The sequence below is a fragment of the Calypte anna genome, chromosome 10 (assembly GCF_003957555.1).
Source record: "Calypte anna isolate BGI_N300 chromosome 10, bCalAnn1_v1.p, whole genome shotgun sequence".
NCBI lineage: Eukaryota > Metazoa > Chordata > Aves > Apodiformes > Trochilidae > Calypte > Calypte anna.
In genome coordinates this window covers 4808215-4930110 of record NC_044256.1, presented here as the reverse complement: position 1 = coordinate 4930110, position 121896 = coordinate 4808215, and the positions used below count along the sequence as shown (strand labels likewise).

At 37.5% G+C, this 121896-nt stretch overlaps 2 protein-coding genes across 6 annotated transcripts; one reads left to right on the top strand and one right to left on the bottom strand.

Moving 5' to 3' along the window:
* Nucleotides 1–996: 996 nt before the first annotated feature.
* Nucleotides 997–46549, top strand: ADAM10 (ADAM metallopeptidase domain 10). Of its 3 annotated transcripts, XM_030456947.1 has the most exons (16): nt 997–1297; nt 12337–12487; nt 22970–23088; nt 24918–25076; nt 31451–31554; nt 32639–32788; nt 33701–33793; nt 34388–34571; nt 36677–36840; nt 38226–38409; nt 39324–39474; nt 41091–41274; nt 42451–42559; nt 42852–43072; nt 43753–43879; nt 44299–46549. In XM_030456947.1, the coding sequence occupies exons 1-16, from the start codon at nt 1243–1245 to the stop codon at nt 44391–44393; spliced, it is 2250 nt and encodes a 749-aa protein (XP_030312807.1). In that variant the 5' UTR covers nt 997–1242; the 3' UTR covers nt 44394–46549. The 3 variants fall into 3 exon arrangements, with proteins under 3 accessions (XP_030312807.1, XP_030312809.1, XP_030312810.1); XM_030456949.1 differs by lacking the exon at nt 33701–33793 and having other exon boundaries at nt 1001–1297; XM_030456950.1 differs by lacking the exon at nt 43753–43879 and having other exon boundaries at nt 1001–1297; nt 44299–44380.
* A 2005-nt stretch (nt 46550–48554) lies between these two features.
* On the bottom strand, nt 48555–96270 carry LIPC (lipase C, hepatic type). Of its 3 annotated transcripts, none has more exons than XM_030456951.1 (10): nt 96254–96270; nt 95996–96121; nt 62860–63047; nt 61136–61315; nt 58800–58917; nt 57311–57544; nt 55738–55980; nt 52543–52663; nt 51666–51884; nt 48555–49720 (listed from the first exon to the last, which is right to left on the bottom strand). In XM_030456951.1, the coding sequence occupies exons 2-10, from the start codon at nt 96075–96077 to the stop codon at nt 49615–49617; spliced, it is 1491 nt and encodes a 496-aa protein (XP_030312811.1). In that variant the 5' UTR covers nt 96078–96121; nt 96254–96270; the 3' UTR covers nt 48555–49614. The 3 variants fall into 3 exon arrangements, with proteins under 3 accessions (XP_030312811.1, XP_030312812.1, XP_030312813.1); XM_030456952.1 differs by lacking the exons at nt 95996–96121; nt 96254–96270 and adding exons at nt 67215–67219; nt 67817–67830 and having other exon boundaries at nt 62864–63045; XM_030456953.1 differs by lacking the exons at nt 95996–96121; nt 96254–96270 and having other exon boundaries at nt 62864–63047.
* Nucleotides 96271–121896: the final 25626 nt, after the last annotated feature.

Sequence of the window (121896 nt, the reverse complement as noted above, 5' to 3'; positions counted from 1 at the left end):
TTCATCGGAGTTCTTGGTAAATAGTTACATCAGTTTTAGCAGCCTTATCTGAAGGGCATTCATCGAAACTACTTTCTGCATACTTCTGCAACTTTTTTCAACTGGGACAGCGTTAGTCGGGGAAGTTGTTTATTTTTTTGTTATGAAAAGGCAGTAAGAATGAGAAAGGGAAATAGAAGGGCTCTGTCAGTAAACTGAGAAACTTATCACAAACCCTAAAGTAAAAAATCTTGGAACTGGCGTTTCTGAATCTGAGAGTTAACAAACAGGAAAAATTTTTCCTGAATAGCTCACGTTTTTCTCTTCATTGGAGGATTTTCCTTTACACTTGAAGGTTGTTCATGACAGTCTCAAAATTAAGAAATCCCAGTTCAGTGGGGATAACGCGTGGGGCATCGAGGGAAGTAGGTGACCTAAAACACAACGCGAAAAGTGAGTAAGTTTCTACATGAACAATGGGGGCCCGATAAAGGGATGCCGGAAACCACCGGTGTGAGGCTCGGTAACCGGGGCTGCGGATGCTGACGCCAAGGTTACAAGGAGCTGGCGGGAAGCCCGCTCGCCTACATCCGTACACCAGTTCGTTCCTTCCTTCGGAACACGCAGACCCTTCTCACCCACGCAAAATATCGGCACCATGGGCCCCTTCCAGAGTCCAGGAGACCCTAGCCGCTCCGCGCCCCACGGGCAGCCCTTAGAGTCGCGGCAGCCCCCGTTCTGCCTCAGCGAAGCCGCTAGTCTCGATCCCAGGGGCGGCCCGGTCTGTGCCTCGTTGGCCGGGACCTGCCTTGATACGGACCCGAACGCGCCGTTACCCCCGTCCCGGCGGAACCGGACGGGAAGGCCCCGCCCGCTCCCCCCCCCGCCGGTTTCTGGGCGCACCCTGTGACGTCGCGCCCGGCGGGCGGTGAACGCGCTTTCGTCGGGCCCCACCCCTTGCGGGCGGGGGGGCGGAGCGTTTCGCGCGTTCTGGGCGTGCCCTGCGGCCCCGCCTCGCCGGTGGCGTCGCGCGCGGGGGCGGGCGGCCGGAGGAAGCGGTGGCGCGGGGAGCGGAGCGGAGCTGCCGGGCGGGGGGCGCCGGGGGCCGAGCGCCGATCCCAGCCGATCCGTGGGCGGAAGCGGTCCTCCACAGCGGCGGGGGACAAAGCGGAGGGAAGCGCGGAGCTCGCCCCTCCCCATCCCGGCGCCGTCTGGGGCGGATGTGCTGTGGGTAGGCGGTGGCGGGGCCTGGGCCCGGTGAAGATGGATCTGGCGGGGACGATAATCCTGCTGTGCTCCTGTGCGGCGGGCGCCGGAGGTGAGGAGCGGCCGAAACCTCCCGGCCCCGCGGGGCGCTGGCCTGCGGCCCTGGATCGTGGCTGCCGGCCTTCTTTCCTCCCTTTCTCCCTCCCCTCCCCTCCGCGGCGCGGGGCTGGGGGTGTTGGGCCCCGCTTCCCGGGGCGCCGCGCCTCAGCTCCCCGGTGGAAGGCCGCGGCTGGGCCGACGGACCGGGCTCGATTTTTCGGCGCCCACTCCTGGCTCTGGTCCGTGCCGTCCTGCCCAGCTCTATTCCCTCCGGTGCCTGGGGCTGGCGCGACTCCCCCACCCCTTTCCCGGGACTTTACTGCTCCGAGAACCGAGTCAGTTGCTCCGCGTTCCTTCCTCCGTGCGGCCGTGCCTTCCGCTGCTCGAGTCCGCTTCAGCCCCTCGGGACTTTACTCACGGTCCCAAGGAGCTGTTTCCTTGTTGCCGTCCCTCGCCCACGAAACGGGTCAGCCGACAACTCCCGGGAGCTGGTGCCTGGGAGCGGCGCTCCCGGTGCGCTCGGGGCGCAGCACGGGGTGCGGAGCCGGCGGGGCGCGGTCTCGGTCCTCGCCTTGGCTGCGGCCGCTCCCCTGGTCTCGGAACCGGGAAGCACGGGGGCATAAAAAGGTCAGCTTCGGGGAAAGAAAACAAAACAAGACAAAAGCGAACGCGCCCGGGTTTTCCCCGAAGTGTGACCTCAGCTTCTAGGAGGGTCTCGCTCCCTTTGGGGCTGGAGAAATAAGTGTGTGTGTGTGTTTTGGGGGGCGGTACGTGCAACTTTGTAGCGGCTCCAGTTATGAGAAGTTTTTCAGCATAAGAAAACTGTTAGGGTAGTTACTTCACTGCTTCTGGTATTGTTCAGTCGGTCGAGTCATGTTAGGGAAATGGTTTCAATTTTTACAAGAATGACACTGAAGAAGGTGGACTTGTGAGGGTGTTTCTAGAGAAGGATGGGTGGAGCTGCTGATAAGGACTTTCTCAGTTTCGTTTGGCAGTTGATCTCTGCTTTGCATCTGTGTGCATCAATACGTACATTTACTAGCAGTCTAGCCCTAAACCCTGGTGTTTTACACGTTCTCATAGAAGTAACTTCAAAGTATGTGAAAGCTTCGGTAGGTGATAGTTGTGGGTAGGCTGAGAGGAAAACAAGCTGGTTTGCATGGTCAGAAGTCATCCCGTTATTTGCATTAGGAGTGGCATACAAAAAGACTTTGCTGGTGAATTTTCCCTCATAAATTCTTATAAGCTACCAAGGTATTTCAGACTTCCAGTACTGGCATACTTTTCAAGGCCTCTTTGTTTTCTGAACTAAACTATGCTGGCACAGAATAAGTGATTCATTAACAATTGTGAGGGTTAATTCCGTTGTTCAGTTGTAGAAAGGCAGATAAACAAGTTCTTGAAGTGTGCTTTACTTCAGATAATTTCTGTTAATTTTTTTCTTTGAGAGAAGAATTAGCACCTTTAATATTTCTAGCACTGGGAAGCACACCTCACTAGTTAGTCATTGAAGCATGATTTTCAGCCGTACAGGTTTATCTTTAAAGAAAGCTTAGTAATGCTGGACATAAGTCTAGAAATGATGGCTGATACACATGTTCAAAATATCCTATGAAATGGTAAAAGTTTCACCATAATTATGCAAGATTTATTGTAGTTCTATGTTGAATTAGAATGATTTTTTTAATGTTAGAATTTTCTACCTTAACTGTGTTAATATTTTTACAGTGTCTTAAATACTGTAAATGTTATTTACAGTATGTTTATGCTACTTATTTATGTTTATGTTTATTTGCTTGCTTTTCTTCTGGGCAGACATTAATATGTGTGTGCAATGGGCAAGCTCATGTTTCTTATCAATGGTACCAAGAGCAGTGCAAACTGGAAATGACTGAAGAAACACCAGCAATTTACCTGTGCTTCATTTGTGTACAGTGTGTAGTGGTGTTCATTAATTTTACAACAATCTGAAGGCTAAGTTATATTTACCCACAGAGGTGTCTTGCTTTAAGCCACATGGGTTATTAAATAGTAATAATTTTGAAATGTCATTAATCTGCACTTCTTTAAAAATTATTTTCTGTATGTTGATTTAAGTATTTTTACACGATACCTGAGTCTGTTGAACTCTTCTTTCAGAATTGCCCAAAACTTTGTGCCCATGAACCATATTTGTATGTTATTGCAGTAGTCTTTTGCTACAAAGCTATGTTATTAGGGATTAACAGATCCATTTGTAAATCTAGTTCACAGTTAAGTATGAATTGCAAAATCAACATTTTAAAATATTAAGGTATGAAATAACTTAAATAATTTGAGAAGAGGAATTAGTAGTGATCTAATACCTGAATGAAATGTCTTTTTGATTGAAAAATTTGTTTGTTTGCTGTTTATATTGTTCTTAAATTATGTAAAAGGAATGCAATGGAAAGCAGTCAGTTACTTTAATAATTAAGGGTATTGCAATGTTTGTGTTATGGTGCTTTGTAGTTGTCTGTATGGTTTATGGTTAAAACAGACAAGTTATCAGCAATCTTGTCTAATAGGTCCTGAAACACATCCTTGGTGTATTTGTTCACTTTTAGGGCTCTCTTAGAAGTTTTTCTTTCTTTGTTACCACTGAATAAATAAGAGCTTCACAAAATGAGTGGTCTGGTATGACAGTTTGAATACAGTTCCAGTAGTGTGAGGAGAAAAAGCTGTGTCTTTTTTTTTCTTTCTTTCTTTCTTTCTTGGGTAAAAGTGGACTTTATCTCAAGTTGATACATATATCTTAGCTTCTAGAATTTTAAGAATTAAAAAGAAAGTGAATCTCTGTATTTTCCCCAATACCCTTAGAAGTTTTTGCCTGAAAAGATCTATTCACTAGCTAATACTGCTAATAATTTTGACATGTATGAAGTGGTATATGGCTTGAGCAGTATTTGCAGCTTTTAGTAGCATGCTTTGTTGCATGTGAGGAAGATGCATGCAGTTGTATTGAAGAGTACTTAGTTATCTATGCATAATTATGTTCTTTGAGGAATGGAAATAACTGATAAAACCTTTCCTACTACCTGAGGGGCATTAAAAAAAAGTGTTAAAGGGGAATAGAAGATAAAGAAAAGTGAACTAATGAAATCCCCAAAGAACTTTAATTTAACAGAAGGGGTCATGCTTTGGCGAGGCTGATCAGGTGCTGAAGATCACTGCAGATCAGATGGAGTGGGTTTTTTCACTGGTACAGCACACTCTTCTGTGTTGCTAAGTCTTCCAAGTTGTATCTTAGTGTCTGGTGCTGCTGGATATTTAACTGCCTCTTGTGTTCCAGTGAGCGTGTTTAATTCTGTTTTTTCTGGACACATGAGGGAGTTGTGGGAAGTTACTTATGAGCTAACAGCATGTGAATGATTTAGTTTGCATCCTTGATATAAATTGAAATTACTAGCCTTCATTAGCATGACACTCAGCCTCCAGCATTTATCTGGGTTTTAAAATAAAAACATTATGAGTTTAATACGGCTGGATGAGACAGTTTCTGGTGAAGACAGCTGTGAGATGGTTGTTTCAGAAATGCCCGTGGTAATTAAAAGTAAATTAAATCAGGTGTTTGAAATATTGTTTCCCAAAAGCCTAAGAATGCAGATTTTTTGTTTGTTTGTTTTAAAAGGATCTAAAAGGTTCAGTTATGCAGTGTGATGTAGCCACTGCAGTTTCCTGTTCTCTGGTGTTCTTGCCCTGACCACATATTCCCACCTCTCCGTTACTGCTTCTTGTGTTTGATGGCATGATGAACCAATTCAACCTCCTAATTTAAACAAAAGCAATTAATCATTTACTGCCAGACATGTAATTTCCATTGGTTTATTGTCCAGGCCATAACGTGGTAAGGAGGAAGAGCTGGGACTTGCCCAAGGTGGAAAGCAAGAGGATAAAAAACCCAAAAAACCCAAACAAAAGCGGATATCTGTGTACTACTTACACTGCTGGTTCTGTAATGGCTAAATTGTGCTCTAAATGTGAGTTTTCAATGAGTGGAAATGATCCTGATTTGTCTTTTTGATTACACAGTTTGGTTTTTCACTAAAAAATAACTTGACCAGAAAAGAAATTGTGTTTTTGAGCTGGATCAGTTTCAGAGCCAGAACAAGGGAAGGCTAGGAGTGGAGTGGCTGAAAAAGGGCAGTGGGATCTGCCCTTCTGCTGGCAGGTATGGAACTACATCCTGAATAAATTCTGCAGTGCAATTCAGGTTGGGAGGTGTATGGTTGGATCACTGGCTTTCAATATGCCTAAGCACAGAAGTGCTAAATCTGAATTCTGTGTTTGCCCTTTAATGTCCCATGTAAAAGAACATTTTTTAAGAGAAAAAAATCTACATTGAAAACAGCTTGGAAGTACAACATGCTTCTGTTAACTTGGTTAAAAAAATAGTAATAATTCTCTTGAAGATACTTATACTTGCATTTTAGATCTTCAGAGCAGTGATGACACTTGCAGTAAAAAGAGTTATTTTCTAAGTTAGCCTTGCTGGTAAGCAATTTCTGGTAGTCTTACCAAGTGGTATTCTATGTTTCTGTGTTTGTTTTGGTTTGTTTTTTTAGCTAACAAACCTGAACTGTATTTGAACTATTTGCCTTTGTCATGCAAATCTTAGTCTGAGTGGTTTAATATAAACTTCACCTTTTAGAAGAATTCATGCTTGATTTTTCCTTCTATGGGAAGTTAAACGTTGTCAGCTTTTACTACAACATGTACAATCTTAATAGATGTTTATGTCTGCACTGGTAAATGTTCAGTACTGCTTATTATCATTCTTTATGTGCATGAAGCTGTCTTACATAACAATTTTGTCCATAATCTTCCCAGACACTGAGGTTAGTCTGACCAACCTGTAGATCTCCAGTCACTCCTCCTGAAGACAGGCATGATGTTTGTCTTCCAGTTGTGAGGAACCCCCCCCCTCCATCACCATACCCTTTCAAGAAGTCAATAGAAAGCCTCAATATGGCATCAGTGAGCTCTCTCAGCACTGCTGGGTGCATCCCATCTGATCCCATGAACTTCTGTACAGCCAACTGCCTGAAGTGTTCAGTAGCACATTTCATAGAGTCATAGAATCCTAGGGGTTAGAAGGGACCTCGAAAGATCATCTAGTCCAACCCTCCCTGCCAGAGCAGGGCCACCTAGAGCACTTCGCATAGGAACGTGTCCAGGCGAGTTTTGAATGTCTCCAGTGAAGGAGACTCCACGACCCCCCTGGGCAGCCTGTTCCAGGGCTCTGTCACCCTTACAGTAAAAAATTTTTTCGAATATTCAACTTGAACCTCCTGTGCTCCAATTTACACCCATTACCCCTTGTCCTATCACTGGTCACCACTGAGAAGAGCCTAACTCCATCTCCCTGACACTCACCCCTTACATATTTGAAAACATTGATGAGGTCACCCCTCAGTCTCCTTTTCTCCAAACTAAAGAGACCCAGCTCCCTCAGCCTTTCCTCATAAGGGAGATGTTCCACTCCCTTAATCATCTTAGTAGCTCTGCGCTGGACTCTTTCAAGCACTTCCCTGTCCTTCTTGAACTGAGGGGCCCAGAACTGGACACAATATTCCAGGTGCGGCCTCACCAATCCCCAGGTACTGCTTCACTCCCACATGGTGGGCAGGTTTCATCTGGGAGACAGAAGCCTTTGTAGCCTTCTCTGGGAAAATAACAATGAATTAACTGCACAGGAAAACATTTAGCATAGATCATCTAACAATTGCTGTACACAGCTGCTCAGGGTGTGCCCAGAAGCTTATAGTTAAGATCCAGTGGGTGATACCTGTTACCCTTTTGCATAAACCTAACGTGATGATGAGAATATATGCCTCAGACTCCCTTTCCCACTGGGATTTGTGTCTGTTCAAAATGATTTTAGAGACTTCTGTACAACTCTCTAGGCATGCTTGAAGAGCTGTAAACCCTCATATACAAAAATCTTTCATAAGGAATGTCACCTTGAGACAGTTGCCTAAATGCTCTTTATAATTCTGTTTAAAGTCCCTCTTTCTATTTAATTCTAAGCCCATTTGAGTAAAACTTCATTCCTGGAAAGTTTTTCTCATAGGAAATGCCACATCTACTTTAGCAAGGCTCTAGAAGATCCTGTCAGGTTCAAAAGCCATCCCATGTTCACTGTTGGATAACTGTATCCTAAGGGGTTCCTGTCTGCTAGCTTAGTGTTCAGTGTAACTTTGCCTTTTTCCTCTAGGCTGCCTGGAGTGGCATCATGTTTTGTTTGATGTTTGGTTGATGACAACATGGTACATGAAATCTGTAGAGTAGATCCCTTAAACTGTATTGAGAGGCTCATGGTTCAGTGTTCCTTACTGCTGGCTTCCTCATCATATACTTTTTTGGAAAGGTCTTTGTCTTGTGGTTTCTATTGAAGAAAGTACTAGTTTTTCAATAGTAACAAAATAAAAGTAGTAGTTTGTCACTGAGTTTGGAATCTCTGTATGCTGCTGTAGTGGTTTTTGGAGTGCACTACTCAGATTCTGATAGACTTCTTCCTTTTTCATGCAGAATCTTATAATTACAGTAATTAGAACTATTAGTTGTACCTGCCTCATGCACTTTGAAGTATTTTTTCCAATTTAACTTTTTGCCATGGGTTCATATTAAATTCTTGTGTTACCAAGGTTGAGTTACTTATTAAGCTACCTTTATGAAGAAATTAATCACTTTTGAAGTGTAGATGGTTTTATTAGGAGGAATTCGTGTATCAGTCTCAGCCTTTGAATGCTGTTGTAATTTTAAGGTTACACATGCTTGTGAAAGTATACGTTCATTTTGAAGCCTTGATTTCAACCCTGTCCCAAATCTCTTTTTAGAAAAGCTATTTAATAACATACTCTGGGTCATCTGCAGGTGCTTTGGTGCAGCAAGTGTTGATGTTAAGTGCTCACTATGAGAGCACTTAAAGCATAAGGAGTTTCTTAAGCTTTGGAGAAGGAAAAGAAGCGTTGTTTCCTTATGTGACCACAAAGTGTATACATTTTGGCTAAGAAAAGGGTTTTTGCTTAAAATGCTCTGCTCTTGCTTAGTTGAGAGAGCTGTTACAGTGTTGGTAGGCTTTTGCTGTCTAGTAACAGAGTTAGTGCTTCAAAACTATTCTTTGTGACTCAGTTGAGTGCAGTTTGTCAGCTTTCCACATGGTCATGAGACCTGGATCAGCTGCAAAGTACTATTGGGTCTTCAGTGAATTGATATGCTTTAAAATTTTTTGTCTAGCTACCTGAAGCTGTTCAGAGAGTACCTGGCAGTACTGACAAAAAATGGTCTATAACCATTTAAGGAATGCATCATTACAAGGCTCCTACCACAAAAGAGTTGAAGATGATTTAACTTGTTAAATAGTCTTGGGATTATGGAGTTCAGATTTTTACACATTCAGCAGCATACTAATTCCTTAGTTTTGATCAAGTTGCTAAAGTAAGTTATTAGTATCGTATTCCAGATTTAGATTAACTTTAAAATTAAAATGTTTGTTAAGTTTTAGCTTATCAGTTAATTTTAAAGCTTGTTTTCTTTAATGTTGATACTTCAATTCATATCCCTGGATTAGGAAAGCACATGCCTGTAGTCAGGCTAATGTATATTGTGCATCAGCTTGATGTAACAGGTGGACTCAAACTAATCTTGTTTGGTTTATAGAAGTTCTTGGGCCACAAGAGGTGCTTCTTTCTTTTTGTGGGATTACATTCAAAGTGATTAGAGAAACATCAGACAGGGACAACATCCTTCATCCTTCAGATTTGTCATGCTGGTTAATGAAACTTTGGATTTGTTCTGTTGTTTGGATTAGAATTCATGTAGGTTTGCTTAAATCACACAGTTTATAAATGTGAGAATGGACTTGTATTTTGAGACTGTGTCTCCTTGGGCCTGCCTGGACCTTTTCTGTCTAGTTATTGGGAGACAAATCTTGCATGAAATCCCTGAGGATTTACACATTTAGGTTGGTTTGAGGTGAAACTGATTATGAGATATCTTGCTTTTTCTTGCAGAATGAAGAATTCTGGAGAAAACTGAACATCTTTTTAGTTGATCTCTCAAATGCTACACTTTTATATTTCTTAAGGGAAAAAAAAAAGGTGATAGCCCAACTCAGGGTCTTGAAAAATCAAGCATAAACTGAATAATTTGTTCCCTTCCTTAAGGATGAGGTTAAGGAAGGAGGGCTTTGAAGTTAGATGAGGAGCCAGGAACAGTGGAATGAACACTTGCATACATACCAGTGTGAACAACATAAAGTTGAACAGAACAACATGAAAAAAGTAACAAAACATAACAGAAAATGAAGGAGAAGAAAAGTTTTTACATTCTTGAAGTAAAACCTGGTGCATAATGTTGTAGTGGTTGTGGCTGTCCAACCTTCAGAGCATGGTAGTAAGTGCTATGAAATGCAATTCCTATTATATGGAAAGAAACCACACATTCTTCATGAGGATATGTTTGAAGATTACAGATTCAGCCTGGAACTGGTAGCCAGCTCTGTGCATGTTCTGTATTCCCATTTCATATTCTTAGTGTAAATAAGATTGCATTTTTATGCCAGAGCTTTTAATAGACAATTCAGATTTTGCATCATATCTCCGTCTTCGTAAATCAAGTGGCTGACAGTTGAATTTCTGTGTCCTTTTTGTGCAAGATGATGAGTTGCAGCTAGGGAAAATGATGATTTGTACTGCACTCTATATTATTTCAGTGCAGTTTGGTGTACTAAAAAGATAGGGCCAACATGCTTCAGTTAAAAAGAGCAGTTCACTGAAACAGCTTCCAAAAGTTTTGGAATATGCTTTATCAGAGAGGCCACGTAAGGAAGAACTTGTATTGAAATTTTTACTGAACACTGATAGTGCTGAAATATTCCTTCTACAAATGTATTTGGCAATATATTGCTGTCATACACTGCTTAAAAGAAAACTTGACTTTTTGCATAATAACACTGTAAGAGATGGTGCTTACCTTTCAGTGATTTGGTGTACAAAGTATTTTCTGTATGAATAGCTCACTTGTTCTTCAGAAACAGTTGCTTCTGTGGAGTTTTAAGAGAAAAGAATTGATTGTTTGTTGAATGAAATGCATAGAAGAATACTTAAAGGTTTTGTTTCAAACAAAGTTAATGTTTGTGTGCTAGCTACTAACAAGTTAGGTATCAAAACACGCTGTTACTCCTTAGAGTTGTGAAACATTATACCTCACTCAATATCTTTTTATCTTTTGATGATTTTAATGTTTAGTACACCAAGAAACATTATATGACACAAATTGTATAATCTGGCTCAGAAGCACTGAGATGATTCACTTTTTACTGGAGATTTTAGATGTGGCTATCTAAATTAACTTCTTATTACTGAATATTTTAAACAGAAACCCTTTATGGAGCTTTTCACTGTGTATGTAAAGCATACTGTGTACACTGTGTCCCTTGCACAAGATAAAGTGGTTTGCTCCACAGGGTGTGTTTTAGTTGTTTTTCTGTTTCTCCATATTATTTCCTATTGTTGGAACATCTGTCTTTTTTGGTCTCTGATAATAGTTACTGAATCATTTTGTTTTAATAATTTCTTCCACATCATCTGTTTACTTTTGGCAGGTATGTGGAATATTTTTTCAGTAATATTGCTCTGATGCTGGTGTTTGATATCAAAGTGTGGTAAGACAGAGGCAGAGTATGGAGACCTTGGTGGTGGTCAGGAGATGAAAATACACTTTTTGTTAAATACATGCAGTTCTGTCAATTCATTGTGTGTACATTTCTGTGACTGCTTGGGACAGATTAACTAATAAGAAGGTGAATCTTGCTGAAAACTTTGTACTTATTTGAAAGAAGTGATGAAAGAATCTCTCAAATACCAAAATACCAAATCATATCATACTACTTTCATTTTCTCCGTTATTCCCAAGGCCTAGGAAGAGTGGTGAGATTGGCAGATGCAGAAACATCTCTCAAACATTACTGTCTACAGTGATGTAGTTTGCATTGTGGGGTGATTTTGGAGTAAATGAACTATCCTAGTTTTGATTGAAATTGAAGTGGAAGATGCCTTGCAAGGTCTAACTAATGCTTTCTAACTGCAGGTGTTCATTCAGTCAATGGGACAAGAGCAGAATGAATTTTAAGTGTACAAGTGTCCTGGTCTGAGCCAGGACAGAATGAATTTTCTTTTTAGTAATTATACTTTTCAGTGAAGTCTCTCCTAAGTAACTGCACTTTCTTCAATTAACAGCATGGTTTTCAGGTAGTGTCTGCTTCTAGGACTGATAATGCTTGATATTTAGAGTTATTGCTGGAGAATGGTATGCAGAAAGGATCTTGGGTTTATTTATTTCTATAGAAACCAAGGTTACTGCATGGTTCTGCTAAATGTCTTGTGTGCTGGAAATTAAAGAGAGGAAAAAGGGTCACACCTGAGTCTCCTGTGAGGATGAGCAGGCTGGACAGGTGATCAAATGAGGAATTTCATCCCATACTTTGTAGAAAGCTGAGGGACCACAAGGGTCAAGTTTTTTATCCTGGGAGGACACTGTGCATTCTTCTGCCTTTGATCCCTGGTCCTCGAGTTCCTGCATCCACCTCCTGCCTGCTGCTGACTGCAGGACTCCAGTCTGGGAGGTTTGCAGGGCCTGTCCTGCTGTCTCAGTGGTGACCTGAGCATTACTGGGTGGATAGCACAATTGTGGCTTTGTATAAGTTTGTATATATAGTTTGTATATCATTGTTTTCTATCATTTTTCATTAAAGCTGTGCAGTTTACTTTCCAACCTGTAAGTCTCTCTCTCTTATTCTCTTTCCTTTCCATTTCTGGGAAGGGGGATGGGTTAATAGAGGGCATCTGTCATTCATGCAATTGCTGGCCCAGCATTAACCTTGACAACAGTGGGGAAAAAAAGAAAGCTAAAATGCATAGAATGTGGAAAACACCAGCTGTTTTGCACCACAGATCTGCCATGCCTGGTGGTGTGGTTGTAACTTTAGTAATTTCTCAGACATGCCAAACCTTACTTTTTTTCTCTTTTCAGGCCAGTATGGAAATCCTCTAAATAAGTACATTAGACATTATGAAGGATTATCTTATGATGTGGAGTTGTTACACCAAAAACACCAGCGTGCCAAAAGAGCAGTGTCACATGAAGATCAGTTCTTGCACCTAGATTTTCATGCTCATGGAAGGTTAGTGATATTTTAAAAGGTATTTGTTTAAAATATTTTATTCATATATGTGTTTTTAATTATATAGCAAAATCTAAATAGTGAAGTACAGTCATCAGGCTAATGTTAGCTAGAATAAAGTAAAATTTTAGTCCTTAGACTTTTTATGAAGTATTTCCTCTGATACCCAGTGTTAAGTGTGAAATTGTTGCTTATAATCACTGATTGTTCAAAGTTCTGGTGGTAACTTAATGCTTTCCAAATCTTAAACAGTGGGATAATACTTGGAACACAATGGTAGTTGATTCTGAGTTTATAATGAAGTTTTGGCATGTTTGTTTTACAAAAATTTTGCCAAACTTTCTGAGGAGATGTGAGGAAAAAGTGAAATTACAAATTGCATTTGAAACTGCAAAATAGACCCCCAAAAAGTGTTCCCTTTTTGTGTGTAATGGGGTCATCTGCTTTCAGTGCTATTATAGACTTCAGCAATTATTTGACATGTGAAAAGGATAATTGCTGTTACAAGACTTGCTTTGCCCTGAATTTAACATTTGATTGTAAGATCCAGTAAAAATGTTTGGTATTCAGTGTGAGCAACTGAAGTATAATTTGTAGGTCTTAGTCAGGAAGATCTCTTTCTTCTTTAAAATCACCCAATTTTTGTATCACCAAGAAACAGGAAGAAAGTTACAATATTTGTGTCTGTATTTTTGTTTCTTTGACTCCCTCCTTTGCAGCACCACTGCAGTTCTTTTTTTTAGGAATATGTAATGCTGTGGCTTTTCTAATTATTTCAATTATAATTTAAGTAGTTAGAAATTGATAGCCATATGTAGAAACATAAGGAGCTTGACAGAGCAAAGGTAAAACCAGGTCCTCTGAATCTGTGTTTGGAATGTTGTTTTATGAGTAAGTGTTCTGCTTCTGTGCCAGTTTGTAATTTCTTCAGGGAATGAAGTGTTGCTGGTGGAGGTGGATGGTGTAAGGACTGAATTTCATTACATGCTTCCAGAAGGTTAGCATTAGAACTGCAACCCAAATACAGAATTCTAAGTCCTGTCCTCAAAACCACATTTTTAGGTGTGATTTTTAGTCCAGGAAATGTTATTATTTAAGGAAGAGTCATATTGCTGCTATAGCTTCACAGGCAATCTGTAGTCTTTTAATAAACAAGATTGCAGAGTAGAATGTTTGATTATATTACAGACCTCTCCAGTGTTTTAAATTAAATCTTCAAGAAAGTTGCAAGACAGTGAAGTTTGGTTTCAGTAAAATGCTGCCAATTTTAAGCTGCGGGGTGATGCTTAATTTAGGCTTGCCAAAGTGTATACTACTGCAGAGAGGAACAGGCCTGACTGCATTCCCTCTATATTCTTAGCATTAGCAGCCTTAAAAAACATACGGGGAGCAGGATCTGGGAACTGATCCAGCTGAAAATTATTTGGAAAAAAAAAAAAAAAAGTAGGACTTGAAGGGGAATGATGGAGGGAGAATGAGACCCTGGGATCAGTCCACATTTCAGTCCACTTGAGCAGGTTGATCTCGTTGTTAAAGATCCCATAATACTCTGCTGTATAAGGAAGCTCTTACCTTAGCCTGTGCTTTCTATCTGTGTTAATAGGCTGGGCAGAAAATCCTTATCATGTAAAAATATTTACTTAAAATGATGAGGTCTGAAAAAGATTTCCTCTCTTACTTCATGGATCTTAGTCACACCAGACCTTACCCAAACCAATCCATAACAATTTTGATAACAGCTACTATTACTCATGAAGGCAAGTGTTGCTGTTTATATGTGGAATTGATCCTAAATCCCTATGCTCCGAGGCACAAATGCATCATTAAATGAGGATGCTGAATGGAAACTCACTATAAAGTCAAACAAGTATGTAATTTAAGATTTGGGTTGTTTCTTGGGACACATCTAACTCTTGCTGTCGAAGGGAGAGTACTTGACAGGCTGTAAGTTTAATTCAGAAATTGTACCTGAATGTGCTTTTAGAAAATATTTTCATTTTTCTATAAATATAAATTAGGAAGGATCAAATTAATTTGGTTTACTTCATATGGTCTATTTAGTAGCTTTGAAGGTGTATAGCAGTTTGGAAAATGTACAAATAGGCTTTTTGTAGTCTCAGCTAGTTATGAGTAATAAAATGATCTGTATCATCACTGAGAAGGACAACATTAAAACCTTTCTATCAAATATTTAATTAATTTGCACTAAGGTAGGAAAGCAAGCTCCTGCAAAATACTAAAACCACTTAGATTTAACCCAAAGACTGTTAAAGTGCTGTTTGATTTAATTTTAATTGATGAAACTTAAAAGGTATTCAGTCAACATGAGATTTGAGATTCTGAAAAAATCTGATTTTTCGAGTGGGCTTACACCAAATAGTAAAGACTTTGACCAGATGTAGTGTGTTTTCAGCAAACACCTGTTCATCCTGCACTGCTTCACTTAATAGAGATACTAAGCAGCTGCTGCTTATGAGGACCAACATCATAATCTTCTGGTTTGAGTTGGCTTCTGATGAAATGGCTGTCTTCTGTAGCCTGGAAACAATGGAAAATATTCTCTAATGTATTTCCAGCCATTCACTGCTGGAAATAGCAAATGAAGCTAACTGGACCACAACAGTTCTTATGCTGTAGCAGTCTCTGGTACCAGTTTCAGCTTTGTAAACTTAATTTTTCCATCTGTGCCAGAGGAATCACCTCTTGGTTGTGTGGCCAGGCAACCAAGAGATTTGGCTTGTTATTTTTCAGCCAGATTAATTCCTTGTTCAATTCAGTATATAAGTAAACTTGCTGTAAGAAGAAAAGGTGCAGAAATAGGCAGAAGTGGTGAGAGGGAAGATACAGTACTACCCTTGTTAGTGGCAGTGCTGTTATATACTAGATAAGCATTTATCCTACTTAATTTCATTGTCCAGAAAATGGCTGGACAACAGGTATTATATAATTGTGCAACTCACACCTGTTCTTTTCAGTAGACTTCTTGGATTTAAGAACTACTTCATAGTACTCTTTTGTTGAAAAGGGAAAAAAAAAAAGAATTATATTTATGTATTATAGTTCTACACCAAGTTAAAGGAGTGTTTAGCCATAGGCTAGTAGCAGAAATAAGTACTGTAATGAACTAAACCCAAAGCTGCCTTTTTTCACTCTAGACTCAGTAGTTCTACAAATGGGTATATAACATCACTGAGAAAACCTGCCTTATTTAACATTCATCTGCAAATTAAGTGCTACACAGTGTCCTGTTAAAAAATGAAATTTTTTCTTAACTTTTGTTGTTGGGTAGTCTAAAATATAACAATGGGAATGGCAGATGTAATATGTTAAACCAGACCAGATTCTGTTCAATGCCAAAGCAGTAGCTTAATAGGGCAGTTAAAATTGCTGAAACTGAAATATGAATACCTTGAATTCTAAACTGTAGTTTAGGTGAGCTGACGTTATTGCTTCAACAGTGGTGCAAAATGGGCTTACTTCTAAAATGCTTCAAATTGGAAGGAATATAAAGTTGTGAAACAATCTTTATTATGTATCATAGTTCTTTTACCTGCCAATTTACAATGAGTGTTTTAGTGTGATTTAATCCAAGTCTCTTTTGAGTCCAGTTAAAGGCTCATACAAAGATGCGGAGTTCAGGGTTAATATTAACCAGCTAAGTTTTTGCTATAAATTAGCTTTTGAACCCATACCACATCCCCCACCCACTCTTTGCACCCAAAAATCCTCAACATACCAATGTCAGTAGTTTTGAAAATGAAGTTGGGATGTCACTAAAAACTGACATTGTATTTTATCCCCAGTTTTGACTCAGTCACTTCTTGACTTCATTTCTAGGGATTTCATTTTGAGGATAGTATTTAAAAAACTTGCCTGACAGTTCTCTGAAATATCTGTTTACCCAATGCCAAAACTGTGAATTTCTGAGACCCTGATACATTCAGAAGAATAAGGGAACTGCATGGTGTATCCATGACTGTTATCAACAGGAAAAAAACCCCAACCCTGAGGGCACATTGGGTTTCCCAGTTATACTCCTGAAATCAGTATTAATGCTTCAAAGCTTTGCTTCTCAGCCAACAAACTTGAGTAGGCATGAGCTGTATTCTCAAGCAATGAAAAGCAGTAGACTTAAATGCAAGTACTCAAGCTATGTGCTTCATATGTGCTCATTATCAGCTAGCAGATTTCTTTCTTAACTTGTTTCATTAAGAAAGCTTCTTTCTAAACTAGTTTCTTAGTTTGAATTCATGTGGGAAATTTGCCTTGTGATTTTATTCCAGTACATCTCTACTTTTTTTTTTTTTTTAAATCTGATATGCACATATGTAAATATTCAACCTGATGTAAATACAAATGGGAAAGTTATTTTGGATAAGCAGAATACCAAGTGACAGAATCTACACTTATCTTCCCAGAGAAGTTTTACCAAAAAAAAAAAAAAATCAGTCCTGGGTAAAAATTATTTTTCTCTTACAATCTCTACACCATACTTTTCAGGACAGAGAGATACTTGATTGACTTTCTTGGCATGTAAATTAGCCAACATGTAGCTACTTTTAATCCCACTTAGATGGTTTCTGTTATCTGAGATACCTTATGTTTACAGCTATGAATATCAAGAATAATCTGTGGGAAATTGTTTAGAATGAAAGCTGCTTCCTAAGTTGTGTTCTTCTAGAATAACAAGCTTAGCAAGTCTGACTTCTGCAGGTCAGGAAAGAAACCTCTGAATGAATAAGCAAGTGGAACCCTACAGGTGTTAATGGGAAACAAACCTAAGCTGCAAGCATTCTAGCTTGGATTGCTGAGCATTGCAATTCTGTAGAGATTGTTTTTGGGATGAATAGTTCCTAGAGGATGATCCCTTCTTGTGCAATAGAAAGGATCATAAATCTGGAGATGGTATTATGTGGCAGGACCATGGGAATTAGCACTTAAATTATAATTAAATATGTTGTGTTTACTAGTAAAGTGTCCAAAAATAATTACATACATAAATAATGGTTCTGTAGACTTAGCATGTGAGTATTTTAAAACCCTCATCATTAAGTTGCCAAGCTGTATTCTATTTAAAATAGTTTAGGCCTGGAATGAGTCTGACAATCTGTGAGAATTGAGTTTAGATTTTGGGATGCCTCTTGTGGAAGCAGTTAGAAAGAAGGGCTCAAATTATTCTGCCCTTCCATATGTAGACCCTTTTCCATTTTTCAGAGAGAAGAGAGTCCTTTACTTCTTACATGGGAAAAGTAAGGATAAAGGACTTTCACCTCGACCAGAGTAGTATCTTTTAGATCCTGACTTGTGAGGAGGCTCCTGGAGGCACAGCTGCAAAGATTTGTCTGGTTCCTACTGAGAAGAAAGGAGGATGAACCTAAATGGACTCTTTATACTGGAGTCACATTCCATAACACTTCCAACCCATCACCTTCTGTTTCCTTTCCCCAGCCACTTCTTTCAGCTATGCAGTAACTCCTCTATCTCCTTTTTTCCTTTTTCTTTGGTCTAAATGTTCTCCTCTAGTAACTTGAGTGATTGTGCCTGCTCAGCCTGCTGTTGGTTGGAGCAATTTGACTGAGGAAAGGCAGAAAAGGGAAAGCACCAAGTGCCATTTTACATACCACTAGTAATAGCTCTTTCTGCCAGTTTTGGAAAAGAGTCTGCAGACTTGCTATCAGTGTCCCAATATATTGGACATTCCATGATGACAAAATCACTGATTTTTAGAAGGTAAGTCATGCTAAAAAGAAATGAATTAATAAATTTTTAACTCTTACATGTACACCTGTATCTTCATTTTACCAAGTGCTGTCAGTATGTACACACAGCTTTGTTTTTCACTTGCTCAGTGGTTAGAGCAAAAAATTGACCTAACTGGATCCCATAGGAAACTACTGCATCCTAGCTAAGCATGATGCTCTCAACTTTTTTTTTTATTTATCACTGAGTTGCTGTACTACACACTTGCAAATGTCATAGTCTCCCTGAGGTAAGGTAAAGTGAAATAAAAATCTACCTGTTGGTAATCTTCAGGGTACTGCCATTAATTAATGAGGTATAGTTAATTGTCAAAATGGATTATATAGCAGTATAGACAGTTTTACCAAAAAATCTTGGCTTTAACCAACCAACCATACAGTAACCAAGGAATTGCCCCATTACTGTATCAGTTTCCACACACCTGTAAAACAGAAGCAGTAACAAACAAGGTCAAAATTTGGTATTGATTTAATTCTAATCTGAAGACTGCTGCTGCTGGGAAATGTCTTATGCAAGGCAGTAAATGTGTAAATAAAAGAACCATTATTTTCCTGGAAATAGTTCTCTGCCTGGTGAGTGGCATGGCAAGGGAGTGGCTGGGTCTACATCAGTACTGATGCTGGCACAGGGATCTCAATGCATGCTGTAGAAATGATAATTACCAAAAGGCTTACTGGAAGGTTATTTCTTCCATTGTGGCTAGTTTTAGAAACCATATTCAGTAGTGATACACTACTTTTGTTGAACTAATTTGTTGAACTTCCCTGGAGTCTCCTGTCCTCGGCAGAATTAATGAAGTTACTGATCAGGAAAGAAAAGCAAGATAAATTCTCTTCCACATTTTGAGAAGGATAGCAACTAATTTATATTCCTTTCAAGAAAGGGAGTGAAATATTAGGTTTGAAGAAATCTAGAGTAAATATTAGGAAAACTTCCATATTGGGTGAGATATTGAAATAGATTCTTGTGGGGTCTTTGGAAGTTTTACTGAGGAGTTAGGGTGTTGAACTGAATGTTATGGAGTCTTTGTCATAAAGCCATTTGTTTGCATTGATCATTACATCTTGTATAAAGAGGCATCTTTTCAGTGCAGTTACTTTCACTGACATTTGTAATACATTAAGATATCTCTGCATGGGCATAGAAATGGAATTTACTTTCCTTACTGTAGATTATATGTAATATATGGGGTTTTATGATTCCCATTGTTTAAAGTTTGATTAGTCAAAGTTGTTCGTTCCTGGAAGCAGAGACTAATAGATGCTTGTTTCCCACTTCCTCCAAGCTGCCTCTGCTTCTCCTTCCCTTTTTTAGTCGGGAAGAAGTAGAGGAAGGTTTGTCACTTCATTTTCCATATTAAAAGGGTGGAAAGTCCAGACAGATAATCCTGTTCCCATCAAGCATGTTTAAATGACCAAGAAGAGATCTGTTTAAAAATAGCTCTGAGATTATCAGGTTATCTAATAGTTTAACTAAATTAAGAAATCAAGCAGAGAATTGTTATTGTGAAATACAGTTTTGATACTTTGTATTTGAAGTAGTTCTTTAATCTTACAAACAGATCTAATTTTATTACTAAATAGATATTTCAGAGCATGGCTTAGAATTTGTAGTGTTAGTTATGTACCAGTGCTGAAAGTAAGAATAGAGGGGAAAATGAAAGAAGTTTCTTAATTTCTTAATTTTAGAACTAGTGAAACTAGTTCATCTGGTATGTATAACTTCCATCAGTGCATTTTGAAATGACAGATAGGATCATGTTGATGGAAGGGTATTCCAAGCAGAGAAGATCCATTCCCAGCTTCAGTAGACTCTCCTGAGCTTTCCTGTGCCCCTCCAAAAGCCCAGTCCTGTACTGCAAGCTGTCTGGGCAAAACTCAAACCTGACCAAAAAACCTAATGAGGTGATAGTCAACAGTGACAGTCCCAAAAGGCAATGCTGAGTCTCAGCCTTATTTGTAGGATGAGAATGCAGCTGACGTGGCAGCTGAGGAGAGGGTACCCTGGATGGCTTCACAGCTGAGGCGTAGAGCTTCTTCCTCTGTCTACTTGATGTTATTTCAGTCTAAACTTGGTAAATGACTTGTTTTCGTTCTGAGACAGCATCCTTTTTTCCCCCTCTGCTTACATGCACAGCAGTCTGTACATGAGAAACCCTGCACTGTCTCTCATAGTGCTTTGAAACAAGAATCTGCTGTTGCAGCTGAGTGTCAGATAATAATTCCTCCTCAATTTCATTTGAAGTTTACATGAGCGCAAGTAGAAAAATATAATTTTTAAGTAACACTTTTGTGCTTCTGTGATAAAAGTACTATGCAGTTTTATTTTGGGTTTGTGTTTTTTCGGATTTTTTTGGTTTTTGTTTGTTTGGTTTTTTATTTCAGAATACTTTTTTTTCACCAGGAAAAAGTAATTTTAGCCATAATAGGTGCCCTTGGTGGGGATTAGTCAGTACTTCACTACAGAGACAGAATTACAGACTTCTTATAGCAGAGTTCTCCATCTAGTATTAAAGAAGGGAGGAGAGCATTTCTAAAGTATCCAGGCTCTTTTGTCATTTAACTTGGGTTCAGATGCACTTGAAGAATCTGTGTCCTCAGTAACTCTGGAGAACTCAGTCACAGGGAAAAATCAAACCAAAATGGAGTTCAAATCTGTATAACACCTGGAGCAGAGTATTACAATGAAAGTGAATGTAATTTCTTGACGTACTTGGATGAAGTTCTTCAAATTCTTATCAGTGCTTGTCTTAATTTTTCCTGCCTGTTTATTTCTAACTCCTGCTCAAAAGAGCCTCACAAGAGGGCTCGAAGTCTGGATTTGGGTTTTTTTGGTTGGTTGGTTGGTTGTTTTTTGTTTTTTTTTTTTTTTTTTTCCTTCCCTGAAAATGCATGGTATAATTTTGTAGCATTCTGCCCTACAGTGTTTTTATGGATTGCTGATTCATTTTGTCTCCTTATCCTTATGATCCTCTATGTTGCCAAAAGACAGTTTTACAGAGCTAGTAAAGAGACTTCAGGAAGAATTCTCACTCTTGTCTCTACATGATATTATAAACACCAGATACCTATCATAAAACATGCCTTCCTCTCTGGGTGTGGGGAGCTGGTAACTATAGCCTGGTGTGTGGTCTTCAGCAGCTCCCATAGTCAGGCGCATCTTTAGTGAACTGCTCCTTCCTTTTTAACAGAGAATCAGCCCTCATCAAATACATCCATACTGAAACTAGAGTAGGAGCAGTGGTTGACTTGGAACTAAGCCCAAGAATCACAGGGAATGGCTGAAGTTTAATCTTCACCATCTCATGATTTCATAGTCTGGTAGTAGATACCTCTAACACATCACCCAAGGAGGATATTCACTTTGAAGCATTATTAACACTGTGGCAGCAATATAAATAAAGGTAGTTTTGATTGTGAAATACTGTTTATTTTATGGGATAGTCAGCATGAGTCACTACAGCCCTTACCAGTTTTTAAGTGCAAGCATGACTTGAATCTTGAATCTTTTATCTTGAATTTTGTATCTTAATGTACAGTTGTTACAAAATATTTTTAACTATAGTCTCACATTCTTTAATGTTCAAGTGATGACTGAAGATGGATTGTGTATATGCTTCAGCTAAACTCAAAAGTTATTAGATTTACAATGAAACTTTGTGATTTACAGTTGTGTTGGGTTTTTTTCTGTTAGCACAAATGGAAATGAGTTTTCTCATGGCAAGTCATCTCATTAGTATACAGTGTCTCCTGAGAGTCTTGTTGCATTTTTTTAAGATGAAGACTGAGACAGATGTAGTAATCAACTTATCAGAGTTACATTTTGTGTAACAAATTGGTGACATAACTATAATGTTCCTTCAGTTTCATGATTGTGCAGAAAGAGAAAAATATAGGAAGAAAATCAAGAGTAAAATTGGACTGACTGAAGTTTCAGCAACTTCACTGATCTGTATTTGCACAGTGTGTTTATACAAAATTTCAGAGAATACCAAATGAAATTCTGAAGCAAGCTAATGATTGTCACAGGTATGAATTCATATAATGTCAGGCATTTTCAAACACTTGAGTTATGTTGCTTGACTTAAATGAACCAAACTTTTGGTTTTGTTCAAGAAGTGTTTGGTATAAAGATGAGCAGTAGGATTTGCATCAAAGAATGTAGCTTTGTAATTTGAACGAGATCATTCAATGAGTAGAGTTGTTTACATAGTTATGCATGTAATTCTACCACTTTAAAGTGCTTTTTACTGTTAGTGCCTGCCTTATTTTTTGAGTTTCACAATAATTAGATCACCTACATTCATTTACATTAAATGTTGACAATAAAAGTAAAATGGGCTGATAGTTGTTCTTATCTCTTCAAGGTGCTGTGTGATAAAATAGTTGGTTTTTCCATTAAGTAACACCTGTGTCTTCTGGAGGAGTGGGAATGAGTATATAGGCTAACTCATCATTTTAGATCTATACATTCAAGTCTAACCATATTTTCTGTCTTAAATCATGTAATTTTAGGAACTTGTGTGTAAAGCGTCTAAATAATCTTGCTTAAGAAAATCCTTCTAGGCTGTGGTTTAATTCTTGTACAGTGTAAACATTTTCTATAGATAAATTTTACAGGGTCTGCAAGTTGTTTGCACGAAAATATTTAAATATAGGAGTATTTGCTTAGTGTTCTTGTAATTGTAGCCTAAAGCCAATTTGCCATCTTGTTTTACTCCAGACACTTCAACCTTCGAATGAAGAGAGATACATCTCTTTTTAGTGATGACTTTAAAGTAGAAATATCAAACCAAGTAATAGATTATGATACCTCCCATATTTACACTGGACAAATTTATGGTAAGTACAATGCTTTAAAATGGATTGAAGTGCACTTCTTTTCAAGAGAAGTTGAAGTTTCTTTGAATAGTATACACAGAAAATTAATATATTTATGAGTAGGTTATTTTCATTATTAAATTTCAGTAGTGCATCTAAATGCATTTAAACTCCATCTGCTTTTGTACTCGCATAACAATCACATTTAACAAATGAATATTTTACCTAACAATTTTCATATCCATACAACTTGAAGTTCAGCTCTGTTTATGGATATGGTCTTCATAGAAGCCTGATGTATTTAAAAAATTGGAAAAAGCTGTCTACATTAAAGTCAGGTAGTGCTCTTATTTTACAAGAATTAAAGGAATATAGAGCTACCATCATGAGGGGTAATATACAGGATTTCAGTAAGTGCAACATATAAAATTGATTAAAAAGGAAGGAGAAATAAGGAATTAAAAGCAGATGAAAAACAGAAGGATTAAGATTTACTCCATCCCTCTTTGTACATTCTGTTTGGTCCTGAAAGGCATCTAACTGCTTCCTGAAGATCTGTGTTAGTAGTGTCCGTAATTATGAAGTGACTGTTTCGAACTGTGAAATGTATATATACTTAGCACTCCATATGTATGCATCAAGGCAGATCAGGTTAGCAGTTGGCTTAAGTCAGTCATAGGGCCTTTAAGGTGTGAGGTGTCTTTTGTTGCATTTTTTTCTTATTTTGTGGAATTATTTCAGAAAAGGTTTTGGTTCTTATTGCTGAAGGGCGGCATTAAGGAATCCACATGAATCTGCTACATTTTCTTTCAATCCTCTATTATCTTATTTAACCCAACTTTGTACTTGTCATAAATATAATGAAAAAAGAGTTAAATAAACCATTTTGCTGTTTGTTGTTGATTTCCATTCAGCTCAAGAGTCTTCCTTTTGAGTACTCTGAAATTTTCAGATACATGGCTTATAAGTTTAGGATATTAATGTGTGTTCTGATACCAATGTCTTAATGTTCTACGAAGCCTATTTCTACTTCTTCATGTTCTCTCAAGAGTTGTATGGCAAATCTTCAAGTTGATTTTTCCAAATTTCAGTATTGTGTATGAACTTTATAAAATTCTTGATAATTCTTAGTCAGAAATTAGTACTGGTTAATGATAAGAATGAGTACAGTTCTGCTGGTTTGATAGTGTGAATCTGAACCCTCCTCATGGAGAAGTATATGAACACTTTTTTAGTAATCTTTCATCCATTTTATCTAAAAAACTTGCTATTAATGATTGTAGCTTCAATTGGTAAAACTTTTGATAGTTGTACTTTTCCAAATTGCCACTGTTTCAAATACAGATTCACTTCATCTCACATTTAAACCTTGCTACAGTTTGAAGAGGTTTGTGCTTGAAGAGAAAAATGGATATCATGAATATATGGGAAATCTTTCTTCAAAAGCTTTTAAAGTTTATAGTTGTGTGAACAGATCTGTAAAGGCAGGACTTAGATATAGGATTATGTACTGTATATGTGACAGCTTAAATGTGGATTTGAGTTCTTCTTTTGCATCTTATTAGGATGCTATCAAACTTGGTAACTATGATTTTGGGATAATTTTGTCTTACTATTTCATAATCTTAGTCTTAAGGTCAGAGACAAACTTTATGCAAGAATGTCTTACTGCTGTTATCCAAAATTTTATTGCTGTATAATTCATAGAGGTTTTTAACAGTTGGCAACTGATGGACAATCTGGATAATTATGCAAGTATCATGCTTCAGCATTGCCTGTTTGAAGTTTGCACAGGACTGAAGGCTTTTAGAAAGGTATAAAAAAACCTAATGCACTTTTTCCCATAACAGGTGAGCAGGGAAGTCTTACCCATGGGTCTGTTATTGATGGAAAATTTGAAGGATTCATCCAAACCCACAGTGGGACCTTTTATATTGAGCCAGCAGAGAGATATATTAAGGACAAAACTCTACCTTTCCACTCTGTCATTTATCATGAAGATGATATCAGTGAGTACTTCCATTTTCTCTTATAGATAACATTTTTTTAATTAAATTTCCCAAACTGTAAGCCATTTGTAAGCATCAAACAAGACTTGAGCTCGTGTATGACACTGTGAATCATGCTGTCCTGAAGTGATTCATTTACACTTAGGGTGTGAAAGAAATTTATGGCAAGCCAAAGTGAGTCTTGTTCTGCTATTCTAAGAAATCCTTAGTAGTCAGATTCAAGTCTATAAGCAGTGTGTTTTCTATACAATGGGTACATGCTTCTTTTGTAAAATGCATTCCTAGTATGCTCTGTACTGATTGTTCTTTCCTGTGATACACAAAATAAAAAGTGAATTAAAGTTCAGGTTGCTAAGCTGTTACCTACATCTACTGAAGATGGTACTTGTGAGAAATAAAAGCTTTCTGATCATGCATAGCTCACAGATGCCTTGAGAGAGCTCTTCAGGAGATGTGGTAGCACCCAGTGTGTCCAGTTTTACAGTAGCTGATGGAATTATACTGGGAATACTATTTGAATTTGAAGAGTATAGCCACAGAAGTCTGGCTTTAGTTGTACATGTCCAGAAGGGTGAGAAAGTACTGTGGAATACTTTTTACATCTTCACAACTGATGCATCAGAGTTCTGCACTATACCTGCTTTTTAAGTATAAACAGCATTCAGCTGTAATAAAAATCAGATTTTTTTTGATGCTTTAACAACTTTATGCTGAAACCCAAAAAGCTGCAAGAAAGTTTGAATGCCAACTTTTGATCCTTCCAAGTAGATGCTGGCAGAAAGTCACCTCTTGGTTAATGAACTTAAGTTGTCTTTTGCAAGGTAACTTTTATATATGACTTCAAATATGTTTAAATAAATTGGAACTGTGTCTTCATTTAAAAACATCTCCCATCAGACCACTGTGCAAATCCTTGAATCTGAATCTCATTTAGGATTTGTGTCTTGGATTAGGTTACTAGAAATAATTTGAATCACTTACACGATGATAAATGTATAAATAATTTTCAAAGTAAATCATTTTCAAAATAATGTAACTAGACAGTATTGTGAAATGTCAAAAATAGGAAGAAGTATCAGGAAAACCTGTGATTTGGCTTTATATAGTTTTCTCTGTGATGTGAGCCAGTGAAAAACACAGGGTTATTGCATAATACTCTCTCTAGTTTCTTCTTTTGCATGACTGAGGTAAAGAGAAATTACCTTTCTCTGCTAAAAGCTCAGGAAATTTTGTTTACTTTTTCTAATTGAATAAAGTTTCTGGAATACAGCTGTATTTTACATTGGGGAAGTATGTTTACTGTCTTGGAGTGTGTTAAAAATTACTGTGAGCTAGCAGATGTGTGTGTCCTTCCCGTTTCCCCATTCTGTAAATGATTACTATCCTAAAATCAATTAGAAACAGTAATTTTGAAGAGCTTCAGAATGAATGTAGTTAATTTCATGTACACTAGGAGCTACACCTGTTTTCTCACTGACTTAAATCTATCTTTTCTGGCACTTGCAAGACCCTTGTTTAGGAATAAAGTAACTTTATAGGATAGTGTTACATCTACTGCTTTTGATTCTAAAGGAAATGTTCCAGCATGTGTTCAACTTCCAGCTGTACAGAGCCTTGCAGGTGAAAGTCCAAGAAGGCAATTTTTTACCTTCCCAGCTGCTGTTGGAGTATTACAGGGGTTATTGCTGTAAGAGAACAGTAGTGAAGTTTAAAAAAAAAATAATAAAATACAAAAGCCTTGTGGGAAACCATGAGATGTCTTCTTTAACAATATTTCACACATATTTTTAAGTTCTTTGGCATGTTTTATAAGTCTCACTGAACAATTCAATTCATTGCTTGATAGTGGAATACTGGACTACCACTGACATAGCACTTTCTGCAAATAAGTCACTGTCTACTTTACAAAGGATTTTATTAAGCCCATTATAGAAAAGAGGGGGAGGAAGAAAGTAAAGGGACAATAAATTGATTTGCTCAGTTTCCAAGGGGTGAGACAGGCAGGAAGATTCTCATGTCCTAGTTCCTTACGCTGTAAATAGTGGGTGACTAAAAATACTTCCTTCACTGTTTTCAACTAATGACAGAAATAGAACTGAACTTTAAAGAATCAAATAATTTGGTTTTATGAAAGTTGGTATTGGTGTTTTGTAGAAGTGGTCACTGTTGGAGAAGTAAAGGGATCACTTGAGAGCTGGAAGAAAGTTAATGAACAAATCTGTTCACATTCAAGGTCTTATTAAAATGAATGGGAGCAGGATATGTTGTTTTCTTATTTATTAAGCTAACAGTATGTCTTGAACCTAGTTCATCAAAGCCATCAGTTAGAAACAAACTCAGATTATTAGAGTGGATTGTCTAAATGTATTCCAGAGAGCCACGTTAAAGCAGCAATATGTGCAATATGGCTTCCAAATCACCGAGTGAGTGAACATTGCTGCTTGCTCAGCAGGGTTGAAAATAGCCCATCCTGGAGCTAAGTCTAAGCAGCACTGCTTGCATAAATGTGCCACTCCTGGCAGTGTGGAGTCTGATGTGTATGCATTCTGATTGTATAGTTCAACTTTTTCCATCGGTATCTGAGATGCCTTCAAGATTTCTGTAGTTTGAAATGTCTGAAGTGTACAACTGTGCCTCTCTGAATAGTGCTTTTGAGGCTAAAAGTTTTTTGCCTTTCATGACAGCTATTTTTGCATGGAACTGCAGCTCCAAAGACAGCCCCAACAACAACTAAAAAGATAAATTTTACAGCAGCTTTAAAAAAATAAAAACAAGCATGCAGATTTGTTGTTACTTCTCTAATCTAAAGTGAATTCTTGTGAAATAAAATCAAACCACTAGTATCATACACAGGAAACAAGCAACAAAATACTCATGTTTCTAACTCAGGAGAGACTGGGGTAGAAGTTGCCTTTATTTTGAGGTATTTTTGGTCGCCCATGCTTCAGCCTTTTGTAACAATATGCTTTTTAATGCTTTTTCACAATCACAATGCAACATGTGATTAGCATGTCAATGAGTTCTTATTCAGTAGTCAAACAAAAGATTTTTTTGTAAATTGGGATTATATTGTCAACTTTATAAGGCAGCTTTTGTCTGGTACAGTGCATGTGGTGACTAGAGGAAGGCAGCTTTCTATTCATAACTCAAAACACAAGTTGAATGATTTTAGTTTCCAAACCACTCTTTATGAAACTGTTTTATATTTTAGTGGTGCAAAGATACAAATTGCTACTTTCATTAGAGTATTTAGGAAACATCTCTTTAAGGATTAGGATTTAATTGGAACTATATTTACTTCATTTAAATCATGCATACTTCAAATGGATTCCTGATATCTGCTGTAAAATACAAAATTGGTATTTATTAATATTGACAGTCTACAAGAAAATCCTGTTCAGTTCTTCAGTAAAATGAACATGGTCATTTAATCATCCTTATAGTCTTGGTAGAACTGTGCAACTGAGAACAGAAGGTACAATATTTCATAATCTTGCAAAGCTCCATCTGGAAAATTAACTGACTGTTGCAAACCATGCGTTCATTATTACTGAGAACTTTGTTTCTTTTTTTTAATGTTGTGGTTGTCAATTTAATAATGAAGGTCCACTTAGCAGTTGTCATGGGAGCACAGTGTAACAGATTGCTTAGAATGAAATCTGCACTAAGGTTTTTTCGTATCTGCCTAAATTTGAATTTTGCTCTGACACTAATTCATTTGCTAGCATTGAGCAAATCTCTGTGGCTGTCAAAGACCTGAATTTTCATCATTTTTATGGGGGTTTGATGTTATATCCCTGCCCCAGACTACTAAATCCAGTATCCATTAAGTAGTTAACCTAAATCTGTAACATCATAATTCACTGACAGATTGAAGAAGAAAAATCATGTGGTCAGGAATTTCTTTGTAGTTGGTAGTGCCTTTTTCAAAAGAAAAATAATTCTTATTTTGAGCATCTGTAATCATATATATCATTAATAAAATCCACAACTGCCACCTAGTTAGAATAAGATATTGTTATCAGAAAGTATGCAATGACGAGGTATTTTTTTAGGATTTTTGTTTTGTTTTACTGTGATTACTGCTATTCCTGTTTACTGATTTTTAACATTCTGTCAGAGTGTGCAAAAATTGAAAACTGAAAAGGGGAAACTGGAAAATGGGAGGAAAGAAAAATAAAGTATTTGTTTTCCCTGAGAATTATATCTAGCTGGAGAACTGATCCTGTAATTAAACTCTTTTATAGATCTGATGGAAAGTAGGCTCCTACTTTTTCTTCAGCTCTGCATCCGCATTCAGTAATCATTTCATGGTAAAGGTCTGTGCTTTCTCTTGCTCAGGTCACAGGGCTGTGGTGTAGGGTTAGGCCAAGAAGCTCTTGATCCTGAAGAGTTGCCAAAAGGCTGTACCTCTCCAGGCTTTTGAAAGCATCACAGCAACATGACCAGACTTCCGTGATGTGGGTCAAAATTGTCCAAGTCATCTGACATCATGTGTACTTCTTGCTTAGCTCCAGCAATGGAACTGCTGCAGGGGATGGTGGGAATAGAGGGCTCAAAGATGAAGAGGGAACATGGTTTGGGGGTAAATCTTTTCTCAAAAGAAAGCTTTGTATGCAGCTTTCTCTGTAAGCTAGACGTGGCTCCAGAGTGATCTATTCAGTATCAGCTGACTCCAGTGTTGAGCAGGGTGGATTCAAATCTGACCATGGGGAATTTGTTGCTTTGAACATAGGCAAAACCTTGGCAATCGCTGTTACAGATTGTTCCATGTTCAGTTCCTTCTGATTGTAACTATCGTGCCTTTAAAGTGATTCTTACTAGGTGTTTACTTTTGGAATGAAAAATATGTTTGAATTGCAGTGTTAAAAATGTATTTGGAGATTTCCTGGCCTCTTTTGGAAAGAAGATACAGAGGAAAGACTACTTATTTTGTGTAATGCACTGAGAGCGTTTATTTCTGATACTGTTCTGTCAATTGTCTTAGTGCCACAGAGCATGAATAGAAGTGTGGTGATAGCAGAAAATAGCATTTTGTGCTGGTGCAGAATATGTTGGGCAGTCGTATTTCCAGTTAATATATGTGGATTCCTGCAGTTGCCACCTGCAGGAGTTGCGTTGAAGTTGTGGTGGTTTCACGGGGATGACGGATGCTGCTGGTGAGGCAGTGTTGTCCATTTCTCCCTCCCTTGTGTAATGAGCTTCTGTCACAAAGTGATCAGTGTTGTGAAATCAGGCAGTGATAATTTTAGTTAGATTAAATATAATAGTTAATTTTTAATACTGTGGTGGGAGGAAAAAAGGTAGCAGAGATAGAGGGGGAAACAATCATATCTATAATCCTTTGCTCTTAACTCCAGTCTAGTGATAGTGAACAGGATCCCAGAAAGTACAGATGACCTCAACAGTGAGTGCTTTTCATTTAATATTGCTTATAGTAAAGCCAGTGTTCCACTACACTGCTAATCAGACTGGGAGAGGTGGCATACAGTAAGAGCATTTTCTTTTCTTTCTCAATTATTCTGGCACTGTGCTAGAGGTAACTGTATGGGGAGGAATGTGGTGAGACAGCACTTGAAAAATGGTATTTGTGTGGCGTTAAGAATTGAAATGTGGGAAGCTAACATTCAGAAAACCACTACGGAAACTTATAAGATTCTAATAGCAGCAATTCATCAACATTTCTGTAAAATAGTGAAAGGAAAATATCAGTTCGTTCAGATATCTAGAGTTTCTTTAAATCTGAGTACTGCACACTTACTTCAGTTACCTCTCAAAAAGTTATTTTTAATATAAAGAAGCAGCCCTGTTATAATCCAAACAAATTACCTTCCACACAGTATCAAGATTTTGCTCATAAATCGTATTGGCAAACAGCAGTCAAAACAGAGTAGGTGTCAAGTTGACCAAGGAAGAAATAATTTTGTTGTATGTTGGAGCAGCAGGTTTCTTAGTTTTAGTTTACCAAGTAGAATTTAAAAAAGCTTTTTCTTACCCAAGCAGTCTTTAGTATCGTTGATCCCTAGTAATTTTCAATTGTGAGAATTTTTTAAAGGCTGCTTTTAGTTCAAACTAACAGATATGGATGTGTAAATACTGGTTCTCATTCTTGTTTTAGATGCTGCTCATCATATTCTCTCTAGCTATCTATAAGTAAACAATATTAAGAAGCAATTGTCAGTTTTGTGTTGTTTGTAAACTAAGAATGGAATAGTCTAATGGGAAAATCAGTTGTTTAAAGCTTGAATATTTAAAATGCTTCCCTGGAATCACATGAGCAGTATTGGACACAAAGTACATTGCAGTGATACAACCACATTATTTTGCACTTGTGCTTGGAATTTGAAAACTGGGTCTGGCCTTCCTCTTTTTAGAATATCCCCATAAGTATGGACCGCAAGGAGGTTGTGCAGATCACTCAGTGTTTGAAAGAATGCAGAAGTACCAGATGACTGGTATAGAAGAACCAACAACAGAGGTACAACACAGACTAATTAATTATGTTGATCATAAATTAGTGTAGAAACTTCCTATTTCTTGTATGTTGTCTCTTAGTTTTGATCAATCACCATCCCTCCACATTGTGAGTGGAAGGATCTCACCAGCAATACTGAAATAGTGAAGGGGTTACAGCATGCTACAGATTGCCTATTAAAGGAGGTAAGCAGTCTATGGAAGGGACTTGTGCACCTATTTTAGAGTCCTGAAGTTATTTTGCCGTTTGGCATGAAATTGGATATTTTTTTCAGCACTTTACAACAATAGATCACTGAGTTTCTCTTAGTGTCAACTGTATTCTAAGTTTTTCAAGTTTCAAGTTTTCAAGCATAATTTTGGGGTGTCAGATAGGTAAATGCCAACAAAACTATGCAACGTGGCTTGTTAAATAGCATCAGAACCTCTTTCTTTACATTGTGATTCCAGAAATTATCACCAGTATTACACAGCTTGGTGCTGGTAAGCATATCAGGCTTTCCCAAAAATTTAGTTGCCAAACTCCATGGAGAGAATAGGCCATCAACCACTGAACAACATAAGGCAAATGTGTTTGCAGATACTGCCCTGACTTAGGAGCATTATTTTAACTACTTATTTTGTGTGCTAGTTGTTCCATGCTGAGGTGCTTAGGTATTTCTGTTGGTGAGATAGCTGACTAAGGTTATTACATTGCCAAACAGCCTGTGTTAGGGAAGGTGCATTTAAGTCTCACAGTGCTGGTTTTTTTCCATTCTACAAACTTTTTGATCATCTTAAAAAAGGATTACAAAAAAGAAAAAATGAAGGGATGAATAAAAAATCCGGTTCACACTGACTGCCTTTTGTAATATAAAATTAAATGCACAGAAATGTTTGACTGAAATATCATTAAAAATAGCAAACTTGAGAACTGGCCATAGCATACTTAGTTTAATTAAAGTTTCATGAAACACTGAGTTAAAGAGCAAGAATGAAAATCTGTTTGCATTAGTGGAGTATGTTTAGGAAAATCTGTTGTTATTTTTAAGTAATTCTAGTGCAACATGTAGGTCTAGAAAATTAATATATTTCCTGTATATATGTAGAAACCTGTTGAAGAGCCCAAGAACAATGGTCCACAGGTTTTAAGAAAAAAGCGTGCCACTCAGGCTGAAAAAAATACCTGTCAGCTGTATATTCAGACTGATCATCTGTTCTACAAGCATTATGGAACAAGGGAAGCTGTAATTGCACAGGTATTCCCAATCTCTCTGGTTTAAACAATCTGCTTTTACTTTATTTATGTACTTTTGATAAATATAAGGTAATTTAGTTGTCTGTCTTATTGCTTGTTTACTTCTACATGTCTTGTGTTATTTATTTCAGTGATCTTATTGAAACAGCTTTTTTAAAATTGCCCTGAGTTGATGCTGTGTATCTCTGACAAAAGTCCTGGGCACTTGTGCTTCCCATAGTTACTGCTGCAGCTGTGGTTTGCTTAGCACTGCTAAGCAAAACTTGCACTCTGATTTTTTTCTCAGTTCTTACTCAGAAAAGTAGCACTTCCTGTAGAGTGCTGTTCTGTTGACAGCCTGCCAAGCCTCTGTATGAGCCCTTGCATAGCCTCCCTGTTGAAATTGTAGTTCAAAACACTGTGAGCTAATGACACTGGGAACTTTTCCCATAGTGTTGCACATAAGCAGTTCAATATACGTAACAGTTTCCAGACCTCTGAAGTCACCTTCAAAACCAGATTTTTAGTGAGTTAGCATTACTTTGTGCTCTTGGAAAAGATAAATTACCAATTTTCTGTTACCAGAAATAAAAGAATAATTCTGTAACAGTTTTTCAGAAGAAGTAATGTAGTGCTTTGAAAACATTTTAGTGATATCAAATGAGTATCACAAATGCATATCTGAATGGTGGACTTAAAAAAGAAAAAAGGAAAGAAAGCAGCAAAATACTTTGCTGTTACCTGGCATGGTGGCAATGCAGGTACTAGTTTATACAGTGATTTATTTCCATTATTTCTCATCAACATTTGATGAAGAATTCATGTTAGAGTTCATATGGCACAGTATCTTGTATGTAAAAGTATAGACCTTGCAGTTGTTGCTAGAGCATTATGCACAGATCATTGAATTGCAGATACTTTGATTTTTTGACAGATATCCAGCCATGTTAAAGCAATTGACACAATTTACCAGTCAACAGATTTCTCAGGAATTCGTAACATCAGCTTCATGGTGAAACGAATAAGAGTAAGTTGTGTTGGAAATGCTTTCAGCTTCACTCATACTGCTTGGAGGCTTTTTCAGAAGTCCTCTGTTGTTGAGTGTTGTTCTCTTGTAATTATTTATTGTGTATGAATTTTGTAACACGTCTTTGTAGTAAATGGTTCTATAAAACACTTATCTAGTTGGTGTTCGAGTTCACTGTCAAAAAGCCTGCTACTTCTCTTATTAAGCCGTAGTCAATTTTTATAGGAATCAACTCCTTATGTTTCAGCAAAGTTGTGGCAAGCAGACTGTAGTGCTCTAAAAGAACTTTAACACTAAATAGATAGTGACTAAAGAAGTTGAAAGCTTCTTCTGAAAGTGGTGATTAAAGAAGATAAACTTTTGGTTACTGATGGAGAGGAAAAAGAAACAGAAGTTGGGATTTACGACAGACATGCAGTTCTTTCTTTACTACAGAACTTGTTGAAGTTGTAATTTGTTAAGACCTTTATATCTTTAGCAGTAGCTTTAACTGTTCAACATAACAAGGCCTTGACAACAGTAGATCTCTTAGCTGGTTTTGCAAGCCAAGTGAAAATGAATCATGTCTTACAGTGTGTTTCAATTTGCTTTTAGATTAATACAACTGTAGATGAGAAGGACTCTTCCAATCCCTTCAGATTTCCTAACATTGGTGTGGAAAAATTTCTGGAACTGAACTCAGAGCAGAATCATGATGATTATTGCTTGGCCTATGTGTTTACAGACCGTGATTTTGATGATGGAGTCCTTGGTCTGGCTTGGGTTGGAGCACCTTCAGGTAATTATAGCCAAACCTGTAATGCTATAAGATAGTGTTGTAAGTAGGTGCAAAGAAGTAAGGTAGAAACTGTTTCATTTAAACTGTAAGCAAAATATACAAAAATCTCATAACCAGCTTTTTACAATTTTGGCTTTTTCTTCTAGGTTTGCTTGTTTCTTTTCTGTTTGGGATTTTGTTTGTTTGGTTTTGTTTGTTTGTTTAAATGTAAACAGTATCTCTTGTTGCTTCAATTAGTCTTACTGTATTACTGATGAGAAAGATATAAGCAATAAGGAGCAGCTTATTTCTTTCCTTGGACAAAGGTGGTATTTTTTGTATAGCTTTACCTATGACAGGTATGAGTGACCAGTAAGGTTTCTGCTATATATAAACAGAGCTTACAACTATGCAGTTTGAATTTTCCAGTAGAACTACAGTGCTACAGAATCCTTAGGTAGTGTTGGAAGCAATAATTTTTTCTTTTTCAAATAAAGTAACATCAGTGATCTCTTGTTCTGGAAGATACTGTTGTGTCTCCCGTTCTCGAACAGCTTCTTGTTAGTTTCAATCTAGCTGTGAGTTTTAGTCTGAAGTATGTGTAAGTATGAAGTTTGTCCTGGATGTATCAGCTTTATAGGATAAGTTATTTTTATAAAATGGTTATTGGAAGGTTGTTAGTCTGTAATAGTAGACTATTAGTTGTTAGACTTTAATAGTCTAAACTCTTTAATAGTAGCTCAGCACAAATTCCAAGTTGTGGAAACTTTCATGTAGATCAAATGCAGAAATTCAGAAGGAATGCTCTTCCCTTGTTTATTTCCTCGAGTGATTTTGACCAGCAGGTCCTATGAGACTTTACAGCAGACAATATTTTAATGATAATATTACCAAGAGCTTTAACAGATTTCAAGTAATCATGGAAAAAGCATTAAACCATTCTTGAGATGTAGCTGTACATTATAACCTTACTTTGTTTCCTGCTGTACTTTCCTTTGAAGAATATGTTGGCTATAGAGTACTGGAGCTATGTTGTGGTGTCACAGTCCCTCAGACTTTGACTTTAGGAGATTAAAATGCTCAAATAAGTGTTACTGGAGTATTCAGAGGGGCAACAGTTCAGTGAATCCCTGAGTCTAGTAAGTAGGTAAGAGGGGTCTGTGGAGGGTAGCTTTAGTTACTGTGGAAGAACCATAGGCCACTGGCACATTATTTTTCCTATGTAAGTAAGAAACAGAGTCTGTGATGACTGTACAGATGTATACACTGAGCAAGCACAGGATGAATTGGAATGTGCATTCCATAAAAGCTGCTTCCAAGACTAAATTTAATTGAGAAAAATTAGGTTGCTTTGAGATTTTCATCTTAGCATGCACACTGACAAAGATGAAGTGGGATATTTCACCAAAATTAAATTTTACTTCAGAAAGCAAGGAAACTTCTTTTGAGTGTTTTTTAGGCACCATGTATGTTAGCAGTAGGATAGCTGCGTTTTAGAATATTGATAGTGCCTCAGTACAAACTCAAGTTATAGAAAGGTTTGGGGAAATTAAAGTCACAATTTTGAGACTCTTCCAAGTGGTTGGTGCACTTGATTGTTGACCTGCTAAAATCAGGTCTGATTAACTCACACATCAAGAGCATTTTCAGCTTTAGTGGGTACAGTGGAAAAATTAGTCACTTTAGCTATATATCTTTGTCATCATTTATAGATATGAAAGGGGATCTCCTGTAATTTTACTTGTTGTTTTTTTTTTAAATGAAATCCTAATGTGATGTAGATTGAGACTACCTGTATTGGACATTGCACCCTGATAGTCTTGTACTACAGGTATGGTGGAATCAGGGCTTGTCTGTGCCCTGATTGAAAGTGAAAGCCCAAAATAGCTCTTATTAATAGCTATTCTAAAACAGCTAACTTTTTGTCTGAATGAATCCATTCAGTGCTGAGAGTGTTAGTGGAGATAAATCTAATGACCTTTCAAAGTTCAGTTAATATTAATTACACACTAGAAATCTTAGTCTGTAGCATCCACTGAGGAAGCAAAATGTTTCTTATTCTAAATGTCACAAGAAAAGTGACACAGTGCTTCTTAAATGACTGATGGACATTTGTCTAAATGCAGGGAGCTCCGGTGGAATATGTGAGAAGAGCAAACTGTATTCAGATGGTAAGAAGAAGTCTTTGAACACTGGAATCATCACTGTGCAGAACTATGGCTCCCATGTTCCTCCCAAGGTTTCTCACATCACTTTTGCTCATGAGGTTGGGCATAACTTTGGTTCACCTGTGAGTATTACCATTGATCTGTTAACTCAGTTTTCAGCCATTTTAGAGCTTGTGATTTGTGAACGGAGTTTTCTTATAAAAATGCATGTGATATGCGTGTGCATTGTGTTCAAAGGAAAAACAGACTGCTGAACTGAGCCACTTCTATGAGTACTTGACAGCACTGGTTATTATAATTCTCTAAAATCTTCCATGTTTTTTTTTACTGAAGACTAGGGTAACACACAACTTTTTTTATCCTAGAGAGGAGGAAGAATCAGTGCAAAATTGATTAAGATGACACTGTTCAGCAAGTGAAGATAGAACTGGCTCATTTTTGTGTTCAATTATGCATTCTTACAAGTTTAGCTAAGAAAATTGTGTAGAGGATTAAGATGCTGAGAGGAATATTTTCTCCCAGACATTCAGGGACATGATTTGTTTGTAGCAAGTTGAAAGCACAAGGCTTTTGGTTTTGCTGGACATGAAAACAAAGTTTTCTGATTTGGGTTTATTTTTTATTTCTAAATGTAAGGCTTTCTACTATTTCAAGTAAAATTAAATAAATGTGACATGAATTACAAGTTCTTCCAAAACAATTGTTCACATATGAAATCTTTTTTCTTGTGCTTTGAGAAGATCCCCAGTACTACTGCTCTGAGTGTAACTCACAAATGTAACTGAAAATACAAGCACATGAAACTGAAAACTTAGTCCTACTGAGTGAAACATCTTTTGGATCATCCTGGATGATGATTCTTTTATTTTTATTCTAAAATGAGTGCATCAAAGCAGGACTGAAGAAGTTCCCCTTACACTTAACATCTCAGTATGTTGCCAGTTTGCTGATCACTCATGGCAACCTGCAAGGCATGTCATTCATCATGCTGGATATTGTACAGATCTCATCAGTGGCTAACAGAAGGAGACTTCTATTCTGAGCATCTCTTTGTACCTTCCTCAAAACAAACAAAAACAATGGACTACTGTTTCACTTAACTCCTGCAGTTATTCCACAGAATGCTTATTACTCTTTTGTGATTCTAAAGTTACTCTGTTTTAGAAGATGGTGTCTTTTTTTAATAAGTACTTATTCCAAGATATGCACTTGGAGTATACATCACCAAGAATGCACAGAAGCTAAAATTTAAGAAATTAGATTCTTGCTGCCATTGCCTGGAAAAAGAACAACAAAACAAGAAAAAAACCCCAAACCTTTGTTTTCTGGTTACTTTTTGTATTCCAGTAAACCTTAGCTTATAAGATGGTGGTTTGTTTTTATTAACTTTTTATTGTCACTGTGTTAATGTTACCAAATCCGGTTATATTTGCACATGTATAAAACAATGCCAAGAAATTAGAGAAGCTGTCTTGATAGAAATAGTTTCAAAATGTTTGTTTTGCAGCATGATTCTGGAATGGAGTGCACTCCAGGAGAGTCCAAGAATTTGGGACAGAAAGAAAATGGCAATTATATAATGTATGCAAGAGCTACATCCGGGGACAAACTTAACAACAACAAATTCTCTATCTGTAGCATTCGAAATATCAGCCAAGTTCTTGAGAAAAAGAGAAATAATTGTTTTGTTGGTATGTATTTTGTCATCCTGAAATGATGGATCACTCTGTTTAGTTAGAAATTTATTTTATTCATTTCCATTTTACAACTTTATTTTACTTCTTAGTTTTGGTTTTTTTTTTTTTAGTTTACTGAAAGATTCTGTAAGTAAAGAACTGAATTTGAGATCTGTAGCACTGTATCAGGTTCTAGGTTCCCCAGTGCAGGAAAGACACGGGTGCACTGGAGTGAGTCCAGCAAAGCTCCACAAAGATTATTAATGGAGTGTCTGACATCAGAGGAGAGGCTGTAAGAGCTGGGACTGTTCAGTCTGGAGAAGAGAAGGCTGGGGGGAACAGGAAGGTGGACTCTTAACATCTGTCTTTACTCCCTCCCAGGATGCATTTATGAAGAAAACAAGGCTTTTTTTCAGTCATGGGTAGTGAAAAGAGTTAAGCATAGGTTAAAATAGAGAAAACTCTTATTAAGATATTTTTTTAAAAGTAAGGATTTTGCAGGAATTTTCTTCCTAGAGTCTGTGATGTGTGAGCTCTTACATTTTGTGAGAATGTGCAGCAAGTAGGTTTGGGTTTTGGAATAATAGTAGTAGTAGTAGTAATTTATCCCAATTTATCCCTGTCTGGTGGCTGGTCTTTGATTCTGTTAAAGGATAAAGAATACAAGAAAGGATGCTGCTCCATTTGAGAAAGAAGATGACCTCTTATCAATGTTGAGTTCCTGTCCACACAAGAAACTCCCACTTTTTTCAGTAGCCTCTTACTCAGAGGCTGATCAAATAATGCACAATGACTTTGAGCCCTAATGTGAAGTGTCTCTTGATCATTCAGTTTCAGTGAGAATTAACTGGATGCTGTTGCTAGTCAATGCCAACTTTTATAAGTCTATTTGCATATTCTTTATCCATAAATATATTGATGTTTTTCAGAGTCGGGTCAACCCATCTGTGGCAATGGACTGGTTGAGCAAGGAGAACAGTGTGATTGTGGGTACAGTGACCAGTGTAAAGATGAATGCTGTTATGATGCAAACCAACCAGAAGATAAAAAATGCAAGTTAAGACCAGGCAAACAATGCAGGTATTGTGAATATCTGTTACAGTGATTTGGGGAGTTTATTGGTAGCTATAATTGGTATTTTAGAATCTGAATCTGCTTACCTGTATTATTCTTAAATATTTGGTTTGTCTAAAATGCTTTATAGAGTGAATGGGAAGTTCATAAGCACAATTAAGCTATGCATTTCTTGGAGGTAATTTTAGCTTGCTTTCCCTTAGAGGTCTTTTCTCTAGCATGTTCCAGCATAATATGGCACTGGGTTGTATCATTGCTGACATTATTACAATACTCAGTGCAGAAAAGTACGTGTTGAAAAAAGTATGTGTTGTGCAGAAGTTTTACCAAAAAATGTGATTCAGGAAAAAACAACCAGGGTGCTGTTTTTAGAAAAGGTACAGGAAAGTATTAATTGCCCAAAGGATAATGGAGGATATTATGAAACTGGATCCTGTCCTAGTGCCACTTGTACAGCATTACCTAACTGGAAAATGACTGAAGGATAAAGCTGGCTGATTATTTTATTTTAAAAGGCTTTAAAAATCTTAAGACTTACAGAGAAGTAAGTTGCCTTCTATCATTTAATTCTACAACTTCAGTAAATGGTAAATTTTTACCTCATCTGAAAACTTAAGTGGATTTTTTCACATGGAAGGAGTGAGCTTTTGTTCTTCTCTAGAGACAGAAGTAAATCTAATGTCTGGTTAAACTCTTAGCCAAAGATTAAAGAGAAAATTACTGCTCTTTACAAGTCTAAACTATCTCAGCTTTCTAATACAGCACACCCAATTTTGTTCTAATTAAACTTTTCCTACTGTTAAAGTGGATTTGACAGTGTAGACATGGCAGAAGGACCATCTTCTGTGAATTCATAGTTGCACTAATTTTTGCATGTCTTCCCACCCTCCCCTTATGTTTTATAACCTTCACTCTCCTGCTGTTTGTAATGGCAGGTGTACAAAAACTCAGCTTTAGAAAGAGAAATTAATTTTTCCTGCTGTTTCCTGCAGATATCTTGGTGTGATCTACTGGTGTATCTAGCACAAGGGGGCTCAGATACTTTGATGTTTGTTGTGGAAAGGAGCCCAAGTATTTTTGGGAAACTAGTGAAGCTGTTTGGCTTCAAATCTTACCTTCCCCCAGAATTTATTTGTATGCTGACTGTGATTTCTAATGTAGGATCTGACCTGTCTTCTCTGTTTACTTAAACAATGTAAGGCTCTGGAAAGTAGGGGATAAAACCCCAACACATTATTAATGTTAATTGGGGACAGATCTTGACTTATTTATTATTGAATGTGATACTCAGTACCCCCTGAATTAAATTTTTCAGCTTCCTAATGGAGTGTTTTATAGATAAAAATTTGGAAATGCTATTATTTTCTATATACTTAATTTAAAATGTGCTTGTATTGTTTTTCTAATATAATGCAGATAGTCTAGTTGGTTATTAAAATGCCCAAGGAATCTATAATGAGGGTGTAGCCTTTTGTCACCTTAAGGGACAGAAAAAATTATTTTCAGTTCACATTTTACTTGGCACAAATCAGAAATATGATGAGTGTTTCAGTAGGTTTCAGGAGTAATAGGTTTTGTGGAACTGTTCTTACTTTTCATCCATGTTTTCTCTTTATTTCTAGCCCAAGTCAAGGCCCCTGCTGTACTGCCCAGTGCAGTTTCAAACTGGAGACTGATAAGTGTCGAAATGATTCTGACTGTGCAGAAGAAGGAATGTGCAATGGTTTCAGTGCTCTCTGTCCAGCATCTGAGCCTAAAAAGAACTTCACAGAGTGCAACAGGAACACACAAGTTTGCATAAAAGGGGTATGTTTTTTATAGCTATATGCAATTGCAGGTCTTTTTTGCAAGGCACTGTATTATGAAGTGATAATTTTTCCACACTTAGAAGAGTGTAAAATTAATTTCTCTTTCAATAAAAGTGTTTGATCTATTGGTTTCAACCAAAATAACTGTGAAGGTAACTGTATGTTAGGAAGCAGGTAACAAATACCAAGCTGGCTTTATTATTTGAGAGAGTTCTGTTTAAAGTTTTTTTGTAAAAATCGAGGATATTAGTGTTTTACTTCTGAGTTCCATCTTTTAATTTTTCTTTAGTCTTGGTCAAGTAATTTTGTTGCCTTAGAAAATTAGATCTGCTACAAATACCCGTTCAATTTGCTTTAATGAAAATATACAGCTCCTCCCCCATGTGAATGTAACACAGATGTTCAAGCACATAGAATTACTGTGAACTGCCACAAGTTGCCTGTGTTAGAGTCCAATGCAGTTGCTATGAAATATCTATGGGAAGTCTCTTATTAATTGGTCTGTGTTCACTTGGAAGCAGAAAGAAGCAAAAGTCATCACTTCATAAAGCTCTAGCTTGTGTTGCTAAGTCTTTTTTTCACAGTCCAGGTTTTCAATCAAATTATATTGCTTCTAATAGTTCTTCAACTAATACAGAGCCATCTTAAAGAAAGAGGAATTGTCTCTGTCTAGTTACTTGGTTTTGAAGCAAGATTACATATACACGGAGTTATGCTGTTATTTGAAGAGTCCTTCTGTAGTGGAATTAAATACTAAATCTATCCTGCCGTTTATTTTTATTGTTATTTTCTGAGAGAAAATATTTCTGAAGACATGCTAGTGATTTATTTTCCTCACCATGGTTTTCAGTTATCCTTTTTCAGTGTGAATTGCAGTACCGTGAGTGTTTTGTGGGGTACTCTGAGGCCCTAAAAGAAGATAGGGTTAAAAAATAAAATAGCATGAATCATCTCTAAAAAAAAATTTCAAACAAGCCTAAACAATACAATGGATTTACAAATAATTTTTATTATTTTATAAACTTCAGAAGTAATTCAGGCTATTATTTTTATTGATAAACTTCTTTAGACATAAAATTATGCTTTCAGCTGTTACAAATTAATATACTTGCTAATTTCAGTGTTCTTAAAAGTGAAATTGATTTTTCTATTCTCATGCTTTTGTCTTAAACAGCAATGTGCTGGTTCTATCTGTGAGAAGCATAGCTTGGAGGAGTGCACATGTGCTAGTTCAGATGGCAAGGATGACAGAGAATTGTGTCACGTCTGCTGCATGAGGAAAAGTAAGATTTGTCTGAACTGGAAACTTAAGTATAGCTGAGGTGTCTGAGGAATCTTCTCACAGTGTTTATATTTTGGTTGTTAACCTGAGAGCATACTGCTATTTTGCTCATACTTAATTTCAGATAAATGCTGCTTTGTATTTTCTAGAAAACAATATATTTTCTGTTTTTACAGATTAATAGAAACTTAAATGTTCAAAAGCATTTTGAGCAACTGAACGCCAAGGTGTTCATGCATATATGTTTTAATACAATAACTGTTTGATTAATCCAGTTTGTTTTACCTTTTCAGTGGACCCATCTACTTGTGCAAGTACAGGCTCTATCCAATGGGAGAAACACTTCAATCGTACAACTGTTACTTTGCAACCTGGATCTCCTTGTAATGATTTCAAAGGCTACTGTGATGTGTTCATGAGGTGTCGGCTGGTAGATGCTGATGGCCCTCTAGCTAGGTTAAAGAAAGCAATTTTTAATCCAGAGCTATATGAAAATATTGCAGAATGGATTGTGGTAAGTATTCTGTTATCTTTCTCATCTAATAAAATTTTCTTGTTAACAGCGTTCACAGTTGGTGTTGCTGTATATACACAGCAGCATTCTTCAGAGTCTTGTCAGTCCTTGTTTTGCTGGTTTTTCTACAAGCATCTTGAGTGTAGCAAAAGAGGTTTGCTAGATTGAAGGGAATCAAAACAAATTATAAATACACCTTTACTCACTCTACTGTCTGTTTTGTTGTTAATGTTAACATTTTTAATTTAGTGAGTTTTTCCATTTTAAGACTTCATATTTGAATGCTTCAGTTTCTTTTAAGGAACAAAATATTGATCTCTGGCATTTCTTATTTTTATTGCACTAGTTGATGCTTTATCTTAATAGACTGGGAGGACAGGTACAATGAAACACCATTGAAGAGCTGCACAGGCACTTTTGTGTAAGCTGCTTATAGTGTTAGGCTTATACAGCTCTGATGTAGTGTATCTCCTATGAAACAGTCAACATGAGGTGTTTGAGGTTCTTTTGTGTAGGAACTTTGGGGTTGTTGTGGTTTTTTTTTAAATGTTTTTGTCTTCTAAGTGGTGTTTCAGAACAGCTTTTTGATGACCTTTAAAAGGTAAAAAAAAGCCATAGTCAGTGACCCCTGATTCTTGTGCTTGTGTGTGAGCCCCTAAAAATAATTTTTATGTTTTTAGGCTTATTGGTGGGCAGTGTTGCTTATGGGAATTGCCTTGATCATGTTAATGGCTGGTTTCATTAAGATATGCAGTGTTCATACTCCAAGCAGTAATCCAAAGTTGCCTCCTCATAAACCACTTCCAGGTGAGTACACTGGGTAATTAAATTTCAGATGTTGCAACCTGCAGTTTTAACTACAAATGGGGTTCATGCCTATGAAACAATTCATCAAAATGCAACTCTTGTCTTTATTTTCCTGTAACATAATATGCGTATCAAAAGGAAGCTTTGAAGAACTTCTTCTAAAGCAGGGTTCCTTTTGTTTCCTATTCCATGCTACATTTGGTAAGAATCAGCTCGTTAAGGAATTACAGCTGACTTAATAAAATGTATTCTGTAAATACTCCGTGCACTTCATAATCCATTTAAAACCTTGCAGGTCACAATCTGAAGCCTTTCTAAAACACAGTTGTATTTAATTTGCATGATGAGGGCAGTTTTTCTGGAAATAATTTCTTTCTTTAAAAATTATTTTTATTAATATGTATCTTTCTTTGAAATAGGCACTTTAAAAAGGAGGAGACCACCACAAACTGCTCAGCCACCACAGCGGCAAAGGCCCCGAGAGAGTTATCAGATGGGACATATGAGACGTTGACTTCAGCTTTTTGCCTTGGTTCTTCCTAGTGCCTACAATGGGAAAACTCACTCCAAAGAAAACCTAAAAAGTCATTGTCCCCAGTCTAACTCAAAATTTGAAGAGGAAAATAAAAAAGAATGAAATGCCCTCAAAACAAGTGGAAATGGTTAATTTTTAGTGAGCAAATCTGCCAACTCAAAAAGAAGAAAAGATTTTTTTTTTCTTGCGTATTTTTAATTTAGTGGCACAAAATCCTAGAGTACCAGGATTCTTTCCCCTTCTGTGCTCTTCATTGCTGCATTTTCTTCACTCGCAGGCAAATATGGCTGTAGTAAAGCTTTTACTCAAGAATTGAAAAAAAATTTCTATTTTTCAACTGCCAGCTAAGGCTAGGAAGCTAGACCACCTCAGCATTGGAGACATTACTTGTCAATGTATATACATTGTTATATGCAGACATGTATTTCTATCGTACACCCGTACTTGTGTGCAATTGTAAACAAGAGAATTGCAATATGGATGTTTCTTTGTATTATAAAACTTTTCCGCTATTAATGAAGAAATTACTGTTTAATTGACATACTCAGGATAACAGAGGATGATGGTGTGTAATGGTCAAGGATCCTGTGATGCTTTACACAGCAGTTTTGAATCAAATCAAACTTTTTTTGTCATAATCAAAGTTGCTTCAAGCACTCATTTCATCTTTATCCAGCAGCTGCTAAGACATAGCATACAAGATTGAATGGTCTTTTAGAGATAAAACAAGTGTTCTGCAAACTTTGCAAATGCCAGAATGTTTCAAAAATGTTTTATATGTGTCTGATTTCCTGTGGCTCAGCATTAATATTTTTAATTTGTCTGATTATTCAGTTAAATAATGAATAGTTAGATGAAATATTTCCATGCTTTATTAGAAAATTCTGCCTGTTGTTCAACTTGTTTTTAAAATTGCAACCAGTTTATTTGGGCTGTTCATATATTCTTACAGTATGATAATTAAGCTTGTGTTCTGAGGGATGTGGAAAGAAAAAAGCTGTAGGTTTTTTTAATTCTTTTTAATTTATGAAATATTTTGATAACCTTTCAACAAGATACTGTTCAATGATAACCACTAAAGTGATTTGCCCAGCTACTGTGGCAGAGTTAAAATTGTAGTTAGGACTACCAATTTTCCCACATTTTATAACAGTAGTGAAGTTCAACAGCACAATGTCCCATTCCAAAGTTTTTATTATGAATGTAAATAATTGGCATTTTTGAAAGAGGAAACAAAAGGTGCTTACTGCTATGCAGGAGATGAAAGGGGGCATTACAAAATGTTTAAGCTTGTGATGTATTTATTTCTTGTTTTCCAAAAGCACCGAGCTAATTAGAGATGCAAATGGCTATAATTTTCCTGGCTTTGCTTAGGAGAAAATTTACTAAGGGTTGGACAGGCTTCCTTTGTATTTGTTTTTGTTTGTTTGTTTTTTTAAGAGTATAAGGTTTACACAATCATTCTCATAATGTGACGCAAGCCAGCAAGGCCAAAAATGTTACAGAATATAATGGGATCTCTTCCTTGTAAACTTGTACAGTATGTGGTATCTTTTTCAAAATACAGCTTTTTGTACATGGTTTAGAGACAAATTTTGTACATGAAACCCCAACTCCAATAGACTATATAAATAATTCTAAAGGATCTTAACTAGTTAGAAGTGTATGTAGTTGCTTTTAAGTCATTTTAAATACATTTGTTTTAAGACTGTGCAAAGGTTGGAAGTGGGTTTGCCTTTCTAAAATGGTGACTTTTATTCAGCAAGAGTTCTTAGTAACTTCTTGAGTGTGGTAGACTTTGGAACATGTAAATTTTTTGCCTGTAATGTTATCCTGTGGTAGGATTTTGGCAGACAAATGCTGCCTTATTTTATTTTGAGTCTAAGTTAAATGTTTTCTGAAAACAGAAATCTGCACTGAACTCACCACTGCAAGTCAAGATGTGGTAAAACTGAAAGCAAGTTCAAGACAATGATACGGAATACTACTGTCAATTTCATGTCCACTGTGTTTTATACAGTATCTTTTTTGTTCACTTTGGAAATTTTTACTAAAATGCAAAAAATAAAGTATTGTGCAAAGATATGTAAGGTTTTTTGAAACTTGAAATGCATTAATAAATAGACTTGATGAAATCATCTTCTGAAGATCCATTTACTTTTTGAACCCTGAAAGCAAAGAGGAATACACAGATTCTACTTAATTTTTGCCTTTTGCTGGAAGGGGCTGTCATGCCAAAATGGAGTTCTGCTATCTTTATGCTTTCAAAGTGCACCTCCCAATTCTAACAGTTAAATGTAAATGTTTTGGTGTAACCTCTTTAAGGGAAGGCCCTGAAATTACCTTTAAATTTCTTGTATGATGACAGGAATAAAGCTTTTTCTCTTTTTTATATTCAAAATGGAAACTAGTCACTATTGGTGGGATATTCAAGCATGGCACCATAGATTACTGAATGATACCTTCTGATATAAATGCATTTTTGAATGTACAGCTGATGGATCAGACCTTCAGCATATCTGCTTTTTGCAAGGTGTTTTAAAGTTGCTAAATTCATGTTGGTTTTCACGTGTGCTGCATAGTTAAGTGATAAGACTGGTTTAAAAAGCCAGGTCCTGCCAGTTCTTGTGTTCTTAGGGCTGTTTGCTGAGAAAGGCCTTCTTAGCCAGCTGTTTCCCTAACTGAGCAGCATATGCTTTGAGGTAATCAGAGCACAATCAAAGTTCCTTCCTTGCAGTACATTTTTTTTCTTTTGTATTTTTTTTTTTCCCATGACACTTTTTTTTCTTTTTCTTTTTTTTGCTTTTAATGGAAGTGCTTCCACTTGTAGTGAAACAGCCCTCTCAGGGCAAACAGTATTAAAAAGGGATCAGTTAGAGCACAGTCCTTCTTCAAATCAGCACCACAGGCACCCAGTAGATTTGGTGGTGGTTGAGTTTAAATATCTACCTAAGGAATGCAAACCAGAGGGGTAGAAATAATGCCTAAGCATCTAAAATGCAAATTTTAAAAGGTGTTCAGGGGAGAAGTGCTACATAAATAGCTGTAATTTTTTAAACTAATATTTGACCTAATAATCCTTAGCTGTAGCTCTTCATTTATTAATCTTCTATTTCCTGATGTTTTAAGGCATTGAATGTACGCATTCCCCTCTGGTGCAGATACATGTAGAGTCAGAATGGTGTCGATTTGAGAAGGGCAAATGCTTCTAAGTCATGACACTTTATTATTGACATGTAATCTGCATGGTATAAGGTTTACCTTTTAATTACTGTCCCAATGTTTCTTGGAGGAAAAACACACAAAAGGAAGGAAGAGGTTTTTACTTCTGAATATTGGAGGTTCATTATTACAGAGAGGTGCTTTAAAGGGCAGCAGTCAGTGCAGCATTCTAAGCTGTGCCTGCTCTGACAGGAGGGGGTTCTTGATGCCTCATGGCTTTAAAGGTCTCAATTCAGCTATTTGGAGCTAGGCAGGAATAAATCCAGTGAGCATCGTTATAGGCACTTGAAATCATAGGTGTGATTTCAGTAGTATCTCAGTGGAAATACTTTTTGTGTTTGAAAAAATCATTTTTCTTTATTGAACAAAAATCTCCTTAAGCACAAACTCTGGTTTTAAGTAAAAATCTAAAGATTCTTTTATGTGTACTTTGTATCTCAATGTACAAACATTTCTTCTAATAATAATGCTACTCCAAGTGGCCATTTTAAATAACAGATCAGCTTCTGAAATGTTCATCTCAGGAAAGACAACTATTCTCACTTGAAAAGTAAGTATACTTCAGTCCCCATCATAGTTAGTCAGACTTTGTTTCCTTATCGAATATTCCTGTTTGTTTAAAGGAATGGTAGTTACTGAAAACAGCTTTTAAAAGTTAGAAATGAATATTCTGAAAGGTCAGCAAAGATTCCAACATTTAACCTCTGATCACTGTTTATTGCTTACAGAATCTCTAGTTCTGTTCGACTTGCTTGTCATGCTTTTGAAATGAATCTCACTACTGCAGGTAACATATATTTTCATTTAAAGTTCTATGTACTATCTTGCTAAGGAAAATATGCTTTGGTTCAGATCTTAGTATTATCTTGGACATTTTTTTTCCAGTTAGAAAACATTTAAAACACATTAAATTCCGAATTCAAGTTTTAGAAACATAATTTTAATGGCTTTTGTGGTTAGCATTGCAAAGTGACAAATCAAATGCTCTGACATACATATTGATTTCTCTTCCTGTATGCACTACCTTTAAAACAGAAATAATGGGACACAATGTTTCTTTATGTAGCTTATATTCTGACATAGGAAGCAAGGGAGTTGCATGTTTGAATTTCTAAAGCTTCTTTATATGCACTACAGTTGTTTGAGAGTCATTTGGTTTCAAATTGTGCTAAAATCTGTTATACAGTGCTTTAAAAATCTCAGGCCTTATATGAACAAATAAATGTGATTTTAATGCAGAAGTGAACTGAACTTAGCATGTAGTATGCTATGCATCATTGAAAGAAATTACTAGTAATTTAAATCAGTATTTTAATTATAATAGTTAAACAGCAAAGCATTTTCTTCTAGGACAAAGTTTATTGAAACATTTTTAGGTGACATCGTTATTTGGCTTGTCAAGGGGTTCTAATGGATAGCTCAAGTGTTCTGTATGTTGAGGTGGTTTGGGGGTTTTGAACATTATGAAGTAAAAAACTTAATGAGACAATGTTATCTATTTTGGAATATTTTCTTCTACGAATTATTTAACTTCCTCTTCATTAAGAAATAATTTAGGAAAGGTTTAACTCCTGATTGTAGTCACTATTTGTGTTTCAAAATATTTAATGGGAAGTGTGGCTCCTCTTTTTCCCTTGAATAGAACAAAATGAAATTTTTCAAAGGCTCGTGGCACTGATTCTTTCACATAGTGGTATTTTCACTTATAGTGAGCTGGTGTTTTTTAAAACCAAACAAATTAAAATGGAGAGGTGCCATTGGAATTGCTCACTGATCACTTTGGGAGTAGGTCATAGATGAACAAAGCACATATTTCAGTTTACTGTTGCATCAGAAAAATCTAAATTATTCTCATGTAGTTTCTTCACTATCTGAAATCAGGGTATGAATGTATGCATGGAGATGTATTTTTAAAACATTTTAATAGATGTTTAGTATTCTTGATGTATCCCGGTCAGGAGATATCTTGTGTTCTTGCTTATTTTCTGTTTTGTTTCTGAAACTGATCTTCACACCTCACAAACGTTTTCTCTTGTGCTGGATGAAGGTGAAGGTTGTCAATGCTTTGAGAGCAAAATGTCAGTCTAGAAAGAAAACACAACATGTAAGCAGAAAGTTCCTTTTTAGGGGTACTATCTGTATAAAAGTGTGCTCTCTAAATACACTAATCTGACTCGCATGTCTTTTACAGGAAGATAGCTGGTTTTATAGGCTTGTGAGGAAAGAGATGTCTGTCAGGTAGTAAGTACAGAGTAAAGGAGAAGGTGACTCCTGTGTAGTGTGTGTGAGTTTTGCCTTGTCTCATTCTGGTCCCATAGCCTGCATGCTGTTCCCTGTAGCACACCATAACAGTGAGGTGGGTTTTGTGTTCTCAGTGGCCATTTCTATTGCTTCAACTCTTACTATTACTGTGAGGAGTGCACTATTTGGCCTGCTAGTACTTAGCTGGACTACTAGTATTTAGTGGTGAGGTTGCTAAAATCAGTTACAGAGGATGACAACAAGATCAGCAACTACATATACTACAAAAATGTTTTCTGTGTTTGCCCTCCAGCTGACACGAATTGTCTAATGAAAATGTTTCTTTTAATTGTCTAATTTGTCTTTTGTGTCAGTATCAAGGAAATGCAGCTTTGCCAGTAGTGTTGTTCCATAGAATGTCTGAAGTTGTTGTAACTGGTGCTGGTAAGAAACAAACCATAGGAAGGAAAAATCACTTTCTAAAACTGAACCACAATTACAAGGTAAGACATGCTTTTCTCATTAACCTTAATAAAACTGTGAAGTTAAAATTTCTCAAAGGATTAAAGCAGGTGGGAATCATTAAAGTTTTGTTATTCCATCTTCTAGCTGACACTTCATTTGAATAGACTTTCAAAATTTTTATTAGCATTGCTGAATGTAGAGAACAAGGCCATTCCAACTTCCTGAGTCAGTTTCATAGCAATCATCAGGGAAAAAATTGAAAAATAACACCCACTCTCCCCCCCAAAATCCCAACTAAACAAATAATCAAACCCAAACCCACAGATTTCAGTTTGCATTCCGTTTTTTTTTCCTCCAGGAAACTGTTCTCAGAGTTGACAAAATTCACATAACTGAATTCATACTATAGAAAAAAGCACAACCAGAGTGCAAAAGTTACTGTCAGATGCCAATGATTGTGTGTAGAAGTATAGAGTGTCTTTGTTTTGTAGGACTGCTCACGTTCTGTTTACCCTCTCCAAAAATTTTCAAAATGTTTGTAGTTGAAACTTTGCTGCCAGTGTTTGTCTCACCGGGAACCTCTTACAGAGCTTGCATAGCATAATAAATAATCATCAGATGTCAGACACTGGACTGCGTCTTGAATCAGTCAGACAAAAATAAGGGAATTTTATAAAACTCTTGACTTCAATGAAGAATCAGGTGATCATGTAGTGCTACATGTGATCTTTCTGATGAGTTTCAAGCATGCTAATGCTGATCTCTCTATGTATTGCAAGTCAAAGAGCAAGAATTTCACATTTTTTGTGAGTAGGAAATTGGAATTTTTAATAGATCTAATGTTGGAGTCAGTGTTTATCATGCATGGTACCTTTGTTTCTTTGAAATTTCATATGGTCTTTATGGAGTGAGATAATTGCATTTGAAAAAGAGTAAAAAAGTAAGAAATCACTATCAGTTATTGGTGTTAATTGTGTAGAAAAGTTGCACTACAGAACTTGTTAAAATTCTTCCTTGGATTTGTGTGCTAACTTTTCTGTTCCCAAGTATTAAAAAAGTTGTCTTAAACTCAGATTAGCAGCAGTGTTGAGAGAACGTTTCCCACTATTCATTTCTGACTTCAGAACAAAGAAAGTCCCCACGTCACTTAAAAATCATGCAGTCTGATCTGAGGGAGGGGGTGGGGAAAGCTGGAAATTGTACATGAAGAAATGTAAAATGCTGTGAGTGCTGAGACTCAGATGCTTATATTTGAAGTAGGATAACCTGTGTACCAAACATCTGTGGCATATTACAGAAAACCAGTGTTTTCTTTACACTTACTTTTGCTGTGTTTCCCCTGCTTTCACTCTTACTGTCTTCACTATAAGTCCTGTTCGACGGGTGCCCTTTGTCCATGGTATTATGGTTTGAACTGTGTCCCAGATGTTCTGCCAAACTGCAGTTCCGTCCCATTTGATCTTGACCATTATTAGCTCACCAATGTCAATGTCCAGGGTGATGAGAAAAGAGTAGGTTTTATTCCCATTAATACCTTCGAGTCTGCAGAAAACAAACCCAAAATAATGCTGCCTTAATTATTAAGAATTAAAGTGAAAAAAAAAAAGAAGAAAAAAAAAAGAAAAAGTTTCTTTGCTCTTTAAAACCAAGGAAAGAACAGTTTCCTCCTCCTTCTCCAGAGATGAATGTTACTGTCTCTAGGATGCTCTTCTTTAGGTGCATGAAGTGGCAAAATATGTCAACATGTTTGAAAAGAAGTGGGAGAAGCTTCTGTTATGTCTTCTGTTTGCTAGAGCAAAGGCTGGCCCATGCTGTCACCTTTGCTTTTGTTACTACAGATAGAGTCCACCATGAGATACATGGAAAATTCTTCACCTTAATTACAGCTGCTTACTTGTTTGTGTTTTATTTGGTTAGACCTCCCTGTGTTAGCCGTGGGGTGGACTGAACATACATGCACAGGGAAGTTTCCAAGATTACCAGGTTTTTTTTATAGAGATCTTTTCTGCAAAAATGTATGAACATCGTAGAAGTTTGAATGGGTGAAGGGGGTATGGGTGAAAAGAGGGCAATCTCCAGTTCATCTTCTCTTAGCTGTTCTAAACCATTTCACTCACAGCATGATTATGTACATGGTATGCTATTAAAAATTGGCAGCTTCTTTCTCCCTTGGACAATGATTTCTAATATCAGTACTCACACTGTGATGGGCAGGTTTTTGGCATCTTCCTTTGTGCCTGTCAGAGAGATAGTAAAAGATGGGTATATCTGCTTGTCTTGGATTTCACTGATGAAGTGGATCTTGAACTGATAATGATAGACTGTAGAAAGGAAGAATTTGCAAAGTGACAAAATTAATGGTCAAAGAAGCAATAGATTTCTCCGTTGAAGAATTTCATGTTTCAAAGTAGAAACGTGATTGATATTTCCATTTTATTTCTAACCAGATTTGTTGCAATTAAACCATCATCATGTTTTCTGATTGTTGGTGTGTTGTGTAATCCCTTAGGGTTTGGGGCTCTGTTGCTTTATTTAAAGGATAGAGAGAAAAGGTAACCCGGGCTGAGTTCCCTCTGTAGGATAAAACATTCTTCCATGGGAAATATTTCAGCTTTACTGAACTGTAATTGTTACAATTTCTGGCAAGCTCTCTGTCTAATCAGCAGACAAATTCTTATGACTGGCCAAGAGATGTGATACAGACTGAAGACCTTATGCAATGTTGACAGTCTTGTTCCTGATCATCTAGAAAATTGCCCTGCAAAACATCTCGATGACTCAGAAACCTTCCTTGCCTGCATAATGATACATTGTGTTTAACATGCATCTGTTAACAATAAGATGTTGTTCAAGGACATTACTGTAAGAAAGATGCCATTAATACTTGGAGATTTGATGGGCTTCTAGAAGAACAATCTTGAGGAAAGTCTTTGAACTGAATATCGTCAGAAAAAAGAATGCCTAGGAAATCATCAGTGTACTGATTACAAGCATTTTGACGTTTGGTAAATTATAGAAAAGAAACCCTAACACACAGTTAGAGGCCATGTGCACACAGATGTTGTTAGCTAGATTTGAACATCCAAAAGTTTTCTGTTTGGTCTACCTTTCTTGTCAAAATAGATAGATTTAAGTGTTAAGGGGTAATACCCCAAGTAACTTCTATTAACAAGCACCACAGTATTTGGAGGAATTAGAGGTGTTGTGTTTATCCTTGCAATCTGATCAAATTACACAAGAGAAGGTGTTCTAATAAACATTATTGCGCACAGGATTTTGAATAAAAATATGTTATTTCTTCATTTCCTCTCCCCATCCACTTCAGGCTTCACTACATCAGAGAATGGGCTTTTGCTGTGGTTATGATGCTCACTTTGAGGAAAAATGTGAACACAGTCATATGAAAACCTCTGACTCAGGGTGCCTCGCAGTTTTATTGTAAATGTTAACTTCTGTGTAATGACTTTTGTTTGAACTGAATTAAGGTACAGTCAAAAACATAATGCCATTAACTTGAAAAATGCAATGCTAGATTTTGTGAAGACACAGAGGATTGTGAAGTGTAATGCTGATTTTTCTCAAATTTCTTCTGTTTCAGCCTCTCACATATTCTTCAAACATTTTTTTTAAGAGTGTTACAAAGATGACTTTGTATTCACCCTCCCACAGTTGCTGCCTTGTTTTGGAGCTTTTGTGAAAGGAAACCATTGTTTGGGACAAATGTATGTGTATGCACGGAGGATGTTTTTTTGAAGCAAAACCATTTCCAAGCATAGAAATGCAACGTGTTTAAAATGGAAATCAAAGCCAATAGGACATGGGTATTTTGCCACAAGCTTAGACTATCTCATTGTCAGGAAAAGAAGGGCTGGTGTGTCTGTGTCCAGGTGTGGTGGTTGTGGATGCTGTGTCTTCAGAGCAATTAAATTTGCTGAATCTGATGGTGACCTGGCTGTACTGCAGCAAATTAACACCGGGAAGAGGACGCAGCCTCTAGAATTTAAAAGTCTATTTCAGTAGCTTCCTGAGGCATTTTAAAAGTGCTAGAGGAGATGCAGCAGATTCAGCTGCCCCGAGTATTAGCCAGGGTTGAGTAGACTGCTCTGGAGTCATCACCTTGCACTTCACAGCTGTGGTAGTGGAAGACTTTCAAAATTATTTTTAAAGTACATGAATTTTTTTATTATTATTTTTTTAAATCTGTGATACTGCAGTTGGGTACCGGGCCCTATGAGGAAACAAAATGTGTCATGCAAGCAGCATTTTTAAGCATTTTTTCTTCAGGACCAGAAAGCCCTCGAATGCCCCTGCTAAGGGCACAACGTCGACATTCCAAATGTTTCTCCAACCCCAGTGTGTTGAGCAGGGGCCCAGCGGGCTGACCGGCTCCAGCAGGAGGCAGGGAACCCCTTGCCGCCTGCCAGGCAGAACGGGACAGCCCGGGCTGGTGGCGGGAAGGGCGCTGAGGGACCCGCTGGGCCAGGCAGAGCCCGGGCCCCGCCTGAGAGCTGAGGAGAGAGAAAGGCGGGACGGGGCTGCCGCCTCTCAGGGGCTGAGCGGGTCCCGCGCTGTTCGAGTTTTTGTCACTTTAAAGCCTGCTTAAGCTTTCCCCCGGGCAGGGGGATGAATGTCAGCTCGACAGCAGCAGTCTCCTCCTCATGGGCTCTCTGGAGGCTGAGTCGCTGCCATCCCACAGCCAGGCCCAGGCCATTCTGTAATGGAGACTGGCAGGTAGGCTGCGTTCCCTGTCACAACTGCTTCCCCTCTCTCTGGTAATGGATGCAATAAAGCACATTGATGGTCTCTCTGAGTTCAGGAAATTACGGCTGTGTGCCCTCGATTAAAGTAATTTAATAGAGATGAAGCTAGAGTACCAGTCACTATATTTTATTGCTACAATTCTGCCCTGTAAAAGTCCGTGCTACTCTGTTGTCTATGCATTGTTTGAAAAGTAATAATTTATATGTCATCTGGTCGAGTAATTGCAGATAAAATTTGGCCAAACTTGGAACAGGAGGCTTTATAGGCTTCTCAGAGCAATTATGCTCCTTTTTCAGCTTGGCTCTATGCCTGCATATATTACAACAAACTCTCACAGGTCAGCTCTTGGAAAATCCAGTAGAGCAGGAAGGACCCTGGGCATGTCTGAGGCCTCAGATCCAGAGTTAGCTTGTGGCAAGCATGCAGCATGATTTTTCCCAGAGAAGTATTAAGATTCAGGATCTTGATGAAAGGGCACCAAGGCGGTCTACAAAGATTCTCAGTTGCCTCAGCAAATTTACTATTCCCATAGATTTTATAAGCTTTAATAAGTGAGCAAACAATATAATAAAGCTTAGATTCACTCTAGCACTTTATGATAAATCTGGAAACTGTAACAAGTATTGCCACAAACCTTTGAAAGGCATCTGTGCTCTTGTTTTCAGAAAGAGTCGTCTACTTTTTGGGAGCTTTTCTTCCCTGATGTTGTAGCCCAGTGTGTTGCACCGGTTCTTTCGACAGCTGAGGCACAATCCTTTGTTGAAAGTGTTGATGTCATTGCACCAGTATGCTGTGATTTGTTTATCCTTGTGAAGCAGAGAGTCAATGAACAAATGAACTGACCTTTCGTGGGCACATTTCACAGTTTGAGTGATGCCTGAAAAAATGGAAACAAAATTTTGCATGCCCTTGTTCCTCTCTACCATTTCAACTTCAGAGTACAGTAACCAACTATTAACATATGTTACAGGTTTTCTTCACTCCCTTTAGTACTAAAACCTCAGAACATACATTAGAACAACTTTATTTTTAGGATCATCCAAAAATAGTTTGGCTGAATGCACATGATTAAAAAATTGAGCAATTTACTGCTTCAACTTTTCTAGCCTTAGTGTTTAAGACTATAAATATGAATCTTGATTTTATTGTCCTCTTTTGGTCAATATGAAATATAATCAGAGGCTATATGCAGTCTATATGCAGATCATGCCACATTAGACAGCAGTCTCATTCTGAATGGTTGAACACTTGTCTTCTGGATGCTTATGTGGTTATGTCAAATTTTGTCCCTATCAGAGTGACCAGCTCTCATGCTGAATTGAATTTTACTTGCAGCTGCTACTGGGAAAAAAGGAACCAAAAAGTATTGAATACATTAAGAAATTATTAAATACATGCATCTTTTTCTTCCTTAAGTGTAATCAAATTACAAGTTATTTTCTTCTGTGTAATGATATGTCACAGGGACTGTTTATGTCTTCACCAGTAAGCTTTTTAGCTCATGCTTGGTTTCAGATTTGTCAAGAATTACCCACTAAAAAGTACAGCCTACTTTTAGGTGACAATAGCTCAGAAGTATTTTTGCAGTGCAGTATGCTGGGAGAGCAGTATTCTTTTGGGGTTTTTCAGTGAACAATTTTGGTTGTCACCATATGTCAGTACCTTGTATTTTTTCAGTATATTGCATCAGTTTCTCTATACATTAGTGTATTGGTACCTGGGAAACAAGTGTCTGTAGAAAGCCTAACCTGCAACAATGTGAATCAGGTCCCAGAACGAGTGTCATCTGCACAGCTGAAGGACAGGGAGTTTGGAAAAGTGAAATAAGGAGGTAAATGGTAAAGCCCTGTGTTATGTTTGATTTGAAATAATTAATAGCACAGTAGATTAATCTGGCTTAATTAGAATGTTGTCTCATTTCCTCTACTGCTAAAACAAATACCTTTGAAATTATTCAGAAGTGTTTGACAGCAGGGTGCTCTTGGCCTCATTTTCAGACATGCTAGGCAGCCAAATTCCTTACTGGACTCAATAAGAACAGTTTGAACTCAATACATGTAAAAATTAGATAACCAGCTTCTAGAAAAGAAATTTCCTTGCATTTCCATTAGATACTGTGTAAGACTGCAGAGATCTGTAAACTTTTCCCAGAGATGCTGTCAGTGCAGCTGCAAAGCTGCTTTGCTTTGTGTGCCTTTGGTTCTTACCAGTGATTCCATATTGTGCAATGTGGTTATACACGTGTATGATGTGACAGCCAGGCTGGAAGGTGCCTCCATTGGGATAAAAGTCAAAATGAGCCACAGGCTGCTTGATGCCAACACTGAGCCCCATGTGCTGTTTTGTGAAGGTATGAATTGCATCCACGAAGTTTGCATCATCTGGAGACAAACGGTCAGTTGGTGACATGCCTTCAAACAAGGGACCAGCAGGGTCAAGACCTGCAATGAATGCAAATAATCCATTTGTAACACAGTGCAGATGTACTGTTCTTTTACTGTTACGAGAAAAGTCTGTGGTAAATATTTCAAAACGGATGGCACTGGTACTTTAAAAGGGCTTTCACTGATAGAAACAATGCTAGGAACACTTGTCCCGTGGAAAGGCACGTGGTTACACCAAAAGGTAAAGTAAACACAGATGCTGGAATAAACAGTAACTGTTCCACAGACAAGGACACAGGCTCAGAGATAGGTATGTTTGTTATAGACAAACCATGCTTGCTACTGCTTTGTCACTTGAGGGATATTTACTTAATTTTGTTCTTTCATACTCTAGAGGTCATGAATTTCAGAGGCCCTTTTGAAGACACCAGCACCACAACAAAGTTGACTTTTAGCCCACATTTGGGATCTGAGACTTTATAAAGCTTCACTTGTTGCTTAAAAGAACTGTATGTCTGCTAGATGTTGTTTATAATAAACTTCTAACCTAGAAAGTCTTCAAAGCAAATTACTACATTGTTCAGGAAAATAATATTGTGCTTACAGTCTTGCTGAGTTATAGTTTGAAATATATTTTTCTGTAGTGCTCTTCTTGGTTGGGAACTGATTTGTGGAGAATGACTGCCTGGATAGTTTAACACTGCCTTCAGTTTTCTTTAAGCATTTCTTTGGGATAGTCCAATGATATACATCCTGTGAAATGTAATTCAGGACTGTAATTTTTGCCACAGGAGAGCTGACTTCAGTTCACAGCATGAGCAATGTACCATGATTGAAAAGTCAAGCAAAATTAGACAATTTCCTTTTTTTTTAATTAATAGCTAACAACTGATTTAGTTGAAACACTGGTGAATTGTATTTGAGTGGCTTTGGGTCAAGATAGTGGACAAAGATCAATTAGTGGCTAGCATTTAGTTTAAGGTGTTACTGGGAATGGATAAAAGATAAATTGAAGCAACATGCAGCTTGAATCTTTGGTTTATGATTTGTAGTCCCCACACTTGTGTGTTCTGTGTGTCATAATTTGGACTGAGGTAAGAAAGACCAAAGCTAGAAATACTATGATACTTAATTTTGAAAAGTGTTTTCATTAAATATTTTATATCTAATTTCTAAGTAGTGGAATGAAACTTCTAAATTATGACAAATATTGCTATTCAAAAGATAAATTTTAATATGACATTGATATGTAAATACCTATTTATCTTAAAGCTGTTGAATGTTCCATTTCTTAAAGTTGTTAGTCTTTTACCTGTAATTCTTCCAATCTTGTTTGTACCACTGATGTAACTTCCAGCAAATCCTGAAACATGAGCTCCTAGGCTGTACCCAATGAGATGAGCATTGCTTCTGGAAAATTGAACAGACTCCTGGAAGATAGCAGCAGCTTGGTTCAGATGCAGAAAAAGTGAATAGTAAAGGCTGAAATACTTTACTAGGAATGCTTAGTAAATTCTAGGGATTTACTAGGAAGCTAGGAATACCATGAACACAATAAATTTTTATGTTGATGATGGAGGTCAAATAAAGTGCATTTATAATGCACTAAATTTCTTCACTGGCTAAATCTTATTCCTTGCTTCCTTTCCATGCAGCAGGAAAATGCCACACATTTGGGTACTGCTACTTACAGGCTTGGCTTTTCTTGCCTGAGATACTAGCACAAGCCAAATTAGAAGCCAAAATATCAAGAATTTGTCAGATATGCCAAGTGGTAAGGCAATGATATTTATTTGGACTGATTTTTTAAATACTGTGTCTGTGATCTGAAACAAAACTCTTGAAGCAGAATTGGTATCAGTCCCTGTTTTCTACCCTACCAGTACAATCTAGATCTTAAGCAGTCACCTGAGCTGAAAGGCTCAATGTTTTTCTGACTTGTAAAGAAAAAGATATTTTTCTTGCAGGAAAGGCAAACCTATGTTAATTTCATTATGGTATTGGATATTGCCTGTGCCAGTGGCTTTGCAGTCTTGATGCCTGTCTCTTGTGAAGATGAGTGAAGTTTGGCAACTTTCTACTGAGAGAGGCAGCTCTTAGAAATCACAAGATTTGGCCAACTTTGTTGGCAGGTGTCACTGAGATGCTATTGAGTTTGTTCCTGAGCACACTGAATGAACTCTTGGACAAAGAGTGCTAAGATTTGCTTTTTTTTAATTCTTTGTTAAAATGTTGCACAGCACTGCAGTTTTTGTTACACCCATAGGTGATGTTTCAAATATGCCTGTAAGCGGACAGATTTATAGAGGAAAAGATACTTTCAGGAGTTGGAATGGAAGTGGGTTTTTTGCTGTTAAACTCAGGTGAGGTATTTCTCAATAGAAAGAACTGCTTGAACATGCTCAGTTGGATGCTGTGAGAATTTATAGTATATTTAAATCCTGTAACAAACCGTGGTTCAAGAGAAGCTACCTACAGCACTTGAGCAAGGAGTCATGTATTGAATCCTCCATTTGTTTGCTGACACTGGAGAAATCACAGACTTTCTTTTTTGTTGACAATGTGGTGTGCCCTCCTGGGAACTGAACAAAGTTTACCATTTGATTCATTCAGTAATTAAACAGCTTCATGATGCAGTTTTGGGCTCCAGCAACTTAAACTACTTTTGACCAAGAGCTAAGGTTTCTTGTAATGTCACAACAAAAATAGTGACTGGCTTTTGTGCCTGTTGTCCCTAACTGGGCATGGTATCTGACAACTTCTAGCCCTGCTGCTCCTGCTGAAAGCAGTTTAGCCCTTCAGTGGTGCTTGTTACAAATCTTTCAGCTGTGTAGTGTGTTTCCTTTCCACCTCATCCTTTGCCATATTCAAATTAATGCATTAAAAAGTTCATTCTGTATAATTTAATTCCAAACTAAATTGTTTAAATTAGTCCTAGAGAGATGAAATAAGAGTTGGATCCCTGATCTGTATAAGTAATTCTTATTCTAGTGTTTGCTTTCTGCCTTTTCTTAAGTATTGGAGACCAGAGATCCCTTACAGACTTATCTGCAGCCTTTTCAGTCCAGCCATAGCTGCTGCTCCCTATGAAGGAAGAGTTTTGATAAGTAGTCACTAGCGTGGCTCTGTACTTACTACTGCCTGTATGTCATCTGCTTTGTGAAGCATGCCTGTCCTCTTAAAAGGTCTTCCTCACATTCTGGATCTCCAAGGCATTAGTTTAAAAAAATCAGACACAACATCAGGCCTGAATTGGGCATTAAAAGTGCAAGTTAAGGATAGGTAACAAACTCATTTTGCTGAGCTAATGATAGTGTGTGCCTGCTTTCAATGTGTGTGGCTCTGTCAGCTCTGTACACATGCTGATCAGAAAACTGAATTAACAAGAGATTCTCAATTCTAAAGCTATATAGAATATTTTCATAAATAAGATCACTTGCTTTTTTCTCTTGTATGATGAAAGTTCTATGCTGAAAGTCATACAAAGGTTTATGGAGAAAAAATTTGCAATGTATTAGAGAAACTTAAGTGGTTGAAGCGAACAGAATTAACCAGTGAGAAAGAATTAACCTTGACAAAGGTGGTCAAAGCATAAGAGTAGGTTAAAAGGTCTATTCCTGAGAAACCTGGAACCTCCAGGGCTCTTACCTCCAGCCATTCCAGGAAGTCTGCTATCTCCTGTCCTACGTAGCGTGTATTCTGTACAGCAATGGGATAGTGCTGGTGAGCAAGTATAAGCCAGTCTGCAATGATCACATTGATTTGTTTATGCTGAGACTTCAGAGCTGCTGCCATTTTTGAAATCCAACTTTCTAATATTCCATCCACCTGTTTTATTAAAAAACAAAGAAAAAGGAAAAAAACCCACAATTTTAAGGGGGAAGTATCTGCAAAATCTTTATTGTGAAAAGCTCAAGGAAACAAAAACATAATGAAAACAGGGAGGGCTTAGTGCTGATAAATAGATTTTAGGGGCTTCAGCATGCTTCAGGGTTGACAATCTTTAGGTTTTGGTGGAAAAAAAAAGTTAAGAATCAGTATAAGAATTGTATAATAACTTATGTCCTGTAATATGAACTCTTGAAATGATGTCCCTAAATGTTTTCACTCATCCTGAGATAACTGCTATTACTAATTAAAAAGATAGAAATGTGCAGAAAATTTCTGATTGTATTCAAGAGCAGCTGTCCCTCTAAATTTAAGCTAGAAGACTTGAAGGTAAGAGGGTTGCAGACCAGCAGGTGTTTTTCTTCTGCTGTGCTTTTTTTTATTTTTTTTTTTTTCCAATTATTCTTTGTTCAAAGGACCTGATCCTTACTGGCATAAAAGAGTACTTCTGATTTGATAAAATACTTCGGAATTATTATTATCAGATTTAATGGTTGCTCTAGTTGCAGGTATTTCTTCAATTGAGAGAACGTCCTTATCTCTTCTACTGTTTTAACAGAATGTGGGAGTCTGAGTTCAGGGTTTCCCTACATACTCCTCTAAGAGCCCAACACCTTTGCAAATTAAGTTAGTATGAATGATAAACTGCAATTGCAGCAGCTTCAGTTCTGTGATTTGTCTTTGAGCAGAGTATAGATTTGAACAAATACTTCTTTGGGAGTCTTGGCTGATAAGGAAATACTTCATCCAAAGGCAGCTGTGCTGTTGTTTATTAAGAGTTATATGCATCAAAGGTGATGTTCAGAGTTTCTTTGCATATTTGCAGATGTGCAGTGTCTGTTTTGCCACCTCATAAATCATTGGTTTTATGAGAATTAAGGATCTGTTTAAATGACATTGTCTTGTTCTGCCTTTTGTTTCTTTTTCTACTGAGAGTCTGATCGAAAGTAACTATTGGTCCTGCTATGCTTTTGAGAGGTGTTTTTTACTGTTTTGCTGGGATCAGTTCAATGACAATTCATTGGTGGTGAAGGCTTCATTTTCATCTCAAGGGGCTTATAGAGAAGTAGTCTTTAAAGGTGCACCTGAGAGAAAGATGTGTGGAGATGGTGTGTACTTCTTTTAAAGAAGTCTGTAGGTATCTGGCTGTGAACATATCACAGAAATGAAACTGGTATTGAGTCCTCCAGAAGTGTAGCACACTAATTCAGGTACTTGTTCAAACTCTGCTGGCTTTTAACCAGGGCTGAATCTAATCCTTGGTAGGGGACTCTCATATGAAGAATTGCTCGTAAACTTCCTTCAGAATCTCAGTGGGGAATATCCAGTTTGTATTATATCTAGCCACAATTGCTACCAGGAAATTCCAACATCTTTCTAATCACAGCCTTTCTATTGAAGTTACTTTTGGCACTAGCAGAACAAGAAGGAAAGTGTATCCAATCAGATATAGTTTGAATGAAAAAGAAAATGTAAGTTCATACCGACCAACCATGGACTATTATCACCAGAGGAAGAGAGGCATTGAAACTGCATTTGTCAAGAGTCTCCAATTGATTAAAAAAAATCTGGCAGCCTTCTTCAGTTGTATCTCTATAGAGTCGAAATTTGGTTTTGAAGTTCTGTTGATCTTTCTTTGATTTAGTGTGCTGATTCTGTGATCCAAGTACCTCTGAAATGAAATTCACAACAACAGTCACAATAAGATGGAATCTAAATTCTGAAGAAGTTACTAGTGAAACACAGCTTATAAGACAAACTAAACTAAAATTGAAACTCTGGGTATGTATAATTGTTGCCTACTCCAGGTGGATCTAAGCAGTGTATTTTGGGTCAGAAAAGTGATCTCTTTCAAAGTTTGAGATGTTCTAGACTTGTGTCTGAGTGCATCTATTTCAGAAATAACAATGATTCAGGAAATACTGTTGTACTGCTAAGGCCCTTATAGAATGCAGAAGTATTTTAAAAATACAGTACCCGTGTTGTGACTTTACAACGTTAGTGCTTGCATAGGCAAGCACATTCATAGGCTCTTGACTCTGCAGGGCATATTTTTCTAGTGTGCATTAGCTAGTAATTGCTAAACAAGGTTAAGTAGCATGGCACATACAGGACAGCATTTCATAAACATCTATGAAATACCTGGGATGGTATCTGTGTTTAAAAAAGTGGAGGCAGGGTGAACTGCAGTCTTATCAATGTAAACTTAGAAGGAAAAACCTGAACACAGAGAAATTGGTGAATAATGGAGTACAATAAAACAAAAGCTTACAAAAAACCTCATTGTGATATTCAAGCCAGGTATTTCTTCCTAATGACTTCAGACTGTTTATTAGTCTGAAAGTAATCCATATAATAAAACATTACTTAGATACTAGGTAGAAAAAAGGGGGCATTAGTAGAAGAAAAGTTGGGGTGTGATCAGCTTGACACGTGAGAGGTTACAGTTCTTTGTGTTGAGAAGGAAAATAATGTTTACTAATGGAGTTCCTCGGGGACTGTTTTTTTGGTAAATCTTGTTTCAGTATTTTCGTTAAAGAAGAAGGCATGAAGGATACAAGACTGACAAATCTAACATTTGCTAATACTGAGGATACCAAAACGTTAAATGCTGCAAGCTAAATAACCTTGAAAATAGAGCAACAGGAAGAGGTGGAATTCTCATACTGTGAAGTGCAAGGTCATAGAGTTGATAGGAATTTCTATACAAATGGGGCTCATAAATGGGATGTGACACTAGGGTAGAAAGACTTGATTGTAGTAATCAATAACTAAACTGACTACGAGTGACCACTGTGGTTTGGCCAGGAGGCAGGAAAGTATAATTCCTAAATGCATTAAGGAAGGGGTTTTCAGTAGGAAGAGACAATGTTAGTGCCAGTCAGTTAAGGCACTCACTGACCACATATGGAATGGTGTTCATAACTCTTGCTACCAAATACAGGTGATAGCAGTCCAAGCTGCAAAAGCTGCTCAGCAGCACCACTAAAATGATCAGAGAGACTTTTTAATTAGACCTAAAAATGTATGAAATATTCTTGGAGGTAAAAGTGAAGTATTTTATTCACTGAGAAATAAGTTAAAATTATCTCTGTTGGAATGGAATTCACATTAATTGAATTTTAACTCTGAGGTTTTTCTTGCATGAAAGGTCCTTAACATAACATTAATATTAGAAATATTTTATTGCATTTTATCTTTTAAGTCAGCACATTCATTTTTTTGTCCTTCACAGCTAGATGTGTTCAGCAAAACATCCAAAATCATAGCATGTTCATTTCTGTATTGCATATGCAAATGTATCCTGTGGTTCTATGACATTATTATCTTGAGAAGATTTTGATAATTTACAAGTTATATCAGGAACATCTGATACATTTATAGCCTTTGTCTTTCAAGTGAAATTCGGATGGGAAGCTCCTGTATTTATTTATTTCCAGTAGCAGCATCTTAAAATGCATAGTACAAAGAACTCTAATATGAAAGCAGGCTGGTTTTGGATCAGGCATTATTTTTGCCACATGCCCATTCAAGGTTTAATTTAGTATAGTAATATAGTTTTTAATATATATCAGAATACATAAACCAGCATATTTTATTTGGTTAAGTGAATGTCAGTTCTGGCAAGAAAACTCCCAAGCTGAGCTGACTGTTTATTTTGATTATGTGTTGTTAATTGCTGTACATTCCGAGGCAATGTTGTGTTTCATAGCTGGGAAACATTATTGTAGAAAGTTGTTTGGCAGTTTGCAAGAGCTGAAATTTAAAGCTTCAAAATTCATGAAGGTTTGGTTGTCAACATTCTTAGCTTCAGTGTGTCACGTTTTTCTTTAATGGCTTTAATTTTCTTTAACAGCTAGCTAGGGCTAAATTTGATCATTTCTCTGTTAAAATGCCTACTTAAGCACATTTCTGTTGGATTTTTTTTGCTGGGTGAGGACTCTGTTTCAGAAGAAGGTAATATTAGGAGAAAGTTAATCTAGATAAAGAACTTAAACTTCAAAAGGAGTTTTCAGTGATGTTGCTATTCTTAACCCCTGGTTTATTTAGGTTTTGGTGAGTAGTGTCTACACAAAGAGGAGCATTGTGTTCTATTTTTAGCACAAAAGCATAGCTTGTGCCTCTTCCACTGTACACATCCTTTCTTTGTTTTATGCCTTGTTTTCATTTTATTTTTGCTCTGTTGGTGTTTGTACAATGCAAAGGCTGTTTGTCCCTCTGCATTTTGTTTGTACATACTACACAAAACAAGTCTAATAAATAGCTGTTTCACTTGTACATTGGCTATGAAAGTGCTTAGGGTGCTTTAATGGGCGAGCTGTTTACTTGCCAGTGAGTCTGAGAGAGGGAATAAAAAATACAGTTTCAGCTTCTTTGTGGCAGTTAAAAGTTCCAGTACAATCTGTTGTGTTACTAGACAAAAAACTGCTTTCATCATTTAATCCATGTAATCACTTGGAGAAGGAAGTCAGAGTCTGAAGAGCTTGACTTCTACAGGACTCCTGCTAAAAATGCTGTATCAGTGATTCAGTGACATGATGAAAGGGAGCTGCAAATTTTCATAGGTCGGTTTACAAAAGCAATAAAATACAACTGCTAAAAAATTTTCCTGTGCAAGTTGCATCTAAGGTTGCCAAGATCTTATGGAAACTCCGAAGAGTTTCTCTTTGGAAAATTAGCACTTACCTGGGTGAGTGAGTTGCTGGCTTAATTTCCTTTTTCTCTGATGATCCTACTGTAATGTGAATTCTTTTAGGATAGACAAAACAATGTGGCCACACTGATCCATGTGCTGTCATAAATCACTTCATGCAGAGAAGCATGTAATCATCAGCAAGAAATGTTGTTGTGACTTCTTAAATATCTCAGGGGAGACTCAGCCCTTTACCTTTCCTTACTTTGTGTTAACAATTATTCTGTGAAGTCCATTAAAGACTCTAACTGAAGGCTGGATTTGTAAATACCACTTAACTGTAATATAGCATTTTCCTATAAAAACTTTGATTGTTAGTTTGGCAAACAAACCAAAACACTGTTATTAGACTTGACCCGAGATAATTGTATTTTAAGAAAACACAATTAAAACCAAAAGTGGGATTCGCAGTTGAACAATGTGAAACTTCTATTTTTAATTAGGATTTTGAAAAAAAGACAACTGCATAGACCAGATAGTAGTTCTAGTAGCCATGTGGGTGAAATGCACATTGGGTTGTGTAAGGAAAGAGTTCATTTATTGTTTACCACTATTAGCATTTAGTTGTTATTTGCATTATACGTGTTTATTACTTTAGGTAGTGGTTATCTTGCTTCTAAAATGTGAGCTCCAAAGTAGATGAAAATAAGCTGGTTTTCACTGCTGCTGTCAGTTCAAGGCTTCTGGATGTCATTGACTACGAGTGGAAATTGTCTCATGTAATTCCTAGGTGAGAATTCTAAAACAATGGGGTTTTTTTGAAATCTAGATATTTTTTGTTGCTCAAGAGTTCTAGGAAAGATAAGGCAGTCAAAACTAAGGTCTTTTGATAATCTGGTATATGATTATTGTGCCTGATTTTTTTTTTTTAAAATAACCTCAAGCAGTTCCTTGAGTTCCTTGAATATAGAGTATTTTCACTCTCTTTAACAAATTAAAAGTAGGCATCACTCACTGAAGAATGAATGAAAAAATTGTGAGCAAGCAAAATCTATAGTAACTGGATTTAAAAATTTGATATCTGTTTAGAAAGATACTTTTAGGAAAAAGCTCCCCTTTTTTCAAGTTTAAATTAATAATGAGTAGGTGATACTTAGAATCACGTGCTCTGTCTGAAAAATACCTTAGAAATAAATCCAATGTAACCTCTTCTTTAAGAGACAAATCCTAGGATGTCGTCATTTGATTGTCTCTAAATTACTTGTTTATTATTTACAGTATTAGAGTATGTATTTTTATTCCTCCTCTTGCTAAATTTTTGTTTCTGTCATTGTTTTTGAGCAATGGGTTACCACAGAATTGTCCAAAGAATCACCTCTTTCTAATTCTTATGCATTATTCTCCCAACCTCTTTTACCTGTAGAACATTTATTATGTGAAACTTCAGAACTTATTTTTCACATCTCCTTTATTCAGAATCAAATATTGTAGTGATGGTTAGAACAGGAGGCAAGGAAGTAACACCCATCCTCCAAAGTGGTAAATGTTCCTTTTTGTTACAGTGGGAGAAAATTTCATGGAACAATTCTGCTCTCCAAAGCTTACTATTGTCTTATTAAGTTAGGTAAATAATCTTTATCTCTTCTGGCCTTTATTGTGACAATTTAAAATGCAAGTTGTTTAAACCCAAGGGCCGGGTTCTGAGCTGGTGCCCTGTGCAGAACAATACACCCTGTCCACACAGCTGTTGGAACAACTTGCATTAGTTACAGGGTAACAGATACGCTGTTCTCTTACTGTCCTCATACTTTACTTTCCTCAGTAAAATGCTTCTCAATACGAACATTTAAGTGCTACTTGTGCAATGCTTGTTGGTTGTGGGAGAATCTGCCTAGCTTGTGTATTATTAAGTCCCAGACTATAAATGTGGCCTTTGGTCAGTTCAAGGAATAGGACTAAGCATTGAAAGCTCTCAGTCGAGGAATGGTGACTTGCCATCTCATCTCTTAAAGTTTTTGTACTTCCAAGACAACTGTATTTTGGAGGAAATACTGGGAAAACTCTTAAGGATATGTTCTCGGGAGCAAAGTTTTGTTTTAATCACCTTCTCTTCCATTCCATCGTGTTTCTTTTTCTCTTGCCTCTCAGATATGGTTCTGTTTTTTTCCATTGTATTCTTTGATTTTTAATTATTATTTTAATAGAGTTGTTTTATTTTTACTTGTTTTGTCTGAATGCTTTAGTTTAGCCAGAAGTGCTGAGGGGAAATCCTGTTTTTGCAGCACATAGGAACTGCTTTGACAGTCCCTAGGTGTTTTGAACTAAGCAGGAGTTTGTTTCACTGATGTGGTATTAAAAGGCTTTGATAATTTTAACGATATTCTGAATTTCTCCAAACTCTCTCTTCTACAGTGGATGTCTGTACTTCTTCCAAGGCCTCTGCAGTGCAATCTGTTTACAAGCTACCTTAATGTGATTATGTTTAGAAATGAGGCTTCTTATCAAACACAGGAATATATTTTTTTAAAAGTTAGATGCTAAGAGGAAGGAAAAATCACTGTGTGCGTATTTGAAAGTAGATTCTGCACACTGAACCAGTGTTGTTGTCATACAATTTCTGTTGCACTTTTCCTTGTATAGATGAACTAAGTCCAGATTGTCAGTTGCTATCAATTGAGCCATAGTTTGCAAAAAGTTATCAGGCACTTATGTCTAGTGCTCTAGTAAAATTCTCTCATTTAACAGCAGTGGTTACAGAAAGGTTTACTACGAAGATTTGATAGGAAAAGTTTGGGGTGAGCCATTGGCAAAGATGTCCCTGAGCTCTGCAGGCCTCTCCAGGAGCCCTGTGTAAACTATTATGTAAGATACTATTTTGTGGAATAATTAATACCATATACCTCATACAATACAAAAAGTAAAAAGATCAGCAGCATATAAAACTAATGAGGATTCTTATCTCTTTTACACTTAAGGCCAGAGACCGTTGCACACTGATTCCAGTCAGAGAGACAAGATGTATAAAATGACCGAAAATGTCAATGAATGCCAATAAAATTATTTGAAAAGTCATGATGCTAAGGTCCAGTAAATTAGATGGCTAGGCAGCTGATTTGTGTCCCATTCATAGCCTTAAATCTCAATTTCCAGCGAGATAAAGCTGCCTCTTGGCAGCACTGCAAGGGCACACAGTGCTGAAATTTTAACCTGCTACTGCAGTGACAGTGAGAATTCTGGTTCTGGTTCTTTGGCAGTATTTTGGTTTTGGGCATAAAATTCCAAATTTGGTATGAGAAGAGAAAGAAATCTTTGGTTTGTTTCCTGGTGGCTTAAAAAATAGCAGGTTTGGAAGCATTTCTGTGTCCAAAAATCTGGAAACCAGCAGCAGTCAATATGTATTAGAGGGCAGTAAAGAGAGGTTAGAGTGTAATTTGATTCTTAATTATCCATTTCAACTATGTAATTTATATCATGATCATATGTAGTGTTGTGTAAAATGCCCACACACATACATATGTATATGTTTATAAAAATCTATGCACAATTATTAAAAGCTCTGTATAAATACTTTGATTTGCACTTGATAAAGTATATTGTATTCCCCTAATATTACAGCATTTAATATGAATTAAATATTACTTTGGGTATTTCTATTAGAAGGTTCAAGTGTTTGATATTCAAAGACCATATATATAAATATGATGTCCATGAAGAGTTCTAAATCATCACTGTGCATTGCTGAACACTTTTTACAGCTCCAGAACACAGTTCTGAATGCAGGTGAAGGACATGTTAGCAGAAGTTAGCTGCAATAGATTGGATAACCCTGAAAATTTTTGTACCTACAGGGTGATTTAGGTAATTTCTTTCTGAATCTCACAGTATAAGCAGTGCTGACTGCTGATTTGAGTTGCAAAAGGGCATCTATTCAGCATATGTAGCAAAGGAATCTGTAATTGTTTGGAGTGATGTAATCTTCCCCCGGGTCATTATCTCTCATTCTCTCATTTAAGAAGCTCTCTCTTGCTCTTTCCTGAGAATCTGTAGCTTTCTTTGCTTATGGCCTAGCCTTGGTATAAGGTGTTTTATTGTTTGAGACATTGCCTACTTGAAAAGAGTGTTTTCTAAATGTAATGTTATTCAGGAGACACCAGTAAATGCATGCCCCACTTAAAGCCTAATAGCTGACAGCCTTCAACCCAGTGCTGAAACAAGGGGAGGAAAAAAGATGTGTCTTAACACTGTGGTATCTTGAGCATCCAGGATTAAAAAAAAAAAAAAAAGAAAAAAAAAAAGTGGTGAAAGCTGTGCTTTGAATATGCTTTGAATAGCTCTTGCTAGGTTATGCCCCTTAGCACCATAATGGTTTGGATCTCTGGAGCAAAAGGACAGGAAGGCGTAGGAGATGCTAGGACTGGAAGAATCCCCTGAGTCTGCTGGAATCTTCCCAGTTCATCTCAGTCTCTTTAGTAATTTCATATGCTTCAGTGTACAAAAAGAGAAGTAAAAGATTCTGATAACCCTAGAAGGGTAAAGCAAAAGAGTAATATGTGGGATTTTTGTTTTCTTGTTTATTTTTGTTTTGCTTCCTTAAAAGGATGGCTAGGCAGATAAGTTTGTTGACAAAGCAGTGACTAAAATGAGGGCCCCTTCCCGATCTGTATTCATCACACAAATGCAGAGATTGTTCCTTTGGATATAATATGAGGAAATGCATTTATGGTTGTCAGTTACCTTCCATTTTAATGGATGATGCAAGTACTCAGCAGCTTGATAGGATCAGGCTAATTGTTTCCTTTGTATGTCTATGTTTCTTGCTAGACTATTCTTTAACCCTTTTATCTAGCTCTGCTGTAATCTGTTCTCTGCCTTTCTTCCTTCCAAGGCAGATGATTTTAATTGCTGTCTGCTTACTAAGAAACCTTGGCTGAGAAAAAGCAAGAAGTAGTCAGGTGACTCTTCCTGTAAATTCTGTGATCAGACTTCATGCTGCATGGATTTTTTTTGCCACACTTTTACAGGTCACCTGAAAACTGCACACTGAAGGCAGCTGGGAGGCAGGAGGCAATCTAGATTTAAACTAGGGGATAAAAGTCAGGAATACAAAGCCTTATTCTTCATGTCAACCACTGATTTCCTGGGTACACTTTAATTTTTTTTAATGGATTATTCAGTATTAATTTCTGTCTGATAAAAATTTTTGTGTCTAAGGCTTGATCTGCTATGTCTGTTCCTGAGTCTTTGGTGTTTGGGCTTTGACAACAGTATGTCAGATTGAAGGAAATTGTAACATTCACCTTCAATTGGTTTAATTTTTATTTATGTTTTTTTAATGTTTTATTTATGGTTTTGTTTAGCAGTTGTAGAAAGACATAAACCAAACTGTGAAGAAAGAAGTTGCTTTACATATTTTCAATGCATAGGAATTGATGAACAAAATCTCTATATTCTACAGTGAATTAGAGTACTATTATTATCTGTATGTTTTCTAGGATATCTGAAAGCACACACAATTTTTTCAGTTAGTGTCTTATTTACAGGTTGCTAAAACCTATTGTGCAAATGATTGTGTGTGAACTGCAAGTATTATTTGCAAATTTGAAATACCAGCCCCCCCCAAATTTTCCCAGTAATTTTCACTAAGTAGTTGTTGGCAGAACACACTGAAAGCCAGGGACAGACAGACACAGGGTTCTGCAGGGGTAGAACAACAGAGGGATGCTTCTGTTGGCCATGATGGTTTTAGTCTGTGAACAGAGATTTTCAGCCTCCCAGTCAATTAAGTGCTTTTTATGAACGTGTTTCTAATAATAATAACTATACTTTGGGCAAAAATACTTTTTTTCCCCATGACATTGTTTTCCTGCTCAGGATGGGGTTTTATTTCATAACTGGTTTTCATATTGGAGTTGCAAATTGTTTTAATTCTTCAGATACTCTTGCTAATACTCTCTGCAATCCTTTCAGCTTCACAAATGTATGAATATTGCTCTCTGGAGTTTCTTTTATCTCTGCTTGTGATATGTCACTGGGGAGAAATTTATCATAAGTTAACTGAACCATGAATGAGCTGCTGAAATGCTTCATGTTGTTAGATTTGCTGGTGGATGTTTAATGAAACAGCCTTGTGTTCTGTCATCAGGAGCTGTTCAACAAAATCCAACACAGCAAGAGAGATGAAAGTGTGCTAAAACTAATTGTTTTGCAAAGCAAACTGGATCTGCTTTACTGGAGAATATTCAACAAATGGGAACAGTATTAAGTTTTGTTATATACTTGTGAGATTTGTAAGTTGAAAGTATTAAATCTTTCAAAAAGGAGTGTCCATTTTGCTCATTAAGATCTCACCTTCTAGTAGAAGAAATGTTGGAATTTTGGTTATGTTACTTGCTGGGATTAGAACAGAATTCTCCAGGAACTTAAAGGTGAGGATGGGGTCATTAAACAATGGTTATATTACATGTGACAGTTGCCAGATGATGAAAAGGAAGTTGTTTGGAGTTGATCATGTAACAACAAGGGAGGTAACAAAAGACCTTCTGTCTTCCTTTTGAGATCGATGGGAGCTGGGAATACTCTGTACCCCTCATGGGTGCTGACCAATTTGTGGACTTTCAACTCAACAAAGGTGTTGTGCTCCTTAGTGCATGAGCAGCTTCAGTCCACTAAACAGCTTTGTTTGCTGATCAGTGACTAAGCTTCTTACTACCCTGCTATTGTCAGGTTTTAGGTTTTCTAGTTCCTTTCATGCCCAGGGAGTGTGAGCTGCACAATGCAGTGTAAGTGTGTCACAAGTACTTTGGTGAAAAGAAGGTGACATCAGCTGGCTAGTTAGTTGGCCTCAGTGCATGGGTGCTTTCCTGTAAGATTCATGTGAGAAGTTCATAGCAGGTTTGTCCCTGCTATGATGAAGATTGAATTTGATCATACTGAATTTGGTCCCTAGTAAGCTGGCTGATTTGCCAAATTTCCAAGTAGTCTGGTTGTAGCTTAAAAGAAAAAGGACAGGTAGACAAGCAATAGTAGCCTCTGAATCTGAGCAGTCTGTGCACAGATCCTAAAGAAAGGACATCTCAGGCATGAGACAAGCTCAGATAACATGAAGGTTAAATTAATTCTGATAGTGGTGATAACTACTTAAGCAGTTTAATTGATATGGTGGCAAAAAATAAATCCACTGGGAAAAAAGATTCAGGCTTATAGAAGATTTTTGGCTTTAAAAAAACCACATTGTTTTTGAGACATTACATGAGAGAGAAAACTTGTGCCTCATGTACAGATTCTGTAGTCTTCAGAGCTTCTGAGTGACTCCATCAACTTGTTTTTGTTACAGAGAAACAGTCACCTACCCACCAGTGGGTAGAAGATTTCAGCTCACTGGTAAAAAGTCAGGAGCCAGTATCCTTGATGAAATCACTGATAGCCTTACACAGCTGTTGCACAGTGGTTTAGGAAGAAAGGGAATAGGTTATTTTAAAATATTGCAATCCATGTAAAACAAACTGATGTGTTAATGCTGTGTTGTTCTTTCCAAGTATGAATTAATTAGATTGAGCCTATTTGCATTCTACTTGAGTTTTAAGATGATAATTTAACAAGTCTTTTTGGACCCAAATAATACAGATAATGTACATGTTAGTACAACAGAGTAATGCAGCTGAATGTAATAACTCTGAGAATTACTATTTGCATTCTTGTTGTACTCAGAAGGATGAATAGGCTAGGAGTGGAGAATTACAAATTCTTGCTCCTAGAGGTACCAGGTGGTGTTAGCACCAATGTGGATCCTTGCCTAAGGTTTGCTGAGCAGGGATGGTGTGTTGCCTGTTGCAGTATATTGTGATGCCAAGCTTGGTGCCAGGATGTGTGCTGTCATAGTTTGCTCTGTAGGGTGGGGGTGGAGCCAGCCCCCTGCTCCCAAGGCAGGGCTCAGGACTGTATATCCATGTTGTACATCCATGGAGGAGGCAATGGAGAACTTGGAGGTCCCAGTCCCAAGCAGTGCAGCCATGACTCTTGCACTCATCTAATTCAGTTCATTCAACCAATGTGTGAAAATTCACTTTTTTTTCTACTGGGTTACTTTACTGTTAGCTTAGCAAGTTAGAAAGACTCCTGCATGAGGAGTAAGAAAAAGATGAGATCACAGAACTGATCAGGCAAGTGCTCCAAAAAACCCAAATGTGAAAATCAAAACGGAGGCAGGATACATCTGAAAACTTAAGCAAAACCTTTGTCACCCAAAAGCAGTGATTGTAGAAAAATTTACATTTTAATTTGTGTAAGATTATTCTGTGAAAAATACTGAAATAGCCTGCTCAAATCTTTCCTTATTTTTCTATTAGCATAAGAAAAGGCATCTTTGAAAGTGCCTGGAAAGCAGATTTTATAATCCTTGTGTTCATTTGACCAGCACAAAGTATGTAGGCTCAGAAGTTAAAAATTCTCCAAATAGTTACTGACCAGTTGAATTTGGGCTGAGAAAATTTCATAGAACTAGCTGAGAAAATCTAATGAGACTCTTGGAGGATGGCTGGAAGCACATTCCTCTTCAATGCTTGAGGGAACACACAGCAGAGCCAGAAAGCCTCATGAATGCAGTGTTGGGAGAAACAGTTTATTACCAGTCTAGAAATTTCTTTCCTTTACATTCACAAGCCCAGAAGTGAGAGATCAGTGGCTCAGCTGAACAGCCCTATAGCCACTGTTGCTTTCCTTGCTAAAACAAGGCAAGCCTACAGAAAACACTGGAAAAATATCAGAATGACAGATTTTTCCAGCCCTTCCGTGCTAAGATGTGACAGATAAAAGCATCAGAAGATGCATAATCAGAATGATTGTGCAGTCATTTATGAGAACAGCTGTGTGAATAAAATCCTAATGGTCATCCTTTCAACACGCTGGCCCAAGTAGCTGCATTAGGGCAGGTGGTAGGAAAGGAGGAGGCTGAGCTCTGGGTTTGAGCCTGTAATACTCTGGGCAGGAGCACTCCACAGCTACAGCAACAGATGTGTGCCACTGCAGGTAAGAATCTTGTAAATATAGCTCTCTGTGAATGACAAGAGACAGCAATATCAGGAGAGAAGAAAACCTGAGTACACATATATGGAGATTACCTTTCTGTGCAGAATTTAATATCTCCCTAGAAATTCCATTCGACATTGTCCTCGTAACTACTGTAGTCTGTCAAAAGCTGCTTTCCCATGTTGTGCTTAGGTACTATATCAAACACTACTAACTCATGCTACTGACTTTGGATGACATGTTTTATCTAGAATCTGCTCTGTTGGGTAGGGCAAAGGAAGTGGGACTGCTATTCATACGTAAAGCACTAAAGACCCAAAATGGGAGGACATTTTGTATAAAACAGCAGTTAGAAGTCCTTCCCTGTGGCTTTGTTCTTTTCGCTGTATACAAAATCATTTTGCTGTTTAAAAATATCTTTCTCCCCCCCCCCCTTTTTTTTTTTCTTTTAAAAGCTTTTCTAACAATAGAAACAAAGCTATTTGGTTGCAGAGTTTCCTTTGTTTATAAGAACCTGAGATTGTTTCAGTGTGTATAACTGTGTGCTACAGGAAACCAGCACTTTACCACTGATTACAAAGGAGCATTTTACAGCAGTGGACAGGTATCCTTGCCTGTATCCATCTATACCAGTGAAGGGGTTACCACCTCCAGCTTTTTATCACCTCCTGCCAGCCAGAGGTTGCCACCCTTACTGTTCTGCTGCCAATGCACCAGTGCTGGAGCATTGCCTGATTGCTGCAAGGAAAGTCAGCGAGGCTACCTCAGATCACCTCCTTTAACTGTTTAAACGAGCCTCATTTATATCACTTGCAGCAAATTGGAACATGCCTATGAGAACTGATCTACTATATGAGCTGGGTAAAAGTGGGAACTTTCAGGGAACAGTGAAAGCTGGAGGAGCACTACAGGCAGTAACTCTTGACTAGAAGGAGGATGTTTGTTCAGAGCCTGAGGCACACACATGAATGATTCAATAACTTCCTGAAGACTACCTTACTGAATTTGTCTTGATTCCTTAGGATTTTGAAATGGAGGTCAGGTATATTGGCTTGTGTGTAATGCTCACGCAGTCCTACTGTGGACATCACAGTGTTTTCAATATAGTATAACTATACAGAAATTGACTATAAATAGACAGAAGATGACAGTAAAATGCATAGGTTCTCAGTAAGCAGTAATATCAATTTATCACGTTTCTGTAGTCAAAAAGAATATCAAATTGTTCCCCTTTATTAGACTACAGAAAGCTCTGTAATGATCCTAATGTCCTCTTCTGTCTCTGTAAACTATAATTTGGTTAATATCTAGTGATCAACTTGATAGCATTGTCAAATAACTACAGAGATAAACAGAATTATTTGCCTACAAGTGCCATGTCTGGAACACCAAGTAGGTGAATTTATCTACTTGCTAATTTAGCACTATATTTGAGTTCAGCCTAAGATCCTCAGAGCTGAAGTTCTACATAAAAAAAGTTATAATAAGTCGTAGTTTATGTGGTGAAGTTCTAGAAGACCACCAGAACATTTTGGTTTTAGTGTCTCCTCTCTCTTTCCAGTTCAGTCCATAATTTCCTTTTCCCTTTGATCCATCTCTTCAGAGCTATTACAATATTCAGTAAATGTTTGTATCAGTTCCCTCATTTTTAAAAGCACATTACGCTTAATATTTGCCTTAAGAAATGTAGCATCCTGTTGTACTGTGCTCTTTTATATGGACTGAGCAAATCCACACTTCCCAAAACACAATTCAGATACCAAAGCACCCAAACATAACATAGTAATGTTCTCTCAAAAAAGGTGCTGTGCATTCTGCTGCACACAGGAAAGTCATTCTGCATTGCAGCTAGCTCTGGAGCTGGGCATGCTCCAGTCTCCCTGGATGTCTCCATGTACTGACACTTAAAAGAGGTAAAATCATCATCACTTCTGCTAGCTCAGTCATTATAATTTTGCAAGATAAGAGAAGTGATATTAGAGTGGAGAGTGCCTTTTAGGCTGGAGTAATGTGAGGATTTCAAGGCCAACTGCCAGCACTGCCTTTGTCTACCGAATTTGCAGAGTCATCTTCAGCCAAGTTTGTTCTCATTCATGTATGCATCTTGGCTGAAGAATGGCATTTCTGATCTGGTAAAAAACTGAAAATAAGCTGAGCATCACCAGCATGTTAATGCAACCTAAATTTTCTCACAGCTGGAGCTAGACCAGTGAATGCTGCTGAATGAACACCACAGCTCTGTGACAAAGGGACACCTACTGAGTTCTCAAGTTTTCCTCAGAGATCTCTACTGAAAAACACAGAAAAAACATCTATAGGATAACCCAGTCTATTCCAGTGGTGTGACAGTTGTCATGGTTTATCAAAGGCTCATAAATCTAATGAAATCAGCATGGACACTTGGAAACATTATTTTTAGGTAAGGGAATCTGCAAAGATTATTCATCCCTTTACTGACAGATTAATGACAGCAGAAACATCCTGTTACATTCATACACTGCTTTTGTGATCTTCATATTATCATGAGGAGAGGAATAGATATAAAGAGGATTCATACTGGAACAAGGTGTAGTAACAGAGAAGAAAGGGTCGAAGCATCCGTCTTCTCTAGCTCAGCACATTGGACTCTGTGCTGCTGGATATTTTTGTCTCTCTCAGCAATACACATCATGCATCTCAGCTGTAATAATTATTTTCTGTCTATTCTCTAGTGAGAGAAGAAAGGAACACAGGATGGTTTATAGCCAGGGAGTTATGGGTGCTGTTTTGTTTTCTTTAACAGCTAATATAACAGGTGTGATTTAAGGAGTTCTAGAATTAAAAGAGAAACTCTTGTTCAAGATTGGTAAAATGCTATTAAAAGAAAAAAAAATGAAAAATGCCATTAGGAGTAATTTTTATACGGTGTGAACAGACACTTGAAAAATGTCTATTTCATTGTACAGGGTCTGGGGGGGGAGAGAAGGATGTATCTGAACCTAGTTCATCACAGAAATAGTAGTCACTATACTGAAACTATTGGCAATAGATTTGGAGGATTCTAGGGGGAAATCTTGGTTAGTGAGTAATTTTGTGTTAAATGAGCAGGTTTTGGCTGTGGTTCACAGCAGACATGAGCTCTGGCCTTTGGAAGTTACTGCTGTGTTCTCTTTTTTCCAAGTACTAATATGCAATTTCAGTTTTAAATAAGCACATTCCTACAAAAGTTCTCAGTGATGGTGTTTATTTAGTGGCATGTCATGCTTCTGGTTTTGGAAATTAAAGCCAAGCAACACACACACCACTTATGGTACAGCTGGAGTAAACGTTAGCAGAAGCTGAGTGTCATGTGTACTCATAACCATATTGATTTTGACAGACTAAATACATGAAGAAAAGAAGGTAAACCTGACTTAAACAGTGGGGATATAGCTACAGACATCTGGATAGCAACTCTCACTGTTGATGGTGACATTTGGTAATGAGAGCTGTTACTTCCCAGGTAGAAGTTCAGGCTAATATAAACTTACAAATTCATTTGACTTGACATACTTTAAAAATGTATATTTTAAAAGAGAACATGGAGTGAGTAAAGTAATTGTGCAGTAGGTTCTGCTATTTTCTTCTGCTCTTAGAATGATGAATTTTCTAGGAATGCTGTAAAGCTATTTCTCACTAGGATTTGAGAAATTGTGTTTATTTTCTTGTGTGTGAGTATATTGACTGTATTTCTGCTCCAAGATGTTGGGAGGAGTTAAACCAGCTACTTTTATAATATTTATTCTGTAAAGTCTTAAGTGATTTACCTTAACCTAAACAAACAAAAAAAAAATAATCCTCTTCCATCATCAATTGAGAGTGTGACAGAAGACAGTTTATGATAATTTAACTAAAGGAATGAAACTTTAACTTATTTTGAGCTAATTGAAGCAAAGAAACCCCAAAAAGAACTTTACAGAAAAAAACCTCAAAGCCCTGCCCTCCCTCATTTCAGTCAGTGCTATGATTGTTGTCCTGCATGTTTTGAGCATTCCAAATGCAATCTGGATGACACAGACAGTGTGAGAATTTAAAACAAAGTGAATGCAGGGAACACATTGATTGCTGTCATTGACAGCAGTGGGTAGCTGCCTCTCTTCTATACTTCACAGATACAGTCTATTGATCCATTTTTTGCACTGTGTCTGACATTGCAGAGGATACATTTTTGTGATTGTGTTCAGTGATTAAATTGACATTTCAGACTTGGCCGTTTGGCAGATTTTTTTGTTGTTTGTGGTGTGTTTTGTGTTTTTTTTAAGAAGTATGTATCTGATAATAGTCCATATGAAACTATATTGAATGCCAGGGCAAATTGTTTGCTTCTCAGGCTCATGTAGCTATCAGCTGGAGACAAATCACACATGGGAAGTGATTCAGTTGTTAGAAATGAAAGTAAAGCTATTTGTCCTCTTCCTTTTTAATTTTGCTTTGCAGCAGCATCATGGATTTTGTTCAGATTTATGGGAGACTACCTAGACTAAACAACTGGCATTGCAAACAACCAAAGTCACTCTTTACACAGCTCATTTTCAGTTAGGACCATCTGTTACCCCTCTACAGTGAGTTTAATAGCTCCCATCATTTTCTGCTACAGATTCACATAAAACACGTTTTTAATCTTTTCTTCTACCTGGACCTGACAAATCTATTAGCCAAACTTTTCATTAACTGGAAGAAATTTCCTTTATTTTGCACAAGTTCTTACCTTTCGGGTAATCAAATGTAATTATGCTGCTGTATAGCTGGTGTTTTTATATTCCAAGTACTCTGAATTCAAACTTTATGCAGCAGGTATTCTGTCTTTTCTGTTGATAACTCTTTTTCAGTCCTGAGGTAGTGCTTTGTGTTGCAGTCACATTTTGGGGAATGTTTGAAATGTATGGAGAATTATTCCTTAAAATGAATTGTCATTTTATCCTAAGCATACTTCCTTCACAATCTTTGAACTTGATTACTTCTTTTATTAGCGGATTTGCAATTTAGTCCTGGACCAAGGCTTTTTTTGGAGTATTTGGATTTTTCCCAACAAACCTAAGGCTGATACTCTTACATGAGTAGGTACAAGCTTGTGCTTGAGAACAGGCTTTGCATCACATGCATTTCGTAGCTGCCACCCCAGCTGGGTAGATCTTTTCAGGACAATTAGTTGGTTAACATAAGAGCTTTGCTGTTGGTTATAGAACCTCTGTCATAATGGTTCATTTTATAAAACAATCTTGGGATGCAGGGTAACGTTTCTTATGGTGCATCACTAAGTTTGCAGTCCCAACTAGAGTTGAGTGGAAATGAAATAATAGCAAAAAACTGTCCAAAATGCTGAACCGTCTGATTTAATTTAAATTGCTTTATATCCCTAATTCTTTTCTGTTACCTGCAGGATGGTGTCTTAGTGTCTTCTACAGTTCTTCCACCATAGCATTTACTCGTGCATTTCAGATAATGAAATGTTATCCATCTGAAATGTAAGCCTGAAATATTTGTGGAAGAGAAAAAATACCATTTAAGTATTTCCCTCCAAATTCCAGATAGAATTTAAATATTTTTTCCTATTATATGAGAAGTGAAGAATAGAAGGACTATAAACATGCCTTTAGAAAACTGAATTCTCATCCATGTTCATCTATATTTTATTCCTGGCAAATCTAGGTGAAAAAAGGTGAAAATCTAGCCTTGTATGAGGCCAGAAGTTTTTAGCTGAGGTCTGACAACCTGTTTGTATTTCTGTTATCCTGAAGTTCAGGCAGAATTGGAGTAGTCTGTGATTGGTTCATAATCCTGAAAAGGGATCTTACTATCTGCTGTAAGGAAGGGGAGACCACTCTGGTTTGGGTCTGGAATGAATAGGGAAAACAATGGAAGAATCTTCACAGAATCCCCATGCTCTTTCTCCAATAGGTTATTAATAAAACATAAAGACTCTCTAAGTAATAACCTGACTATAGTCAGTTCTGTTGGAACCATATATTCATTTGGACAGAAACCATGGCATGGAGCACGTCTGCAGCACCAAATCATCCCAAAGGGCAGAGGCTGCCTAGGGCTAAAAGTGGGACAGGCAGATGCAGTGAGCAGCAGGCACAGCCCAAAAGAGCTTCTGCTAATTAAATTCCTTTATTCCTTCAGTCAGATAGCTGCTACATTCTGTTGAATGTATTTTGGCAGTAAAACATTAAAATAAGTTTACTGTAGCATTTCAGCTACAGTAGAGAGCTGTTGGCACTGAGTTGTCCCAAACCTCCCAGGCAACAGATTACCATTGAGTCAGTTTTCCTGATCTGGTTCTTGGCTCTGCAAGGTGTGAATGTGTCAGCAAGCAAAGAGTTTGGCCAGCATGCAGGGAATGGGCCCAGGCAATCCGGCTTAGTTACATATGTGATGGATGCAGTGTAGGTGTAAAAACACAGTATTTGCATCCCTTACAGCAGCAGTCCTGAGTTGCCTTCTTTCTTCACACACCTACAAGGCTTTTGAGTTCACTTGTGTTGTGCTTTGCTCTGGGACACTTTGAAAGGTAGCTCTGTCTGGAAGCAGGAATTAAGTCTGTGTAGCCTTGTGGTATGTGTAAGTTTATGAGTTAAAACCCTGTTGCTGTTGTGCTAGGTTTGGCCTAGACGTGCCTGGGATATGTTCACTGAACATCATTCACTCAAACAAAATGCTGTAGTGGTTGATGTGCGTGTGATGAAGTATTTAGGGGAGATGTTGCTGACTCAGACCTGTCAGATAAAAGCAGTATTCAGAGAGGACACAAAAGCTGACTTGTTTGCCAACTTCATTACAAAGTTGACTTTTAGCAGGACTGTGCAGTTCGAATGTATTTACTGAAGAGAAAAGCAGAGTATCTTGTGGAGAAGGAAATACTGAGTTTTGAAGTCTGGAGACACAGACAAGCTTCAAGTCACTTATGAGATCTCTGATAAAACTATTGCTCAGCAAAACAGTGTCTTGTTGAGATGACGAAATAGTTGTGCTTTTCTGTAAATCCTAAAAATTGAGTAAAACGTTAGTACAGGGGACAAATTAACATTCATCACAGTGTTAGCTGAGGCCAATCAAATGCTGTGTGCAGGAGAAGCCAACATCTTGGCCAAAGAAACAAGAGAACTGGCATCTCAGCCAGTGGTTGAGCTGAAATGAGAGGATAAACATCTCAAGCACCAAACTGTATGGATGATGCCTAAAATGTGGCTAGGTTGGGCCTTCCCCTAAAATCTATCTTGCAACAGATTAATTAATGCAGGTAAGTTTCTAGGTGTCTTTCTTCTTTTATCTGGGGAGGGAAATCAGTTTCTTTAGAACAGCTTCTGATGTTTCAGTTAGCCAAAGATTTGACAGTATGAAATACTTCTCTGCATTTCACTATCATGTTTTTAATTTGAGTTCATCAGGAGACTGGTTGAGTAGAGTCTGCAAGATTGTAAGGAAAAAGAATCTTTTAAAAATAAAATGTTGTTAGCAAGACATTCAGTCTGCATAAGGTGAAGGACCTATTAAACAGGGTTAGGGTGTAGAGCTGTCTACCATCAGGAATCAAGTGGTCTCATTAACCCAATGTTAATGTGCTGTAGTATGCATGCCTTCAAGTCTCAAGACATCTGAATCATGGTCTCTCATGTTACATCAACAAAAAGAGAGCCCTTGGGTGGGCTTTTTTGACAGTTCTTTCATTTTGCTTGAATTTTTTTGTTGAAACACAATCTGGAAACCATATGTAATGTCTCCTAAAACAAGCACCATCCTCATTCTTTGGGCTCCTATATGTTTGGAACCTCTAAAAGCACATCCAAGGAATCTCAGGGTCCTGTAATGCTATGAGGGCTTAGCAGCCTTTACTTGTTAATGTTATAGATGACCTGTCAGTAAGCCAACTGTGTTTGTCATCACAATCAGCTAGAAAATTTTGTTCTTCCTTTCTCAGAGTTTATGATGAGTCAGCAATGCTTGTTCCTGTAAAGGTTTGTCTTAGTGTATCCTTAAAGTAGTGTTCCTTATCTATTTGACATTAATTCCTATTATAGTGTTCAAAAGGCTTGATTTTGGTTACATGTGTAGGGAATTAGTTCCAGAATTTCCATTATCTTAATTAATTCAGCAGAATGACACAACTCAATGCACTTCCAGGCAATTATTTCACCCTTGAGTTGTTAGCAAAATATTGAAGGAAACAAGTCTAGTGATTTTTGCATTCCCAGAAATACACCTTGCAGCTGTGCTCTGGTGTTAGCAAATCAAGTGTCTTGATAATGAAAATGCTCCAAATATGCATTGTAGCAAATTACAGTAAAAGACTGAAACTTTGCTGGTAGCTGTCACCATGTCTCTGTTTGTGGAACTTCCTTTTCAAAAAGTGGGCATCATAAGAAAGCAGTGACCTCAGTTCATCTTCTTAATGGACAGATTTCTCATGCTACTTATATTAGGAAATACATTACAGAATAATAAAGAATATGGCTTCAAGAATAGGAAAATGAGGTAAAGAGAAGGATTTCAGTCTTGGCCCTAAATACTGTCTATGAGTACCTAGGAGCTTGGGGCCCTTTACTGTCTAATTTAAAGCAGAAGTAATAACACTGAGCAGGCTAAAATTGTGACCATTAAAATAACTGTGTGCTTCAGAGTTGTGGAGTTCATTAACATTTTGAGTGGTACTTTAAGAATGGCATAAAATCAGAAGGGGCTGTCTGGCCATTGCAGCCACAAAGCCTGTTGTGTTGCATCACGTGGAGGGAGTCATTACTCCTGGCTCTGTGGTTTGACATTCTGCTGTATGACAATACATGCAATACAAGAGTGCATTGCCAAATGGGGCTTGTGTAGGAGTTACAGCCTTTCAGTGACACACAAAAACTTCAATGTATCCCAGAGAGGCAACCCCTCCTCTGGCTGCTAGCTGTTAGCCTTCAGCTGATGGGGGTTGCACAGCCAGGTAATGAAGAGCTCCCACTTGTGTAGCTGCACTGAGCTGGGCTCTGAAGTGTTGCAAACAGCAGTGTTTATTCTGTTTCTGACTCTCTCACTGTCACTAGGAATGATAGTTGAACCCAAGTCTTGTATCTTTTAAGACTTCCCATTATTTCCAACTTCTTGCCATGGAGCACAGTGGATTGGTATTGGAGGTGAACCTTCTAGATCCAGGTTCCTACATGTTAGGCTCTACAACAAATAATTACTAGTTTTGCTTTTATAATATCTTACTGTTTAACTCCTGTTACAATTTGACTTTCTGTAGGAAATATATCCCTAGACTGAATGTTGTACTGTGGATTACCTTGTAGACCCCAAATAGCATTTTCTTTCTCTTCTCTTTCAAATAAATCCTTCTACTGCTCCATTGCAGTGGTTTTTACTAATGAAAGCTAGCACCGGGCTTCCTTGTTAGAAAAGTGATGGCTTACTGAGGTTTCATCAGTTCTTACCCAATTTCACAGTCAGGATCAGTATTTTATTTGGAGCTTTGTGATTCAGCTCTGATATCTCTGATTCTCAAGAGAGCTGGGGGGACTGCTAGCAAGGGGAAAAAATTTCAGTTCTCATACAGATATGTTGTCAAATTCCTACATCAAACACTAACTTAGAAGAATAGTGCTGCAACTGAAATGGGGTATGAGTTATTTGCCTGTAAACTGCTAGAAATTTTAAAATACAGCATCACTGTTGTAAGTAAGGCCTTCCTTTTGTTATTAAGATTCTGTTTGGGCATTTGTAGAATTCCTTTGTTTAGAAACAGTTTCCTCATATCTCTGCTTCTATGCATCATTTGGTACATGGATCAAACATAATTTTACCAAAAGCCTGTTCACATGCAATAGATCTTTGTTTCTAAAGAACTATTTCTCTGATTCTTTCAAAACTGGTAGTAAATTCTGCACCATATTGAGTGTCCTTTGGCTGCAGGTAAAGGATCCAACAGCTTGTGGGAGTGCTAATTAGAACTAATAATAACTTCAGTGACCTGCCTTGGCTTTCAAATGCCTGACAGAAATTACCCTGTCCTTGAAGGATAGAGATTTTGTTTCTGTGCATGTGTCTGATTAGGGATGCTTATGCCTTCATGTTTCTGTGTTTAGTGATCACACACAATTAACTAAGTGGGTGCTTGTATGTGAATGAAAGAGAAATGAGTGGTGTTGGAAGATCAAGCCAAAAAAAAAAGGCAAAGAAGTCTCTCAAAAATACTACACCAGAATTCTCTTATTAAAAGGATTCCTCTTGTCAGCTAAATAGCTTTGCTAAAACCAGAAATAGTAATAGGAAAGCAATTAGTAAAGGAATTGGGCTATTAATAATGAAATCTTTTCTCTCTAATTTTGGTACTTTTTCCACGGTTAGTTTAATGAAATATATAAAGGGAATATGAGGGAAATGAAAGCTTTAATTTGAGCAAGCTATGAGGTATCAGACTTTCTATTTTATCTGGCTAATATTGCTGATGGTGCAGAAAACAATTGTGTTTTCAAGGAGATTGCCCTAGAGCTACTCAATTTAAATATGAGTAACACTAGCCAGAAAGAAAGAACTACAGTCTTCTACCAGATGTTATTGGAATGATAAATTAGGGCTTTTTCTGACTTTTCTTTTGCTAAAGTGTTGATTGATTTTAGGAAATCAATCATTCAATTAAATTAGAGGAAGGGGAGAGGGCCTTTAAAATTCTAAAAGAGGAATTATTAATAAAATCACTGTAGTCATATGCAGAAAAGCAAAGGTTAAATTCTGTTTTGTCCCTCCCAAGAATCAGTGGAGGATGCTTCACAGAAACTGCTTGGATTACCTTGAACTTTTAGTGATGTAAATGCCATCAGAGTCTGGTCACTGTCATTTTTAGGATTTGAGAGACATTTTTTTAAAAATCAATATATTAATATGCCTGGGCTGAATGTGAGAAGTGTCTTCCATTGCTTTGTAGCTCAAACATTGCTATTACTACTTACTCCTTTGCTTATAAGTAATACTAATTATTACTGCTTGTTCCTTTGTAAGCTGAATAATGCTTTAAGTTTTTTTCAAATGTTGTTATTTCTAAATTAGATGATGGGAAGCCTGATAAGTTATACTGCATGTATTTTAAATTGAGAATAAAACCTTAAAATTACAAGAAAAACCCCAATCAAACTAAAAATATAAAAAAGTGTAGAGACACTCAATGGTTAAGGTCTTTAGTTTCTAATGAGGTGTTTTGGCTTCAGTGCTGCCTGAGCAACTCTAAGCAGTCTCTTCCCTGTTTTGCTGCCACCCACTCCTACCTGACCTCCTGTAGTCCCCATCTCTGTTCAGCACAGCTGCTCACTTAGCTGCATAATGAACAAGTTCAGGGAGCTGATGCAGCTAAAAAGTAGGATCACCAGGAAAAAAAAACAAACCCAAACAAGATTCTTTTTCAGCTGGATGAATTTCCAAGCTGTTTTGCTACAGGCAGCTATGCTGGCACAATGGAGAGGCTGACGAAGTAAGGGACAGGGGCTGCTTAAGTTGTTAATGGCACTTTGGCATTTTGTTTGTAATGAAATACAACCTTTCCCCTTGACTTTACATTGCCTTCATTATTGAAGGCTGGTTAAGTACAAAGTGAAAATATCAATTATTTCTGAGGCCTTGGTTTTCCCCAGAAATATACAGAATGGGAATGTCACCTCCTCCCTTCTATTAATATAAATATTTGATTATCTGTTAGATCCTTAATTTGGCATAACCCATGTTATGGCATGTCTCATTTTGGTTATACTGTTAAAGAGCATTCTGAAAATCAAAGAACAAAGAATATTCACATTTAATTGCTGTATCCTGGTCAATTAAGGAACACAGTTATGGACTGAAGGATTAACTTGCAGCAAAGCAAGAGGGAAAATGTTGGTTTTCTGCATTTTCCAATTACATTTTATTTAATCGAGTGGCTAGATAGATCTTAAGGCCATAGAGATACCCTCAGTGGAATTCACTGACTAGCACTTAATGTTTTGTATAAGCAGAGATTTTTTACAGATACACAGTTTTCATAAACTGGGCTACCCAGATAGGAAAGGGCACAATCATAAGAGAGAAAACCAAAACAAATCCAAAGTGCACATCCTGTGGATTTACTAAAAGTACAGAGATAAGTTTGAGAGAAGGGAGGTGCAAAGACTCCTCTTGGGTGGAAGTCATCACACTCCTGCTTTTACTTTTATTCTTTAAGAACCTCTGTGGTAATTGTGTTCATTTCTACTACCTAAAGTTCCAGATAGAAGAATATAATGTAGCCAGCAGCCTCTCCTATGCCACATAATCAGAACTATGGTTCAGGGAGATTAAAATAGCAAGCAGAATGTGAGAAGAGACCAAGGCTCTTAAATGGCATGCATGAGGATCATGCAGAACTCCTCTCTCCAGGAAAGAGCGAAAGGATTCCTACAGGGATGGAGGTGGAGTTCTGGCAGAGAGGAAAGGCATGTGAAGTTTTTTGGAAAGGTTAAATCCTAAAGGTGTCTGTGCCTAGGAAAAATATGGAAACCTCCCAGTGCTTGCTGCTGGACAAACTGCACTACAGGTGTAGATTGGAGGCTGAAGGTCACCAATTCATGTGTAGTAAGCAAAGTCTATGTTTAGGACACATCCTATGTGTAATTAATTGTATTTGAAATATTATTTATTGGCCAGAAGAATACTTTCAGTGCTTCTTCTTTCTGTACAGACCCTGGTCTGCAGGCGTGAGCAATATGTCCAGGTCAGCTGGAGCCAGTTTGAATACTGCCTTTTTGGTGAAGGCAATGCCCAGATACTCTCACTGTTACATTCCAGAGTACTGTGGTTTGCAAGCAAGCTTGGGCATATTGGAGTAGTTACTACCCCATATGAGTGAAGATGGCAAATGCTATCACAGTAGCCAGTGGAACACAGGAAAGCCATTACAGAACTGCACACCAACTTATTTTGTTTAAAAACCTTTTTAGGGCCTTATGGAGCAAGCTAGAGACAAAGATTTCTGATACAAACACCTCCTTTTAGTATCACAACCTGCATCCCAGGTGAGCAGAAGGTAAGCCTGGTGGATAGAGAGCACAGTATATTCATAGATGATGTGCCAACTGGCTTTCTGAATATTCATTTGGACAGAAACCATGTCATAGAGCATGTCTGCAGCACCAAATCATCCTTTGCAGAGGTCCAATCACTAATATTTTATGGTAGTAGCTGAGTTTTTTATTCTTAATATTCTAAGGTCCATCCTTTCTTTGGGATCTAGACTAGTTTTATGACCACCTCTGATCATTTCTGGACTAGTGGGAGGGCAGAGAATTAACTGTAACTTAGACAGAGTTCCTGCCATTTCCTCTCTGCTCTGGAGGGAGGAATGCATCCTGTCCATTTAACTCTTTATTGCTTCTTGAAATATTCTTGAAAGGCTGATTTGGGGTTAATTTCAAGTGCCAGAGAAGACTCAAGTTTTTCTCCTGGTTGCATTTGACCCTTCACATAAACAGGAGATTTGGGGAATTCTGCTCAGATACAGTCTGTGAAAACCTTGTTCTTGGTGGTGAACTTCTGCTCTAGGTCATGCTGCATCCATCTTATTCCCATTTGCAGACACATGGAATGCAATTAAGGCTTTCAAGTTTCCTTGTAGGTTAGCCAGGCACTGCTGTGTAGGTGACAATCTTATGTTGCCATAGACAGAAGCTATTTTAGTCAAGATCAGAAATTGTACAGATGTTTGAAAGATCTGGAAGCTGCTGTCTGTAGTGAATTGGAGAAGAGTGATACTGCAGCATGAGTAGGGACTGGAGTCTAGGATTAGACTTCAAAAACTAATTTAAGTAGCTATTAAGGGCTTGGTTCTGTACCTGTAGAAGGCTTTTGGGATTCTTACGTAATATAATTTAGTATGAAAAATGCATAGTTTACAAGCCGTGTGTCTGGTACAAGAAACTGGAGTGTAAACCTTTTTCCATATGTCCTAAAACATTACTAGTTCATATTGCTACTTCTTCCTCACTCTTAAGGCACCAAAAGCAATGTACTGCTTCAGTAGTAGTAACCACTTTCAGAAATGCAGTAGCTCTTATATATAATGACAACAGTTTGAAATAGTATCCATCATCCTTACAAGTGATTAAACTTTAAAAAAAAAGTTCCTTGGAAACCTGTAAGGTCTGATAGCATTGCCTGAATAATACCATTCAGAATATTTTTTGGTGGTGAATTAAAATTGCCCAAACACTAATCCCTTAAAAACAAGATCAAGGTTTCTCCCATGTTCCTCCCCTTCCAATTGCCAGGCCATAATAAGGAAACCTTAAAGACATTGGCATTGCCATATTAAGTTAAAAGCACAAGGGACGTAAATATGAAAACTAGCAATTCTACTTCACAACACAGGAAATAATTAGTGGAGATATAAATAAACAAAAAGCTACCCTCTTAAATCACAAATATAATTACTTCACTTTTTTTTTTTTTTGTCTGGAGGCCCATAGAAGTAAATTATTAATATTTTTATAGCAACTCATAGAATTCCAATCAACTGTCAGGTCTGGACAGGTTTTGGCTGAAGTCACGACAATTAATTGCTTGGACAATAAATTAATTAGATTATGAATTGCCTGCTAAGTAAATTGGAAATTATTTTGGTAGTTATTAGGTATTGTTCTTTACCAGCATAGCTGTGAAACACATCCCCCTCCTGCCCCAATTTGACAGACTCACTTATTTGAATGCAGTCTGCATTTCCAAAAGCCAAACATGGAGTTAAACCTTAACTGGTGTCCTCCAACCTCCCTTATTGACCCATTGTTGCTGAAAGGGAGAATGGTGTTTGAAAGACTGAGTTAAAGGCCTTCAGTTGGGTACCACAAATCATTTCCAGATTGTGATGCATAAAGTAGAGCCACAAATTATTTAATATACACAAAATTTTAAAATTAAAAATTTAATCTCAGCAGTTTTTCTCTGTGTTTCTTCCAAATGTAGCATTAAGATTTGGGAGAACCTGCCAGTATAGCAGAATTTATGGCAACTTGCAAAGATAAATGCATGTATGCTTTACTTCTTATCCTTGGACCTGCTCTGTTGTCAGCTCCCCCACAGTTCCATGCCTTCCTCTGTAAGTGGTCTCCCTCAGTTCCACTTACTGAGTAAAGCAGTATGCAAAGACAGACAATAAAATTTTGGATCAAATATTTCCAAGCAGCAGAAATCTTGAGGGTTTCTCTAACAGAAGTTGACAGGACTTGCTAGTTTTGTTCCAGAGAGCAATATGTGTTTAAACAACTCTACACACATAGTCAGTATTTCTAGATTTCTAGTTTGTCATTTTCTTCCTGTTATTTACCTGACAGATATGTTTTTCTTTTGGAGCAACACTATGAAGTCTGGAGACTAAGCAGGACCCCAAATATAAACTGTATTGCTGGTAAAAGATTAAAATATATAAGATAAGATATGTTCTACTGAACTAGGCAAGCAAATCAGAGAGGGCAGGAGGATGCTGTGAATATTCTAAGTCAACAAGCTCACATTGCCACAACCATGCAGTAACCAGATTGTATTAGAAGCATTTCAGCACCAGCAAAACCTTGCCTTGGCTGATCCTAATGGGTATGTGTAAGGGTGTGCAATCCTGTGCAGCTAATGGTTCCTGGGAATATTAGCAATTGTAACATTCTTTTAGAAATTAAAAGGAATGAGCAAGAAAGATGCCATAATAATGTAACTGTAAAACCAGTATGTTTTTCTAGAAGAAAGGCTAGAAAGTGTGAAAACAGTATATATATATATATATGTATAATTTTTTTTTTTTTTTGACTTGGAACACAGACATTAAACTTTTTTTGGCAAGACTGGTAGTTCAGATCTGGCCTGTTGCCAAAGCAGTGAACTTTATCACCCAGTCCTGGCATGCACAGATAGATGGCCCCTCCTGTCTCTTTTGCCAGTTGCTGCTTATGTTGCCAGGAAATCTTAATCATGCTGCTTGGAAGTGGCTGCTGGCCCATCCACCTGCTGCCAAGTTATTCTGCTCTACAAGGAATCTGACTTAGCTTCAGCAAACAGTTTTTTAGCTCTAGCTGACAAATAGGAAAAAACCTCAGCGTTCTAAAGCCACCATAGGGAACAAGACAATGTTAGGAACTACATCATTGGTGTTGCCCTGCTGTTGATACAACCCTATTGCTGACCCTGTAGCTTCATGTGGATTGAACATAACTATGTTTTTCAAAATGAAATGTGCAATATAGTGAACCACAAAATAAGCAGAAAAGAAAATGTTTTCTTTAATTATTGTTTTTAACGATTTTTTAATTAAAACCATATATGTATTAAAGCAACTATAAAATTCTATAGTTTGAGTGACAAAGGAAAAAATTAATTAAGCAGTTAGATTGAACTGCCACATTATCAAGAAATGTTCTGTACCATTCAAGTTTCTCAAGTGTCCTAGGAGTTCAACCACTCCTACTTATCCACAACTACTTATACAGTAGCAGACAGAAGGATGTAATGCCTAAGTCAAGTGAATTAAAATCCTCTAGTGAATTTAAGCTCCTCATTAAGATGTTCAGTCACTTGCAATAGTAGAAATATTGAAACTTGTTTCATTCATGGGCAGTTCTTTTGTTGATTGAGTTCCCATTATTGTTTCTTTTAATGGGAAATAGCAAAGTGTCTTCCATTAGTCAGACTAAAGTTCTATTTGGATGATATGGTGAAAATTTAAAAAGCATATTTGTAGATTTTTACATGTGCTGAAAGGAAGAAAAACTGTTCTAGATTATAGAATTTTGTGTAGAATTCTGACACTCCTGAGATCATTGTGTACACATACAGTATTTCTGAAACACACCCGTTCAGAAAATGGCAGCAAAGACATAATTAGGAAAGTTCTACATATTTTCTGACATTCAACAGCTGGATAGAGAAGAGAGACTCTTGTAGCAAGACATTTGCTATTGCATTAATACAGGGTTCAGGTAAACATTTAATTCTGGCACCTTGTACTCTGGCTATCATTTGGAGGTAACTGCTCATCAGACAGAGAAACTCAGAGAGGACTGGCTTGTGCTGGAGTTCCACTCAGACCATTTTGTCCCTGGAATTTGATGTTGTTTGAGCACTGATACCAAACACAGAGTAGTAGCTTTTCGTTTGGTGCAGTGAGCAGCCCTGGACCAGGCACTACCTGATCCCTGAGCCTGTCTGCGCTAGCTAGTCAATAGACAGAAGCATCCCCCTGAAACACTCAGAGCATGGATGCAGAGCAAGGCAAAAAGGGCTGGGTAGCAGCCACGGTGAAGTGACAGTAATGCAGGGCTGGGGAGAGAGACAATGGACTGGATTGGAGAATGAGGAGAGTCCTAGAAGGGTTATGTAAGAAGCTAAAATGTGCTGGGACATCCTTGGGTACCATAGGGGGCAGTAAGGCATAGGGGAATATAGACATGCTATAGAGATGGGGAGAGGGAGCTCAGAACCTTGGGACAGGAATGTCACAGAAGCACAGCTGGAGTTTGGGACACATAGGATCCAAGTGACTGGAAATCAAGCTTACGTCATTCTGCTGGTCATGGAAGTGCTTATCTTACATTCACCCACCCACTGAACCATGGTTTGTAAGCAGTGCAGAGTTTATGAGGTAAGTGATTAGTCCACCTGAGATGAGTGGAAGGTTGGGTGTGTTCCAGGTGAATTTGAACTTCTAGTTGGACCTTTTAGCCAAGGAGTTTCAATTGGAGTAACAGATGACTGTGCCATCTGATCTGTGAGCAGATCAGATATGGTATACTCCATGGACACTACATTTTACTGAGGAATTTTATATAGGTTTTGGAGGATTTGATACACACTAGACATCTTTTATAGCTCTGTAATATGATTGGGGAATAAAGAAAACATAAATGTAACAGCTATTAAAATTTTTGTATAAGCAGTTCCTGTGCTCTGTTATAATCTTAAGGTGTTAGCACTGTAATACTTGAAACAGAAGAACTGGATGACAAGTAAGATGTTACCTTCTCTTTTGAGCAAAAAATTTCAGCTCAACTGTTACCCATTGACTGACTGATTCAACCTATCAAGTAAAAAATGCTAGCTCAACAAAATACATTTTCATGTGAACTACTGAATAATTCTGTTCTACAATATAAAGCAGAATAATGGAATATATTCCCATCTGCTCTTATGTTCCCGGGAGAAGAACTAAAATAGGTAAGAACTTAGGGTGAAAATTTTTTACTTGCTTTTAAAAAGAATCATCTTGGCTAAATTTCAGGCATGTGATTTTTAGGTGCTTATTTCTGGTCTTCTTCTGGGATGCTGCTTTTAGATAATGAACTTTTGCCCTAAAACACCAGACATATTCCTAGCTAAATAAATATACAATAAACCAATGGCATTTCAGAAAATTTCTGTGGCTTTTTAAGAATAACTTCTGTGTGTGTTTTAAATGTGATGTTATGTTTGCTTGGTAATGCAGTCTTATTCTACATAATTAAGTATAAAATAAGAACCTATAATATGTTTTTATGAACATAAACAAAAGGACATACATACACCTACAGTGATTTTCGTGCTGCAGTCTAATTTCTCTAATTTTTTTTTCCTTGTAATGTAATTTCTTTTACTGTGTAGGTGGATAGAATGATACAGAGAAAATTGAAGCAGTGAGCTGGTTTTTTGCTGTGCACAAATAAATGAGGACTTTTACACAGTGGTTGCTCTTTTAGAGGACTGTTCCCTTATAGGCAATTGCTGGTGCTAAAATTACACCCAGACACTCAGCTTTGAGAATGCTTTATAGCTCCTCGCAGTTACACTGTTCTATAGTGTTACTCTGTTATACTGCAGTGTCTGCTAAAGCAGAGTAAGCTCCAAGGCAGGATATTCAGGTGAAATATATGCTGTGGTCACTGAAAGCCATCACCACTTGACAGCATTAAAGGGCCTCTCATGAAGGGCTAAAAACTTCACTGCTCATCCTTAGTGAGGTTTAATGCTTTAATGCCATTTGCAGAGACCATTGTGGCAAACAGATTTGCCTCACTGAGATGTGAAATGAGGAAAAAGGCTCCTTGAGCTTAGTAGTAGGTGTGGCAAACACACAGGAGCTCAACTGGGGAAAGACAGAACCAGCAGAGCTCTGCTGATGAATCAAATGGTAACAGAAATAAAGCAAAGTTTCAAGAACAAGGAATTATAGAATCTTCTGGACAAAGCTGATGTGGCTGATGTTGGATTGGGGAAGAAGAACAAGGAAGTGAAAGGTGCAGAAATACCCATTAATGTAAATGAAGAGTTGAAATTAGCCTTGCATCAATTTAAAACTATCAGGAGAATGAGGGCCTGAGCTGAACATAATGGAATATCAGAGCCTTGAAGTACTCTCTGTAGCAGATCAGATTAGGCAGTGTATAGCCTCTAGAACAAAGCACAGTGGATTTTTTAATTTATTTTTAGAAATGTACCTGCTCTGCTGCTTCCATCAGTCTCTTGCTTTAACATACTCTGAACTGGACATATCTACTAGTGCTAATATGACACATGACCTGTGTTTTGTGGCTCACAAGCAAGGCTTTAAGCTGCAAAACCAACGAGCAAACAAATGAAGCCTGTTCACATAGGACTGGGTCATAAGGGGAAAGGGGAATGGAGAAAGTAAAGTGACTGACCTTGCTATGAACAGATATACATATATACCACAGATAGTGGGGACAGGAGAATGTGAGCTGGAATAAGGCACGAAAGAGTGGGGCTGCAGTGAATCTTTGCCTTGTGATTGTGTCTAAGGTGAGGTAACTTTAAGGACACTGTGGAGTCTGAATATATCTGGGAAAAGATGGTGTGAGAAGTCTCAAACTGAATTTCATGCTCTGATTTTTGGTTCTTTGAAAATTACAGAGTTTGATCAAGGTTTCTCAATAGCTTCCAAAGGTTCAGCAATTGTTAAGGATGTAGAGGCCTTGCTGGCTGGTGTAAGCCAGGCCGAATTATGGCACTAATTGAAATGTACTGTTCTTACTGTGTTTTAATTTAAGGATTTTTTGCTGTTCAGAATGAAACCCAAGGGGAAGTTTAATATGCAGAATTAAAGAACGGTAATCAAGTCTCCTGTATATTGAAATCACTATTGTGTATTACATATAATGTGCATTAATAGCAAATGGTTTCTAGAAATGTTAATACAAATTGACATAAATTCAAAACACAGCTACTGAAAGAGCCCATATTTCTGTGAATGTGTGCATCTTGCTTTATTTCCAGCTAAGGAAAAAGCTACATTTTTACTGCCCAGACTTTGAGTATTAGAAAAGCAGTTAAATAAGGAAGAAAAGTAATGCTTGCTACATGTGGTTCAACAGTTAAGGAGAACATGGAATTGCCTTTGTCAGTCACCTTAGAGAGGTTTTGAGACGTGTAGTTGTGAGATGCTCTGTTGTACTTAATAGTTAAAGATACTGACATAATGTGCAAGGTCATAAATGCATAGAAAATAGTTGCATAACCATATACATGGTAAAGATCCTCCACAGTAATTCTCTACAAAACATACTGCAGATGTATCTTTCACTCAAAGATATTCATCACACTTGAGGTGAAAGGCAGCCCACATCAGGAAACTTGGAAAATGAAAGATTAAATTGTGTCAGATAGCCAGAAATTTTTTTTCATAGTAGGAGACTGAATAAATTTTACAGAATACTTCCAGCCCAAGAAGATTATAACTGATAACTGTTAAAAGGTCAGATTATCTGAAGTCCATAGTCAGCATGTCAAGGTTTCCATTGAGAAATGGTTGTTGTAATTACAACTACATTTTCTAATCAACATGGTCATAAATGCCTTATTTTATCAGAACGTAATGCTCAAAAGACCCCAGCATGTTGATGACCAGACAGTCAATACTACTTAATTTTTATAGCATAAACATTTTTTTAAAAGTTGATGATCAGTATTTATGTTTGATAGGATATTACCTTTTTTCTTTCCTCCATATGTATTTGCTGGGGTGATGATGGTACAAGAAAGCAACAATAGGAGAAGCTGCAGACTTTTCATTTCTTCTTTCTCTGGATGAGAGCTGGGGAACACACTGCTAAACTCTGCCAAGAGACAGGGAAAGGAGAGAATGATGAATGCTTTCCAAGGTATTCTTTGTCCATTAATCATTAACCTTGAATTCTCCTGGTCACTGCTCCACTCTTTCCTTTTATGGAAATGAAAATGGAATTTACCTGTTTTAAACCTCTTCTTTTTTATTTTATATCACTCGTAGCAGAAATAATTTTGAACTGGTTCCTCGTGCCTTGCTCAACAGTACTGTTTTGAACACAGTGGACTTGAGTGTATTTATTCTCTGAAATGCTGCTAAAGGCCATGGATAGCCAGCTGAAGTTTGGTTGGTCAACAGCTCAGTTTGAACACATTGCAAAATAACTATGAGAGCTGAAGGTTAATCTGAATATTTCATTAACATAGAAAAATCTCTGTAAGGAAAACATCAAAATTCCCTATGTAATAAACACTTTTCTCATTTCATTGATAAAATTGGTACCAGATTTTAGATAATTGCTGAAGGTTTCCTTTGAAATTAAGTGAACAATGTTTATCCCTTAAGAAATCTACTAATGAAGTGCAATTAACCAACATCTGTCTCTACTTCTGGTAACAATCATAAGAAAGTGTACGTAGTAAATGTAGGAGTCATTTCAGAGAAGTTACTACTGATTTTTTTTTAATTGGAAATCAAAGGAGCACCTAAATTACAGCAGTGTAAATACCACAGTGAATAGGTGCATACTGCAAAGTGTGACAGGGCTAAAAGTAGTCTTGGACACGCAGCAAGTATTACTACTCAGTGGGATCTCAAGCAGGATAAAATGCTGTGTTCTGAGCCCTCTTAGCATCACTCTGTAATGTTTTAGTTTGTCTGTATCAGTGTTCTTCAGACATATTCTAGATCATTTTAAAGGAACAAAGTGCCAATAATGGTGTAGCCATGGTAGCACAAACCTTAGAATGGGCTGCAAATTAACCTGCATAATCCACTAAACACTGGATTGGCAATTTATGTGGGATTGCCAATCTCCGTTGCTACTGCATACTGGAGCTGGTGTGGAATTAGTCAGGTAGGTCTGTAATATACCTCACTTGTATACTTCGACAGTAATGCAGAATTTTCCTTAGAAATAGGCCTCTTGCATAGCAAATTCGATCTCAGTTATTATATCTCAAAGTCTATCTCTGAGTTATTAAGAAGTCCTCATGCTTTCAAGAGGGGAGAGGGCTTTGACAGTGTAAATTCTTTGCCAAACTTAGTTTAAGGATTTGCTGTTAGTAATAGCAGACTGAGAAAATATTTTAAGAACTCTAGAACTAGCTGTGTCAGACTAAACTACTGAAATAGAACTTGTCAACTTAAAAATGCCTATTTTGCATATTCAGTGACCCCCAGATTTTCATGGAGTCTTCTTATCATATTTACTAAATCTGGAATGTGTGAAATTATAGCCATAGCATTTTTTTCATGGTATTAAAGAGGAATTTTTCATTTTCCTATTGTTTTTATAATTAAGAATTATTTTTAATTGTCCCAGCTAAAATATTTTTGTCTTTTATAAGGCACTAAGTCTCACAGGACACATATGCCATGACAGAACTGATATATTACACTACAGGAAAAAGTATTCTCAGCAGGGAAGCTCTGCTGTCATATTTGATGTATTGTTTTGGCATGGAAGAGCATGCTTCATGGAGAGTGGCCCATGGTGCTGGATGTTGCATGAGTAAAGGAGAAAAATACAGAGCACTTCTTTTCCCTGCTCACTCCAAAGAACTTCAGATCTAGGATAGAGCTGACAGCTAGAAATCTCTACAAGCAATCTCTAAGGGGTATGACAGTCACCACAGTTGGTAGTGAGCTTGGCACACCAGTATCCAGAGTTGTCAAGACTGACTGATCTCTGTGTGTGATGTATTAATGAAGAGGAAAACTGAAGAGGAGAAACTGAAGGGATATGGTCAAAATGACTGGCTGATACTCTTGGCAGCAGTGTTTTCAATAGCAAGAAAAGGATTTGGAGTAATTGAGACAGGAGATAGATCTTGGACAAGAATTTAGGCTGTGATGTTTTACAGGAAATGCTGTATTTTAGCAAAGTTAACACTGATGGTGATTACTGGTGTGATTTAGCACAGCCTTGGAATGAATTAGAAAAATATAAGCTGAAGATGACATGAGTATTATAGAACTGACTGACAGGTTGAATGGTGATACTAGCCACAGTAATCAAGAGAGCAGAGAACATTTAGAGCTTATAAGCTCTATTTTCTGCTGTCAGGAATTGTTTTGGAACAGGAGGGTGGATCTGTCAGGTACAGAACAACCTATTGATTCTTTTTAAAGGAGATGGCTTAGACATAAAGACTATAGGTATCAGTCTTTGAATTTACTTCTCACTAGAGAACCTATGTAGGAAACCAGAATGGTATTATGAGCATCTTATGAAGGTTTGCCTAAAGTGGGAAGAGGAAAACTGGGAAAAGGAGACAGTGCAAAAGGAGGAGGAACCTTCTCCCTGCTGGAGAGTCATTACCTGTATTCATTTGTCCTTTCACTCTTGGCAGACTATCAGCAGTAATGGTGAGAGAGCTGAGCAGTGTTGTGATGATAATTGTACAGCATTTGAGTGAGAGATTCCACAGTGTATATTCAAGATGAGTTTATGTAACACAAAACTGCATGCAGTGGCACAGTAGTACACAGAGCAGATGTGACTGGGTTTGGGGGGAAGGAGCTGTGTTGTCACACAGTGTGACTTGAGAGCATAGGTTTGGGGTTTTTTCCCTATGTCTCTTCTCCATTTGATTTACATCATTAATTCCAATTACCTTTATTATCTACTCATTAAGAAAATAATGGATCTCCAGCAACTAAATTAATGTTAGAGGTAGAAAAGTCATGATAAATAGTTTTCCTGTGAATCCAAATATTGAAATCATAACATTTAGTACCTTCAAAGTGTTTATCTGGTCACTTGAAATTACCTACTTTGCTTGACTTGCTCTCTCTCAGCTTGGTTATATATGTATAGCATATATAAGATTTTATGAATATATAACCTAGTTGGATTTAGGAATTCCTTATAAAAAAAGGCTTTGGTACATTATGAGAACAGGAAAAGTGGAGACAGGTATTTTCAGAAGGGACCATGCAATAGCTACTCAGAATTACTTGCTGCATGTTGCATCACAAACCAGAATGGCTTTTTTTCAGCCATATTGTATGAGGTGCAGTGAGTGGGATCCACAATATTCTGGTTGAAAATCGTTACGGAGAAAAAGAGATCCTCTAGACAAAAGAGGCTGCTCTGGGTCTTCATATTATTCCACTGGTCAATCATAGAGAATGGTCTGTGAGTTAAACTGAACTGTAGGAGTGTTCTGCTACAGTTCTGTACCACTGGGGGTGTCAAAATTTCCAACAGGTGAATACAACACAGATACTAGAAGATCAGGGAACAGGAATCTCAGGGGACAAAAAGGATGCTGGGAGGTTGATGTAAGAAAATGACATCTGTAATATCCAAGTTACACTGTGTCTTATGTGATGTTAAAGAGTGAGTAGAAGGTTTATTGTTACTTATGCCCTGGGTAAGGCAAGTGGATAGTCTGTTACTTGCAAAACCCTTGCTCTGCTTGTACGGATACTGCTTGTACAACCTATAACCAGGATGTGTACTCTTAATCAGAATCCCCATCTGCTTCTTGGCTGATGTTCCAATTATAGCTCAAACTCTCACAGATATTCACATCTATGACAAAATTGATGGTTTCACTATTGAGAAACAGCATGTGAGTAATGGTGCATTGTACCATGCAAGCTTTTACTTAAATATATTGTTCTAATCAAGTTAAATAAAGGATCCTAGAGCAGAAATTTGTCAGGCATAATACAGTCTTGTTTTTTTCCTGAAACCACACTGTTCATCAAGATGGTTTTCAATCACCTGAAGACCAATAACATTGTAGTACAAGATGTTCTTTCAGCTTTAAGAGAGATTTTATGGGTCAGAACTTCAGCTGGTGTAAATTGGCTTCAGTGCAGCTATAATGATTTTCACCAGCTGAGGATCTACCCTGTGTTCCTATAATTACCCATTGGCATCTGAGAAAAGGTTCATATGGTGATTATGCTAATACGTCTGAGGTTATAGAGTGAGAAAAGTTTTATGTGGTTGAATTTTTTAATGTAATTTTTAAATCCGGAGTCTATTCTGCCTGTTCCAATCTTTTTAATGTCAAATAACACTGAAGAAACATTTTTAGACAGAGTTTTGTGCATGGATTCATGGCCTTTGTCAAATACACAGAAGCTGCACAATGGTCTGAAAATATGTATACAGCAATAGGTATTGAGCCATCAGATTTTTCATTATCAAATTCACCATCAAATGGCTTATCTGCAAACTTATTCTTATATGAAAACTATTCCTTTCCTTAACTATACTCTTCCAAAATATGAGTTTCTACAGCAAGATGCATTTCATACTCTGTAGCCCCTGATAACAAAGTTTTCTTCTACTTCTGGCTCAGAATAATGTCTGACTTTGCTTGGATTCACAGCCAGGACTAGGAGTTACATTCTTGCAATTTTTAGTTTTCTGGCAAGTTTAACACATTCCTTAAAGGGGTGCCTCTTAATAATTTTTAAAATATGCTCCACTGAATAGTTTTATTTTAAAGAGCTGGTAACAAGGAAGAGAGAACCCAACTACAACTGCCACACCTAAATATAACTGTGCAACACGTGGATCATCTACTCCTACTTCCAACTTTTTTTTAAAAAAAGGCATTTTCCAGCTTGTTTCCTTCAATGTCAACCTTGGGATTATTGTAACAATGCATGACTACTCGAGTTACCTTCAGGAATGCTATTTCTTGGCTTCTGTGTCTGTCTGTCTGTCACTTGGGTACACACTGTGTTTGCTTGGGGTGCATCTCTGAAAGCTTCACAAATCAGCAAAGCACAAATTAGATGAACCATATAAAAGGGGTTAACAAATCCCCATAAATCCAGGCTGCCCATGCTCCTGTGTTATGTGTAGAATATTATGTGTTGCATATTACCCCTGCCTTAAAATAGGTAGGGAGCTGGCCTACCTCCTGACTTTTATTACAATTCATTCTGTTCTTGAGTAGACAAAACTTCTGAATGGTTAATATAGTACTGGAAAGAGTAGTACAGTTGCAGACTTTTTTTCTGCCTGCACTCTGTCTTATTTTGGATTTTCACTGTTGTCAGTGCCCTGGTTTGGGGATGATTCTATGTCCTATAAAATTTTGCATTGAGTTCATAATTTTTGAAGCAGATTTTTTCATAGAGCTGTGGTCTGTAATGTGTAAGAAAGCTTCTCTGAATCAGCACTGCAGTGTCAATACTGCCTAGTGAGGACATTTCCCTTCATTAGTCTATGTAGGAAACAAACACATGTAACAGTCCTATTGTTGTTTTGTTTTCACTTTGGTGGTGTGTAGTTTGTTTTTTTCGTTTGGTTTTGTTTTGGTTTTCCCCTGGGACTGAGATTTATGGCTTTAAGCAAAATCAACACAAGTAGAATGCCTTTTGAAGCTGTCTGGCTTGTTCACCTCCTTGTTACCAAAGAAGCACATCTCAAATAGATGAATACATGGTAGAACCAACAGTGCTTTCTCCCTTTCTAGCTACTGTTCTTAGGAAGGAGACTTTTATATCACAAATAGAAAGCAGAGTAGTTTCAGAAATTGATTGATGGTTCTTTTGAATAAAGGCAGCAGTGAGAAGAAGACATTTTGGGCTTATTGTAGTCAACATATTTGAAGAGAGGATACACTTGGAAGCACTTAAAACAAAAAGCAGAGAGCCATAAAAAATTAAAGGAACTTGAAAGACATTAAACATTCAGGTGCTGATTGATGATGACTCTTAGGAGTTAACAAGCCCACAAGAGCAAAATCTGGGTTTTCTGGAGCTGCTGCCACTGAAATTCAGCATTTATGAAATGGGAAGAACAAACACACAAGTAAGTTGAAAGAAGGTTAGAATACACAGAGTAGATACAAACAGATTGGAACAATTCAATACTGAAGGTCTGCACTAAAAATAATTGTTTTTAAAAAAAGGGTTGGGGAAGGGGATAACTTTTCTTGCAACATCCTTCATTCCTTTCTCACCTCCCCTCACCAAAATGTCTCCTTGTTCTGACTCAGGAGCCAGCGTGTTTTGGCTTTCTGCATTGTCATATTGTAGTCAGTATTAGTGAGTGTAAAGGATGGGAGTATGAAGAGGAGGTATGGTGGGGGAAGCAGATTGTTTGAGGTGGTTAATCATTGACCCTGAATGTTTGTTTGTTCCAGGGCCTGAAAAGGGTCTTGCTAGTCTTAGCAGAACTTAGTTGATTGGGTAGATCCTTATATCTGATGTATTGTGGCAGTTCCTACATTTCTACAAGATTAGGGAAGATTATAGGATAGAAAATTAGCTTACTTGAGGGATGAAGAAGCCTTAAATACTTCAAGCATCAGTTAGGATAAGCATACATTTAAAATCTTCTTCAAACTTTCTACAAATCTGATCTGAAAAACTGCCAGAAAATATTTTCGGGAATCTTGCTTTCCAAAAATGTCTTGACTTAGGCAGAGAAAGGAGCAGTAAAACAATATTGCAAACATTTAACCTTTTTGAACCCTAACATTTCAACTGTGGTTCATGTTCTGTTTGGCATGTAGATTTGAATCAGTTTGACCAGTCTTAATTGATTTGGTACAAGATGTGATCTCCTTTTAATGGGATTTATATCAGCAGATTTTGTAATTAGCTACCTTCACCTTACAAACATAAGCGGTAGCGTTGTATGCAGTGTTCTAATAACTCATTAAGAACTCAGTGTCTGGATCTGATTTCTTTCAGTGTCCCTGTTTTGCTGTTAGCTTATTGGTAATTCACTCAACTTTCCTCTGGCTCACGTGTTTTGCTGAAGAGAATTTAATAGTACTTCCTTTTCTGATGTGTGATGAGGCTGAATGGATCCTCTGTAAATGTCATTGGCTTTTTTGGAGGAAAGGTGCTATGGAAATCAAAGTAATAGTTTTGTATCTAACTGGATACATCAATCTAACAGACGGGAGCAAAGCTTAAGAAAAATGTTGAATATTTTTTCCCCTTGCATACTTGTGCTATTTTTGTATCTCAGAGCTCACTTTGAAATGAATGCCTGTTAAACAAAAATAAATGTTAACTCAATACATTTTCCCACAGTTCTATGTTCCCACATCAAGAACTTTAACTTCACCTTTATTGTTTTCAGACTGTGCACATAACCAGGGCAGACTGGAAATGCAGGGAGGCAAACAGCCATCCCAGGTGCCCTGGGGCTGGAGCTCAGCTTTGCTCCTTTGCACCGGGACACTGCTTCCTCCTGCCACCTACTCACAGCTCTTGGGATCCTGCACATTCAGTGGATCAGATGTTTTCTTTCCAGTTAAAATAACAGCTCCGAAGAGTTGTTGACTGTCTTTCTTTTACAGTCTCATGGGCTTATTAACTTTCTGTGGGTTTTGAGTAAACATTGGTTGTTGTCAGTGAAGGGTGAGGTGTGCTGTGCCTCCATTCACAGTAGGACTCTAGCAGTTTCAGTCCGTGCTTCCTTGTGCTTCTGATTAGGGAGCATGATAGTTGTCTTTCCCAAAACCTTGAGAGGTGACATGTTAGTTGTTGAGTAACTTGAGGGCAAAGCACAGTTATCTGTCCTGGGAAGCTAATAGGTTTATGGTGATCAGAGAATAGGTAAAAAGTCTAAACTGCATTTCCTGTGGTGAAGAAGAGCTCCATTGTGAAGGCTGAATCCGTGGGCTACAAATGTTTCTAAGCCCAAACTTCTGTGGCACTGTGGACCTGTATCTCCATGTCTGTGTCTTTCTTGACTCTACAGTGTGGCATGAAACCCAGAGCAGCCACCACTGGCCTGCAGTGCCCTCCCACCATCCTTAGGAAGAGCACAGAAGCAGGCAACAGGCCTTTCCATGGAGATTTTGTCAGCTTAGTTCAGTGCCCTGCTATGTGTTCCTTTCTTTTCTGTGTTCTAAATATAGCTTCAAAATTAATTTTTTTTTTTTTTAATTTCCAAATTCCATTTGGCATCTTGTATGAAAATTTCCTGCAGAGAAAGAATTCAGACTGTTGGATAGAAACCTTTCTTGTCACATTCCCTCACAGATGGTCCAATCTGCTCTGCAGTTCATGCCTGACAGCTAGTTAATCTGGCAGTGCAGGAACACACAGTTGAAAAATCTAAGTTCTGGAACACCCTCAGGTAAGCATCTTGACTGTTCTGTACCCCAAAACTAAGTATGCAACAGCACATAGACCACATGTAAAGGGGATTATCCAGCTGCTATCACTTACATGTAGTTTTGAAGAGAGATCCACTTTTGGTATGTATTCCAAAACATGAGAAGTGATTGCCTTTTCAAACTAAGATATGTGAGAAGTTTGGCTGTTGTAGTACAAATTAATTAATGTATTAATTAACATACCATTCTCTTCTAATCACAGTGGATATGTAAAATACATGAATCAGTGTTTTGGTTTATCTTATTACCTCAAATCAACAGAGAATTTAATTTCTGTTGCTCATTAGAGGGGAACACTTTAATGAGTGATACTCTACACAGAAAATGAGAGGTACATAGATGCACCTCATCTCACATTAAGGTACATTGTCACAGTCAGCTGTTCATTTGCAGTGGCTTGGGCTGTGTAGCCCTGATCAGGGCTGTGGCTTTGGCACTGAAGAGCCCTATAGAATTAGCTGTGCCAGTTCTGGTGTTCCTTTGAAGTCTAACCACACCACCTGGCTCCAGGGTGATGTTTTCCAAACAAGTCAGATGGCTGAGGAAAGACAACCTTGCCACTGAGTGTGTGGGACTGCTGCTAAATTCCACCTTCTTCCATCTCAGGGTAAATACAGTGAGCAAAGGGCTGCAGCACCAAGCACTCACAGAGCCCTCCTGTCTGTTTATGGAAGATTCCACTGCAAATGCAGGTAAAAGACTTTGAGTGAAATTTGCAGATTTTAGTCACCTTCATTTAGTGCTGTGAAAATTCTGGCAATGTGACAGCTCATTGTTTAATCAGGAAGCCAGCTTGAACCCAGGCCAGCAGGGCTGGCAGTTTTGTTTGAGAAACTGCATCCAAATCAGCTGAAAAGGTGACTAAAAGTCTTACACAACCTGATCTGGTCTTTCATGGTGCCCCTTTAAAGACACAGTTTAGAAGCTTGCCTTACAGCTTATTATTAACTAAAACCATTTTTGGACAAAAGGAGAATTTCCACAATATATTTGTGTCATGTCTAGCACAGTGGCTCAGACCTTTTAGGAACCACCTCTACATAAGCAATAATATACTGATAGCAATTCCTGTATTGCTTTGCATGTAACGGGTCATATAAACTGTTAGAATTTATTTTTTTGATCGGTGCTGACAAACTACTCTGTTTCTTCTTTTCAGGACACATTGAAGAATTCAGTCCCTGTCCTCAAAAATGTGAAGGTTACTCTTTTTCAAATGTGAAGACTAGTGCAGAAGGCAACTCTGTCATATGTAGATGTAACCAGAAACATTGGTTTTGTTGCAGTTCACTAGCACATTGCTTTCAAATCTACAGCAGTGGCTTAGAGTAGTTTCCTAAAGGACTTCTCTCTCCTCTAGAAAACAAGACAGAAAGCTAGAAGTCAAAAGATAAAAAACACTGCACTGAACAAAGCACTATTAAAACTTCATTGAAGCACTGGGTAAATGCTTTGCACTGTGTATTTTTTAGGTCAAATTCTGCATTGTCTGATTAAACCATTATACTCCAATGTGCTATTTCTAAAATATCTCTGAATGACATATATATGTTTCTTGTAAAGAGCTCTGGGAAGTCTCATCATGAAAAGCAGAAGAATGCAAAATATGTTGTGGGTTTTTGGTGTTACTGGCACATTATACAAAGGCATAATTCATTATAGTGACAGTAATTCCACTTCTTTACAGAAGGTCTAATACAGATATACCTTTACTCACTACCACAAATCTTATGCCTGAAAGCTATTTAAAGCACATTTTTTCTTTAGAGAGCTATTTTAATCCTCTTTATTTTTTTTTAGAAAAATAGTTTATTATGGTTCTGACAACCACATTCTATATTCATTCCTTAGAATTTTTGTCTTCTAGTCTAAGTTCCAGATTAGTGATGTTGCCATGTGAAATTCTATGAGTTATTGCAGTTAAAATATATCAGATTTGTTAATGCAAAAGAGAGTAAAACTGAGTTCTATTTGCTCTTGCATGACAACCTCCAAATGACAGCAAATTTCTCAAAATACTACCTCTATTTTTGCTTGTCCATTTCATATGGTATTTGTCAGGAGATAAGTTAACATAGAAATTCAAATTAGTCTATTACTCAGACTTTAAGGCTGGGTATTGAACAGGATATTTAACGTCAAATTTTCCCACTCCTTTTTGCTGAAGAAATAAGAAATTCAAATCAAGAAATCAGGATGCCATTATGCTTTTATAGATGCTGTTTCAGTGTAGATTTTGAGATGGGTGCTGAATTTTTCTGTACTTCTTTTTGGTGAAAAAAAAGAAAAGTCTCCATTAAAGCTTTTAGAAGTGTCTCTAGGGATCCCAGTGAGGTAATGATAATTTTGTTATGAATTAATCATAGAAAATTTCACAGTTGCAAAAATCCTGGACTAACATAACCCCAGATGTGACTTTCAAAGGAACTGAGTATTCCTGATTTTAACTGACTTCCAATTCCTTTCCTCTGAAAATAATCAATTTCAAAATAAGCAGAGGTTTGGGATTAGGGTAACTTTCAGAAGAATCACTCTTTAAATGGTGTTTAAGATCATGTATAAACATAGATCTTAATATACAGTTTTATTTTTGTATGTGTATATATATATATATTTATAAGTTTATTTAGATTTAAGTATAATTGGTCTAATTCAAAGAACTGATCCAGTTTCCAAATTCTTGTTGATTTATGGTTTCTTGATATTGATACTCTTCTTTTTTTTTTTTTCTTTTTTTTTCCCCTAAGGCTTTCTTTTTCTTTCATGCATTGTAACACTTGTTCCCTTTGAGAGGAACACAATACATAAAACATTTAATCTCTTACTTGGACTCACAGATACGTGTATCACATTTAGGTACTCACATGGAGCATCTCACATCCAGCCAGTCTTCATTGGGGATTTTGACAGCCTGAGGAAGGCAAGTTTGGTCATACAGTATTTTGCTTATACTTGCTTAAGTTTTGAGCCATGTATCCCTGGATTTTGCTGAAACATTGTCAGGGAAGCTCTTAGTCTAGATGACAAAATGATGGTTTTATAAAACCAAACAAGAAAAGAAAGTAAAAGGAATTGCTTTTGGGAAAAGATGATCCTGTTACTTAGAAGAAAAATGCACCTGATGTTAAATTAAGAGCCTATCAAAATGAATGCAACACAATATGACAACAAATTTAGATAATAACTTGAGTTATTTCTTGAACTGAAAGAACTTGAAAGAATTTCAATGATATTTCTTCGTCCAGTCTATACATGGGATATGTTAAATCAAAGCAATGTAAGCAATTTTATGTTAAACACTTTATAAAGATAGCTAGTAGTAATGAAATCTATGGCTCAGTTACTATGGACATGATAATAGCTGACATTGTATAATGTGCCAAATGTAAATGCCCATCTATGCAATCAGTTTTGAAGGAAAGTGCTTTCCTCCAAGGCTGCTTAGTTTCACTGGTGCTTATCAATGGGAGTAGTGCTCTTCTGTTAAGGAAATTGGTTTTGGATTTTGTCCAGGCAAATTGGGTGCATTGAGTGAGACTAGTGGGTGTAGAGAAGGAAATCCCCTGAATATCTGGCTTTTAAGTTGTTGACCTGGTGTCAGAAGGAATAAATCCAATGAGGGGCAGGAGACTTGTGCTAGAATGCTGCAGGACCAGGTGGAGCAGTGCTGTGGTGCCTCTGGGCTGCTGGCACCTCCAGGGCAGGCTCACAGCATCATTGATCCCTGAGTTTCTGCAGTCAGGATTGTGGGCCTCTAGGCACCTCCTTTCCAAGCATCAGCAAAATGCCATTATGATCCTTTTCTGGAACAGACTGATTCATGATGAGAATAACTTTTGGTCCCAGAAGAAAGTTAATAAAATTCCTTTCAAATTTGGGCTGCCAAAGGAGGAAGTACTAAAATATATATAAGCCATAAATATATTAAAGGTGCATGAGATGCAGTGGTTAGTATTATGTCTTCTGGGAAACAGGTTTCATTTTTCCATTTCTTTCAAGATTTGTTGTTCTGTTTTCACTGCCAGAAATTCAGACCTATGGAAACTGGAACCATCCAAGCATGACTATGTGCTTTTCCCTGGGTGGTCACCTGAAGAAATAGTGAGCCTCCTCCCTTGATGATGACAAATAAGTTGGCCTTTTAAATATACCCCCAAATTATACTTATCTTATTTTTAAATTTTATTACGTAATTTTTATAGTGAGCTTTTTGGATTACCGTGATGTAACAAGTTTGAGTATAGGCAGCATAAGCATCATGTCTTTTAACTTCAACTGCTAACTTGAAACCAAAAAATTGCCCTTTGACTAGAGGTCTTGGACTTTGTTCAGTCAACCTTTGAAGAGACTGAATGTAGTTTTTTGTATAAATAAGGACCAGTCTTAGCTGAATTTGAAGTTAAGATTCAGCATAACAAAGAATATTACAAGAAACTAGGGTGAATTTAAAAAAAAAGCAGTGCAAGGTCCAAGTTTGCCAGTAGTGTTCTTGCAGATCAAAGCTATGCTAATGTGGTCTAGGGTTACTTTAATATTTTCTAGCCTCTCATTCCCTTGGTGCATGTTTTAAGCATGCGTATCACTCACTTTTATAATAAAATAACTTGAAAAAGCCTCTCCTTTGTATTGGCCTCCTGAGGTAGAAAGTCAAAGAGATGTTAAGTCTCATATTGCTTGCTCCAGCTTCATTATGTTTGATGAAAGAAATATCTTGGTCATATCTCATAATGTGCAGCTTTCTCAATAGCTGGATTGCTGAAGGAAGGACATTTATTACATGGATCATGAAATTGTATCCTAGTTCTTTCTCTGGTCTTCTTGGTATGATACATATAGGAGGTTGGCAACATATTAACAACTACAGTACCAAATGATGGAAAGCTTTGGCAGATCGTTTTGTCTTTAGGGATGGGTGAGTGGAATTTTACCATCTTCCTGGAAGATGTACTGTGCAGATTTTAACTCTCTGTGCAGGAAGAGATATGTGTTTGTTCTAAATCTAATTATGGGTCAGAGTGTAAATGTTAGGCTCTGTGAACCCCATGACTAAAACCAGACCTATCAATTATGTCAGTGGGAGGTTACTGCCAAGGTCAAAAGTAGATTAAAGGCCTGGCTAAGTCTGCATTCATGCAGCTCTGCTGGTGCAGCAATCTGGATGTGCTACCCTAGCAAAGAATGTTATAATGTGGATGAAATGTCTATGTAACTGACTCTGCACTATGGCTTCTGCTTGTACAAATAGTCATGTGTCAGTTTTGTCCATGTTCATGTCAACAGTATTCACCAGCTCTGGTTCATGATCACAGAACCTTGCCTTCAGTAAAGGAACTAAAAGCTAAATCAGTCCTTGCCCTGTGCCCTGAGGAAGGGTTGAGCATCCAGAAGAGTCTCTATACCACATGGGGCAGGAATGGAAGCAATCCTAGCATTGAAATCCTCAGTCATGAAATTAAAATTGCAAAGGACATTTTGTTTGTTTGTTTTTGTTTTTCCTGATCTTTGCTTTGGTGAGGAAGTAGAATAAGCAGCTCCTAGTAGAAACATAATTTGCCCTAGAACCATTGGATGGAAAGTTTTTGGTCTTCCTCAAGGATATAAGACAAAACTTCTAGTTTAAAAAATAAAAAATAAAGGCTTTTTAATGTGCACACTGCAATATAATTTGCTTCATTCTTGCCATACTAGAGCATGGGGTTTAAAACTAAGGGATTTTGAAGTCATTGAAAGTTGAAAGACTGAGAAATGATGAATGCAGAACCTTTGTTACTCAAAGAAGTTGAAAATATTGATCAAAAACTGCTCTGAGGCAAACCAATTAGGGACCCATTGGCAGCAAAATGACCTGGTCATCCATCTTTCAAATGAAATGTAAAACTTAGGTTCACATCATTTGTAGCTGTTTTAAACCCTTGAAGATTTTTATTGAAGTCTGATTGCTGTTACTTTTGGTTTCCTGGCAAAACTCCAAACTGAGTAATTATTCTGCTTACTCCTTTCCTAAACTACAGTACCAGCTTCATTGGGCTATGCACTCTTGTTGCTGCATTTCAGGTCATTGCTGGCTGCATTTCTGTGGTGGAGTAGATGATCTCAGGACAAAGCATGTGTATCTTCAGCTAGTTTACAAAGCTTTGGGACAAAAGCTCTCTGTATAAATGCTATCATAGAAATAATTTTAGACCCAGAATGTGCAAACATTGAACTGTGTTCTTGTAACAGGGGAAACTGTTGGCATTCAGTGATGTAGCTGGATGAAGGGCAGAGGCTATTTGGGAACAGAGAGTGTCTGCTCATGGGCTGAGAAGCTGGTGGCCATGGATTATCAGGAAAAGGTACTTTCACTGAAAAGCACTGAACATTTATGGAGCAAAATGGGAAGCAGAGAGGAGGTTTCCTGGAAAAAGGAGGTTCAGTGCTTTGTGTATACTTGTTTCTGTATAATGAGGCTGCCTAGCAGGATGCAATTTGTTTTTTTGTTTGGTTGGTTGCTTTTTGTTTGTCTGTTTGTTTGTTTTTACAGAAGTAAAGGAGATAAAATAGTTGAAAAGTCTGATAAACTATTCCACAAACTCTATGTGTGGCTTCTGAATTATATATAGCTGCTTTTGGAAAGGTGCATACTCAACCTGAAAGGTGAGGGGAAGACTGAAACAGTGTAAGTTATGAGTAAGTGGCTTTTACAGGCTTTATCTTCCTACTGAGCTGTTTAGCTACAGCAGCATCATTGGTTTCCTGTGCTCAGATCATTGCATAGCACCTGCCTGGAGTGTTTTTAAGCTTAGATGCTCAGCTGCACATCTGTTCCTAAAAAAAATGGAATAGTCTAAATACAAATAGCAAAATTAAAAATATTTAGTTGTGTGAATCAGCTCTAATTGTGGGAGACCCACATGACAAGGAAGCGCTCTTACCTAATCCAATGGTTACAGTGGCAGCAAGGGACAGATTTTAATCCAAAAGGCCTTGGCTTTCGTTAACCTTTGTCTCTGTATTGCAAGGAGAAGCACTGTCTGATCTTTTCATAAAGCCTGGAAGCAGACTATGCTGTAGAACTGGAGAATTTTCTTTCTGTAGACAACTTGAGTTTAGCAAAGACAAAGCAGAGCTGCACTCCCATTCTCCCAGTGTGTAAGCAGCTTCTTTCTTCTTCATTGGTTAGCAGATTTATTGTCAGGAAAAACCAGAAATTTACTTCCAGCACCAAAGCTACCACTGAAATATATTTTTAAGTGCCTGGAAGTCAGATGAGTATATAGAGAAGCTGAGAGCCTATGGCCTTCTGCAGAAAGCTGGTGAGGTCTTGACCCAGCAGTGCAGTCCAGCAGCAGAGCCAGAGCAGGTTCCTGGGCAGCTGAGTGAGTGGCTGTGTCCTGGCTCTGCTGGGAAGTGGCACTGACTTGTCCAGGGCCCAGCTGGGAGACTGGGCCAGTGTTTCTCAGCAGTGATACTGTGGGGGGCTGAGCCTGCCCAGTTGCTCTCTGCCTCAGGGAATGGGGCTGCCATCTCCAAACTGCAGCTAGGGGGTTGAGCATTAGCTTTTTGGCTGGGGATTTGTAAAACAGCACAAACCTGTGCTGAAGTGCAGTGCTCAGAGAACAAAACCAAACCCAACATATGTATGGATTTGAAAGTGTTATATGATTTGGAATACAGGAGCTATGTTTGGTGTGCTATATTCAGGTGTCCACGGGGAGCTTGAGTGTGATTATTCGGTATCTGTCAGCTGTTGTGTGACTGGTACCAGAACTCCAAATCCCTGTAGTTTTGCTTTTCTAACAGTGAAGCATTTATAGCAGAAATGTTCTGTTCATTAGTTATTATTAGTAAGTGCACTTTATTTTTTTCCTTATGAAACTGTACTGAAACTACAATGTTCTTTACAAATAGGAAAGTATCAGTTCCCACCAAAGTTTTTCATTAAGGGAAAGAACAATATTGTGATTTGTCTGTGTATATTGCCAGTCAAAGGGACTGCTGACCATTGTGGATGGTCTCCTAATCCCTACCAGACCAAAACAAAAGGACTTAGAGAAACTAAAGTATCTTTGAACCCTCTGTGAACGAAATGGGTTCATTTTGCAACAGACTTTATTTGCTATGAATAATTTGATGAGCTTTATTTAATTGGCAGACACAACAATAACCAATCATATCACATTTCTCACAGGCTCTGAATCATGTTGGAGCTCTTCTGCACTGTTAAATGGTTACTAGTTTGCCTCTTCCAACATCTGTTTTAGTTTATCTTGCCAAGTATCCATTCATTGTTGTTATAACATGATGCTAAATATTTAAAATTACAAACCAGCTCTAGGATGGTGTCTTAACAGTATTTAGCTCTCTCTCATTTTGGATTTGTTTACTTTGTTTACCATGTACAGAACTTTAAAAGAAAACACAGGAATCTATTAGTAAAAGAAAAAGGGAAACACAGTGAGTACATCATTAACAATTCCATTTGGATTCATTTGGATTTCAGTAGAAAATAGACATCTAAATCAAGTAGGAAAATGAGCATTTTTTTATCCAAACAGAAACAATGCACACGGGAATTTCCTTCCCTTCAGCAATAGCCTAATTCACTGATATTAAATTATACTGGAAAACCTATTGTAACCTAAGTACAATGTACATGCCAGCAATTCTCTTTCTGATGTGTAGTATATAATGGAGACTCAACTCTACAATATTTGGATGCCAGGGTGACTCAGTTCTTCTTGACTTAAAGGATCTGCCCTGGAAATTAAGAATATCTGTATATTCCTAATCCTCTCACATGAACCAGTCAATAACAGTCTCATTCATAAGCAACAAGGGATCTTATCCTGATTTTAAGCCTTCATTTTAACTTCTCTGTGAAAAAGCAGCTTAGTAAAACTTCAAACCAAACAGAATTCAGATCACAATGTACTTCTTACTATATACAAAAAACATGTGCTTACCCAACTTCGCCTTATTTGATGATGTGTTCCAGTTTGGCACAAACTTTATGCCAAATGTTAATGAAGTTTCCCTCCTTAGAACTAGTGATAGGTATCACAAGCAAACATTTCTCAATTTTATATGCTCTTTAACAGAAGGCACAACTCTGTCACATATTTGAATGGCTGGTTTTTCAAAATTGGCATGTTCCTCAAAATATTGCTAAACAAGATCATTATGTACCCCATTCTTGTGCCAAAATACACTATATAAATAAGTCACATATGCATTTAGGCATCTGTGACAGGATCTCAGAACTGGCTTTTTTTAACTAAAATAACAAGCCTCTATTATGAGCTAAATGCTGTTCTCTCTGTGGGACAAACATAGTATTTGTCTACCCAAACTCAGCAGAACCACTTCTCTCAAATTATAGCAAACTATCAGAGACAGAAGAGAAAGAAAAAAAAAAAATTAAGCCCAGAGACTGGCCATTTTTAAGTCAAAGGCTGTTCTGTCATTCCCATAAAAGAAACCAGTATTTTGCCTATGATGAGCAGTTACTTTGAAACCCACTTTATGGATAAATGAAAGAATAAGAAACAGTGTGTGAGGAGATCAGATTTCCTGTTATGACCAAGGATGGATAAGCTGGTATGCAGATAAAAATGTACACAGTCTTCTACATGCAGAAAAACAGGTCCATGTAAAAAGATACAATTTTTGAAGGATATAGAAATAAAAATGAAGCCCTAACATGGTATTTAATCAATGAGATACAGTGACAAATACAAAACCACTGCTCAAGGAAAGGTTTATGTGATATACAGAAGCAATTAGCAGGCTTCTTATCTTACCATTAGTTGTGACTGAAAATATTTTGCAGGATTTATGAAGGAATACCCTGAAAACCTGGGTTTCTGACAGAAAGCTTCTACCTCATTAATTTTCTTACTTTCTTAAAGGATACAGTGTCTCAGCTGTGGCTGGTATGGATGGAGCCAGGCAGGGGTTGGTCTCTTTTCCCAGGCAACTCTCAATAAGACAAGAGGGCATGGTCTTAAATTGTGCCGGGGGAAGTTCAGATTGGATATTAGAAAGAATTTTTTCACGGAAAGGGTGATCAGACATTGGAACGGGCTGCCTGGGGTGGTGGTGGACTCTTCGTCCCTGGAGACATTTAAAAAGCGACTCGATATGGCACTCAGTGCCATGGTCTAGTGACTGTGGCGGTAGTTGATCAAGGGTTGGACTCGATGATCTCTGAGGTCCCTTCCAACCCAGCCTATTCTATGATTCTATGATTCTATGATTCTATGATTCTATGATTCTATATAGGGGATGGAATGCAGTGCATATTGTGAGTGTGTTTATTAGAAAACGGTGAATTTCCTTAAGGATTTGAGAGTCCTTTTGTTTACAGGATGGGAGTATCAATTTAAAAATAATCAATTGCTTACAAAACCAAAACTGAAGGTAAAAAAAATTGCAGGATAGTTCATATATGTCCTAGGAGATTTGTGTATTTAAGATTATAGCAGAGATAAATCAGTCAAGTACCTTACAGACAAAGTCAATTCTCTCAAGTTTATTTATGTACATACCAAATGTATTAAGAACATGTTCACAGTTAAAATGAGCTAGAGGATTTTAAGAATTCTGGCTGCTTTCATCTCGATAAAAAAAAAAAAATAAATGCTTGAACAGTCCCAGCAAGTTAGAGGAATGAACTCTGCAGAGACTTTGAGGGGAAAGGGGCTTAGCTGGGAGTTCCTGATGAATGTAACTCCAGCCTAGGGAAATAATACGAAAATGATGCTTGGCTACAGCAAGCTCTGCATTCCCAGGGGAATCTGCATTTCAGTTTAGGAGAGGAAATCAATGGGCATTTAACCACAGTTCCGGAGATTTCACTCCAGCACAAAATGTTCACCTCTCCCAACTGCAGGCTTTCTGTATCCTTGTTAGGATCTCTTACAGTTTCCCTCCAGCTAGGAGCCCAATCACTGTGTGCTTGGCAGAGCAAAGTGTGCTGAAGTCTTTAGAGCCACAACTCTGTAGTGAAGAGAGAATTCACAGCAGGTGAGAATATGAGGAGGGATAAAAGGCAGAGAGAAAAAGAGGAGACGGAATAGAAGTGTTAAACTTCCATCTCTAGTTTGTGAGGTAAATGCAGACCACTCTACTCATGAAGAGGCAGGCAGCTCAGATTTATAGTGTAATTCGGATCCCTGACTTTTACTCCTCCTCTACACTGCCCTCGTGTGGTCCTAGTTGCAACACAAAAAATGTACTGGAAGCGCAAGAAGTTATACTTGGGGATTTGGAGTAGGGTGAAGCCAGTTACATCAAGTTTTGGACTTGATTCAGGTGCTTAATTCAGTATATTTTAACCAATCCTATAGTTTTGGGCGAAAACATATATATAAAAAAATTCTAAAAGGTTAAAATATGTTGATTTAATCAGAACAGCAGTTCTTAATCTCTCAGGCCCTGTGATCTCCCCTGAGAGCAGGCTTTGTTGTGATCTAAATGCCAGTTTCTTGCCATATTTTAGCCTCTAGGTTTATTCCTTTGGCTTTCTGTTGTGTGGCTTTTGTCAAATGAGTGGGTGGTTCCTGTCCTATCCACAGGAGATGGGTGTTAGATAATGACATCCAGTATCTCCAAGCAAATGGCATGTCAAGCACTAGCAGTTATCTGAAACAGAGAGGTGAAGACTTTTAGGGGGATGGTACCACTTTCAGATGTGACTCCTAGGTCTGAGTTATCAGTTAATGATGTTAAAAATCTCCCTAACTAGAAAATACGCTGACTGTATTTCAGTGATCTGTCAGAGAGTTTTGGTCTCCATCACTTGTGTCCTTTCACAGCTCTAAAGTGCCCAGAAACATGAGGATGAATCCCTGGGGCTGGCAGGAGGCAACTGTTAGTTGTAGCCTTGCCCATCAGTCACTGCAGAGGGATTTTGTGCTCACCCCCAGCAATATCTGAACAAGATCTGCCTGCAGCTGAGTGGAGCCAGCCAGCAGTGGCTGTGTGCAGTGCTGCAGGCTCATTTCCTCTCTTAAAAAAGATTGGCTTGCCTGACATTCCAAGTTACCTCTTCTTCTGCCTGCCCTGTGCTCTTCTCTGTACTGTACCTGATCACTGCTGAAGTCAGGACCAGGCTTTCCAAGGATCAAGGGCTCACACTGTTTGTGGTATGGACAAATGTAACTCTAATAAAGTCAGCAACAGTGCTCTGGCTTGCACTGAATTGTGTCCTATAAATATTTCTACACCAGTGGTTTGCTGAGCAGTTTTTTACTTTAACTGCTGCCTTAACTAATACTAAAATGCAGCATTGGAACAGGCACTTGGCCAGAGCTCTGGGTTCTCTTCCTGGCTTGGCCACAGTCACACTCCATCTGTTTTGCTGTCTGTCACATGGGAATAGTAACACTGAAGTTCCCTTGTAAAGTGCTTATATAGCTACAATGCACTATGGAAGAATTAACAGACTTTGGGAGCCAAATTTTGACCTTTCCATGCACTCATGTGTCATCAAATTGCCATAAGCCTGTCTGAAGAAATAATTTAACCAGCAGGCTGTAGCAGAGCAAGATTTGCAAAAACTGCTCACATTAAATCTAACTGAAGGTTGTTGTCCCACCATAAGAAACAGAACAGGAGAAAACATTGAGACAACAGCAGGTCTTAGCAACCATTTCACACCAGTCCCTCTTAGGAGAGGGGATGAACTGGTGGAGGTTCATTTGTGTGTGATTCCAAGGAACATTTCAACAGAAGCAACAGATAAAAGAAACAGGAGTTGTAAAACTGGGTATGACCAGGCCTGTCAGGCCACCTGAACTTGGCTAGCTCCTTGAATCCTTTTCTGCTTGTTAGAGAATGCCCCTTTCCTTCAGTTCAGGCTCTTTTCTGTTTAGGTAAACACAAATAACAGCAATGTACATTTGATCTAAGGGAGACAACAAAGAAAGAAGAAAGAACAAAAGTAACTTTTCCATGAGAAACCACAGTCTGATCTTTAACAGGCTGGGGCAACTCTGAAAGCAAAATAGGTAATGCTTCTGCTGAGAGGCAGAGTTCTTAAGGCTTCACAAGAGGGAAAAGACACTGATTTTTTTTGTGGCAACACACAGCTTGCTTTGACTTACCCATTTAAGAAAAAGCAAATGGTGTTGGTAGAGTATATGAGAGCAGTACCCTTAGAAATTAGGAACAGAATGTGGAAAAAAAGTTCCTTTTCAGGTAGGAGTCATGTTTTCTCAACATTGCATCCATTGTAGCAAAAATACTACCCAACATAACCAGAGTGTCAGCATGAACAGCCTAATTTCATTGAAGAGACAATTTAACAGTCATAAAAATGAAGGTACAGGTATTTGAAGATGGTCTGGTAACAACTGGTTTGCTGAAAGAAGGTTGGATTTTGGTAATTCCCTCCAATGCAGATGTCAGTGATCTGTACTTTACGACTGTATCAGAAAAGAAGGAACCTGAAATACAGGGCTATGAAAACAGAGATTTTACTTACAGCTCTTCTATTTGTTCACCCTAATTATCTGTTAATTTCCTGTATTCAAACCAGTGCTCCCCATTGCTGGCCCCAGTCTTCTTTCCTACTGCTGCTCTCAGATATTGCTTATTGACTCCTATGCTACCTACATGTGGTTTGCCACAGGTGCTTCCAGCATCCTTGATCACAGTGACTATAGACTACAAAATGCAAACAAAGGTTAAAAATTAAATGGACACAGAAACACATGGGAAGAGCTGGTAGCAGGATAACTGTCCTGCTCACTGAAAAGTCTATATACAAATGCATGAGATTTTGCAGCTAAACTATGCAGTGAGTAAGGCAGCATTGTAGAAGGTACATTTCATTCATCACTTGTGGCAATAACCTGGTGGCAGATAGATGAAGAAACTGCCATACGTTTGTTGTTCCCTAGAATTTGTAGGTATGTGTGAATTGATGTTGCTTTGCATTGTAGCTTCATAGATGATGTGTGTAAATGTGTAGGTACCTCTTCCTTAGAGATGACCATTATTCTTGCTCCTCTCTCCTCCTCTTGCTCCCTCTCCTCCCACAAGCTACCATCAATGAAAGTTATTCATTCTCATGAAAGAACTCAACTATCATGTATTAGCTGTAGATGGCATTTTAGTGTGTGCTCAGAAACGGAAGGAAAAACTTAAATCCAGCCTTTCAAGATATACCTTTCCATGTTATTTTAGATTTGGATCATACTTCAGTGCATTTCTATGGCAGTCCATCCTCTGAACTGTTAAAATAACAGTGAATTACTGCATCCCATTCTGACTGTGCAGAGGGTAAGTTTTTCTGATGCTGATAATGTCCCAGTCCTACAACAAATTAATAACCCAGAGAATAAACTCACTTTTAGCTGCAGACTTGTTACTGTTCTTTTTCCCATCCCCTAAAGTAGACAGAGTTGTGGGGTGGAGTTTAGCTCAGCCAAGCACGGGATCTCACAAACCTATTCACCACCAGAGAGCAGATGAATTTGCAGGACTGAAAATGTCCCAAAACATTTTGCCTTTTGGACCATGGGCCAAATTTTGCTTGATTTCTGTGTTGTGAGTCAGAAACATCTCAGCTACAGGAGAATAGATTTGATAAGCCCAGTTGGCCTCAGTGGAATGGCTGAATTTGGCCCATTATTTTACAACTGTGTTATTAAAACAGTCAATCTTCTGGCTGCAGAGAATAATATTAAAAATTTTTTTTTTTTTAAAATTACATATGTTGGGATGTGCTCTGGGTAGTGTTGTAACAGGATAGAAAATCAGACTTAATCTCGTTTTATACTGCAGTGCTGACAGCATTTGTGTGGAAGCACTGGAGAAAAAAGCATCTTCCTCATTATCTGCAGTGCATTTTGCAGCATGCCAAGACATCTGGGCAAGAAGACTTGCAGAACCATAGCAGGGCTGGAAAATGATTTCAGCATTGCCTGAAATGATGTGTAAAGATGAATAAAAAGTTATTTTCTTGTTTTAGCTTGAAGAAGAAAGCTGTTTTGTTTGGTTGGGGTTTTTTGGTTTTGTTTTTCAAGCAGAAAGATGAATTAGAAAGATTTTCATCTAATAAGGAGTGTTCTGTGTATCTCCAATTAATAGAAAAAAATGCATCAAAATTTATGATGAATGTTGCATCTGTTTAGTCCTGTTCTCATTATTCATACATTTGAAGTGGAACCAATGCCATTTATGAATAATTTAATTAAAATAATGACAAGTATTATTTTTGTAGCATACAAAATCTGTAAACATTAATTTAATAAGACTGAAAATCATGAAATGCAATCTTAATTACTAGAAACTAGAAGAATCAGCTGAACTGAGGCAGACAAGACAATTAACTCTTTAGAAAGGAGTTTACAGCTGCTAGAGAAGAACTAACATCCTGAGAGAGTTAGCATAGTCATTACTTTGAAATGCACAGTGTTTTGGAATAAACCATAAAAGCAATATGAGATCTCTTTATTCTTCATGTCTTTCAAATACAGCACAGCCCTTAGAATTTCTCCCAGTATTTTGTGTCTGTTGTCTGCCAGCCCCAGGGCTTGGCAATGAATCTGCTTGCCAGCTCTCCTTAATGGTGGTGTCTAAGCTGTCATCAGGTGAAAGTACAGAGTAAATGATACCCCTGAATCAATGCAGACATTTGTGTCATGTTATCCCTCTCCAATCTATTATAACTACCAAGGTCTGCTTAATAATGAGTAAAGATTCTTGCATCTTGCACTCTCCTAGGAGGAACTTCACTGGTCTGCCAGGAAGAAACCTCCTTCTGATTTCCCATCTGTCCCCTGCTTTTAGGTGAGAATTTTTTTTTATATCTTCTTCTCATCTCAGGTTTTTACCCCACACCTTGATGTGTTTAAAGAAAACAAGCCTACTCTTTGTACTGTCAGGATAAGCAAAGAAATTGTTAAAACCTCCTTTTGCAAGATGGACTCACCTTTCTCCTGGTTATTTCTAGTTTGACTTTAGCTCTCTTCAATCTTGGTACAAAAATTGTGCAAAGTTTTCTGTCTGACTGTAGGGGAGAACACTTTTCAAACCAGGTCACCCTCTACAAGAGTGAACTTTAAGTCCAAAGTCAAATGCATAAGAAAGCTGAGAGTTGTCACCCTGTGGATGAAATACTGGGAGCTTTTATACCATAAACACTGTGCTGCATAAACACAGCATCTGTGCTGCTTACAGCAGCCAAAATGAGATCACTTGCTCTGCAAATGGCATTGCTGCTTTTGCTCTGTGTCTTCATTTCTCTGCTTTTCAGTCTCCGGTGCCTCATGTCTGACTCAGCCTATGAACTGAGCAAAAGAAGAATGGGAACTGGTACCTGAGGCTTCATGGTTTTGTCCAAACTCTCATCAACTGTGCTGCCCAAGCATTTCCCAGGTCTGTAATTCCACAGGTTGCAACAGAATTACAAAACAAGCAAAATTCGAATCCCAAAGTACCGAGATATGATAGACAAGTTTAGATAACGTTTACACTTTCTGAGCAAAAAGTTTGATTTTACCTTTGTTGTTGTATTTTAAGAGCTCAAATTTTGAAATTTTGAATAATCATGATTATTAAATTTGTTAAAATATTATTCAGCATCACAATTCCTAACTTAAAACGCTTTAAAATAAGAATGAAACTTTATATGCTAATACAAATGAAACTCAGTCTATGGAGAAAATCTTAATAACGTGACATCTAGTGGCTGCACAACGCCATGACCCAAATTTCGAGAGAAGTTTTCGAGAGAGAGTTTCAGTGTGGCTTCCCAGTAGTGCTTCATTAAGTCATTTCTTAGAAAATATTAGCCAGTTTCAGATGGAAGATGCTTGTAAGGATCTTGGTATTGTCAGTTGTCTTAAAAAAGTCTTGTAATGACAGCTTATTAATCATGGACAGGAGATGGAGAAGCTGGTATGATGCTTAAACTAAAGGGAAAGCGAAGTATTCTTAAAACAGCTGAATTTAAACTTTCTCTCACAGAAGTGGTGCATTTGGAAGACTTTGGAGAGGACAGTTCTGATTTCACCACTGTTGAAATTGTATTTGCACAAATTGTATTTGTTAGCTAGTGTTTCAGCTTTTGAAAACTGACATGGTCATGCTGTGTAAAGGACTCAAAGAATCCCAGCAAATAATCCTGATAGGGCAAATTAGGATCTCTCACAATCCAGTTTTAACAATCCTTGGTAAACAAGAGGAAGAGGCAATGCATTCTGTCATGAGAGAAATATTCATTTCTCAAGTGTAACAGTAATGAAACTTGTAGACATCAGCCTACATGCTCTGTAGGGTTTTACAAGCTGTTTCCATTACAGAAAGAAACCAATGCTGAATAGAGTTAATTGGTTAAATCCTTCTTATTTACCAAAAAACATAAGTGAAACACTTTTCTCCTCAAATGAGTAGGCAGATTTCTTCCAAACAAGATAATTCCAAACCTTCTTTTCCAGAAACCACTCTGTTTATAAAGCTTTTTCTGAGGAGGACAATTCTTTCAGTCTTTACACTT

Bases quoted from the DNA above. Each gene is read 5' to 3' on its own strand.
- ADAM10 (XM_030456947.1), top strand. From the start codon at position 1,243: ATGGATCTGGCGGGGACGATAATCCTGCTGTGCTCCTGTGCGGCGGGC. The intron at 25,077-31,450 runs GTGAGTACTTCC...TCCTCTTTTTAG, and splicing joins TTATCATGAAGATGATATCA to AATATCCCCATAAGTATGGA. The intron at 34,572-36,676 runs GTAATTATAGCC...GTCTAAATGCAG, and splicing joins TTGGGTTGGAGCACCTTCAG to GGAGCTCCGGTGGAATATGT.
- LIPC (XM_030456951.1), bottom strand. From the start codon at position 96,077: ATGAAAAGTCTGCAGCTTCTCCTATTGTTGCTTTCTTGTACCATCATC. The intron at 58,918-61,135 runs GTAAGAGCCCTG...GCTATCTTCCAG, and splicing joins ACTTCCTGGAATGGCTGGAG to GAGTCTGTTCAATTTTCCAG. The intron at 57,545-58,799 runs GTAAAAGACTAA...CATTCATTGCAG, and splicing joins CAAGATTGGAAGAATTACAG to GTCTTGACCCTGCTGGTCCC.